Source organism: Lepisosteus platostomus, chromosome 19, assembly GCF_059453375.1.
Source record: "Lepisosteus platostomus isolate fLepPlt1 chromosome 19, fLepPlt1.hap1, whole genome shotgun sequence".
Lineage (NCBI taxonomy): Eukaryota > Metazoa > Chordata > Actinopteri > Semionotiformes > Lepisosteidae > Lepisosteus > Lepisosteus platostomus.
In genome coordinates this window covers 12,052,623-12,196,801 of record NC_142629.1, presented here as the reverse complement: position 1 = coordinate 12,196,801, position 144,179 = coordinate 12,052,623, and the positions used below count along the sequence as shown (strand labels likewise).

Genomic DNA, 144,179 nt, shown 5'->3' with positions numbered 1-144,179 from the left:
TAAGGTTTAGTAGCAATTACTTGGGGTTAAGAAAGGTTAATAAGTTCAGCCCCAACCAGTGCAATTGAATTAAACAATGTCTCTTTACTCCCTGCTTTGGCTGGATGGCCCTGGTATGTCCAATCAAAAAGTGACAAAACACTTTTGTGTTACTACCAAAATGTTAGTAGTCTGACCTGTCTTTCAATTCTCTGACTGACAAGAGCTATTAAGGTGAGTGATGCTTACAGTAGAGCTGTAGAAGCCTGCTCCAAGGCATACATATTTATAACAGCACTGAGGTCTTACTTCTGTGTCCGAGGTAGATATTGAAAGGTGTTTGAATGTCAAGTGAAAGGGAAATACAAGTTTATTGATGCAAAGTTTTTTTCGTTAATGTTATGTTTCTGGCTGTGGACTAGGTTGTTTCAAAAGCACCTACCTGTACAATGTATTTTTTGGACTTCCTTTAAAAGGAAGCCATTATACCTTCATTGAAGAGCAAGAGGGTTGAGGACTGAGCTTGGCCTCCTCTGAAATAGTCTGCCAAGACACCTGGTCCCTCATCTTATCCAAAGTAGAGTCATATGGTCCTCAAATGACTGCGGAGCTCTTCCATTTGAAATAGTGCTTTTCAACTCTTTGTATGCTTTCACTTGGGGAATCTCAGGTGGAATCATAAACAGATAATCTGTATGTGTGGGTTACTGGACTATACAGTAACAGGGTCCTTAATGTATGCTCAGGGGCCTGGACCATTTTTTGTCTTCTGTGAGACCCAGGAGTTAGAAAACTTGAAGTCTCACTATGTAATAATAATAATTGCTTACACTTATATAGCGCTTTTCTGGACACTCCACTTAAATTACTTTACAGGTAATGGGGACTCCCCTCCACCACCACCAATGTGCAGTTCCACCTGGATGATGCAACAGCAGCCATAGTGCACCAGAACGCTCACCACACATCAGCTCTCAGTGGGGAGGTGAACAGAGCGATGACACCAATTTATAGATGGGGATTATTAGGAGGCCATGATTGGTTAAGGACAATGAGAAATTTGGCCAGGATGCTGGGGCTACACCCCTACTCTTTTCAAGAAACACCCTGGGATTTTTAATGATCACAGAGAGTCAAGACCTCGGTTTTACGTCTCATCTGAAGGATAGCACCTTTTTTTTGGTATATTGTTCCCATCGTAGACAGCAGGGTGAGCGCCCCCTGCTAGCCCCGCTAACACCTCCTAAAGCAGCATCCTTAGTTTTTCCCAAGAGGTCTCCCATCCAGGTACTGACCAGGTCTGTAACGAACAGTTCTTTCTGGACCCTATGCGGACGACACAATCCGACGAAGTGGGGAAACACTAGGGAAACGTCATGCAGGGATACGGGGCTGAAGACAGGGGGGCGTGTCCAAGGTGCGCTGGTGCACGTGGGAGGTGTGGCCAAGGTGAACAATCCAAAAGAGTAGTCCTTAGAGAGTATCCAAAACACAAAGCTAAGTCCAAAACTAGGAGATCCATCAAAACGCGGAATTAAAACACGAAGGCCGGGTCGGAACCGGCGGACAGGGAACAGGAACGGGAACAGAGATTAAAACCTTAACGGGACCAGGCGCTTCCAGGTCCCGGACTCGCACGATACGGAAATCAGATGCAGAGACCGGATGAGCGTCAGCGCCTGGCTTTTAAGGTGGGCTGGGAATAGGAAACAGGTGCACAGAATAAAGTCTCAAGTGAAAGGGCTGGAGCACCCTTAAGGAGGGGGGACTATAATCGTGACAAGGTCCACACCAGTTTAGCTTCAGTGGGCTGCCAGTTGTGAATTGCAGGGTGATATGGTTGCTGGCTATGTGCAGTATATATGTCCTTAGTTTATAGAGACATTAAGATGAATATCCAATGACATGCTTGGTCTCAAATCACTGTCAATTTCAATTTTTAAGCAAGGCTTCAATATGCAGTGGTGCTCTGGGTCTTACTGTGTTTGAAAAAATCAACAGCACTTGTAAAAACTTCTATATCTTTTGAACAGACTGATGATTCCATTAGCTTTCCTTAACATTCTTTGAAGTCTGACAAGTGAAAAGCTGTTTTTCCTTTCTGCTGAGCAGTGATTGTCAAACCTGGACTGCCTCCCATCCCTTTGCGTTATGCTACGATTGATCTCTTAATCATTCAGGGTTATAGATCTTTAATTGATTAAGAGTTTTTTCTTAAGATGTTGGATGAGGTTACAAAATAGCACCATCCCTGAAAAAACATTTTTGAGAGTCATGCCTACAGACCTCATTCAAGAGTGTGGGATATTAGTTCCTGGAGAACTCAGACATGGAGAACACAGACCTTTGTTTGATGAAAATGTGCCTGGACAGAATTAATTGGTCAAGAGCTAGTATGATCAGTTTAATTAGAAATAAGGAAGTGGCTTTAATTAGTAAGCTGAAGGGATAAAGGATGGAACTTTGCTTTAAAGATATCTTTAAGATGATGTATTTGCAGCAACACTACTTGAGCAGGGTATTTTGTAATCCAAAATAAATTATTCTCAGTGCCTAAGAGCTCTGTTGGGACACAAACAGGGACAGGGACAGGACCAAGAACAATTGTTGGAGAAGGGTTATAGAACTGGCAGTGCCAGACTGCCCAAAACATCATCTCATCATCTGTCCTATTGAAATCTTGACTGGTCTCAGCAGCTGGAACAAGCTGGATGTGGAGTTCTGTCTGGCCTCTGACTCAGCGGATGTACAGTATGTTGGGAGGGTAGACACTAGATACAGTATGCATATTACTTCCACAATGATTCCCTGTTAAGACCAATTCCCATGTGATTAATCTTCCCAAAATGAGCTAAGGGTGCATGGAGTATTATTTACCATCACCCTGAGAACACAAATAATTCCTGAATCTGTTGAATAAGCAAATATGCAATATATGTGAATTTGACCAATTGTTTTGCTTTGAAAAACAATATGTACGCTAACCAAAATATTAGGAACCCTCCACCAAAAGAATGGAGTCTTTCAGTGGTAAGAAATATGTTTGGCTTGAGGTGAATAAGACTAACTTCTACATCTTCTGTGACTGGATCAATATGCAGATCTCAGTCCTGCTAAAACATGGTGCAGCCAGATAATAGTGCCAGGAATATTGCAGCCAGGAAAGTTCCATTCAGTCTCCCACACTGTTATGCCAAACACATTGATAGAGGTTCCCTGTAATTTAGACAGTGAGTGGATGACCAGTTCAGTCAGCTTTTTTTCAGTTCAGTTAGCTAAAGTAAATTGTGTGCCTCTGTAGAAATAGCATAAATAAGGAGGGGTAAATTCTGAGGATCTGGTGAGAGATGCGTAAACAGATTTTATAAACAGCAGCAAAGAATTACTTGCGACAGACAGAGATTCATAATGATCTCTAAGCTTCTGTGTTGGACTCCAGCAAAGTCACTGACTATATTACAGGGGGAGCCCCTATTGATAATTTGGTTGACGTAAGATGTTACCTCTACCATGTAGAGGTGAGCAATTAATATTGCAATGAAAGTTTAATTGCTTTCCTGCTTAATCAGTGCAGTATGACGGATTATGTGCTGAAATCAACAGTGAAATCATTTGCGTTGTGATATGTATCCTCCATTGCACTGTTAAAAGGAATACACCTTAATAGGCACACAATGTTTAAATATGCAGCTTGGATCCCCAGAATTACCAATTTCAAAGCCTAGTGCTGCATCTCTTTTCCTTTTAGTCTCCAGTGACATGTAGGCAAATGTCTTAGAAAAGCAATTGTATCAAAGCTCTTGTCTTAGTGTGAGCCCCAAGGGGAGCTCAAGGAATATCTAATTAAACCCAGGAACCTAAAGGAGTGGAAACACTACTGCACAAAATCTCCAGGTTACTTTGTTTGCAAATGGGGAGCAGCTGGTGGCTGGATTTGCTATATAGCTGTTCCTTCCCCTTCTTAACTGTTCCTTCCCTTTCTTCCATTCGAAACCTTGCACACTCTAACTGGGTATTGCTTGCAAGATCTACAAACAGTGCCAGTTAGATTTCACTGCTGGTATTGACATAGTTACCAGATATCTGTGATAGATATCTTTAATGTTAGAGTGTAGTAGATAGCGACTGTTCTTCTTGGTTTGTAAACCGAATTTATGAAGAATTTATGGAGCATACCAAAACATTAAGTACTCCATTAGATAGCTTAAAGTCATAGTTCTTGGTGGCATTACAAATCTCCGTGTGGTATGAAGGTATAATTGTTCTCATCATCCCATTGGATTTTGAGCAAGTCCTCTCCTAGTGTTTCAAGGAGACTGCTGTCCGTGGTGCTGAATTTCCTCCACTTCACTGCTACAGTGGAGCAGTAAAACTCATTGCTAGAATGCCCATTTCTTCTCAATTGCAATTTTTAATGTTTTGCGGGTAGCGTATTTCAACAAGATCCCACAGATTCATTCCTTCTTACCATAGTCATCATTTTCCTCAGTGTCATTCCCTGTTGTAATTTCTAAAAACTAATGGTATTCAATAGTTGCCTTTATACAGCACCTCTCAATTAGTTGGATTTATAAAATGGATTAGATTGAGGTATGATTCTTTCTCTTCTTCCTTGCTGATTGCAGATGCGAGCTCCCCCTCCCCCTCTCTTCCCCTCTCTCTCATTTTCAAACTTTATAAGTGAATCGTATCAGATTCATCTTTAGCAGAGTCTGTATATACCATGAATCATCTAAATTGACCACGAATTGCAGTTTTGCCACAGTCCAGGGAAGAGAAAACTGGCAAGGGAAATGAGTGATTTCAGCTGTTTCTAGAAGCTCATCTGATACTGCACTGAAATGTGCACTTACGAGGCTCTAAAAGTGTGGAATAAATTGTTCTTTTCCAATAAAAACTGTAATATCAATTTTGCTATATTGGATCTTCCGTAGGGAGATCTAGTGGGGAATTATTTTAAACTGCTTTCTCTCTGCATGTTTCAGTCAAAACAGGAGAGTTCAAAGCTGTAAGAATAGCTTGAGTACTGTGGGAATTTGACAAGTACAAATAATATATAGTCCCTTTGATTTTGGTCCTGCAGCTTTTATCATAACATCATTTAGTTAATTTGATGTCGTTGACAGGGATTTTGGACAGTGTTGTACAGTGGTTAGTGCTACAGCTTCACAGCTCCTGGGTCCTAGGTTCAATTCCAGACTGGGGTGCCATCTGTGTGATGTGTGTAAGTTCTTCCTGCATTAGTGTGGATTTTTTTCAGGTGGTCTGGTTTCTCTCACTTCCATGCTGGAAGACATACTGTCTAATTATACTGTGTCTATAAATTGTTCTTGTGTGTCTGACCCCTCCAGTTCCAGCTAGTACCCGGTGTCTGCTGGTTTAGACTCAAGCTCATCATGCCTCTTTAAGGATAAAGCGGTAACAGAAGAAGAATTGATGATAAGGACTTTGAACAGAAAGACAAGTTCAATCCTTACTGTTCAAAAACTTGCATTTGAACATTAAAATGCTTGCATTCTACGTATGCCAAATAATCAGGCATTATAAAAGAAGACTGTGTACTACCTTAGGGAAACAGTTAATTACACTGTATGCCTGACATTCAAGGATGTTATATTTCAGACTTGTATGCTTACACATAGAATATTAGTGCCAAATGATTTAAAACATTTCAAATGCTGCAATGATAAAAAAATGAGTTTCTTCCTTTGTTTCTTGTGTTACCAGTGATCATTCTAACTTCACCGCATTCTGCATTCCTAAGTCCTTATACAATGTTTCTCACTGCTCTAGTATTATGATATGCTGTATGTTTGTGCAGTGTGTTTCTCCAGTGTGTGACAATGGAACTCTTTCCATCCATCTGGTGCTTCGCGAATACCAGAGTGCGTTTGTTTCAGAGGAGGAAGACCACATCCCCTTTCCGATTGTCCTCTGAGGGCAAAGTCATCACAGCCGGGCCAATTTAGTCCTGAAAAATCCAATTGTAAAAACAGCTCATATGTGCATTCATGGTTTGGGTGCAGATTAGTTATGTTTGTGGCTACAGCTCAATAGTATAATCAAAATACTACTTCTGTGTCTGTATATATATCCCCCTGCCAGCTGCCCTCTGAACTCTTTTCATGTCTAGGTTTGAGCTGCCAATACCATGAAAACAGCAACAAACATGGGTTTAAAAAATCAGACCGTGTACGGTTCTGAGACCATATTGATTTTTTCCCCTCGTCTCAGGCTCACTTTCAACAGTACTTTATTTATTTAAAATGGTTTTCAAGAATTAATGAGGTGTTTGGACATCACTGTGTGCATTTATATTGTATCTTTAGCTCTGTTTTTGACACAAAACGTGCACAGTTAAGGTGCACGAATCAGGATTGTTGTTATTCACCGACTCAGCTCAGAAAGAACTTGAAGATGAAGAGAACGCTTTTGAGCCAAGCTGGCAGATTCTCTTTATTAGTTTTCACTTGGCATTGCCCACTGCTTGCTTTCACATGGTTTCTACACGGCCCAGACAGAGGAGCCTGCAGTGAATTGGCATGCCTACCATCCATTTCAGTGCCCCTGTCTGTGCCCTTTGCATGAAACCCGCTGACAAGCTCTCATTGCCTTGTCACAATTTATTCTCTTTCCTTCTGATTCCTTCCCCTCTTCCCCTCCCACAACAACAGAAAAATCCAAAGAAAAGTGCCATGAAAGAAATTTTAACTTTTGTCAATCTAATGTTTTCTATCAGCAGTGTACTCTTCATTTCAGCCAATGCAAGAGACACTGCCCAGCAATATATCTCTATGTTCCTTGACAGCCAGAGGATGATATTAGTTCTTTTGACAAGTTGATGTGCACCCATACTATTGTGTTCTGCACAGAAAAGAATTTCTCTTCTCTGACTTATAGTGGTTAAATTAATGTAGATGTAGTGTTTTCAAGGCTGCAGAAAACAGCATTTTGAGAAAACAAACACCCTATATTACTGGAGACTCTTGGTTGTTTCCATTTTGACTCAAAACTCATGAAAATTTACTGTTAAACAATAAAATTGCGCTCCCATTTTTTAGCACTCCACAACGATGAATGGTGGCAAGGTGAGCCCATTTTCAAACTATGTTTTTATGAACTAATGCAGATAAGTTAACAAGCTCACAGCTTATCTCCTCTTACATTAGTCAGCTCCATTTTCCTAATTTTGCCTAGTTTTATTCTTCACATTTACAAGGTTTTCTTGCCATAACTCCAAAGTTTTTTAAATAGACAGTAGAAGACCAGTACTGGAGCAATCATGTTTCCACCTATCTACGATTCATGACTGTACATATAATACAGTATGTGTCTCTCCTCAAACACATGCTGTAAGTGTGAGAAGATTTTTTTTTCCTTTTTTGTATTTGTTCCCACTTGAAAAGAAAATCATTTTTTTTTCAGAATTTGTAATTGAGTGCACATTGCCTGATATTACAGTTCAAAGCTTTGGTGTGACAAAGAGTTGTGCCATTTTCTTATGAGGCCACATGCCAGCTGCACTGCTATTTGGCTTGATAATGACATTCCTTTTGGAACAGCCCAGCTAAAGGGACACATTCTGATCTTAATGGAATAGGTACAGTATATCATTAAAAAACTTTTCCTGCAGTGCTAACAAATAGCCATAACTGATCCAGGCCAGCAAAAAAATGCGATCCATTCATTTAAAACCAATTACCGTTTTTCTAAAAGTTTTGTATTGCACATTTAATACAGATGCCCCGGTGATTTCACTTCTACTGAATTCTATATTTTGTATAAAAGAAGAATTTGTGATGCAATCCAACAGTTCATTAATGAGAAAAACAACCTTTTCACTTACTGAATTCTGCATTTAAATCCCATTTCTTGCTAAATTACAGATGATTTATTTTTTATCCACTTTTCTTCCTTAAATCATTTCCCGTACTGAGAATGTTCCTCTGTGGTTGAGCTCTCGCATTTAGAGTTGTCGGGACCATCTTTGAAATTCCTCCTATCTCTGCCTTTTGATTATGCAGGCTGGATTTATGTTTTACATGCAGTGCATCAATAATAGCTATAAAAGGAAATGAAGCTTCAAACTAATTGACTGGGATAACCATACCACGCATGTATTAATTCATTAACGAGCTGCTTGCAAACTTAAATACAACTGTCCAGAGAACTCTTTGAAAATCAATTAATGCTGAATCTCATGTGGGACAGCAATACCATTTCTACTGGAGTATATAGCCAAGACAGGGTTACAGGTTGTCTTTACATAATTCATCAAGCAGCGATGAAAAAGATATATTCTCTAGTGAATCTGCCATTGATTTACTGTAGCAGAATGGCCCTGAATCTCTAATAAGCTTTCTATTTTGGCCCTTTTTTAAAGTGAAAAATTTCCTTTTTGCTCTGAAGCTGAAGAGGGAATCCGAAGCAACTCATTTCTTTTGAGTGGTATTGTAAAATATTTGAATCTACACAGCTGAAGATATTTTTTTTACCTTCCACATACCGTAATGATTTTTTTAAAAACTAATTTAAAAAAAAACTTTCAGTGTGGCACAAAAACGCATTCTTCTCTGTACACTACATTAATCATTACTGTCAGCTTACTCAAGAGTAAAAGTACTATTATTCATCTCAAAATGTGATCTTGTAATTTATTATCCAGTATGACGTAAACTTTAAAGTCTGAATGTCACTCTCTTTAGGGTAAATAAGTCAGGAAACATTCAGCAATGCTTCTGTGACATAATATTCACATTTCATGCTTTTTTACACACAGTTGGTACAGTGGGTACAACGTTTTGGCTCAACTTTAACTTTAAGCCATTCTCTGATTAAATATACATTTTCAGTTTGGTCTAGGATAGTGCAGAAACCAGTGCTTAAATGAACCACAACTCCTGATACCACTCAGATGGCACCTATATGACCAGGCAGCACAGGACTGTAAACTAGCTGGGAGAGAAGTAGGAAGACAAGGTGAATGAATGACTTGGAAACTGCTTGAGATGTAGAAGGAAAGCTCTGCATTAAGGACAGTGCTTAATCACCACATGCAATGCACCTACAGTATGTTGCTGCAGAAAACAGCTCACCCTGAAGGCATGGCAGATTGCTATAAAGTGCTTTTAAAGTCAGTTTTTTGGCTCTGCAGATCTTAAATATTGTCAGAGCATAGGAACAAATACTGTCATACTGTCAAGAGCTGAGAAGCACCCAGATGGTCACTGAGGATTGTAAAATTTGTATGGCAGAACTACCAGGTAGCAATACAAATACAAAGCTTTGTCTCCATTAATGCCTATGGACATGGATAAATATGCTTCAATCTACAGAATTCCTAATCCGACCTGTACTAGCAACTACAGTATATCTCCCTGTACCTCACAACTGGAAACACACTGATGCTCAGCAGGAGGGAGACTGGCTAGTACCTGGATGAGAGACCTCCTGGGAAAAAGTTTGCTGCTGGAAGAGATGTTACTGGGGCCAGCAGGGGATGCTTACCCTGCAGTGTGTGTGGGTTCTGATGCCCGCTCATAGTAATGGGTACACTATACTGTAAAAAAAGATGCAGTACTTCATACATGAAACCAAGGTCCTGACTCTCTGTAGTCATTAATCATGGCCTCCTAATAATCCCCATTAATGAAATAGCATACTTTGTTCTCCTCCCCACAGCTGCTGTGTGGTGAGCGTACTGGTGCACTTTACCTGCTGTCTCATCATCCAGGTGGGGCTACACATTGTTGTTGGTGGAGAGGAGTCCCCATTACCTGTAAAGCGCTATGAGTGGAAAAAAAAAAATCTATATAAGTGTAAAAATGATTATTATCTGTTCAAAACCTAAACTGTGCCGGTAAAAGCAATCCAGATATTTTCTTGCAGTAATGTAACTGCATAAAATCCTCATCTGAATCTGGGCATCATGGCAGTGATGTCGCTATAACACCTTCGTTATACAACATTTTAGAACACATGCCGGGTGTCGGACCAACTCTGGGGTGCCACTAGGTGGCATGATATTATCATCGCTAATAGACAGCACCACCTAGTGACTCACAAGAGTTGGTCCTCCACCCCACATACACCAGGAGAAGATTTAGATTTAAGAATTTAAGCAACCTTCAGAAACAAGGCATTCACTGTGTGCAGGAATTATAGCTGAAGAGTTGTCTATTTGCTGGCTGTTTCACAACGAGTGGAGAAATATGAAAAACCCATTTTCACAAAACATTAGCTTGGATTAGCTTGTCAAGAGCAATGAAAATGCAATGTATTAGTCTACAATGGCCAACAAATTCTTCAGAAATAAACTGTCAAACCAGGAAATATTAAAACTTCATAATCAGTATTGTTTCCTGGGCATTCTAGACATCTAATGGTAGAGAACTACTGTATTTGCATTGTAATATAAGTACAGTTATTTATATGTTTATTGTATAATGAGGATTATCATTAACTGCAGGACTATGGGGAAAAAAACCCACAATAGACATTATTGTCACTTGTGGGGCTGCATGTACTCGCTTGTTCGTTCTGCACATCCACACTGTAAATGATGCATGGCCCCGCTCAAGCATCGTGACAGATGTTAAAATTTACACACTGCTTACAACTCCAGGAGTGTTTTCATTACTGGAAGCGCGGGCAGGCCCTGCAGATGCTGACCCAAGCGTGAAACTGTTCCTCCCCTCACGGCAACCCCCGCGGCCGCCCTCCCGCGGGAGCTGCCGAGCACATTCGGTGACTGTTTGATCTCGCCGTACGCAAAACACTTGCGGGTGCTGGTGTCACAGGTTGATGGTCAGCGTCAGCCACGCTCCTTGTGTGCTGTGACCCGTTTGTCAGGGAGGGCACAAACTGAATAAGTAGAAATACCCTGAAGCAAGGGTGACATCCGGACGGAAATGGGGGGAAAAAGTATCTGTCAGGCTATACGAGAGACAAAAGACTAATATTTAGGGTTCTGATATTCTAAAACAGTGCATTTGTGAAAGAAGTGCAATTTCACAAAGAGAAAAAAAGTTTTAAATATATCATATTAAATATGTAATAGCAAGCACAAGTAAAAGTGTTCTTTCACTAAAGTGAGCTCCTCGCTTCATTTTACACTTGCTCACGACAAATACCAACTTCACAAATAGCTACAAATATAAAGTCATTTTAGAAGCATCGTAAAATATTAATAATAATGCACAATGTGGGAATGATCGTGCAAACCGTAAGGGGATTGAGCTGATATCGCTCTGGGGAAAAAAACCGGTATAATCTACAGACACAAAGAGGCAGCCCGTACCGGGCCGCTGAAACACTCAGTGGGTCGGGTAGAGAAGGACAAGAATTAAAACTGTACATTAAAAGGGTCATTCTTCCGTGAAGGAAGGCGTGCTGAGCTAGAATATATAAATACATTATTTTAAAATTGAAATGCTTTATTTAATCCCCTGCCAACTTGCTAGAACAGACACAGGAGAGAACGATGCACCTGAAGTACTTTGCCATTGTATATAATAGATATATAGCACGATCTGGTATGTAATGATGTTATGGCACGATTTCAGATCAGAAACGCAGAATTCACATCTGTCAATCAAAGCAACGCGCCTGCTTCCAGGACCTTCCCGAGCACACATTGTTCATCTGTACAACAGGTGCGCTCGGCAAGATGGCGGGGGGATAAGTTTATTTGGCTTTAGGTGTTGATTCCATTTTTTAACTCCTTATTTTAATTATTCACGAACGAGTAATATTAGATATTAGAGTGTTTACGTTTTTCTGCTCTTGGTATTGTTTTTGTCTTGTAAGTTTGCAGTTTAGGACGCCAAAATAAGCAAGCATTTGAGTCCGTCTGAGCGTACACTTCGAGTTTTAAAAGTTTGCATTAAATTTTTCGTTTACTCTTAATTGCTTTTAAACTTACGGCTCTTTTCATCTGATAACCATAAAATTACTGTTTCTTTGGGCTACTTTCCGTTAGCTAAAACAAGCTTTAATTTGCCCCCAGCTGTTTATTTTATAGTTTTCGGAAGTCGGATCTGTCTTAACTTGATTAGGCTTGTCTAAAACTTTGACCTCCCAAAGTAAACCATACTATAATGGTGCAAGAAAGCCTACTAAACCGTATATTTGTTTTTTTTTTCAGTGATTTTTGCATGGATTGCAAGAACAAGAGAATGTTGTATTTTTAATCGGTAAGTAATGTTTATTCTATATATTTTTATTCTTAATGCATCATGTCTCGTGTATTGCAGCAACATGATTTAAGAGTAAACAACGCGTAAAACAATTTCTTGTTTAGACAATGTCTCAATTTTTAAGGTATGAACGGGTAATGCTAAACATTTTGGATGTTTTATTTGTAGCGCTAAAATATGAATAGGAAAGTAACTCGCCTGAATTCTTAAAATGATTTCATTGTTACTTAAAATTCGGGACGGGTCTTAAAATATACAGTACAATATCAATTTGTAGTGCCTATAAATTCAGTCTAATGAAGAAAGATCGAAGATGTACAGCAGATGGCAATTGATCATTAGTGTAAAATCGCTATGTGTCAAATTTGGTGCCAACAAAGGTTTCCTTTCTTAAAACTGGCGCAGGTGGACTTTGCCATTTCTGTGACTTTAGTTTCTTCTGAATTGATTTTTGGTCTAATGTTATTAAATATCACAATATGTACACTTAATAAACATTTAATGTAAAAAATGCATGGATTTTAAAAATTTTATACAACCTAAAGAGATGTTTGGTCGATTCTTTTGGCTCCCAGCAATCAGCTCTCCAAAGACACAATTCCCAATCCGACATCAGTGACTCAACTCTTCATACCTTGGAATATTTTTCATAACTTTGCGTGATGCTTTATTTTAAAGTTAGTTTTAGCAATGATGTATTTATTATGTTTTTCAATGTTTAATTTACCTTACGAAATGTTTTAGTGAACTCCAATATTACCACTAATAAATATTACTACCATGTTTGTTAACTGAAAGTGCTTTGTGTTTTGCAATAAAAGTTCTTTCACCCTGAATTGTCTTTTACCTTTTCAAGGAAATGTCTCAACCCTGTAAGTTTTTTTGACTGGAGAATCCTGAACTTCTGAACTGTGCAGTACAGTTTCTAAGAAACAATGCGATAGATTGGTCTTTCTCTTTAGGCCTTTGACCGCCAAGGGGCACCCTATCACATTTTTTTCTTGGAAACTGCAGAGGCCACACTCTTTTTAAGAGGTCCCAGATTTTCCCAACAGAAAGTCGTGGGGTCACTCAGTGCTAGGGATGAACGGGTTGGTGATGGCTTTGGTTACTCTGGGCAGTCTTCTGGACTTGTCCTTCAACCCTCAATTGGCGGAACCTAATAATTGATGGTATCGCAAAATTTTACAAATTAGGAATTAAGCACAAAATCTTGAACTTTATGAAAGTACTGTATGGGCCCCATGTTATTGCTAACGATTGTATGACCACAGGTGAGAGCGAACGTTCATGTGAATTGTGACATGAAGCAGACTTTCCTGCTCACTAGTCACCAGAATGACTAATGTAATGCAATGTAAATGTCCCAATGTGATCTACATGTAGACTTAACAAGTAGTATTGGTTGGCAAAACTGTCTTGAAGTCGAGAGCAATATTTCTATTGGTTTAAAACAGACGTATTCACAAGCCTGCTTGTTTACAATGTAATAGGCCATTTTACGTTACCAGAAGTTTTGTTGCCTCATCTGAATCACAGACATTGACGGCAATATGGCGCTGTGTATAACTGGAAATGTCATCTATTTTGTGATGTGAGGCTTTACACGTTACTGTGTACATTTCACTTTCATCATGGTTTGAAATGCACTCTTCAGTGTTGTTTCTTTCTAACCCTGAAATATAGAAATAGCCTAGCAGTTCCCCGTTAAAAAGGGGCTAGCCTGTGCAGTTTCCAAGAAAAAATAAAAGAAGCCCCCTCTTGGTCAAAGACACAAAGGGAAAAAAACAATGTATAACATTGTTTCTTAGAAACTGCAAAAAAACAGGGCTGTTTCAAGAGGGAAGGACTACTAATTTCTTAAAAAAGCAAGTTGAAAAAGACAAAACACTTTGCAATTACAGGTAATTTATTAAATGAAAAGTGCATACAAATCATACAACCTCGCGTCACACATACACAGATTAAAATGTGGAAATTATGTTGTGCTTTAACTTGGAATATTTCTGTTTCCCAAAATGTCGTAAATATTGCATAAGGAAGGATTCTAAAGACAAGTGAAAATGGAATGTCTTTATTCTGATTAAACCGTGATAAGTCATCATTCCGACAGTAATTTGAATCAAATATACTGTAACATTTTCACATAAAATGCTGTAGGAGCATTTTAAAGGAAACGGGAGGATTACATTTGCATAAGTGTCATTTAGTTCCCAAGGATAAAAGTAACACAACTTGTTTTATACCATAGGATTCGTAGAGTTAGAATATATAACATCATTAGTATAATTATGTCTATAAAACAAAAAAGTGTGTGATGTGATGTGTGAAAAATGTGATCGAAAACGTGCGATCTTACCACAGACATGGGGAAAACACCTCCAAACAACCTTCTTCGATGCAGCACCTGGCGAACAGGTGAATAGGGCGTGGCTTAAGTGGAGTGACATTTGAATGGAAGGGGTTACGGGGGGACAGAACAAGTAGTTTTCTTCTTAGCACCATCTTGAGGCTCATGAGAATTTTTTTCAGTGGCTTTAAGGTTAATTGCTTGGGATTTTCTTCACATTTTTCATATCAGATCCTTATCCACACTCCAACTGATACAATGTTATGAATGAGATATTTAGAAATATACAGGACTGCTGTTTGATGGGAAGTTTTTATCACAACATATATTTCTGTTATCTGCTTTAACTCAGCTCTGCACAGGGATATGGTGACTATTCATCTTTCAAATGACATCATTCACTGCTCATTTTAGAACCTCTGTTGTTACTATTAATCATGCAGCATTTGACAAGTTAATATACTTTACAAGGTATTAACACAAATTGTTAGAACTGGTAGTTGTATTTGGATGAATAGGAACTCCTTAAACTCCAGACATCATTATCAATGAAAACACAATGTAAATAAGTCAGTGCTGGTGATCTTACAGCTGGCCCGTCAGATGACAAGTGTAATGAAACGGACCACATTAGCCCCAACGTCTGTAATACATACAATGAGAAAAAATACATTTTAATATAATTTTGCAAAATGTTAGCACCTGCAATCTTCAGAATATCAGACTACTCCTTCTGTGAGGGGTACAATATGTATCTATGACAGTTACATATTATTGTAGACATTCAAATTTTTGAAAATGTTAAAAACATTGGTGGACGGTTTATACCATGATGTGCTGTCTTCAAAGGGGTCAGCACTGGTGAAATTCCTGCTGATGGTGACTTGTGATGCTGTAATACATGTTTTCTTTGTTATTTGCAATGTGTTTCACCCTGTTGTGTAGTACAATGCATTTGTCAAGTCACTATAAAATAAAAGGCCACATTTTAGCCAATTACTTTACTATTGTTATTAATATTAAAGAGATTTCTCATGCATAAAAGTAGCTACTTTAGAAAATGGGATCAGCCAAGTAAGGATATTTTTTTAATGTGAAAAGGACCAAGCTATTAAACAAACAGATCTGCTCTAAAATGTTCTACCACAAATTTTAGCTTAGTAGAACACAATTTGGACTTACCTGGTACTCCTTTCTTTAATGTATTTAGAGCTGTGGCTATATGAACGAGGCTGCTTTAAATATATGAATGAAAGGAAAACTAGTTTCTTACAGAAAATGCAAGGGGATTGTAGAGCAAATTGTTTTGGTTTCTCTCTGTCTGCCTCAGATGAGGATCATCCAGCCATAATTCTGGCTGCATTCCTGGTGGCTCTGCAGGCCACACAATGCGGTGATGTGATTATTGTTGAGGCTGCTGAGTGACACTTGTCTGCTTTCCACCTTAATCTCTTCAAAGGTCTGTGTAGTAGGTCTCAAGGCGTTTGCAGACACCAGGAGGTAGCAGGAGGCCAAAGGGTTAACTCTCAACCCCAGTCTCTCCACAAGCCTCCTCTAACAGCAATAAGGGATTACTGGCTCAAGGCTGCCAGTTGAATGAGTTTACTTTAAATAGTGGCCCATGATAAGTGAGTGATCAAAGTTTTGCAGCACTGTTACTTTGGCCAGACCAACAAACTGAGTGGAAAAGTTGGACTGGTATGATGGAGTGGAGATTCTCCTCGTCATGCTAATCAATTAGAGAAACAAAACAACAAAAAGACTAAACCATCCTTTGGTGTTCCCTCTCTTTTAATTGCCGCACCTATTACACCACGCAGCTCACCAGTTGACTGGGTTTCTGCTGCAGCATTTCCTCATAGTTCTCCAAGTGAGCCATGAAAACTATTTCAATTAATTATTAATTAATTTATCTCAGCCTCCAAGCTGGGCTGCACCTGTCCTCTCTCCTGGTGGTCAACCACGTGCAGCTCCTGTTAATAATAATAATAATTGCTTACACTTAAATAGCGCTTTTCTGGACACTCCACTCAAAGCACTTTACAGGTAATGTAAAGCTCCCCTCCACCACCACCAATGTGCAGCATCCACCTGGATGATGCGACAGCAGCCATAGTGCACCAGGATGCTCACTAATCAGCTATTATTAGTGGGGAGGAGAGCACAGTAATGAAGCCAATTCATAGTTGGGGATTATTAGGAGGCCTTGATTGGTAAGGGCCAATGGGAAATTTGGCCAGGACGCCAGGGTTACACCCCTACTCTTTTTGAGAAATGCCCTGGGATTTTTAATGACCACAGAGAGTCAGGACCTTGGTTTTACATCTCATCCGAAGGATGGTGCCTGTTTACAGTATAGTGTCCCAGTCACTATACTGGGGCATTAGGACCCACATGGACTGCAGGGTGAGTGCCCCCTGCTGGCCCCACTAACACCTCTTCCAGCAGCAACCTTCCCAGGAGGTCTCCCATCCAGGTACTGACCGGGCTCACACCTGCTTATCTTAAGTGGGTTGCCAGTTGTGAGTTGCAGGGTGATATGGCTGCGGGCTATTCTCTGGACAGTACCTCTCTGTTCTGTGGAACACTGCAGCAGATACCATGTAGCCAAGTGGTATCTCCAATGAGCAGTCATGGCGCTGATCTGGTCTTGTTTCTGCTGAGTGTCTGTGGACCTTAAGACAATACGCCTGCTGATGACTCTGGTTCTCTCTTCAGAGAGTTATCTGACCTTGTACAGTTACAGCACAACTAGTCACGGCTGTAATATATAATTTAGTGACTAATCCACACTCTCAGTTTAGTTCACATGTAAATACTAATACATATGATAAAGAAAAGGAAGTCTTTCAAATATGTCATCTTCATATCTTCATATTTCATTGTCTTTTAGGTGAAGTAGACCTGAACCTGAATTAGAGCTTTCTGGGCCAAACTTATTGTGAAGAGTTTGTAATCTTGTTTTAGAACTACATAACACTTTTGAGTTAGAAAATCCACAGATCAAGAGAATAAAGAGAATTTAAATACTTTGATCAGTTCCTTTTTGCTTTTTTTTCTTGACAGTAGATAGCAAACAAAGTACATGGTATATACAAGTATACTGTATATCCATAAATCATTTTGCTCCTTAGGGCTGCAGAAAACTAGAGACCTGGAAAACAAAGGTTGCAATCATGATGCAACCCATGCATAGTGCAGATATCTGCACTCCACTCAAAGTGCTTTATAGGTAATGTGGACTTCCCTCCACTGCCACCAATGTGCAGCCCCCACCTGGATGATGTGACAGTACACTCACCACACATCAGCTATCAGTGGGAAGGAGAACAGAGTGATGAAGCTTATTTAGGGATTATTAGAAGACCATGATTGGTAAAAGCCAGGGTGAAATTTAATACCCCTACAATTTTTTAAACATGCTGGAATTTTAATGACCAGAGAGGTAGGACTTCATTGTATGTCTCCTGTTTTTTACAGTATAGTGTCCCGATCACTCTACTGGGACTATAAGACCCACATAGACTGCCTCATTAACACCTCACACCGCAGCAGTCTTTGTTTTCCCAGAAGTTTTCCCAGAGAGTCTCTCATCCAGGTACTGACCAGGCTCACACCTGCTTAGCTTTAGTGGGTTTCCTGTTGTGAGTTGCGGGGTGATATGGCTGCTGGCAATCTCCACACAGAATGTATCCCAGTGCAGAATCTAACCCAGGACCCAGCAAATCACGATGCTTCCATGATGTCTCAGTTCCTTTACTTAACCCCCAAATCCTCTTGAATTGTGCACCTGTCTTTCAGCTGTCAGCACCCAGCTCTTTCAGCATGATCAGCTGCAATGTGCCAGCCCTCAGCAGACAGTCTTGCATCATTCATTCATGTTACAGCTCAGTTCCAACCGCCTCATTAACCTTTTTCAAACACCGCCAAAAGAAACATACTTTTAAATCACCTTGGACATGATTCCCATTTCAATCAGATCTCTTTCCTCACAAAAATAAGCGATGAAAAAAGAGGCTCATTTTACATCCTCCAAAGGGTGTGGTCTCACAAAGCATTAAGTTATAGGAGCATTATTGATTGAATTTACTTCAGCAGTGATGGATAATAACATGTAGAATTCATTACTGCTATTCACAGAAGACCCAAACATTGCGCTGTTTCTCAGGAAACACTTTTTGGAAAATATCCTTGATTCCATCCTCTAGTGTCTGGGACACTCGGGAGTCCCTGAACCCAAAGAAGCATCAAGCCCACTACACTTAAATGCCAGTACCCATATGTTAACACTACTAAGAGCTCAGTGGAGGGACATCACTATAATACACTTATTATACACTATAATCTCTGTTATAACCACCACATTTTAGAATACAGCAGCTTAATTTTCCCCAGTCAGGTCTGGATATAAGTTTAACTTTTCTGAAGAAAAGATCTTGTAGTCTAAGTATTACGCATGAATGAACATAATGATTTATTCTGTGTCTTTATACAACAGAAAACGAATTATCTATCTATGCAGTGCAAATAGCTTCCAGATATCCAAACAAAAGGCTGAAAGACAGATTTACACATTTTAAGTCCTAAACTGAAAAGCCGCTGTCGATTAAAGTGCTTAACACCCTGGTAACAATCGCATTGTCATTTCTTTCAGCATTAAACTATCCTATGGATTTCCTCACTACCCAAGGGGAACCCCAGTTGCTACCAGGGCATTAGAATTCTCCTTCCTTCAGCAAATTCCAACACTTCACTCTCATATCAGAGCACAAACCACCTTCAAAGCTTCAAGATTAAGAGATGTGAACATTGCAGCTGAAAACAGAAACACTTTGATATCTTTTGCATTTGTTTTTCAAAAAGTAAAAGTGTGGTAAATCAAGTTTAATTCAAAGACTGTATCTGCTTTCAAATGTAGCTGCTTTAGTTTACAATGGAAAATGTGTTTTATGGTTGCAACAGTATGTTTGTCTCCAACAATTTCCTGACTTTTTTTGACAAAGCAGTCAAAATAAGGGACTCAGGTGATTTAAATTTTTTTGGACAACATGTTGACTGCCAAACTGGTTCTCTTTATTTTATTGTGAATATTGTGAATTAATATGTTTATTTTAGTGTTTCTATTTTATTCCTCCTCGATGTAGGATTACCAGCTGTTAATCAGCCCTGGAACACTACTGTACCCAAAAAAGAGGGATGAGGTTCATAAATTTACTTTGCTAAAACATGTATTCTCAGATAGTTAGCACCAATACAAGGAATGAGGGAACTGTTACTGACAGAGCTGCACACTTATAGGAGACCAGCAATTCACAGAATTTACATAAGAAATGTTTCAAACAAGAGGAGACAATTTGGCCCCTCTCATCTATTTTACTTGGTTGCAAATAGCTAGTTAATACAAGAATCTAATCCAGCCCTGATTTAAAAGAAAACCTGTTTAAAACAGTACCTCCTGTTTTTAGTTTTGAATGCACTTCCCTCTAGTTTCCATTTGTGTCTTCTGATTTGTTTTTCACTGTTGATTCTGAAGAACTCAGTGGGTTTTCTTTGTCAATGCTAGTAATGATTTTTAAATAATCAAATTGTGTCTCTCTGTGGTCGTTTCTGCTGCACAACATGCTGGTGCTGACCCTGCCTCCCTGGTCCAAATTGTCCAGCACCACCTGGAGAATCTAGGGCAGGGAGACCCTAAGACAATATTCAGATTACCACCTGGGCTCAACCTACACTCCAAGCAAGCTCCTTTAGTATGTGAGTGTTTTAAATTCTTAGTACTGAATGCCTGCTTTTGGTAAAAAATGTTTGACTTTTTCAGTTCAGATTATTTGTCATATGCACAAGTGCAATGAAATGCTTATGTACATGTATGTTCCGATACAAACACATTAAAGAAACACCAAAACATAAATACAGAACAGCAGTAGCAACAACAAGTTAAATACCATACAACTTAAAAAAAAAAACAAGTTAGATAAGCAAGTTCTTTTGTCTCAAAGTACAGTGGCAAAATTGGTAGTGAGGTCATAAAGAGTTCACAAAGTTTTTAGCAAGTTTAGTCTACGTTTCTAGTTCAGTAAATATCGTGGCCTTGAGGTCCTGGGCATTCTGCCTAGTTCCCAAGTGCATGACACCTGCACTCGTTTGTCTCATTTCGGTACTTGTACTCTCATGGATCGAGCTCTGCTGCTTAGCAACCTTAATGATAAGAACTTTGTAACCTGCTCATTATAGTATATACAGTACAATATATGCTGGAAAGATCCACTGCAGTTATCCCGCTAAGTGTTTGCTCCTTGTGTACACAATAAAGACTTCTTTCTCTGACGGATTCAACAGTAGCAACAATGAATATGTTTCTTACTTACCATCTTTGTTACCCTGTCAGGATATTTTCCTATTTTACCAATAATACAGTCCCATTATTAACAAAGCTTAACAAAACCTCATAATGAGTGAGCCTGGACTACAGGATAGCATTGAGCTGCTATTTTAAGACAATCTATGGTATAAATAGGATCATTTTACATTATTGATTGAATGATAAAAATAGCTAATATTCAATTATCTAGCCTTGAATGGCAGGCATTTGCAGTAGGGGACAGAAATAATTGAGTTGGTCACATCAGTAAATCTGCTCATTGCAATTGTACTGGGACTTCAGAATTCTATGTTTACCAAGTAAATTAAAGATAATTGGATGTAGCTGAGTTGTTCATTAAGGATGATTGTATGTATTTCCCTAATACACACTATTAATTTGTTTTACAATTGTCTGTTTTAACATGAAGACCTAATTGAACACAAAAATATAAAAATGAGTAATTAGTGCAAATGTATTTACATTAACACTGTGTTGAATGGAAAGTATTGTTTTGAGACTCAGCAGGGCTGAGCTTTGGACAGACAGCAAACAGAGCTATGAAGAAAACTGAACAATGTTGTGCATCCCCTATGATCCAAGGCTCTGATACCTCTGAAAATGCATTTTGTATTTTTTTGCTTGTATGATTATAGGGATTGTATGGACCCTTCTTTTTAATGTAAAATAAACCAGAGTTACATTAAGAAGATACATCCATTTTCTAAACAGCTTTATCCAGTACAGGCTCGTGGGGGGAGCTGGAAACCTAACCTGGCAAGCAACAGGCATAAGCCAGGAAATACCCTGTACAGGATGCCAATCCATTGCAGGGCGCACACAGACTCAAACATCAGGTTCATTTTTTACAGAAGCCAATTAACCAGCATGTGTTTAGACTATGGGGGGAAGTAGGAGTACCTGGTGACCCCAGACAAACATGGGGAAAAGATACAAACTCCACTCAGATAGCATCCCAGGGATTGAACCCAGGGCACCAGCACTGCCAGGCAGAAATGCTGACCACTGCGCCACCTGCTGCTCACATGTGGTACATGTTATATCTAAAAATGTAGAATCATTCTGTTGAATGAATGAAGTCTCTCAGTGGCAGACAATGAAAAGTTTTCTTGAAGGAAAACTTCTCAGATTTTCAGTTTTAAAAATAATGGGACTCTGTGAAAGCTACAGTATACCCTCCACATGTTCAGATATTAGGGGATCTCTGAAGAGAAGTTAAGCATTGTTAAATTATAATTATCTGTATAGGGGTGACATACCCTGCTAGGAGTGAGCACCTTAAAGTCCATGTGTTTCTTTTCATGCATTAGTTTAAGTTGTATAAATAGTTTAATTAAGATTAAATTAATTACCAATGTATCATCAGTGATCATGAATTGATTACCCAGTGAACCCTTTGCCATTTCTGCATGTTGTATTACATTTGGAGCCACTTGACATGCGGTATTTATGACTGAGGTATAACCCTAGAAAATGATTGAAGCAGGCTGTTGGGAAGCTGGATCACTGCTCTGACATATCATTACATTTGCTGGCAGAAACACAGGCCTCATGTGATAAAGGCACAGAGAGGTGCTAGAGAGAAGTACAGGGTACATTTACACATTATTAAAATGACTAAAATGGAATTGAATTCTTGGCAAGCACCTGAAGAGAGGAAAATGTTTCACACTAGCTTTGTGACCTCTGGACGATATAGAGCTACAGCACACATCTCTTTAAAACACCTACTTCTTTTTTTCTAGAGGCTAAAATTGTAAGGATTCACACTGAACCCGATTTAGTCGTGGTTACTCTAAAAGAGGTTTTGGTTCTAATGGACAGGATCTGCCAAATCCGCCATGTCTGACTTAAAGGGGTTCTCATGTCAGTCTCTGTAGGGACTCAACCTGTCAGTGTAGACCCTGGAAAAAGACAGTTTGTCTTAATATATAAACATCAATGTCAGTAAGCTGTAGGGAACATGTTTTCATGAAGTGAGCACAAACAGACTTTTAAGTACAGCCAAGGTAATATCTTAAGTCACAAAATGCCTGATTCAACCCCAGCTGAGAATGGCTAAACTTCATTGCAGAAAGGCCAGACAGGGGGTGCAAGTGTGGAGATGCAACCTCTTAACATTGGTCCTAGAGCACCATCAGGTCATCAAATAGGAAGGGAGCCCGCAGTTCAAATAAGCAATGGAGAGCAATAAGATTAATAACAACTCTCCCATAATGGGGAGAACTGAGCCAGCAACACGTGATAGATTTTAAGGACAAAGGGGAATACAGGCAGAAAATTGTCTTTCATCATGTAAAGGTTAGACATTATTGAATTTGTGTGCAAGAGTACACAGATAATAGCCTGAGACAATGTGAAAGAAGGGGAACATTGGACACATGTTACAGCTGTCAGCAGCAGGTATGGATTTTCATGCAACCACCCCATTTTCAGGAAACAGATACCATCTCCCGATGCCCTTGTCCGCTGTATTAACAGCCCCACTTAAAATGCCTAGTTCTTTCTCTGCATAAAATGTGTTTTCTTTACTAGGGTTTTATTTCCTGGGAGATCCAAACAGGATATGCTTTAGATTACAGCCTCACCCAAACCTTCCTTAAACTGGACACAGGAAATAGGCAGTTTAATTTTTTATGGTTTCTTAGTGCTGATTGTGGTGGAAAACATTGTTTACACTTAGAAGGTGTTCTAAGGTTATCATTTTGGAAACAATGCAGGCTATGGTAACTGGACTCTAATGTCCCAACCCGACTTTAGTAAATGTGTATTTTAATAGTATTGACTAGTAGTGTATCTTAGTATTGTATGTTTTAAAATATACACTTGTATATTTATACACTTTCAAAACAAGAGATAAGTGAATGAACACACTAACTCCTCAAATACCTAACAGAAAAACAGCAGTCATCACTATTTACTTTAATTCCATGGTAATACTGTCTTGAAAACAAGACACAAGACAGATATTTTACAGACATCTTGTCGGAACTAAATGACCTTTTCTAGTTCAAAGTACAGTTTGGAGGTATCCTTCCTTTGAAACTAAATTCAGAAACTGCCAGTAGAGAGGGTTCCAAGTTTATTAAGATGGATTGCTAGGGTGATGTCTGAACTTACCAGTTCCACAATATAGTTACTGCTGCTACTGTTGAAAAAAAAAACAACACTTTTGTTCGAAATCCTAATGCTAAAAATCTCAAGAGCGAATTCATGCTTTTTATTTTTCTAATCTCCGATTCCATCTGTGATGGTAATCTCCAGGTTTTAGAGCTCTAGCTGCAGCAATTCTGCCTGATTCACATCCAAAGCAGGATGCTTGAGAAATTACTAGACAATGTTAGAAATCACACCGGACTCCCATGAGTTTGGAATGCTAATAAAACTAGGAAGGAATTAAAAAAGACAAGTGTACATTAAAATATGCCTAAGGGTCCCTAACACATACTGGTCAAGGCATGTGCAGTTCACAAATATGAGCTGTGAAAGGACAGCACATGGCTAAGATTGCTTAGATTTTCTTGGCTCACAAGCACAGTGAAAATTAATAACATTAAAAGAAATTCCAAACCAATATTAGATCTGCCATGTACACATGAAAAATGCCTCAGGAAGTAGGACCGGTCGAAACAATATTAAAACTCAAAATTGCATCCGAACATCCGAAACTATATGAAACATTTATCTTAGACGGTTTTTCATAATTAATGATGTTGGTGGTTAGCGTTTAATTGGCTCTTAATTACATAATTTTTATCTTTCAATCTTATTGGGATTTAATAATCCTGTCAGATAGTATAATAACACCTTAATTAAAGGGAATTTAGTTTTCAGACTGACTATCTGAAGACAGAGATATGGTTATGATTTGCTAATTAGACTATGTCTGCCACAGGCAAATTTTCCTTCCATCCTAAAACAATGGGCTTAGACGAGTCAGAAGCACTGCTGGGAAAGCGCTTCCAAAGTTCCCAATGAACATCTCTCAAAGGGCGCTCTAGTTTGTTTACAGTTACATTTCTGCAAAATAAAGTCATTTTCAGTTATTTGGAATGATAAAGTGTAGAATGAAATTATTGATTACCCTTTTTTAATGAAAGTTTCTAAAACGCTTTGCTTTATCAATGAAATATTCTAAAAATCACAAATAAGTAAATGTTCTGCATTTTACATTAGCATTTGCATGAATGTTGGATACATTAATATTGTATAGGTTGTGGTAAGTGTCCAACACTGTCTTAACGCTCAGTGCTGGGATTCAGTCACTTATCTGCTCTTGACTTCTAAAAAGACCAGTCCTAGATTGAATGTGCAGTACAGTACCTTCTGAGTGGAGAAAACTCCCCAGCACCACTATACACAGAGGGCGTGCACCATCTGAGCCTTTTTTCACTCGTATACTGTATCTCAAAACAGGAGCAGTGCTGGCCCCTATGTGGCTTAAATCCCACTTACAGCTCAGGGAAGACAAAAACAAATCACGTCATTGTAAGCTGTGACAGCTGCGATCAACACACCTAACACAAATGCAGAATTTCTAAGAAATATATACCTTGCTTTTTGTTTCTACATGAATGACCTGCTTTTCTTTGTCCTTAAATCTTATTGTAAAAAACACAGCTATCACAATGGCTGTTTCTGTCAGGTAACAGATCTTCCAGTTAAGTACCCGTAGATCCCACTAGTTTCATTAGATGGTAAATGTGCCTTACTTGTCATCACTGAGAGTTTTCTCTTGCTCAAAGCCAGACGTAGGTCCTGACAGCTCTCCTACCACTGAGATGCTGTGTGCACTGAAACAGCCTAAAACTGCCACCCTTAATGCATTAGGAGCAATAAAGTGAAGGTAATTTCCCAAAAATAAAACTCTGAACTTGGAACCCGTCTAGCTGGTGTGGAAACATTGCCCGAACTCCTCCATAATATTTCCAATCTGCTAATGAAAACATGTCCGGAGAAAACTGAAATAAATCTCTCTGCTGTCCTTGATGCCTTATCTGTCCTTGTACAGTATATTAGTGATGTCCTTAGTTATAATGCCTCTCCTGTTTATAAGGCCATCATTGCCACTCTAAGTCATTACTGCAGTCGATTACGGGTCCCTAGGTATTAAAAAGCATTTTCTGATAATTACTAGCAAAGCTGTGATAAGAACAAACTCCAAGCAATAAAGTCAATTATCATTAGAAAAATTCTGAACCTCAACTAAGAGACTCAAATTGCTTTTACTCAGGCATGCCTGGATAGAATTACGCTTTGGAGAGTCTTTAAGGTTTCCTCATATAGCATTTGCCTTTGACTTAGGAGCCTCTTTAACAGGTCTTAAATATGCCTTCAAACATTTATTAAATTATTACATTAAGAATTTGATTACTGAAAAGCTTTATAGAAGTTAAAAAGAAAAGTAAGCAATGTATGTGTATACAGTATGTGTTTTATTTCCTTCAATGTTTCCAAAATAAAATAGTTTGAGCATAATCTGAAGGGATGAAAGAGAAATCACCAGACAGGAAACAATAACACCAGTGAAATGCTTAATATTCTCTCTGTCAATGCCTGTGAATATGAAGCAAATGCGACAGATAATTTTGTGGGCAAAACAGACAGAATGTTTGTTGAATGCATGTTTGAGAGTGAAATAATTACAATAAAATTAATATAAATTAATAATATCATTGACCTATCAAACATAAAATAATGAAAACTCAAGAGAAGGAGGAAGGTAGAATGTTTTCCAAGAAAGAAAAAAAAAAGTTCTTATTACTATTTAATTTCTGAGGAGGATGCATCTTTAAGACAATTGCATGAGCACATGTATGAAACTTTTTGTTTTGGGAAAAATGTAATATTCTTTGAGACATGTTTAAGAATTACAATAAATTCTGCCAGCAGCCATATCACCCTGCAACTCACAACTGGCAACCCACTGAAGCTAAGCAGGTGTGAGCCTGGTCAGTACCTGGATGAGAGACCTCCTGGGAAAAACCAAGTTTGCTGCTGGAAGAGGTGTTAGTGGGGCCAGCAGGGGGTGCTCACCCTGTGGTCCATGTGGGTCCTAATGCCCCAGTATAGTGATGGGGACACTATACTGTAAACAGGCGCCGTCCTTCGGATGAGATGTAAAACCGAGGTCCTGACTCTCTGTGGTCATTAAAAATCCCAGGGCGCTTCTCGAAAAGAGTAGGGGTGTAACCCCGGTGTCCTGGCCAAAATTCCAATTGGCCCTTACCAATCATGGCTTCCTAATACTCCCCCTCTATGAATTGGCTACATTACTCTGCTCTCCTCCCCACTGATAGCTGATGTGTGGTGAGCGTTCTGGCGCACTATGGCTGCCGTCGCATCATCCAGGTGGATGCTACACATTGGTGGTGGAGGGGAGTCCCCATTACCTGTAAAGCGCTTTGAGTGGAGTGTCCAGAAAAGCGCTATATAAGTGTAAGCAATTATTATTATTATTATTATTATAAATTGCTAGTAGAAATTAGCATTGATTTCCTACATAATTGCTTATTAAGTGATTACTATCAATTAATGTTTAACAAAAAATAAACCTGCTTTTAATGTTAAGGTGAAAAGGCTATCTTAGTTTCTTTCCAATTATTTACTTTTATGGAGTGACATGTCTCCTTGAGTATGTTTAGAACCACATCCTATCACAGTAAATGTAGGATATATTATACAGTACGTTGAGTTTTTTCATCTAATATTGAAATTATTTTTGTTGCACTCCCATTGATCTTGTCATTTATTAAATTTTTATTGGAAGTCATAAGCCATCACTTAACATTAGTTAACATACAATTATATATCAATTTAGTATTAAATTATGCTATTAAAAAATGGATTGTCATTAATTCTTGGAAGCATCCTTCCTGCACACCTGCAACATTCAAACAGACACCTTTGCTTCAGTATTCAGTGATGGGCAAGCAAGGATTGTAGAACAAACGATAGTCCTTTCTCTAGGTTCATCACGGTAGTTTTACATAGTACTGTGGCTCTTTCCTTCAAATTTTTTCTCTGCTTTAAAAACAAGGCCTTTTCACACTTGTCTTAAGCAGTGGGTTGAAAGCAAAACACGTTCCTGGCAGGATCAGTTCAGATATGGTTGTGTTTACTGACCACTTAATTGCTCATTTTCCATAACAAGACAATCGTATTGTGGACGTGTGCTAAAAAATTAAAGAATATTAAAGCCAAGCTGACCGATCTTATTTAAAACGGGTTCTGGCTTGAGACATCCAGGAGCGGATGTCTTCTATCCTGACACCCGATGCTTGTAAATGTATTGCTTTAACGATCCCAGGAAATGTCAGAGTACACTGCAAAAAAAGCTGATCTGGCAAGCAGTTCTTTGACTCAATTTCTAAATATATTTATCTGGTGGCGGTTCAGTAATTGCTAGTTTATTTCATTGTTAAAGAACCCTTTTTTTGTATATCTTTAGGAATTTGTAGTGTCTGTTTCGATGAAAGTTAGTACAAAAGTGGAGGTAAAAGGTTGCTGTCAAGGCCTGTTTGGGTGAGATGCCAGTTGCCATGTGACAGTTACCAGAAGGAGTTATTGACAGCTGTGTGAAGCAATTAAATTTTCCCTCAAGGCAAACTGGAGTACAATCACAGTGTATTACTCACACAACAGTGCAGTGCACACAAGATAAAAAAAAACCAGGCTGTTTTATGCTTTTGTACATTGTGTTTTTTATCTTGTGCATTTTTGTTTTTAAGATGATCTGTCAGCAAAAAAGAGTCCCATAGCTAGAGCACAACCTAGTGATTGAGAAGATGAGACTTGGAAGAGCCATCAGTTGTGAAAATTCTTGAAGTTGCCTCTTCCTTGTAGATGTTTGGGATGAGCAGAGAAAGATCAAAGCTGGAAGTGATTTTGTCAGACCTACATGTATTAACTTAGTGTGAGCATGATGGCTAAGATCTCAAAAATTATTACTCGGGATATTCAGAGAAAAACTTTCGGGGCCAGATTGTATTCTCTGGTCTTAATACAATTGTTAGGAATTGCTAACTTTTTTTCAGTGGATTTCTATTTGTGTGCGTGATTTGGAAATGTGTTTCAGTGAAAGCTAAAGTGCCAACTTGTTCTTAGGTTTTTAGGTTCCCAAAAGTAATACATAATGACTTGATGATGTAATGGGAACAAGTTGAACGGGCAAAATAAACAGTTTTTGTTTAGAACCTTTCCTTGTTGTCTTCAAGAACTTTGTTTAGCTCTATTATTTTGACAAAAACGTAGGTAACCAAGTAGTTTAATTAGGTTACTATTATCTGTAAACCTTTCTTGTTGATTTTCTTTTGAGCTCTGAGCTCTAAATGAAAAGACTCTAGATAACCTTTGTTATCCATATTGTAGTTGAAAGCTGTGAACTACATTAATTACAGTACCACTATCTTTTAAATGAACATTTAGGCTTGCCTAAGATAAGGTAAAACCAAAAAACATCTTGCTGTGTGTACTGTAATAGTTCTTACTTTATTTTAACTCCAATTATAATTTAAAAAGCAAGATGTATTAATTCAAATATTTATTCATCTGCAATGCTTGCTTGCCACATACATCAGTTCAGACCAGTTTTGTAGTTGTTACTGAGACACATTTGTATGCCAGGTGGATTTTTTGTAAACTGAAAGAAACATTGAGGTTTACTGTGTGTTTCTGTACAAACTGGTCTGCTACAGTATCATCTGTTCTTGAGAATGCATACCGTTTTTATGTAACAAAGGAGCACTTCACTTGAATGTTTGGCTTAAATTTAATTTTACATTATACATTTGTATATTATTTTTGGAAGAAGTACAGTAAAAATAAAAACTATTCAGTTTATTTCAGCAACACAAAGGAATACTCCATCGAAGAAGCTTTTAAAGAAATCAGATTTACTGCTCTGATGGCTGATCTCAGCTTCAGCAGATTTATCTTTTTTTTGTTAATATGTGAAGATAAAATGATTTAAAAGGGTAAGTCTTTGTATAAAGGTCAGGAATTAGCTCCATCATGAACTGATCTGGGGGTTGCATTGAGAGTTTAGGAAACCAATATGTATTGTCTCACTTGTTGTTGTTCCATTGAAACCATCATTTTAATTGTCAGTGGTTGTTCGTGTGCAGCATTTAATACATGAGTTTGAAAAGGTTCCTCTCTCAGTTTATAGTTACTTACTGTACAGTACAAAAATAAACTTTGCATTGGTTTTTGCTCAATGGCTGCCATGGAGATCATAATAATTTTACAGCTTATAATAACTGAGATTTCATTATTTTATCCCAGGACCCAAAAAATAAATAATGTATGCAAATTACACTTTTGTCAATGTAATTTTTAAATCTTTTAGAAATGCTGCAGCTCCCTGTGTGTCCCATTCTTATTCTTTTGGCAGAACTATGATTATTAGGTTTGTGTCCCAGTGACTCTACTTTTTGCTTTCTATTCAACCCCTGTCTTTGCAGCTGGCTGTAGACTCTCTCTGCTGCGACAGGATGGTGCAGAAGACAATGACCTACGCGAATGTTGCGCACTTAGCAGCCTAAATAAATGACTGTTTAGCACAAAATCTAACTGTAACACTAATCACTCGCCTATATGATTAAAGAGCCCAGTTTGTGGTGTATGCTGTTATGAGATTAGTTTTCTATCTTTTATTAAAATCTAAATTCTCTCCAAAAGACTATTACAGTATATCACTCTTATAGTGTTTTGTTGCTTTGTAGGGTTCTGACATTATTTTCCTATTTTTTCCTATTTAAACAGACATAAAACCCATAGCAGCTCTCTTTTTAGAAGAGAAAGTGAAAAGTACTTAAAAAATAATCAACTATCACTGATCCAACAGATCTAAAACCAATCTTAGCATAAGGGTGACATCTGTCCAGATGTTCACTGAAACACTGCAACGTGTACTTGCAGAAGATGAACACATCTTTTCCTATGAGTACTGAAGTGGAAATCGAATAAGTAAATTGATTCTTAAAATGTAGAGAGCTTTGCAAAAAATATATTCGTGCTTTTAGAAAATATATTTCAAGGATGTAATTGCTGTGCTACAGTACGTGCAGAATTTTAGAAAACAGTGCGTCAACAAAGTACACTGTTTAGGTTACTTTAGAAGACAATGTACCAAAACAATATATGCTGTCTAGGTCATTAGATTAGCCGAAAGTAACGGATAAGCTTTGAATAACAAATCTAGTGGTGCTTCTTCTCTCGTTTTATGATGTAATCTGTTTTGTTTTAGGGAAAGGGGAAGTTTTAGAAGGGACAAAGCGCTGAGCTTTTTAACAGCGCAACGTCTTATAAAAACCCTGTACTGCTTGTAACAAATTGAGTCTCTGGTTGCACTGTGCAAAGTGGCAACAGGGCTCCCAATATTGCAATATTGAAATAAAGACCTTACTCAGGTGAGAACTCTCTCTTGTGGCTTCCTTGATAGGTAAATTTCCACGACAATACTTCAGTCATAAAGTATGCCCGAGCTGATGTCTAGAAACTGATGTATAGTTCTATATACAGTACAGCTGGAAACATTTCATGCTCAAAGCACAAATAATTGACAATGCTGGATAAGTTGGGGGACAGCACAGTGGTGCAGTGGCTATCACTGCTGACGCTGTGGCCCTGGGTTCAATTCCAGACCTAGGGTGCAATCTGCCTTGCATTTCTTCCTGTGGGTGGTGTCCATGTCTGTATCTGCCCTGTGATGGACTGGCATCCCATCCAGGGTGTATCCTGCCTTGCACCCATTGCTTGATGGGATAGGCTCTGTTGGATAAAGCGGTTAGAAAATGGATGGATAAGTGGAATCAGCTGGGGAAAGAAGTGGTTGAAGCAGCAGCTTGGCTTGGAAAAGCTGAACCAACATCATGTCTGGGGGCAGCCTCTCCAGATGGGGCATCACCCCTCTTTCACCACTATTTGTACCATCTAAACATTCCCAGCTCTTTATATTCTGCTGCCATAACTTCACATTCTTCCCTCTTCCTTTTTAAAAATGTAATTCCATATAATTTGTTTTTATTCTGCACCACCCAATTTGGAATCGCTGATTGTTTGAGGCAACAACTTTTGCATGGCCAAGCCCCTCTCACAGTCCCATGTGTCAGGGCAATTCATCTTTGGACATGCTGCAAGCTGTCCTCCACGACAACTGGCCCTGACTGGAGGATCTCTCTGTCTTTTTATTTCATGTCTACAGGTGCCTGATGGGTCACTGAGCTGCTCTTTAATACAATACAACCAAAAGCAGGAAGGACCCTGAGTGACAAATGACCCCCACTGCCCTGCCAATTGTGTGCTGCTGTTTGGGAGATCACTGCTATCCTGTAATGTGAACAGGGCTTGAAACTTTGATGTGCAGGCTAGAGGCCCCACCTGAGCATACACTCTTTTCTGGGTGAGCCCTTTCAGTGGATCTTTCAATAAAGAACCCAAACAGCCTACTTATGCAGCTCTCTATTGCGCCTTTGTTTACAAAACACAAAACAAAGCTAATTAAAGCTGAGAGTGCCAATTACAGGCTCTAAGAAACTAAAATACAAAACCTCTGCTCAGAACATTGAAACACTATTCACGTTAATTAAGTTTTCCACACAAATGAAGAGAACTATTATTAATTCATATTGCTTCCTGACAATTTGATTAATACCGTTTTTTAATGTGACTGCTGTGTGCAAGATTTGTAGTTGGAAAACCCTTGCTTATTAATGTTAAAAGTATCAATACCTACACACGCACTCAGTCATACAAATGGCGAAGCAATGCATTTAATAAGGTAAATAATTTTATTTACAAATGATGTCTTTCTGAGCTAGGCAGGTGGAATTTATTGAGTCATCGGGGTTATTTATGGAAACAATTACCCCATGCCTGCAGTTTTCTGGATTTTTGTACTTATCATTAACTTTATAAATGTATTTATTTAAACATGTAATTAGAAATATTAATGCTTTACATTGGAATAAATTGTTCCTCTTATAGCAATAATGTTTTCCCTCTGAGTTCTTCTAAACATAGTTTGAATTTTTTTAAATGAAGTGAAATAGATGAATCCACTTTGTCACTGTGAGATTCTATGAAGTAGCTGAACAGAAGAAAATGAAACATTGTGTACTTCTCTTTTTTGCGTTTTTGTACATATCTCACTCCCACCACCCTCAGCTCACTGTATATATAAAGGTTGGCGTCACTTGCTAACTTCAAAAGTCATTTCTGGGGTATTTTGTTCTTGCAACTTGGTATGATCTACAAATTAAACAAACCATCTTCGATAACTCTGCTCAAGAGTTCAGCTTGTAATAATAAACATACTTAGGGTTAATCAAACTTGTTTTATAGCTAACTATACACACAAATTTGCTGCAGTGGCCCAGGAAGAAGCCACTTGGCTTCCTGGTGTGGCCCTTTGGAATTATCTGGCACAATGAAAAACCTAGGAATTGCTTCCAAGTGACTTTGTCTGTCAGGCAGCCCACACCAACAAATCCTTGAGAACAGAGATTAATCACTGTGGCTTGTCTACCAGTTTCATGTTTGCAGTCATGAGAAATAAAGCTGTTGCAAAGTCTATTTAGTCTATTTAAGGGATTGTGGGATTGTGTCTGCTCCTCACATGTAAAATAATGGATTGAATCATGCAGTAAATGAGAATGGAGGAGGAGAGGGGTGTGAGTTAAGAGGGCACTGGTAAATTCTTGGGCGTAAAAAACATGATGTCAGGATTGATTGAGTGAAGGCTGCCAACTTTCTGAATGTGAGGTGAGACAATAGACATTGCCTGATGAGGATACTATCCAGCAGACTTTCACTGATTTTGTGCTTCACTTATCTGATCCCCAATCAGCGGGATGTCACTGAAGCATCATGTGATGGATCACAACCTTTTGAAAATAAACTGTGTAGTGTAGAGCCTTGTTTATCTTCATCAGGATCAGTTAGGGATGTATGATAGGTTCATACAGTATTGTTCTCACAATACCAAATTCCTAGCTTCAGGAATTGTAAACAAGTGACCCCACTAGTCAATGCACTAGCTTGCTTGCGTAGAGCGTTCTGTGGTATGAACTTACTCGGATGAGAACAAGGAGGTCCTGGCTCCACATCAGGAACAGGCCAAGGGGCTACTTGAGGACAGAGATGGAATTGTCGTAGAACATCAGGTACAGACGATTAATGAGTCAGATTTAAATACATTAGGAGCAGTGGTAATACACCAGTGGCCTGACTTTTGTGTTTGTCTTCTCTTCCAACCTTACATTTTTTGAATGCCTTTTGTGGTTGCGTTTTCATATTAACCAGCTAAACTGCAAGATTATCTCCGAACTGTACCATGTTATTAGAGTGATGTGAAATGAATGTTCAAAAGGGATTTTCAGCTTCACCATCTGTCTATAATTGGGCAAAGGAAGCTCTGATGAAAATGAAAATCTGACGGTCTAAGGATATAATATCCAGTTGGGGGTTCAAGTTTCTTGAAGATTAATCTGAAGCATCCAACATTTAAGATAAGTAATTAGAATCCAGAGACTGCTTTAATATCTGTTCTTTATAGCAGGAGAAGTTCTTGGATGCTCCTTATACTGTAGATAAAGTAAAAGCACAGAAGCCTAAATTTACAACTCTGACAGGTGGAAATTAGTATGCAAAAAAAAGAGAATAAACTGCTCCCCTGACATTCTATTTGTAGGCAGAGGTAGTGCATTAAGGAGGAAGCATTTGGAGGTCTACTGTCTCTTGCACATCTTTACTCAGAGCAGTGTAAAGCAGCAATATTTTTGATAAGCAGTGATTTAGTAATGTGGTGTGAAGCAGTCTCAGCTGTGTTTGCGGTCAGTAAGGAGTAAGGAGTAGAAATCGTCTTTGTGATTCCTCTACAGTCATATCAAAGGTGTTAACAGGGCATGGACGGTGTTAGATAAGCCAGTATAAGCCATTAATATAGCAGGGACTCTGTGAAAAATCATAAGCAGTCAGGACCTCCTGCATGTGAGAAAATCTCAACAGGTTGCACTGATATACGTCACAACTAACAGTATGTGCAAAATGTGTGCTGTTGTGCTTCTTTTGGTAAATGTAAAAATGTCACAGCACATGTGATTAATAAAATTTTCAGTGAAAAGTATGTACAGTGTATATTCATACTTATTACAAGGACTAATTAAAAATATATATTTGTCTCATTCTTGTGTTTTGGATCACTGATTTGTAAAGTTTGGCTAACTACACTTTATGCACACCTTTAGATCTACCGTAGATGATATCATTCAATGTATTTTTTTACCTTAGAGTTAGGATAGAAAGGCACAAGAAGGCTTGGTTGTTGACTTTGGACTTTGCATCTTTAAGCACTGACCTTCATTTAAAATCCTGCAATGATGCTGTTAAATAAAAGGTTTATTAAAACATATGGGAAAAAAAACACTTAGGCCGTCAGAACGTGTTTGAAATATAAATCAATTGACATACAGTAGCATGCTGAAAATTCCTTCTATACTTAGCACAATTACATTCTGGAACTTCTGTGAAAAGAACACAAAGCAAACCTTACACACCAACCAGACTGAAAATGTTCCCATTATTTCAATGTTATAATGTTCTTGGGGATGTCAATTGACAATAACTTGGTTGAGATGTTTTAAAATTGACTCCCATTTTCAGTATTTATAGGAACATGAAAGAGATGTATTTTCTGATTTATTTTTCAGCCCTTAAGGATAATGACTTAAGTGCATTAAACTCAGAAGAACAGATGTTAAAAGAATGCATAATAGAAGTATAATAATCTTAGTACCTGGCACGCATATCCAAAAAGGGAAGTCTCACAAGAACTGCTGACATCTTACATTAATTAAGGTGCCTTTGTAAAATGTGTGCGTAGATATCTTTTTCCCCTGTCATCTGCTAGTTTCTCTTGAGAATGCTGCTCCACAGAAATGTTTTAAAAGTGGTAACTTGTTGTTTCTAGTGTACTGATGTGAAGTAACTACAAGACCCGTGCAATAGTATACCATGAAAAAAGCAGAGTGAAATTTAACAAAGTACAGTGATAATGGTAACTCATGGAAAAGTAGAGTGAATGCAGGGTTAAAGCAGCTTAGTGATCAGACTTGCTGAGGTGTAGTAAGTAAGGAAATGGATGAAGGCATTTCTACACCGATGATTTAAAACAGCTATTTGCTCTTTACAGCATTTATAATATTCTAATGTTTCTTTGCCTTAATGCTATGTTTCCATACAAATAAAATCATAAATGTTTCCTTCACAAACAAATCTTGTAGGATTCATGTAGAATTCAGGCAAATTATTGTGCAAGAGTCTTACTGCAAAACCTTTCCTTTGTCTCTGATCTTCCTTTGTCTTCCCTTTGGAATTTATGTCGGAGTGCTTAAGAATATTTGCAGGAAGAGACTTAAGTTTCCTTTAGCCACCCAACTCTCCCACCCACCAACACACACACTAGTACTAACACTGTAGCGACACACTTTAAACACTATACCAGTAGTTCCCATCACATAGTGCAAAAAATGTTAATGATTTGTAATGTTTGTTTTGTTGTGCTGTTTTTTTGTATGTTGCTCATACTAAGAATTAAAGAGGTGTAATTATTGTAACTCTCAATTTATGTCTAAATTGGAAAAGTGGTAAACCCAGCAAGCCTTAACAGGAAGAAAGCAAGGGTTTGAGGAGGAGCTGAAGGGATCAGTACAGGTAACTCTAATCTGTACTTTAGACTAACCTACTGTATGAGATACATTCATCTAGTGAGTAGTGATCATGATGGAAACATTCCCAGCCCATGCTACTGAGAGCTCTTCTGAACCATTACAGAAGGGGGATTTCAGGCTTAACGACACAGATATGCCAACAATAGCACACAACCACAACTGCCATTTGCTTCCCATTGGTTTCCACCTTTGCTGTTGGTGAAAAATGTATCACCTGTTAATTTCTAGTTGCAAATTTATTTGGTTTTTAAGCATAATACTAAGAGCTGGTTTAAAGTTGGCAAACACACTGCACCTCTGTGAATATAAAGGTGTTTATCAGACAAATAATAGATAATACAGATGCCTGTTTTTTTTGTGTGGCACAGTAACCACTGGTTCCCAAGATAAATACAGCAAAACCACCTGTCTGAAATCCTTGGATTCTCAGGAATCATCATTGATGCTACTCTCTGTTTGTTCCAGATATGTTGAAAAACATTGGGATGATTGTTTAATTCACATATTACAATGTTTCCTTTAGTGTGCAGCATTTATGCGTTTTGCTTTCTTTTGTGCAGATAGATTTGTTTTCGCAAATTGACCATTAGTTTAAAAACTCTAACGTAAGGCATGTCTGAGTCAGTGTAAAACAGTCCAAGTTTTGCCATGAAGTAAATAGTGAGGTTTCACATGTCAGCACTGTAAATGCAATTATATAAATCTCCTGGAGCTCTTGCATTTTAAATCACAATTCCCCTGTGAGATTTGACTGCAGTAAATCGGTGTGTTAGTTTTGCAGTTTCTCTGTGATTTTTCTACCTTTCATTTTATCACAATTGTCCATGCTTTGCGCCGTCTGCTCTCATATTCACTGCCTTACTATACTTTCAGTGTTTTCACTATGATACATCCCCAAAATCTGTTTTAAGGGCTTACTCAGCTTTCTCATCTTGAATCTTGGCAATTCTCAGACAGCCAAGCATTTTTAAAAAGACCTGTCATTTAAGATCCCAAACATTTGACATTTTTTTTTCAGAGTAACGTGGAAAGGATATTTTTGCAGGTTAATTGCTTACAATTAAGTTTAAATGAACTTGCTTTAATAGTTAAGCACTAAGTCAATGATAGAGACAGAACTTGAACTGGGAGCCTCCTTTAACAAATCCCTTTCTTTAACAACATTAAAACCCCATTGACTTTGCCTGAAATTACATGGGGAACCTTTATCACAGTGGGTAAACAGAGGTGCACATTGGTCTTTATCCTTCTGTTAGCTACACAAAGGCCTGGACCCCTGGCTTGCCCTCCACTAATCTTAGTTCTTCCTGTATCTCTTAGGCAGTGTGCAATGTGGAGGTGTTTATAATTCAAGCTCTGGCAGTTTCATATGCAGGTGGTGTGGTGCTCTTATTGTACCATATGGAAAATCTGCACTTTCATTGTCCATTCAGAAAGGATAGACAAGGTGATGCTTCGCGACAGAAAACAAAACACTCACCTTCGTCCCTGTAGCTTGTATGAAACCACTGGGGTAAAATTAACGAGCAAGACCGAGCAACCATCTGTTCTGGACGTTTGTTTTTTGACAAATTAATTTAGGAAAATGTTTACCTTTCTTAACAGACAGGCTTGGCCACAGGGGAATGTCAGTGCCGAGGCATGTTTTACAATGCCTCTCAGTGCCAGCATCACTTTTAGTAAACAGCTATTTATTATGAGCAGCTGGGTGTGAGGAAGCAGAGACAGCAATGCTGAATGTTAGAAGACACAGCAACAGACACAGACAGAGCGCTTTTATTTCATACACTCTATTCTTCACATTTTCACTCTTTAGTACAAAGACGATTTGAGATGAAGAGCATGACTTGTAATTATCATATACAGTATATACCAGACAGTCGCAACTGGGAGAGGGACATGGGATATTCTACCGCAAATAATAACTTATTTTAAATAAATATGCTATAGTATATTTCGAAGTATGTCTGAAGTATCCATCTACAGTACGTGCCCTATCTCTGTTCTTGAGTGTGCGTGTGTTTATTTGTTTCCTAAAGCCATGGCTTCACAATGAGTGGAATCAATAAGAATTTTGTTTGGGAAGAAAATATACAGATTTTATTCTCTTGAACACATCTTACACGGAAGAGTGAAATGGCCATCAGCTTCCCATTGGTTCCACACAATGGAGTTAGCAACCATGTGCATTTTCTTATTCTTTTTTTTACAAACTCGCTGTAATCCCATTTTTTTCAAGGTGATGTTTTATTTAAAATTACAAGGTCTGCTGCCTTTGGTGAGATGCATTATATTTTGAATGCCATGGAGTTCCAAATACGCACATCCCAGCTGGCAAAGCGAAGACTGTGGCAGAAAGCATCTCACATGATCTTTCCTCCACTCCCCCCTTTAGACCAGTGTCAATTCAGACAGTGACCTGGCATGCTGGTTGTGTACCATGTGCTTCAACGCAGCCTTGGCTAGAAAGTTAATTGAATGCTGAGCAACATAATTCACAGCGTGCCCTCGGCTCAGAATAGCTAGGCAAGCCTTGATGTGCATTATTTTACGTGAAAAATAATGCATTGACTTTTCAAGAGTTGTTTAAAAAGAGGTGTCCAAGTCCATGTTCATTATGGTTAGTTAATGAGTACACTAGGAAAGCGAAGATTCCCAGAGGAGAACTGCAAGAGCTTAATGGACCTAACAAGGTCATAGCAATAGTGCCCATGTCTTGAGAAGCTGAATGCTATTTAAAACATGACTAGTTTACAGGGGTCATTTTTCTTGTTTATTGCACCATAATATGAAAGGCAGCTGCGAAGTTGTGTTGAAGTGCACTTTTTGCCGGAGAAGAGAAAATGTTTTTTTTTTCTAACTGAGCAAGCACATGCTCTGCATTTTAAGTGATAGCTCTTGCTTTAGAATACACATTTATTCAGAGCATGGGCCTTGGGGAGGTCATTATAAAGCCACATTAACCTATTTTTCCCCCCAAACTACTTTTAAACTTTCTAACACTGTATTTTGTATTATTTATTGTTCCCTTAATGAAACCGTTTAATTAATTGTCGCACATTGTACCTACACATAGCTTAGTTATGATATAATAAAGTCTTTTTCTGATATGAATGAGCCTTGATCGATTATTTTTATCTTTGAAACCTCACAATGACTGCCAATAATCCTGAAGAATGATGGGATTCTCTCTCACACCTTATTTTATTTAGGAGTGTACTGTACAGTATGTCAGTGATAAAGACACCAAATTCATTTCTGAGGTGGTAAAGACTGTCATTTTTCAACAAAGTCCTATGGCACACATACTTCTGCCATCCTTTAAAAAAACTATGGATGCCCTTGCAATAAAATAATGTTGGTTTGCCCTTGAGCCATTCCTGAACTTGCATTTGAACTCTGTTGTTGTCTGAAGATGACTCTGCCTTTGGATATGTTCCTTCACCATGTGGTATCTTACCCTGTGGGCATGGCATCATTCCACGCACCCACAAATGGGGAAGGCTACAGTTCAGTGCAAGTGTGGTTTGTAACTGCTGTTGCATCCACCATACAGTCTAACTGTTCATCTGCTTAGTGTACTAATTGGGAAATTCTGTAAAGTCAGATGACAGCATTGTCTAAGTGGTGGTGAAGGAACAGCTCAGTAACCAGCCAACATCATTTTGTCAGGAGGGCATCTGTGATGTGGTGGGGAATATGCTGTATGTGAAGAGCAATTGAGTGACGTTAGTAGATGACAGTTTTCCCCACCTGCGTTTGGTGGATAAATCACAAATTCATTTAAAATATTGATTTACTCCCTTAAGTATATATTAAAAAGTTGTTCTGTGGCACTTTAAGTGCTATGAAGAAACAACTTTTTATTTCTTCTTGTCTTCAGGGCATGCTTGAAAAAGTGAATTAAAAAGTCACATAAAAGACCTTCTTCTATTGTATAGTACTTTATTTATCAGTATATGGTTAAATTATGATGGTCAGTAATGTGGAGTTAACAGTTTAATTTGGCCCCTTGGCATCCAGAAACCAGTCATGATATCAAGAAAGACTACTTTAAATAATCCTCTGCTTTCACTGCAGTCAGTGGGGAGTTGGATTAGCAAGCATATTTTGAATATTTAGAAAACTAGAAAGTTATACTCTTTTTTAAACTTTTCTTAAATACTAAACAGACAACTTCCTGGATGAGCTGTACTTATGTACTTCCCTCCTAAATCTAGTCAATTGTTCTTTTTAGACTTTGCGCTCTGAACTATGCGTTGAATCACACATTAAACACGTTACTAAAGTGTTTTTCTATCATTTGCATAAGAGTGCTATAATTAGAATTTTCTGATGCTAAGAAATTAACACATTTCTTTATGACATCAAGCCTGGATCAGTCCCTCGATTCATCATCTTACTTTTGGTTTGTGCTTTAACTCCCTCGTGCTGAGTGCAAGATTGCTACATACAGTATTACTCCTGTGTTGGCATCTCTGTATTGGTCGCTGGTGAGTTATAGAATTTATTTTTTAAATTATTATATTTTGTATTTAAGACACTGAGTGGTATTACATCAGACTATTTAAGATTATATGAATGAAACATTCTCTCATTAATGTAGATCAAGATACTGTATGTTAATGTTGGGCTGCTTTTTAAGCAAGAAGTTCCCTTATGTTACAGTGCCCCCTGTACCATCAGAACTCTCTGTCCCCTTTCAGAAATTCTCCATCAGATGGTAGTTTCAGGTAACACTGTAAAATGTTTATGTAGCGTAGCCTTAAATAATTAATAAATAATTGCATTTTTAGTTAATAAATGTAATCCAATTTTTTTTTACATTTTTTTTAAAATGTTTTATTCTAGGTCAGCATGGTCGTGCAGTGGTTCGTATTGCCGCCTTTCAGCACAGAGCCTATGGGTTCAATTCTAGACCTAGGGTGCTACCTGCATTAAATTATATTTTTTCTCATGTTTGCGTGGGTTTCCTCCAGGTGCTCTACAGCCCAAAGACATACTGATAGGTTAATTGGCTTCTGGGAAAATTGGCCCTGGTGTGAGGGTGTGCATGTCTGTGTTTGTGTCTGTGTGTCTGCCCTTGATCCCAGCATGTACCCTGCCTTGCGCAGTAGTCTGTCGTTAAGGGAAGGGAGAATGTGTGATCCTAGCTGATGAATAATTTTAGTTTCGGTGGTCTTTCTGATGTATGAGTTCGGAAAACCGTCTTTGAGAACACAGACGGAGAGATTAGAGTGGTCGTGGCCGTCAGAGGTGAAATGAGAAACAATGGGCGTGGAGAGATCTTTAATCTTCACAGCCCTGACGTGTTCTCTGAAGCGGTCTCCGAGTCTCCTTCCTGTTTCTCCAATGTAGATGGCTGTGCATTTACTGCAAGAGATACAGTAAATAAGGTTGCTGGAGGTACAAGATACTGTCTGGGTGATCTGGAATTGTCCTGAGGGGCCTTGAATGAGTGTGGTGGTGGCTGTGTACTTGCAAGTGATACAGCGAGCTCTGTTGCAAGGGAAAGTGCCTGGTGTGGATGGTTGTTGAGGGTGGTCAAGGGAGCTGTGAACAAGGAGGTTACGCAGATTAGGTGGTCGGCGATATGAGATGATAGGGCGATCAGAAAAGAGGGCCCCAATGGAGGGATCATCCTGTAGGATGGAAAAGTTGTGGTTAATAGTCCTGGGGATAGGAAGTGTGTTAGGGTGGTAAGGAAGCACCAAAGGAATGCGGTTGTTATGGCGGGAGTTCCTGATCGGGTTGATGGTCCGGGGGGTGTTTTTGGCTCGGGCAAGGGCCCTGTCAATCACACTGCTGGGGTATCCTCTGTTGATGAAAAAGGAGTACATTTCGAGGGCTTGGTTCTCGAAGTCGATGTCGTCGCTGCATAATTGTCGTAACCTAAGGAACTGTGAAAAAGGAAGAGAGTTTTTAGTATGGTTGGGGTGAAATGAGCTGTACAGGAGGTAGCTGTGTGAATCCGTGGGTTTGTAATAAACTGAAGTGGACAGTCGGGGGTAGTTGATAGACAAGTGGATGTCTAGAAACGGAAGAGTGGTGGAAGATATGTTAACCGTATATTTGAGGGACGGGTGGAAGTTGGTGAAATGGTGCAGGAAGAATTCAAGCTGTTCGTTGGAGCATGTGGCGGCACCGACGCAGTCATCAATATATCGTTTGTAGAGGTCAGGGACATAGCCAGTGTAGGAAGTGAAGAAGCGTTCTTCTACCCAGCCGACAAAAATGTTGGCATAGCTGGGTCCCATTCTGGTGCCCATGGCAACTCCACTGACCTGTTGGTAAAATATGTTTATGTTTTTATGTTATTCTGTATGTAAAGTACTTTGAGTTGTGGCAGGCTGAAAAACACTATATTAAAAGCGGTTGTTATAATTCTTCTTCATTGATGCAGGTACTTCTTGGTCTGTGCTATCAGAAGTTTACATCTGACAGCTAAAGTATTTTATTTTAAGCCGTTGCGTTCTGCGAGTGCGCTCCACATAAAGTTAAGACCATTCCACTGGGGACCTCCTGCCCTACATTGTTCTCTGTACAGGAGAACCTGTTCCACATTTTTCCCATCTCTCTTTCTTCGATTAGTGTCAACGGGAACTGCTTCTTTCTGCCTCTTTAAGAAAGAAGGAGATGCTTAATTTTTTTTAAGTTTAGAGACTTACTTTATTCCTCACAAAAGTGCATGAATGTGCTGTCCTTCAAACTAAACAAGGAACAGAACAAGCCATCATCTGAATAATAGTTTTTTTAAGTATTGAAGGCTCTACATTCCACTTTGCACACTAAAAGAGATCAAGCATTTTATAAAATCTGACATTTATATGGCATGGCCTGCTAATATATTACTTGACTGACATTTTCTTTTCAAATCATATACAGTACCAGTGTTTGTACTGTATCTGTTGTATTTCTTTGTTTTCCAAGTAGGCTATAGAATCAACACAATAATGGAAATTGTTAAAGGAGTTCGAGAGATTGAAAAGGAGACTGTTCTTGTCAGTGACAACAAAGACATCTTATACTGGTATAGTTAATGACAACTGTTTGATTTCCACCTAGTGTTTGGTCAGCACTGAGTCTAGAAAGCGGTTGAGAAGGCATGGTTTGTTAAACAGTAACATCATCACCCAGTGAGCTGCCCCTTTCCACCATTATATAAAAGCAAGTATCTCTGAAGCTTAATCTAATTTTGCCTTACAACTGTGTCTAATATGTGTTTTTAAACTAAGAAGGTGCAGTTTAGGAACAATTAGGTATTGGAAAAGTAAAGCTTGATAAATATGTCAAGTGCTTTCTGGAATTGAAGCCATGCCTCCTTTGACAGTTGATAAATCCCACAAGCTAAGAGGAGAGACTTCGGCATTATGTCAGCATTGCTGTGATATCTCTGTTGGATTCATTCACCTCCAGTGAGGTTGAAATATGGGTCAATTCCTTTGGGAGGTTAGATGCAAACAGTTGAATATCCAATAATTCACGTCTGCCTGTGCTCTTAACTATCTAAACACAGAGCCTTGACACAATAGTCTGCACCTACTGTAGAAGAACAGCCTGTACGTCATCCTGCACAAGCCAGCGAAGATACTGATGATGGAGAGAAAGAGTGCCAACACACAACCCACACAACACAACCATGGTGCATAATACATAAAACATAGTATAGCCATAGTAAACATCATATTTCAGTAGAAGCCACATTAACGTAAATTGGCTAAACTGTATTAGGTAGAACATGCAGTATGAAAGTGTATTTTTAATAGTATATTTTTGAAAGGGATTATGACAGTTTGCCTTATTACAGCTAGAATACGCATTATGCTTTAAGCTAATCGCCCAAAGATTATTAAAACTTTAAAATGTCCAATTGCTGCCCTTGGGCAAATTTATCACATTTAACTTCTTTTATTAATTCAACATAATTTAAATATTTATTCTTCTAAAATAGTACTGCAGCTCCCGATGATACTACAGATGTCAATATAATTGTTAAGGATCATTAAGAACATATCAATAATGATATGATAATAACTACTTGATAAGTACTTGATAACACCAGCAAAGGGCCATATTAATTGAAGTGAAACATGAACCTTTGGTCTCCGTTGTTTGGAGGAAGATCACAGACTGTGAATGGAAAGTGGAGGATTGTGAAATATCTGGGAAAACCATCGGACACTGATGATGAAAGAAATAGAGGAGAGATAGTGAGAAATCAGAAGGAACCTGTATAAAAGACATCCTCACCCAAAAGAGCTTATTGTGCGTTTCTTAATGATAGAAGGAACAGCATACAGTAGCTGACTGTCTTAATCAGTGATATTAGGCAAAGTGAGCCTTGAGCTTTAGAGACAGTAGGGTTGCTTTCTGTTCAGTTGTTCGACGATTGTGCACTGGCACCATAATCTTGTTTATACTGTTATTGTTATTGTATTACTGTCTATTGTCTTGTCTTCTGTTCTATTTATATACTGCACCTGAGAGACTAATAAGAAGCACTTTTCACTATACTATGCACCCGTGTAAGTATAATAAAGTTGAAAGTTGAATGTTGGGAAGTTGTTTGCATTTTCTAATTAAAAAAGCTGAAGCACTAAACTGGCTGTTTGGATTGTGTCTGCCTCTGCACAGAGTGCAGGCTTGACCATTGAGCACTCTAACACAATATATTCCAAAGCTCTGGTCAAATTATTATATCACAGCGCTTCTTCAGATTTCAGAATCTTTTGTTTTCCATTCAGTTTTGCCTGCATTCTGCTCTTTTCTGAGAGAGAGAACAGAAAAGGCCTAGCATCATTGTATGGATACAGTAGTGCAGTTAAGAAAGCAATCTCACATTATTTTTGTTAAAGAAAAGCTATTATATCTATTCAGGTGTTCATGCTGACTTAATATTATTATCCATGATTTCACTAGTTTTGTCATCTTGAACATCTTCCTTGATCATTTTTGAGATATTGCTTTCCCAGCTCAACATGGTTCTTATCATTTATGAGCATCTGCCATTAAGACTACAGAAACTGTGATCAAGAGGAACGGAAGGGCTGTGACACGCAGTGAGAGATTAAGTGGTGCTTCCAGATGGTACTTGACCCAAATGTTTAAAGGGGGCAGCAGCCAGTCCAGACTGATCAGTCTTTTATGATGTGATACAGAAGAGTGTGAAGTAGGGCCCCACCCTCCATCTCATCTACATACTGTACTGTAACATTAAAACAGAAGAAAGACATTTGTAATATCAGTCATAATAAAGAAATAACATGTCAGGGTGTGGGATACACTGAGATATCTAGACAAGGGAATCGGACATGAGCATGCAGGCTGAATTTAGTGTCCTTGCACATCAAGCAACATCTTCCTTCAATAAAACAAGCAATAAAATAAAAACAAAACGCTTCCTTTTTTGCTGAAACCTTCAGAGTACCAGTGCACATACAGAGCCCACTGGGCTCTGGGTAAAATTTTTATCTGCTGATGGACTCCGTCTTTTCAAGACAGGGCACCCGGTCAGTCAGTTGTATAAGTTGTGCAGTCTGTGATGCAGAGGAGGAGTGTGGACAGCTTTTCTTCCCAGCTTTTTGGTGTCATGCTGAAAAATCAATGTATTGTATTTATTTAAGGGTTTTAAATATGACAGTTTATTTGTGGATAGAAAAAAATCTATCTGTAGGTAATTATATACTTATATTCAACCTACTGTAGTTTGGAACTAAACAAAATCTGCAGAAAATAAAAATTGGTTCATTTTGTCATCTGACAGGTTTTCAGCTCCTATTTTTCACATCTCCCCACTTTTCATTTAGGAAAGAATATGTAGCCTTAAAATATATTAGTTAGAGCTGACATTTACAATCTAATGAAATATCTTTTATAATGGGCTATTTTTCTTGTCATTTGAAAGAACATTTGTTCTTCTTGTAAAAATCTTATTAAATCTAACCCTTTGACTTGTCCTACAACCAGAAAAATATTAAATTTAACATTTCACATGCAATTTATTTACCTATTGGTCTGAGTGGAAAAGGCTATGTGGGTAAACTGTACCTCAATTAAAGGCTAGATCAAGTGAATATAGACGTTCTATTCAGTTACAAGATATATCTTTGTCAGTTGCACAATACTTTATAGAGGATCTTGTTGAATTGAGCTGGTGCAGAAAATGTGTGGTGAAATAAGATGAGCAGCGTCTGTGTTAACCACATGTTATTTTATTTAAACTGTAATGTTTCAAGTACAAATTGCACTGATGAAGCCACAGATTATTTTTTATTACAGTTTATTATTCTGCAAATGTACTGGAATACAATGTACTGGAAATACTAAAAATATCTAAGAGTATACACTAATATACCATTAGAAAAGAAATATACATTACAGAAAGAGTACTTTATGAAAAAAAGTCCACCAGGACTCTGCAGACATCCTTGAACTGTCAAATCTTAATGGATTTAATTGGAAAATCATTGACAAATGAAATAGTTCCTACTTCCATATAGAAAAAGTTCCACCCTCACTAGCTTTAGGGATTAGTATGTGAATATGATCCTCTCATTTGTAAACATTCTACTGTTTACAAATGCATGCTCATTCTTACACAGATGCATGTGAAGACATCGCCTATCTGTCAGCAAGAAGATTTTACATAACTCGGCAGACTCTTGTCAAAGTGTCTTCAAGCAAGAAAACAGCAGAGAACACAGTCTCCTTCTGGCGCCACACAGCAGGCTAGTTTGAATGGTAACTTCAAGAGTGAGCTCTGTCATGTGCCTGGCAGTCACGCAGAGAGGAAGAAAAGGATATTGTCTTTTTTGGATAACAAAATGAAACAAAGGGACAAACTTTCTAATATATCCATATACAAGTATCTACTTATTCAACCATTAGGCACTCTTTCTTTCTGTAATTGTTAATTTTAAAGCCTGACAGAGAAAACAAAATTGATCCATTACAGAAAAGACTGTTCAATTCAGTCGTGTGAACTCGCTGACTTTCCAAGACTCATGACAGCACTAAATCAGAAACTTTCTTTTTGCACATACAACATACAGTATTTATTCTATGTAATCATTTCCAAAACTGAACAACAATTTTACAAAGAATATTTACTTTTTTTCATATTCCTTATTTGTTGAACTGGTAGTTCATTTTAAATGAACTACCATTTCTACCATGATCTACGATTTACAGCTTAAACATTGCTTTTTTAAAAATGCTCACATTGTTTTAAATTAACAAACAGAAGGGTTTGTAAAGTACTAAAAACTAAAAAATGAACTTCTCTTATTTTTGCATTCCAATCCTATATTTTATTTGCCCAACAGGCCTTGAATCTTAGCAATATGGTATTGAATTAGGAAACACTTTAACAGCAAGATGGCATTAATATAATTAAAATAAACTGATTGTGACAAACATATGGGCTTTGGAATTTGGTGCTGTTTAGCAGGCATATGCCAGGATGGCGTGTACTAATATTGGATAGTGAAAAATATTCTGCTGCAGAAAATAGACCAACTAGGAGATATCACAACAACTTGCTGTTCTGACGGGGATATTATTAATGTTCTACTCATACTCAAACTCATAAAAAGGTTTAAATCTACATTAAACTGAGACGTGAACAAAATATAATTTGTAGATTTCATCATAATGTCACGCATTTCAAAAATTGCATTGCCGAGTAACATTTTAGGCATAATTTCATCTTATCTTTAGAAAGTGCTTCTAAGCACAATTGTCAATGACAAGTTAATCAAAGAAATATATATTCCACTCTTTTTGAAAGAGAAGGGCATTTATATCTCAAATCAGAGACATTTATTGCAGTGAGAAGACTTCAGAATTTGGCTTAAGCTGGTGTGGTGCTCTTTGCCTTAATCGCTGTGCTTGTGCTTATATTTGTGTAACACTTCACCATTTCAAGAGGAAATTAGGCATTCATTTCATCAGAGTTTGACCCGCTTCATACAAGTGCTTTGATCCCCTGTCAAAAAGAAAGAATTGCTCTTGGTGTAATCTTGCACAATCTACATAAGAAATGTCTGTAACTCTGAGAAAATGTAATCTCCTGAAAGAACCACAGGTGGTACTATGTGATTGTAGATGTCATGCCTCATTCTTAAAGTATTACTCATTTCCTTTAAGGCTCTGAAAGTTCTATTATGAAGGTATTCTGCACTTTCTACAATTGGAATTTTCAGAACATGACGTCAGTATTAGATCTGAATCCCTTTATCTGTAATGTGTTAATTGGCTAGGTAAGTGAGAGTGTCTAGGACTATACTGGCAGCACATTTAAGAGAATGGTCAGAAGCCCCGCTGTAGTCCGCAAAACAAACAGGATGAGCTCTGGCACACTGAGCCTCTGTGACCTTTGGATTCCTCTAATCATGCAGCATAACTTACCAAGCTCTCAATTGTTCACCCACTAATAAAGAGCGTGAGCTGGGTTTAGACCATCGTGAGACAGGTTAGTTTACCCCTACTGATGATGTGTTAATGCAATATAAATCCTGCTCAGTACAAGAGGAACTGGTTCTGTCATGTGGTTTTCCGTGTCTGGCTGTGGAGCCAGTGGTGCAAAGCTCTCATCGGTGGGATTGTGATCGAGTGCCTCTAAGTCAGAATCCGTACAAAAGAACTTGACTGAAAGATTTGCTGTTAGAACTGGTCTGTATTAGGCCTATGTCCCTCTACTGCTTTCTGTCCTTCAGGGAACAAGCAGGGTTATCGCCACATATTAAATGCAGGTTCCCAAGAGTAAAGCATTATAAATTTAAAAGGCTCTACTGTTCTAAAACCAGAAGCATGTTATTTGAATAAAGTGATAAGAAACCTGTAAGTTTGCTTTTTAATTAACTTTTATTTAATCTAGTTTTATATTATTTTAATGAATTTCATAATTAATATTTTTCACTAGACCTGCAGAAAAAAAAAACGTAACTGACTTTAAGTGTGATTTGTTGTTCTTACCAGACTGCAAAGCCCAGCTGGATGTCAAAGGAATTTTTTAGGTCAAGGTCCTTATTTTAGGTCAAGCATTTTTTTTAATTGATAGTTACCAATTGATAGCTCACTCATAGAGTATAGCTACTTCTCCTAAAGGCTACTGTATTATTATATTAACTGCATGCATGTTAGTATAAACTAGAATAAACTGTGGATGATCGATCCTTGTGGTTGTACGGTTCTAAGGATGGCGCTACATTAAACATTTTGAACATCCAAGTATTTTTAAAAACAGGTGACAGACTAAAATACCAGACACAAAGGCTTTGGGTGGAGTGGATATATCCACCTCTTTCTACTGGTCATAGTAGTGCGATACACACTGTACTGCTACTGCTACCTTTTCTTCCCCCAGCCTAGCTGGCTATCACTCTAGACTACTCCTCACATGCTTACCAACACACCCTTATATATACATTCAAATCACCAATCAACCACAGTTGAAAATATACACGTTTCATTCAATCAAGGAATTATACAACAGCTACAGTATTTAAGCATAAACCAGTCTGTTTTGAGGGCATTTTGTCGGCCTCTAGTGGCAGACCTGTGATTATTACAGACCTATCCAAGGAGCGACCTGCCACAAATAGACCATGAGGACACAGAGCCAGACAAACAGCCCTTCAGTGGTGTTAAAGAAAGTGATGAAAAGTACTGTTTCTTGTTCGTCCGCGTCTCTCAGTGCTTTGGCCTGCTGCACTACAGTAACCCCTCAAAGCTGCTGTGTGCCTCAGAGTATGTAGTGCTGTCTGTTAGAGCTAAAGTGCTGTTCCAGTGGGCCTCAACTCTCTCCTTCCTCTTAGCTCAGGAGGAGGTACAGAAAGAGAAAAGGGAGGTGGCTCTGAGAGTGTGCATGGTCTATCAGGCTGTTAGAGGTAAAGCCTAGTTGAATTATAAAAAGATTTGGCAATTATGCATAAAAAATAAAATGTCTAAGGAGAGCATAAACAAGGCAACATCTAACACTCATATAAGTCTACAAGTCTAACAGGGACAGAAAAGAATGGAGATGGGAGCTTAATAAATCTTTGAAAAAAATTATAAAAGGCGTGTTGGACTGCAGAAAGCGAACAGCCTCCCTGTGGCTGCTCTGGTGCCTATTGCTTTGGCTAACTGAGAAAAAATTCCTTCATGCTTATGGTACTGGTGTGCTTTCTAAAGCCAGTGATGGCCATACCTTATCGTTTCTGTTTTGTGGTTGCCAACTGATCCCTTGATTGAACTAGTTCCTTAATTCTTTACACAAAGGGTTCATCTGAGGTGAAAAAAAACAAGCAGAAGACCCAAAGACTTGTGACATTTTTTTCATTAAAAAAAGCAGCTTCCTGTCTTTTTAACCTTCAACCATATGGAAAATGATTTACAAAAATGAAGAAAGGGAGAATTTGGGTTGCGGACATTTTCAGTGGGTGCTTATCTCTGCCTGACCTTGGAAGTGACTGAGTTGCAGAAAGAGGGAGAGAGGGAGGGAGATTGTGGAGTGGAACCATAAACCTGGAGTCTACTAGTGTGGGTGAATTACTGCAGGTTTTTGGAGTCTTATCTGCAGGTCCCTCTAGAACTGGGATAGAGACAAGTGACCTTCTCCGCCACAACTCGAAGATGTGTCCGCTATGTGTTAGGAGAGCATTTTAATGGAGTTTTCTCCATCTCACTGCATTCACGTGCTAAGGGAATAAGAAACCTAAAGGCAAACATCCAGCAGTCATAAACTACATAATAATCCAATAATCCAGTATGGCTTTTATAGGCCTCTGTGAGTTGCTGAATTTTTCAGAACTGAATGATTTAATTTCCAACTCAAGTGCTCATATCATGAAAGTTCAATTTTGTCACATTCTACGACTAAGTGTCCTTAGATGTCAGGGTGGGTTTTGCACTGTTACTTACGGGCCAGTCATAATGACATCAAATGGTAGCTAGCAGCTGCTTATATCTAGTCAAATCCAGTCAATCTTGTAATGCTGCGAGGCTCTCTATTGTAACAGCTATTGGAGATAGTAAGGTGATACCTAGCTAAGAGTACAGAATATCTTTAAGGGTATTGTAAATCTCAGCATCTATGCCTGAATAAAGGGTTTTAATCTACTAAATACTGCTCTTTCCTATTTTGCAGTAGCATGAAATGGAGCTCTTGCTACATTCTGACAGAGAGAATTCTGAGTTCTATTTTTAGGGTTGCAAAGAATACCACAAGGGAGAATGCCTTAAGTGTGGAACCATGCTACTGTATACTCCTGGAAGAGCATGCAGTGCATTTCGAAATCCTCCTGGTGATATTTAGAGAGGGGTCACAGTCATCGTGATAGTTCGAGGAAAGCCTGAAGGAGACAGAAATGCAAACCAAAAAAACAAAACGGCATCCAGATTCAGGTATTTCTGAGTCAGTTTTCTTTGAAATGCTTTTTTTAATGTCAATTAATGAAATTCTTGTCCTCCGGATGGGAATAAACTGTTCTTTAGAGTAAACATGCACTAACAAACAAAAGCTGGAAATTTTTTGGTGATCAAAATAAGACTAAAAATAGCTTCTGATTAATTCTGTAATCAGCGTGAGCAAGAAAATCTGCTTTACACACGAATAATAAAATTTAAATAATTTAAATTTAACATACCTGTGGATCACTGATTGTCCCCAGAGAAATTGAATCCAATGTTAAACAGATAATTTCACACATATTTTCACACGGCCAGATCTAGTTTTATGCCTTTTAATGAGAAGCTGATGAGCTCTCAGTCGTCCAGAGGTGTATAGTCAGTCATGATCAGCTTTTTTATGCCTTTATGGTGTCAACACAGTTAACCCAAAAGTATGCCGCCTTAAAATCAACACTTTTTCTGCAGCACCAAGCTTCATTTCCAGTTTTCCTAAAGACTAATGTATCAATATTCACTTCCTTACTTGCCTTTTCACTGTGTCTGTGTTGCTCATTTAGGAAACTTGCTATATAAAATATATTTTTACTATTTAAACTGTTCTTCATTATTATCACTCTCTTTTCTATCACGATTCCTAGATATGCCAAAAGCTCATGTAACTTTCCAGCTGGGTATCTGGAACTGCTTTGTTCCTCATGGAAAGAAAACAGTTTTCTTGTCTCACTTATTTTGAGAAATTAAGACAGTTTCACAAATCATTTGCCTTTCATGTGTCTTTTGTTAATTAGATTAGAAAGGCTTAGGTTGTGTAGGTAAAGGTGTTTCCCCTAAAGTTAATAATAATGTTTAAATTATTGAGTTGATGAGGCTTTGTTGGTTTGCTTATAGGTTTTAATTCAAATTTGTTAAATGTTTGGCCTACTATTATTTGTAATTATAATAATCTTTGTCCCATATTGAATCTCAAAATATCCCAATGGGTTTTACAATAAACAAAGCAAAACACAATTATTAGAGACCTGTGAACACACAATTTAGTATAATAAATTAAGCATTATTAATAGACGGAGTATCTCTCCAAAGCCTCCCACTCTCACACAGGACAGTCTCCTAGGTTCTTCCACAGTCTCTCAGGTTCTCTCAAGGTTTGGAGCCAAAACTGTGTAGGTGTATACATTAACAGATCACTAATGAAGTCCGGAGGCAAACCATTCAAGACTTTAGTGGTTTAAACTGATGGTTTTTGAATTTTATTATTTCACTTGTAATAGATGTGTGCACTTCAACAAGAAGTTTGCAAACAATACAAGCATGGGTGTAACGAACAGTTCTTTCCCTTTGCAGACGACACAATCCGAAGAAGTGAGGAACACTGGGGAAAAAGAAATGCAGGAATACGGGGATGAAAACAGGGGGGCGTGTCCATGCAGTGCTGGTGATCCGGGGAGGTGTGGGCGAGGCAAACGATCCTAGAAAAAGTCCAAGGGAGAATCCAAATGAAAGCAAAAGTCCATGGCCGGGTGATCCATCCAAAACAAGAGATTAAAAACAGGTGCCAGGTCGGAACCGGCGGGGGGAACAGGAACAGGAGCAGAGAGTTAAAAGCATAACGGAGTCAGTCGAATACAGGTCCTGGGCTCGCACGATGCGGAAATCAGATGCAGAGCCTCGATTGGCGACTGCGTCTGGCTTTTAAAGGGCGACAGGAAAGAGGCTGGACCAAGGGACAGGTGTGGGGAATAAGGCAAACGAGGAAGAGCTGGAGCGCCCTTAAGAAGAGGAGGAGCGATCGTGACAATGGGTCCTCATAGGTTGCACAGTATTTTCGTTTATCTAGTCATTTATGTACAAGCAGTTTTTCAAAATTAAAAAACAAATTCCAGACTACTATGTACTGTATCTGATTTAAACAGCTAAAATGAAGTATTCTCAACATGACTAATATTAGTCTTAGTTATGCAGAAAATTGTGCCCATATTTCTTTTGACATATTGAGAATTGCTGCCCCTGTGTTCAGATTACTTCATAAGGTTCTAAAGTCCTTGTGCATCATACAGATTCTTAGAGATCTTTTATTTTCTTCAAAGACATTACATGTAGTCAGAGCTGGGTTACTAATCAAGGACAAAATAAAGGATTAGAGGCGTGCACTGACATATGATCACAATGGGACACTTCTAGAGCAGATTCTTATTCACATTCTAGAATCACTGAAATGTGACAGGTAAGCCCCAGTGGGTGATCTGAAGTTAAAGTAAATTATCTTGGAGCTTGATATGGTTGCAGGTGACAGTAGGGCTGTAGTATCCTGTGCAACTTGTCAGCCCAATAATCCAGGTGACATTTTTCAGACTTCTAAAATGAGCCTTTCCAAACATAAAAAGAAAATTACTGTATCAAACTTTTCCTTAATTAATATAAATGCTGAGGTCCAGATTAAATAAAAAACTTTGTCGATCAATCAATTGAAAATTAAACCAATTTACTGATCTGCTTTTCTCAGTTTATGAACCCAGTATCTGATGGGCACACAAAACCCCCCATTATTCTACTGAATGCATACTTTCTGGCCCTTCTGCTCTTCTCTGAGATTCTAGTTCAGATTACAACAGATAGATCAATTTTCCATTAATTAATACATTAAATTTCCTCCAGCTCCAACATCAAATATTAATATGGACTGATTAGTGAAAGGAACAGCCTGGTCACTTCACTTAACACAAGAAAATTAAATAAATTAAATTATGGGTATCTAAAAAGGGAAAACATTTCTGAAATAATGAAAAAAAGCTCTTAAGAAATATCTATTATGATGTATCATGGCACTGCCTTCGGACAGTTTAGTCACGCGCAGTGAAGGCATATTCAAAAGTTGCAAACCACGGGGAAAGTAAAGACAACTCAGGTACAACTGCAAAAATAAAATGATAAACCTACCAAAATGAACTTTCATAAGAGCCATGATAAAAATTTTAACATGTACTGTACGAGGGTTGCTGTATTTTAAAAGCATCTTGAAGAAGAAGGATCGGTTTAGGAAAAATGCAGCAGCCAACTTGCATACTTATTTCTACCTGTTTGTGGGTAACCTTGAAAATCTGATCTGGCACCAGCATTATGGGGCAATCTGGCAAGCTTATCTCAGCAAAAACTGATGTTGAGCTCATTGTTCTTGAAGTCACCACCTATGTCTTTCAGAATTACTGAGGCTTGCTCCTGCCTTTGGCAAACCGCAGAGAAGGAGTTTGATCTGCTGGCCTCCTGCAACCACTTACACTTACTGGATCAGAGATACTGTGCAGCATTTAAAACTGGAAACAATAAAATATACAGCACTATTTGTGCTTATACTGAAAATGTCCATGTGGCACAGCATCCCCCTCTGCCTTATTTTAAAAGATATCTGGATGTCTTTTGAGGCATGTAAACTTTTGCTGGGAGGGTGGGCATTTGTAGGTCTGGAAATGAAATTCCATCAATTCTATCCATGCTTGTTTTGCATTATCTCAATAGAACAGTAAGGAATAGAGGGAGAACAAAAAGGTTTTCCTTTTCAGAACAGAATCAATGAAAGCACTGGGGATTTATAGGAAACCTTGAGGAGCCATACTGTATCTCTTCTGCTTTGAAGAAAAGGACACTTCCTGTTGTATGGTGATCTTGAAAAGGGTCTTTAAGTGATGTGGTGCTGTGGTTAAAACAGACATTAGACTGTTCCTGAAACAAAGTCATCATAATCATCTGTTGTGTGAAGTTACACTGATTGTTTTCCCCCTTGCGTGGTGCACAGGACTTTATGATGTGAAATGGTTAATAATCATGAGTGAATAAATGAAACATTGTTTGACATTGTGTACAAAAGTATGGTTATATGTTACGCTAGGGTCCTTCAAAGTTCATGACATTTACAGTGGCTCAGCTTGCTTGCTTCCTGGTATTTCCTTTGAAGGTTAAGCTGGCCGGTGTGGGTAATTGCATTGTTGCTCCTGCTGATGATCATAACCAATCAATACGAGATCTCCGGCTTCTGTGAGTGAGAGAGTCATATGTAAAAAACCTTCTCTGCTTGACTCTCTTGTCAGCCTAGGCCACGGTGAAACCCAGTCCCAGTAGAGTGCTGGCCCAGGGAAACTGAATGAAATACAGTGGACCTCCAAAAGGGATTATATTTCCATTACAGACGTGAGGATTCTAACCCGTCCAATACAGTCACAGTGCTGCTCATACTGTATATTGCTCCAGTGACATGCATTTGTACACACAATCACATGTGCTCAGAAACTATATGAGAGTTTCTTTCCCAATGCTTTTAGCACAGAATTGCAAGTTAAGCTGGAACTTTTTAATTACTTTAGTTTTTTTGTCCTTTTTAGTTTACCACCTTTCTGCACCACTTGAGTGCAGCTCTTTCGGTATGAGACCATTAAAGTGATGGGGCTTCAAAGCCATTGGTTTTGAAATAGTATTGCACCGCGTACCGAGAAGGTTCTCATTAGCTCATAATTGCTACTTTTAATTACCCTCTGAAACAGCTCCCTTTAAGCTTCTGTAAGTCTGCATTTCTTTGCTTCATGTTTTATTTCACATCCAGTAGTCACTGGTTCAGTATTTCTTATATTATGAATAGAAGGGGTTACAAATATGTCAAAAGTAGAAGATAACAAATAATTTTAACTAAAGCCTGGAGTTTAACTAAATACCAATTAAAAAATCCAATATTTAAAACTGGAAATACAGTTTGTCTGCTTTAAGAACAATTTTTCTGCAGGCTCAAAGAATTTGGATGGTACTGTAGTAACAAGTTTGGTTGGTAACAAAAAGCTCTGTTTTCACATCTTTATTTGTTAATTCACAGTTACAGTAATGTTTGTTGGTGCTGTACTTGCCTCCATGCTGGGATTATATTATGTGCATAATAGCCACAACATGTTATTCTAGAAACATATTATTCAGCACCTGATTCTGTCTCTTATAGCACTGTGTAACACTGGTCTAACAAAAAGATGTACAGATCTCTCAGGATCAGACCTATTTATCACTGGATAGGACTCAACCTACCCACACCAATAAAATAAAAACATGATTTTATTCAGACCATATCCTGTGTGTCTTTCACATTATTAGTTGTGCAGGTGCCACTATGTATGAAATATTAACCCCATTTATCTCTGACAATGTTGTTCATGAAGATATCAAAAAATATTTCTACAACTTAGCCTTTAAAAAAGTTGTCTTAAAATGATAAACTGAAAAGGAATCAAAGGTAGTTTGTGTTAGAATGATTGGTTAATAAACTTAGAAGAGACATCATTGTCAAATGAGGAGATATTAAGAAACTGTGTCTGTTACATCTCAGCTGGGCACCTTAGCTGATTACAACGCCTCTGGTGCTGTCTGACCTACATCTGGAATTGAGTGCAGGTTGGGGATTGATTGATAGAGTGATTTATCAAAATACCTGACTCAAAGCACACTTAAATTCAAACATTTTGATAAAAATATAGAAGGGTATCCCTTTTCATAATAATATTAATGCCTGCATACAGTATCGCACAAATCAAAACATCTGCAGTAATGCAGAAAAGCAGTAAATACTGTGATACAGCAGGATATTTAGGTTTGACATCCAAAAACAATGTATATATTTTAGCTGCATATTAGCTGATGAAGTGTGTAGTGTGATGCAATTTTTTATTTTCACTATGTTTTTATTAAGCTGTAGTTCCCCATCACATACAGAAATTGACATTGAATGTGCCTGCAGGTGTACTACATTCATTTACAAGGATAACTGTTTGCTAGATTTAGTTATATGATTCTGTGATGAACTGGAAGCGACTTTACACCAGACAAACGAAAATTGCTCTTATTGTATCCATGTATCCAGGTTTTTGTCCTGGGCAGAGTCTTTTTTCTCTGTGACATCTTTAAATATAACCCTTAAAAGGTGTCAGGTTTGTTCCAGGTATTGCAAGATGAATTTCACAGCAAGGCCTCTTGAAAAGCCATCACACAGACAGTTTGAAACAATGACATTTTCTTGATGGTACAGTGCCAGAGATGATTTCCTTATGCCTGTGTTTGCAGGCTCATTTCCACTGCTGTCCTAGCTCTAGACAAGACAGTCTCGTGTCCTCCAGCAGAACCCAGCATGGCATAGTATCTCTTTGCACGTGCACTGCGGTTTCATACAGCAGATGCCATTACATGTACTTAAAAACCTCCTTCCGTAGATACTGTAAGTCCAGTGTTTTAGTAAAAAAACAAAGGAGAAAAAGGGGAAGAATACTGTACTTACAGAAGGAAAATGAAACATGGCATCATCTGCACTACAGTGTCCCAGGGCCAGAGTGCAGTTGAATGATGGACCTTTCTAGAAGCCAACTGTCATGTAAATATCCCAACCGTACACAAGAAAAAGAAATGGTTCTACCCAGCTATTCAGAAATGTTCTTCACTGCACTCACACCTGCCAATAAAAAAGTCATTTGTAGAGTATTGATTGTGCTAATTAAGATACAGTACATCAGAGAGTAAGAGAACTTCTGGAGATTGGGGGGTACCAAACAAAGATCCCACATATATCCACATATATCTAGAATACGTTCATGTAAGTGCACCCCCAAAATGTGTAAACACGTGCCCATTACTCTGGACATACAGAGCTGACCTTCCTTAGGTGGAGTAGTACAGGACCTGTGAGTTAACTTGAAATGAATAAGCCAGTGCGCTAAAATTACAAATGATCTATAAATACGACCCCAGATCTCCTCCCAGTCTGGTATAACGTTCCACTTAATCAGCTCTACATTCCATACTGATACCGGGAGGGGCTTGGTATTGTGAGTCTTAAGTGTATTGTACAGTATGTAAACAGTTCTTGTTCTTTTTATCTACATTTTCAATACATTTGAATGTATTGAGGAAAGTCAGAGCTTCCCAAAAAACAGGTGATATACAAGAGATGTCGCCATAAAATAATAGGATAGGACCCTCTGGTATTCCCATACGGAAGATGTTTAAAATAAATGTGTATTCCATAGGGACTAAAAATGCTGATCTTTAACAAAATAGTATTATTATTTACTACAATATTATCACTTTTTTAATTGTTTCATAAAGTGTATATTTTTGTGTGCATGATTTTGCATGTACTTGAAGTAGTCGAATGTACTTGCAAGACTTCGAAATGGAAAGTTCTGTCTGTGTCTTCTGTATGGATAATATTTTTCTCTAGAAAGGAGCTGCAAAGGTTTGCACAGATGAATACTTTCTTAGGGCCCTTCTGCATCATATCGTATGTATTCCATTTGCATCTTGCTTGCAAAGATGCAAAATAAATGCCATGTATTAAGTCAGGGATTAGATGTTTCTCTCTGTTCTGTGCTTACGTTAATCTTTGATGAATGCACTTTGATCTATTATTTATGGTATTACTCGTAATATTAATATGAAATTTTCATCACAGATCGTACATGTCTGACCTATTGCCATACAACTGTTCCTGCTGGCCATATTGTAGCTCCCTTACAAGAAGGCTAACCCTAAAGCGTTGTGCACTGCAAATTGCACAGGTACTGTTGCATTTTAATGAGGTCGGCTGTAGCCAGAGGCTGTGCCTGTTTCTCTATTTTTGTAGCTGTGAATTGAGAGTACAATTTTTTTTTCAAATTTGACTAATTTTAGATGAACAAATTATCATAACAGCACATGTGTGGGGGCACCTTTAAAAGGCAAAATAATATGCAAAATAATTATGATATTAATCACAATCTTGGTGCTTTTCCATATTCCAGCACTAAGAAGTACAGCTCATTATACCATTTATAATTCAGCACATCAGCAACAAGGCATCCTTCTAACTGCAGGGTAATGGCATGTTACCCAACAGGCAGAGTCTGGGATAATTAACTGTGAGCTATTCAAAAATTAACGATGAAGAACGAAAACAGAAGTAAAATCCTTTGCTTGTGGGCTGTAAAGAACTGAGGGAGCTCTTACTTTTCATTCCTTTGTTTTTTTCTCTTCAAGATCGATTGTGGAACACAAGCCAGAAGACACAAGTCGAAACTAAAGGGAGAATTTTTATTTTTGAGAGCTAGAGAAACATCTTTACGGTTATGGGAGCATGGAACAAGGTATCCAGACATGTTGCTGAAGCTGAAACCCTAGCTTCTTTCAAGAAATGGATGGGTGATATCCACTGATCAATTGAGCTACAACATAAGCAAGATGGACTGCATGCCCTCATTTATAACTTTTCTTATGTTCTTAAGTACTTGGTTCCAGCACAACTGTCAACTGGGTGAATGACTCATCTGTTTTTTAGACATTATATGGTAATAACAAATCTGTGCACAGGAAGGTCGATCTGTTGTGACAACTCACTCAGAAAGTGCCATCACCTTCTATACACACAAAAAGGAAAGGCAGGAACAATGTTTGGAGTAGAGTAACGTAACTTAATTATATCATCCATCCAGTGAATCCTTCATGCATTTATTCAATTTCTGCAATGCTTTATGCCTTATTAATGCCACCCACAATAAATGTATTTTTTTTTATTTTCTAGTAATTTTCAATGGTATGTAGTTTTTGTGTTACACAAATGAACAGAAGACTATACCATAGTCGGTCACAGTCCCAGGAGGCACTATTGTCATGCTGAGTGATCCAGCAGTGGTCTAAGGACTCATCAGCTGTGAAGGTTATTACAGCTGGTCTTTGCACATTATACACACAGTATTAAATTATTCTGATGTCATTACCATTTGAAGATGATCTGCACTGTGACATTATTGCAGTGTCTAATTAATTGCTTGTTCTTAAGTTTCTTGTTCTGCTGTTTCAGAAATTCTGTAGAAGGACCTTCACTCTTTTCATGTGATTTTAAATAGAGTTATTCAAGACGATTCTGCCATCTCACTCATTTTTCTGACACAGTGCCCCAGTAAGAGACTTCACAGACAAGTGAAAGCCAATGAGCTAAGGCTGATCTGATGCCATTGCACCACTGTTCCACAGCACAACTTACTTCTTCTCAAGCTGCTGTGGAAATCTGAGGAACTGCTGAAGGGTTTCTATCTGTTGAACATCCTATCATCTTGAGGCAGTTAAGCCTGCTGCAGATGGGCTTGTAACTATGTTTAGTGCCTCTGACAGCACACCCCCTTAAGTATTGTTACAAATGGGGGGTTACGAAACTGGTGAAAATTAGGATTTGACCGAGAGGTTTAGTCAATAACTGAATTAACTGTTCATGACCCCTTACTTGTAAGTGGAGTAATATACCCGAGCGGCTGGTATAATTAGAGGTACATGAATTCTTTGTCCTCTGGCACAGCTTTGGTGAGAGGAGTAATAATCCAGGCACACTTGGTTAAACAAATATTAATTACAATGACAAGATACAAGCTACGCTACACATCACGAAAATATAAGATAAGATCACATTATTAGCCATATACAATTTCTTGGATTAGGAATTCATATTTTTGCTTACCCCAGCTTGCTCTCCATGAAACACAGACAGGGAGAGACGCTTGGGGTCAGAGCACAGTTTCAGCCATTGTACAGTTCTCCTGGAGCAGTTTGGGATAAGGGCCTTGCTCAGGGACCCAACGGAGTAGGATTCCTCTGCCAGCTGTGGGATTTTAACCAGCAACCTTCCAGCCACAGGCATAGATCCTTAGCCACAGTGCCACCACTCCACCCAACACACAAGTTATTCTATGTACAGTATTTACAAACAAGGCATTTCAGAGGCCTAACATTCTGGTAATCCAGAAAACCCCAGATTGCTACTAAGCATTAATAACTCTTAATGCCTACAAAGGCCAAACAGCCATATCACCCTACAACTCACAACTGGCAACCCACTGAAGCTAAGCAGGTGTGAGCCTGGTCAGTACCTGGATGGGAGACCTCCTGGGAAAAACTAAGGTTGCTGCTGGAAGAGGTGTTAGTGGGGCCAGCAGAGGGCGCTCACCCTGCAGTCCATGTGGGTCCTAATGTCCCAGTATAGTGACGGGGACACTATACCGTAAAAAACAGGTGCTGTCCTTCAGATGAGACGTAAAACCGAGGTCCTGACTCATTAAAAATCCAAGGGCATTTCTCGAAAAGAGTAGGGGTGTAACCCCGGCGTCCTGGCCACATTTCCCATCGGCCCTTACCAATCATGGCCTCCTAATAATCCCCATCTATGAATTGTTAGTTTAATTACTCTGCTCTCCTCCCCACTGATAGCTGATGTGTGGTGAGCGTTCTGGCACACTATGGCTGCCGTCGCATCATCCAGGTGGATGCTGCACATTGGTGGTGGTAGAGGGGAGTCCCCATTACCTGTAAAGCGCTTTGAGTGGAGTGTCCAGAAAAGTGCTATATAAGTGTAAGAAATTATTATTATTATTATTACAAGTGATGAGCTGCCTTCTATCTAAATACAATGCAACCTGCAGTTAAATCTCTGTCTCTGCACCACAGATGCCACAGAATAAATGGGTCCATAAAAATGCACTCTAAACAGGAAAGATGTTTCTAACTGAGGTATCTTTTACCCAGGAAACCCAGGTTTCCTAAAAACATAGAATGGCACGCTCCCTAGTAAGGTTCAAATACTTAGCTCCAGTCAGGTGTGGTTTGGATGATCATGAAGTAGGGGCTCTCACCTGGTGCAAGCTTCAAGTTCCAACTCCTCCTTCGTCTTCTTTTTTCCCTGCTTCTTCTCTTCTTCCCTCTCTACTCTGTGCTTTCAATGTGATCTTATATTGTGTTTGTCTGTACTGCTCCTTGACACTAAGGTTGTCACCACTATACACAACTTTCTTCTATTCTTAATTTTTGTAATAAAATCTTATTTTGATGTTAATAAAAGAACCAAGGTGTGGTGTGGTGTGATTGTGATTGGTGTGAATATTCTTGAGTCATTTCATGATGGAAGAACATGTGAAAAGCAAGAATGTTCAGGTCTCATGATTTTAATCATGTGCCCCTGGAGGTCTATTTATTTCTGACTACTTAAGCTCAAGGGTTTACCAAGGTAAGCCATCTGTAATTCATTTAAATGTTCAAACTGCATGCAATCTAATTGGCTTTTGTTCCTGGTTATCAAAACCATTCTGAGGTCCCATTTGCCAAACAGACCACTACTGAGTGGAAGTACTGCAGTGTGAGATATTCATGTGAAATGTTTTCTTGTTCATAATTGTGGAGAAAGGATGAATTAGTGGCAAAGATAAAAAACATGGGGACTGTATGACCTTGAAAAAGTGAAGCAAGTGCTGTGGGCGATAGCAATACAATTTGCTCTTGGAAAGCATGTAATATATACATATCACATGGAAAACATATACAGTAATATAATATCATATGAACTTACCTGTGGAACTATAGTATAACAGTCTCTATGAGTCTTTGTGTTCTCCTGCTATCACTGGATTCTTAGGGTCCAAGAAAAATGGGGTTCCAGGATGTATGGAAATGGTGACAAAGAGACGCAACCACTAAAGTACCATTTAAAAGGCTGTTGTAATTGAAACAATTACCACATTTTTACAGTAAAAATAAATTAAAAGTTTCCTGCTGTGTGAAGTATCCCTTACTTTACACTTGTGGTTAGACAGAGAATAAAAAAAAAATCATCTTAGCACTTTACTTTGAAAAACATGGTGGCAAAGAAAATTAATCACAGAAATTCCTTTAAGACCAAGCTAAATAAAGTATTCAGAGAGTGACAAACATTGTCACTTTAGTTTTAAATCAAGCACGCCTTCGGGTTTCATTAATTCCGCTGTTAATTGTAAGCCAAGAGTTGAATTTCAGAGACAGATGTTCCCCTCAAAGCATGTTTTTGAATTTTTAATAATTTCTTTAAAAAACGACTTTAATACGGCTAGCAAGAGAGTTGGATGCTGCTTCTGGAATAAAACCCCATTAATGCAGGAAGCGGTTAGGGACTCTTATTGAACATCTCAGCGCAATTATTTAGAGAACACATTTTTGCAAGTGTGGCAAAGTCAGCAAAAGTTCTAGCAACAGATGCCAGGCTGCCAGACTGAGTACAACATGCAGCGAAGACAATGAAGGAGTTCTCTTTGGGGGCTGTGTGTAGTGCACTCACTCTCAAAGTTTTTGTAGGATTAACAGGGTTAGTAGGATTTTAATGGCATGAAACTCTTCACCGGTAATAGGATTGTTGTCAAAATATGATCAAATCAGTAAAAACTATTCACAACCTTCTTTAATAACACATACTTCCTGTTAATTCAGTACTTGTTTCATTACATGTTGGAAGGGTTTGCACTTTTTTCTGGACTTACAGAGAGAAAAAAGAGCTCTATCATTCATCTCAAATTGTCATAACCACAAACTCAAACAAAAAGTGAAAAGAGGAAAGGCTAGGCTAAGATAAGCTTGACCTCCATAAAGACACTTTATGTCTTTAGGTCTTAACCAGAAATAGTTGGTTTGAGCCCAGGCTGTTTCATTAGCCAAGACCAGGGATTGCTTTGTACAGTAGTTTAATGTATATGGATATATGATTGGTCAAGCATCACCAGTACTGTGTGGGTTTTAGTCCACCATATTTGCCTGGCACCTGTAAAATTGCAGTGGCAGATGGGCCACATCATGAAAAGGATGCCATTAGGCCCATCTAGCCTTCGGTAGTTAGTATCTAAATAATCCAAGGATCTCACCGAAAGAATCCAGGTTTAGTATCGGCTTCAGCGACATGGCTAGGCAGATTATTCCATGCTCTTACTATCCTTTCTGCTTCAACTGGGTTCAACTTGTGCAACCTTTTTGAAGATAAATCTGTGGTATGGAAAATGATAAATGTTTTTGTGGAAAATTAGAATGACCTGTACCTCCCAATCCATGGGATCAAAGAGATAAATAAGATTTGATCAGGTGTTGGTGATTTCATATTTAGACTGTTTCTCTACTTATTCTTTGCTAATTCTTTTACAGCATGTTATTATGACCTTGGGTTAAAACTTGTGAAGCTTACAGTCCCACAACTCATGTAATATTCTTGTTTTATGATGACTCACTTGTAGCAATTAGGTTTTTGCCTGTAAGCCTGAATTAGAAAGCTAATAAACAGAAATTATGATAAAAGAAGAGGAGAACAAAACAGAACCTTTGCCTCTGTTATAGGGGGCCTGTTGATTTGTGAGCAAATAGTGTGGAATGCTTGTAAATTAACATGCATTTAGTGTTGAACACCAGTCACGAAAGTAACAATATATACAGTATACTGTTCTTTACACAGGAATCATGGGGATCTCATTAATGGAGCACTTAATTTGGCTTTCCATTTTTATCTTCTCTGCGCCTGAAGGCTGCTGAGAATCATGAGTGTTCACACCAGAGGGCTGTGCCTTTACATGTGTCAGAGTTAGAGGTGCAAAGTAAGAGAGGCTTGCTCTTTTCAGCAAAGCCAGTTTAACCTTTTACTGTACGCCTTGCCTCCAACCAAGTGAACAGGTGTTTTTTGCTAATGTGTCAAGATGTGCAGTCAGCCTGTCAGCTTCATTTAAGCTACAAGCACAAAATACATCGATACAATGACAGAGAAAATTCCATCTGCAACATTTTGTCGCAGCTTTAACTCAATGCTCCCTGTGCTGGTTTTCACATATGTAACATATTGTACTGTGTAACTGTGTTAGAAAACAGGCAATAATTTTCAGCGTCACGTAGTTACCTTCGAAGGCCCAGGGTGATCCACGTCTACGTACTGTAGTTATTTCTAACTGACACTTCGGAAAACAGCAAGTTATGAAGATCCATTATCTCTTGTCCTTGTTTTGTGTGTACTTATTTTAAAAGCAGTGAAGTATTTTATGAGGCAAGAAACAATATTATTATATTATTATTATATTTTACAATATACAAGGATATTTGAAAACACAATTAACAGCATTTTTCAGCATATGCATGCCAAGGCAGCTACCAACCTGAACTACTTCAGCTTATATCTGCTGCGACCCACTATGCCTTCCTCCAAATCTTTTTCTAGATCTCTTCATCATTCCTTCTCTTCCTCCCTGGGCTACTTCACCCCCTCTCTTACTAAACCAGGATTCCGTCTCTTTGCAGCAATCTGTTCCAAGACCAGGCTTTCTAACCACCTTCTATTCCTTTACAGATGTCGTCGACATAATATCATTCCTAAAGGATTTTGCCTGAAATGTAACACTTTTTCTTTTGACTCTGATACCATCCAGAGTAATACTCAGAGACTTTTACAACAATTTTCTAGGAAACTAATGGTTTCTACCATTTTCTCACAAAAATAACACATTATCCTTTTCGACAACAACAAAGAGGCTAAGGAATTTCTATGGATGACAGATCCACATCATCTTCCCTTTATAACTAACCTCATTGGATCTCTCAACTTCAAACTCTAGCAGTTTCTCACTACAGAGAAGGATAAAAAACTCACGTCATCTTCTACAGAGGAAAACCATCAACACCCCTACCACCTCCACCAATCCTAACCTTGTTGTCACTATACCTTCTGACCTTTCCTTTTCACAGGATGAGCAATCCTTCCTGAGCAAAGACCTCAGTTTTGTACCAGTTCCCAGGAAGCTGGACATCTCCCAGACCCAAGTCGACCTCAACTGCTTTTACTGCAGGATCCAGCTCAGAGCACATTGTGCTGACATTTCCTCCTCACAGGCAGCTGACAACAATCTGGTTATTGATGTCATTAACAATATTAATCCTAAACAGAGCTGTTGGACTTCCCCCTCCAGCTGTTTTCCACCAGTCGATTATTTCATTAACCAATGCACCAGTCAAGCTCCCAAGACACTCTCTGTACCCTGTAAACACAGGTCTAACCTAACCCAAGGAGAAATTAAGGCCCTCCAGTCTCTCTGCAACAGGGATGATATCGTCATCAAACCAGCAGACAAAGGAAAAGCTGTTGTGGTGTGGCATAAGGACCTATATATTTTTGAAGCCTCTAGACAACTAATTGACACTTCTGCCTACCTCCCTCTCCAACAGGACCCTGCCACTGACTACGATAAGAAAGTGGTATCCAACATCTTCCTCAGGAGGCGAACCGGCTCATCATTGAACATTTTACCTTTTCCCCAAAATCCACAAACCAGGCACCCCTGGATGCCCCATCGTATCAGCATGCAACTGTCCAGCTACTTACATCTCGGCCTTTCTCAACAGCCTTATGAAACCACTGGTGTCCTTAAAACATCAAGGACACCAACCACGCGCTCAAACTTTTTAATGATTTCCAATTTCAGGGCCCCGATTGCTACATTTGTACCATGGAATCACATCTCTTTACTCTGTCATTCCCCATAATCACGGTCTTACAGCCCTCAAACACATGCTGGACAAACGCAGTTGCCGAGTCAATCTCAGTATTCAAATCCAGACTAAAGACCTATTACTTCAGCCTAGCCTACTCACACCTTACATTATAGCTTGCTGCATCGATGGCTGCTGATGCTGCTGTACATGCCATCGTGTGTCTCTATGTTGGCCCACCAGGTAGATACATCTGTTCTGACGAAACTATTCAATTCTTCTCCCCACATGTCCAGTTGGCTCCCGGGCTGGGCACCATCTAAGTTGGTTGCTGCTTCTCTGCCATGGATCCAAGAGAGACATCATAGATAAAGCTATTGTGTAGGAGGAATGTACTGGTCTACAGAGATCTGCATGGAGTGCTAACACACAGAAGACATAATGGATGGATGGATTAATACCCTCATTCATTTATTTCCTTTTTTAAAAATTATATAACGTTAGCATGCCCAAAGGAGTTGGGCAACCAGCTGACCTTGGACCCCTAGAGGTTTTTTTTCTCTTTACTAAGGAGTTTTTGGTTCCTCTCCTCCATTGTCTTCTGGTCTTCTGTTTTGTATTGACAAAATGTAGGGTCACTTGCATTGTTAAGTGCCTTGGGGCAACCTTATTGTGAAGGCACTAGATAAAAATAAATTGAATTGAATTGAATTGAAATGCACAGTGCTTGATTCACCCACCTACACCCTGGTACGCCTTGCAGAATTGGTTCTCACACTGAATGTATTCTCATTCAATAACCTTTTTTACCAACAGGTTAGTTGAGTCATCATGGGCACCAGAATGGGACACAGCTATGCCAATATTTTTGTCGGCTGGGTAGAAGAATGCTTCTTAGCTTCCTACACTGGCTTTGTCCCTGACCTCTAGAAGCGATACACTGATGACTGTGTTGGTGCTGCCACATGCTCTAACGACCAGCTTGAGCACTTTCTGCATAATTTCACCAACTTCCACCCGTCCCTCAAATATACAGTTAACATATCTTCCACTACTCTTCCATTTCTTGACATCAACTTCTCCATTAACTACCCCCGACTCTCCACTTTATTACAAACCCACGGAGTCACACAGCTATCTCCCGTATAGCTCATTTCACCCCAGTCACACTAAAAACTCTCTCCTGTCAGTTCCTTCGGCTATGACGACTCTGCAATGACGACATCGATTTCCAGAACCAAGCCCTCAAAATGTACTCTTTTTTCATCAACAGAGGATACCCCTAGAAGTATTATCGACGGCCCTTGCCAACGCCAAAAACATCCCTCGGACCATCAACTCGATGAGGAACTCCCACTGTAACAACTGCATTCCTCTGGTTCTTCCCTACCACCCCAACACACTTTCTATCCCCAGGACTATTAACGACAACTTTTCCATCCTACAGGATGATCCTTCCATTGGGGCCCTCTTTTCTGACCACCCCATCATCTCATATAGCCGACCATCTAATCTGCATAACCTTCTTGTTCACAGCTCCCTTGACCACCCCTCAGCAACCATCCACACCAGGCACTTTCCCTTGCAACAGAGCTCGCTGTATGACCTGCAAGTACATATCTAACACCACACTCATTCAAGGCCCCTCAGGACAGTTCTGGGTCACTCAGATGACATCTTGTACCTCCAGCAACCTTATTTACTGTATCTCTTGCAGTAAATGCCCAGCCATCTACAGTGGGGAAACAGGAAGGAGACTCAGAGACTGCTTCAGAGAACGTTAGGGCTGTGAAGATTAAAGATCTCTCCAAGCCTATTATTTCTCATTTCAACTCTGACGGCCACGATCACACTAATCTCTCCGTCTGTGTTCTCAAAGATGGTTTTCCTAACTCCTACATTAGAAAGAGTACGGAAACTAAAATTATCCTTGAGCTAGGATCACACTTTCCCCATTCTCTCAATTACTAATTTTCTTCTACGTTCTCTCTATTCATTTTAGGTTTCATTTCACACCTCTCTTCACCTATCCTGACTTTACACTACTTGATTGGCTACTCTTTGTGTACCCTGTTCCCGCCTCCCTCTCCTCCTCTCTCCCAGCTTTTGTTTTTCTGCTACATTACCTTTGCTTACTGCCCTTTCTCACACTGTCTTTCTCACACCTGAAGAAGGCTCTATGGCTGAAACATTGAGTTTTCTTTCTTCTCTTTTCAGCGTGGAATAAACCTACTACTTGTTCATTTTTCAGCATAGTTCATTTTGTAATGTGTGCCTTATAAAGGCTCAAGAGATTCTTGATAGGAGCTGGTTAATTTGTTGTGTTTGCATTGCCTTTTAGACACTGTGATTCTTGGCAAACCATAAACCTCAGTTTAGTACTTTCAGGAACAGTGAATATGTTTCATGTACAACATGACTGATTTTCTGTTTTAATGTATAAGTCTAAATGAACAATCAAACTTTTGGTCCAAGGGAATGCATCACCACAAAGAAAACATAACTGAGTATATGAAACAAATCCAGATTCCACAAGCAATAACTTTAAGACCCAATGTCCACTGTTTTCAGTCATTTAGTAACCACCAAGGTTTCTGTGTTCACTGCAGGAGTTTTGGAGTAGGAACCCTCTCTCTGTCTAAGAAAGAGTAGGACTTCTCTTATTCCTCATTTTGCTAAAACATTCAGGGCTTTCCACTCATGGGACATCATTAGAATTTTCAATATTTTTTGGCAAAGAGTGGACGCTTCAGGTGAAAGCATTGTGGCAAAAATAAAAACTAAAGAGAACAATGACTTGTTAAGGGAAGAACGAGCGTGCTCATAATAGTGGAACCAGCAGATCCTGAAGCAGAGCTCCCAGTGGTGCGTCTTATTCATGAGGCCTAGAGCTCAAGGAACTGTGCCCTAATTTAGTAAGTGCCAGTACTCCAGAGTATGATATGTACTGTTTTCTGAAGGGCTTTGTAAAAGCATCAGTGATCCTGCTAACACAGTTAATGTCAACACAATTCAGGTTTTGGAAATACATAATGAAGTGTGAATAACTATCATCGGTTTTATTTCAATAAGACTTCTGTGGAAATTTTGGAATATAATTATTTTAATAATTGGCTGCTTAAAAAGTTGTTTCTTATGTTTTACCCAGTCTTTTCTAACAGAATGTGTAAGTGGTTGAGCTTTAGTGTTCCAAACTGCTAAAAGTAGTAAAGCAAAGTGCAACCTTTAAGTGAAATTATATATGATATAAAACATCCGCAACACACTACTTTCCACTGTATTGCTGTATTGCTGGGCTGAGTATTGTTTCTAACACCTTGCTCATACTTTGAAGACATTTCACTAAGTTAAAACACCACTATGTAATTTTGGTGTCTTGTTTTAAAATAGTGAAATAGATACAGGCCAGGCTAATGAGCTCTGAGCTGTGCACTGTAGTTGTTATTGGAAATAAAACTGCAATAACAAATTTCAAATATTTACAAGCATAACATGGAAGAAGAAACAAATTGAGGAGGTTAATTAAATGCAGAAGTGAAATATTAAATATGTATATTTTGTATGTTTATTTAAATCGTGTACACTTGAGATCAAATTTGCAACAATCAAAGGTGTGCAAATGAGAATACATTTTGTAATTAGCACTTCCTGATCCGATGATGTATGCTTCTTTTTGATGGTGGAATGGGATATATTTGGTATTAAAAATAGGACCTTTGTGCACAAAAAAGTAACTCAGAAAAAAATACCGAAATCATGATTCACATTTACAGCAAGGACAAAAGCATTTATTCCTGAACTTTTGCCAAAAAGATGTTGAGCTTTCCGGTTTTTAATTAAATAGTTACACGTCATTTTCATTAGATAGCCAAAATGAAACAAGAACATCAGCTTGAGCAGTCTCTGGTTACAAACACTAGGGATTTCTCTCATTAGAACCAGCTGGGGAATCAAAGTTAAAGTCAGCATTTCAGCTTTAGTAATTCTAAGTAAATAATGCTGGAAAAGAAAATTGTGCTCTACCATTATTGAAGGTAGCTTTCTCCTCTGATTCTCCAATGAGATACTGAGTAGACAGTTCAAGAGAAAGTAGCATAAAGGCTGTTAGATTAAATATATTTACTTGTTCCTTTACTACAATAGCAAATGTCTTTTTGTGCTGCTTCTTAAACAAAGGGGGGGTTTCATTTCTTAGTACCTGGATGATGCTTTTTTAGTTGTTAGCCACCTGTCTCTGCTAGCTCCAGGTTGGTTGGAGTGACTTAAATAATTATAATAGTCATAGAAAACACTGGAGGAGGCTTTGAGTCAACTGTTGGATTTGAACAATTTGTGAAAGCTAACAACATACAGTATATAGTAACGTCTGATGTATGTAAGCCTTTGCACAGTGGAGTTCACACACTATCATTACCATCTCCTTCCCCTAGTACTATGTAGTCAATTTGTAATTTAAAGTCTACTTATGTAGATAAGTGTTTGATATTTGGCAGATGTTTAGACAAGATTTTAGTGTCATATTACGCAGCCAAACTCATAACAGATTCTGGTAATTAAATTAAAATCTCTCTGGTGAATTAAAGATCCTCTATGAAAATTCTTAAAATGGAGTCTAATGTTACAATGTCAGAGCTACAAGAAACTTCAAAAAAGTAAAGCTAATTAATATTCACATTTCCATCCAACCTCTGGTTTGACAAATTCACCAGTACACTGAGGCATGTCAGGAAAAACCTAATAATGTTCTATTGCTGCCTTTAAATATTCAATTGTATGAGGATTAGATTGGAGTATTCAATCTTTCATCTACAGTTTATTTCAATTTATAATACTTGCCTGTTCAGATCAGGTGACACGATTAGCCAAGCTAGTCTTTTTCCAGGGATATTAAGAAGAGATAAAGAAAGGGCTTTTTAAATACTTCTATAGTTGAAAGTTAGGCTAGGCTGCCAAAGACCCAATTTAGAACTGTCTACAAGCTTTCTACTTCTTTCACTACAGAATTTTCACTCCAATAATCCATTTCAACAATGAGCGCTTCATGTTATTCACCCTGTAGGATGCCATACTGAGTACCAGCCGTTGTATTGGTGCCTGGGATGCCAACTTTAAAAAATATATCATTTGGCATTTCCCATTTTAGATTCATAAAAATACCTTTGCTCTTTATGTCCCACATAACAAAGTTTTGAATTCTGATAACAGCCAAATGAAAACAAAATAATCCCAAAAATTGTATTGAATACATACTGTCCACAACTTTGTGAATATATACTATAGTATACATAATCTACTGTATACAGATGCAACAGATGAAATAGGATAAGATGAGGCTGTTATGGTGATGTCATTTAACAAGACTCTCAATCTTCAATCTTCGGGTGAAACCCAGCCCTGTAGCACAGTGGGGCTTTCCCAGGGTGTGGAGTTGATGATTGGGGTATTAAGGTCTGACTACACATTCTACATACACTACGTGCTTGCCTATTTATCACCAGCATGTGCGTATGAGTGTGTTTTTAAGAAATGAAAATTAATTGACTAAACTTGACCTTTCTGCTGCTTTGAAGGTTGGCCTGGGAAGCTTTCAACAACAATAAAATCATGATTACTGAGCTGCTCTTCACATTTTATTATGTCTTGGTGTACCACATAGGCCATGATTAATTAATCATGTTTTTAGAATTCATCTCCTCCATTAAAAAAAAAAACATTTTGAGGAGGAGCTAGTAAAGTTTTCAGTCATCAAGCTTAGAAATTCTTTCCCATTATGAAACAAACAAATATCATTAGTTTATCATGGCATAAATCTGTGCTTTATTCACAGGACAAAATATTGTTACAATACAATAAAATCTGAGACAGGTTTTCAAGCATACATCACCATTTTCATGGCTATATTATTTAATTATTTACCTCTTCGGAAATAAAGGTACTTATTTCAAAGCACTTTAACTTACAGTGCCAATTCTAGCTTTTTTTGGGGGGATTGGTCAAAAATGTGAAAGGCCTTTGATTTGCAGTCTAGTTGCCTGAATAACGAATGCTACAGTGCACAAATTGTGATACAACAGCAGAGGTTCATGGTAAACAACAAAATTCTGTACTGATTAATAAGCAGCTGTAATAACTTCCTCTTGACGATGGAAGGATCCAGAGGTCAAAATTCCAATCTTTGTCAATTTATTAATAGTTATATCTCGGAAACCATGAAAAAAATGTGTCTTATGATGTGAAGGGTTATGTCGCTCTTCAGCAGGAGAATGTACTTTACCTTGCAGTACTGGAATATCCTTGACTGTAAGATGAACTTAGACCAATCAATTACATTAAAACCACAGCTTGTTAGCCCATTTAATCTTCTAGCAAATATCTGGACTGTTTAATTCAAAAACTGGTTGCACCAGAAGACTTATAATGCATATCTGAACCGTTGCTTAACTTACAAGCCATCAATTGGCTTACACTCATGCAGGCAGAGTAAAGGTCCGATCAAGACAGCCAATACTTAAGGAAGACTTTGCTTTATCTTTCTTCTGCATGGTGCATACGAGTAAGCTTCCAAACCACATGAATCTAGTCCCACCTAAAGTTGTGTCCTACCATTTCGTAAAATTTGATATTATATGGTCTATAAAAGTCTCTGAGCTGCTCGATGACTTCTTGGTCTATCTGGACATGCGTTCTTCCCTTTGACTTGCCCAGGCAGCGGGGTAAGCTGCTGCTCTCCGGCTTTTTGAGGCAGGGGAACCCTTTCGTCTTGTTGAAATAGAAGTGCTTGTCGGTCACGATCCGCTTGAGGCCAAGGAAGTCCTGCACTCTCCCCAGCTCTCCGGCAGGGTCGGTGATGAGCCTCTCCCCGCTCACAAAGTGGATCTGCGAGAGGGGGAAGTACTGCAGCCAGTTCTCCAGATGGAACGCATACATTCCGATGCGGATGGCATTCCAAGAGGTGTCCACCAGCCCCAGGCTTCTGTTCTTGAAGGCCAGGGCCTCGAAGCTGGGAATGTCGGGTTTTTTTGACAGGGTTTGGGTGTAGTCCGAGATGGCCCTGGTCACAGGGTTGCGCACCACCACTATTAGCTTGGTGTCCCTAGACATATTGAAGATGCGTCTGGGAGCCTCCCTGGTTACAAAATAACTGGGAGTTTTCTCCATGGTGATCTGGCTGTCCAGAGTCCTTGGCATGAGGCTTCTGCAAACAAACAAAAAGGAGGTGAGGACACCACTGCAGTTTCATTTTCACTGGATCTGAGCTAACAGCTCTGATGTATGGATGAGGTTCTTTACAGACACAAAAGCTTTCATCAGCAGGAGCACTGTTATACTTATAAATTGGCCTAGATACAGTATATTTCATTTCACTGGGAATATTGTATTCAGTTTTGTCACCATGCTACAAGAGAACACTTATGCTCTGGAAGATGTGTTCTAAAGAGTCCTGTTCTGCAGGTTTTATATGCAACCGTGAAATCATTAATTTCTGAAGCTGTGGAACATTTCAATTACAACCAATTAAAGATTTGAATTAAACAATTTAGAAGTCTTTTGAAACACAAACATGAATACTCTTCAGCCCTTTCTTAATGGAAAAAATTAGTTGTTTAAGTGATTAAACGTGTGAACTTACAAGTGTTTCCAATGTACAATATAGAAACAGGTCTACTGGACAGGGACTCTCTAGTACCAGGGCTGAAGATTTCCTTCTTTAGAGAAAATCTGATGAACCACAACCAGGCTCAGAAAACACAGCAGTCTGCAACAGACTCCCTTGGTCGTATGTAACAGGGTACTTAAGTCACATACAGTAATCACATTGGAATCTGGACAGGTTGTTTATTTGGTGTTTGCCGACGCCTGGGGGGTAAATCCCAGTGGGTGCAGTACTGCACTTGTCACAATTGTGCTGTGATTCGAAACACAGAGAATTATACAGTATGTACAGTACTAGTATCTGAGGTTGCTGCAGAGGATATGGAGGGGCAGAATATAATCTGACATTGAGATTGCTAAAAATAATAATTATTTTTGGCTGTTTTTATTTTTTCCTATACTCATTATGCTTAAGTGATATATTCTAGTGTCTCAAATGTACTTATTGATGTATCAACAAATTTTGTTGCATGCTTTACCAGTTACAAAGTTATTATTAAAATACACCTACACCCACTGATCCTCACCAACTTCTACAGATGTACGGTGGAGAGCATACTGACCAGCTGCATCACAGTCTGGTACGGCAACTGCACCGCATCCGACCGTAAGGCACTACAGCGGGTGGTCAAAACTGCCCAACACATCATCGGCAGTGCCTTACCATCCATCCAGGAAATATACAACACCAGGAGTCTGAAAAAAGCCACCAAAATTATGTCTGACCCCACTCACCCCGGTCATAACTTGTTTGTTCCCCGACCATCTGGCAGAAGGTTCCGGTCACTCCAGTCGCACACAACTAGACTCCAAAATAGCATCTTCCCCAGAGCTGTCAAGTTGGTGACGCCCCCACTCCCTTCCACCTTATTATGATCTCTCCTAACATCCTCCTGTACCCACAACCACTGTACTCCTATACCACCACACACACATGTAAGCCAAAATTGTACTGTCCCCTCGATAGCCCAGTAAAATTGTAACAGGCATAATAATATTTAATATTAATTAACCATACTACTTTTAAACACACTATTTTTTTGCACTGTTCCAAGAATTACCTTGCACTGTTTTTGTCCTGTTAAATTTTCTCTGTTTGCTGAATTTTGCACAGTTTTCGATTACTTGATTACATGTTATTTATGTTATGTTATTACATGCTACTATTATTGCTATTGTGTAACTGTCTTATTGTCTTATCTTCTGTCCTATTTATATACTGCACCTGAGTGACTAATGAGAAACACTTTTCATTATACTATGCACCTGTGTAAGTTTAATGACAATAAAGTTGAATTGTATTGAATTGAATTTAATTTGGTTTTCAAAATCTTGAAGCTGTTTTGTAATTCTGTCAACCCTCACGACCAGAATAAACATTCCTTTTTTTTTAAAATAGGGCCAATAAAAATCCCATACATTATCACGGATCCTTCAAATGTTGCTTTTCTCACTATTGAAGAAAAATTATTCCACTGAGTCTTATGAAGCCTTTATTTTTCTTTCATCCCTCTACAAACTTGAAAGCATAAAATAATCAATATTCATACTACTGTGAGATGAAGGGAAAGCACAATGGGAGTAATGGTAAATTCGTCTTTAAAAAATGCCTATTGTCTTCAGTACAGAGTATAATAAATGAAAAGTTTCTTTAACAGCAATAATGATCAGTGGTTAAGAATGCTAGACAAAATGCTGTCAAAGTAAAAGACCTTTCCCCAATCACAAAAAAAGTTTTGCAGGACTAAATGTCTAAATTGACTGTATTTCTGTAGCATAAATACTTTTATCGTACAATCTACAAGACAAGTAACAAGGATTTGCATTACAAGAAAAAGCAGAATAAGACAAAAACCTTCCCTAAATGCCCAGGGGATCTCCAGCTCAGTTAATTCAATGTTTTTGTTGTTCACTTTATGTCTGAACTCCAATCTATTTGTCAAACACTCATTTTTCAAGCAAAGCTTCTATGCAGAAAACACTGAAATGTCTTTGATCTTCACCGAAAATACTGTGTGATTAGAGAACAAGGTCCCCTCTGGTATGTGGTTTTATCTCAATCTAATCTATTTCCAATGTGTCCTCTTTAACCAAAAAATCTCAAGGAAGCTGAACCCCACAAGCAGATATATTGATGTGTTCATAAAACCAAGATAAATGTTTACAATTCAAATTAAATAAACATAGTCATATAGCAGAACAAAAGCAACAGCACTGAGAAGACTTTTTAGCATTTTGTTGAGTTTTTTATGGCTTGAAGGTATCTGTAGCTTCTTGTTAATCTGTAAACTTCAAGTGCATTCAAACTTTATTTATCATGTTGCTTTTCTTTATATGTTATTTGCAGCTCATGTAGTGATATTTACCAGCTTTCCTTCAACCTGGGTCATGGAAAGTGCTTGAAAGATGGATCCACAATGACAAGGAGCCCCATTAAATAAAATCAGATTATTGTCAAACACAGACTGAAATGAATGTGGATGCAAAGATATTTAAAAAGCTGTTGTAAGAAATATTTACAAAATACATGGTTCAATTTTATTTGTGTGTGCATTTTTAATATAATTACTAATTTGTCTTTAAACTGTACAGTACTAAGGGTGACATTTGTCCATTTTCTGTTGGTCTGTTTACTGTATGTCTACTAATAATTAAAATAAAATATTCATTCTAGGGCGTAGATATTTTAAAAGAATGTACAGACCATGATGATAAAGGGAGTGAATTCAACACACATAAATTCCATTAAGTGCCTTCATTTTGTTTTCCAACTTATTTCTGAATGGTAATGTAAAGAAATGTTTAATTGAAGCAAAATCAACATTAAATTGGCAAAATGTTATCCAGAATATTTTTCATACAGCAATGGATATAACACAAATAAGCAAATAAACACATTTGATTATTTTTATTAATTTAATTAATAATTAATCTGCCTGTATTGGGTAAAGTGGTAAGAAAATGGATGGATGGAAATAATTTATTATTGGCAGATGTTACATTTTCTAAAGTAGGCACTTTAGGAAATGTGGTCTGTGATCTAAAAGCACAGCCTATCTAGTGATAAGTGCTGCGATCTGCCAGCTCCTATGGAAACAACATGTGAGGGTTTTGGAGAAGTAGTTAATTGAAACTTATCACCAAGAATGTGTTCAAAATGACCGCCACCGATGTTAAATGTTTAGTTATTGATACTACATGACTGTGTTTATTTTTTCATCTTAAATGCATTATTAAATTGCCTGCTCAGAAATATCTGTATCATGGGGATACACCGTGATTTATTTTTGCTCTATACACCAAAAAATGAGAAAGTCAGTCCCCTGGGAAACAATTACTTACGAGAGAGAAGGCAAGTCTTATATTCTTTCCAGAGAAGGAATGAGATCAATTTCACATTGTTGTAAGCTTAGTGTCAACAGTTTTTTTTTCATTTTTACATGTTTTTTAATATTAATGCAATAGCATCTGACTGATCAGTCTGTGGCATTTTTATCCTTCATCTCTGTTGTTCAAAACTTTGAATGGTAAGAGAAAATGCTGCTGCTGTATGCAGATTCTCCATCTGGCAATGACAGAGTAAAGCAGTTACTCTTTTTAAAACTGATGCACTGTATGTTCAAGGAGTTTGATCAAAGACATTTTCTTTAAAATTATATACAGCATATATTAATGGTGTCCAACGTTTTCTTAATCTGTCTGCTTTGTGTCAGTGTTGTCTGTTGAGAACAAAAATAACCTTTGTATAGGGGGCTGAAATTTCTGATGTTTATTGCTTGTCAGAGAAAGCAATTTCCAAAAACAGCTACAAAGAAGCATAACCTCCCTCTTTACCCTGTGAAGCATAAATAAATGAGGATACTTGCCCTTGGGCTATGGGTTGAGTGTCATACCTCTTTCCTATGCGAACTTGATATCATTATTCAAGTGAGCCATTGTCACCTGACTATTGTGGCTTATATGTAAGCATTGCTTCCAGTGCAGTGTCTTTAATTAAAAAAAACAATGTAATACAAACATATCCTCTGTCAGCACACATTATCATAGGACTGTGCACACTATACTGCCTTTGTCTGAATAATGGGAAATAACTGTTTTAGCTTATCCTTGTAATTCTTGCCTGATTCTGAAAATCAGCATTTCACTTCGGTACAGAATAAGGGTGCAAATCTCACTTTGTCTGTGCATAACACTGTTGTTAGCAGTAAAGTAGCCATTATTTTATAAATTAATTTACAGATTTGGAAAAGACAGATATCCAACTGATGCAATTAATCATTTATAAGGGTCACCAGTTTGCTACCTTTAGCTCCTTAATTATTTCATAATTAGCAGGAATTGGTTGCCTCAGACTACTGCAGCGGTGTGGATTGGATTGGTTGCAGATTGAGTAGGCTTGTCTCATACTGAGGTGATACCACACACAGAAACCCACACAAGTTGAGGACTTGAAGAAATGTGATTGGCAAATAGAATTATAGAAATGCAGGGTCTGGTGATTGGTGATTAACTGCAAAAAATTAACTAATCTAAGATTACAGTATGTTTTCTTTTAGCAATGACACAGATTCTTAAACACAATTCAAACTGTCATCATGCTAGATTACTTCAGAAATGCAGCATTTTGAAACCAGCGAGAACAGTTCGGTGTTTTAGCTTGTGCAATTATCCTTATACAGTAGGTAAGTGTTTGCCTTGTGATGTTTTATGATAGGCATATCACAACAGCAGCAACTATCATTGAATAATAATTTAAACTTCTCGGCTTCTTTTCTCATAATGAAAAAATATCAGCATTATGTAATTGCCGTGAGATTCTGCAGCAATTACAATACTGGTGGGAAACAAACCCTAATAAAAGCACTAAATGATGCCATTGAAATGTAAACTAAAGTAATACAGTAGGCTTTTATCCTGACAGGGTCGATGATTTATCTTGAAGTCCTGGTGCTTTGAGGTATAAAAATAACAACCGTCCCTACTAGGCATTCATTTAAAAGATGTGTTTTTTTGTCACAACAAAAGGTAAAGAAATGCTTTATTTTCTTTTCATCCTGTTATGCTGTTCCTTCCCTGTAATATGCGGGAGACACGGTCACGTACACACTCCATGTTCTGAAATAGTGTAGGATTTGGGGACTTTGAGACTCAGACGTAGAAGGAATGGCTCCGCTCCTCTGCTCACTTTATTACCACATAGCACTCAGTCATTTTGAGCTTTAGGATGTAGCCCTGGATTTGGGAAACCCAAAGTACAATAATGAAAAAGTCCCAAGTGCTTCAGGCCTCCATCTTCAGGGTAACTAAAAAGAAGTGCTACATGTCACACCTTTAGTGATGGCTATTTGTAAAGTACCAGATACAAGTCTTGAATTTCTGACAGTGGGTTTGTTTCTTTTGTCTGCTGCATTCCTTGACTGTATCAGGTCATATTCCCCCATTGAGGACTTTCCTTTCAGATTGGTTTTAATAAGAATTGAAAATTACTTTTAGATATAGGACATGCAGTCATGTGGGCCTTGTTTTAAAAAAAATATATCTGTGGTTAAAAATGTAAAGGCGAGAAAGGCAGCAATTAAGGATTGTAGAGTGCTGTGTAAATTCCCTTTGAAATACTACAGAAAGTTCAGACCTGTGGAGACTTATTAGATGCTGTACTGTTTCAGTTCCTCAGATCCTCCTGTCTGGAACTTTGTGTTAATACCCTTGAAGTGAATTATTAGGCCCCTCCTCATAGGTAGATCAAAGGTCATGTCACTTTCTTCTTGTCGTGAAACTATTTTTTTTTTGTATTTAATCGTGAGGAGCTTGTAGCATAATGAGAGAGAAGATGCTAAAGTTAGGAGGTCTTCAAATTGGTGCCTGAAGGGAAAGAGGAGGACATGATGTAAGAGCCGCTTGCTTCTGGTCAAGTGGGACAAAGAATGTGACTCATGGCAGGACCCCACAGGCTGTTCTGCTTTTCTTTCTAGGCGCCATCTTCAATAGTTTAACCCACCACATTCTGATGGCTCTGTTTCATGTTATTTTTAACCTTCTATTTTATTTACCACATGATCTTACTTAAGTCACCCCTTAAGTCATAGAGAAAGGGGATGTGAAAGTGCCAGTGAATATCAGGGGAAAGGAGGCCTTGTGGGACTGCAAGGCAACATAATTAAAATGCTCACAGACACATAGCTGGAAAAAGCATCAGTTTGTAATTCAGATGAAGAAGGGGGTAAGCAGGACCAGGATTTAGAAGCACAGACTTAGTGAATGACCCTGGAATTCAAAGTCAATTGAAACTGCACCTATTTTTCTTGCACAGAAATAATGCCAAAATGATCTAAGAAGAACCAACCAGCTCAGAAAGCCTAGTACTCATCAGCCCTGGTTCCAATGGGTCACATTTTGTTCTTTTTTCTGTGAAAGAACAAGTAAAGGTTAGTTCCACACTGAGAAACAGAAAGGAGAAACACAACATTTCAGCTGTTGGGATTGACACCTGAAGAAGAAGCTTTCTTTCTATTTTTCAGTATAGAATTAAACTTTGCTTGTTCTTTTATATCATATTAATGATCATCACTTCTTAACTGAACATAGAGCAGCCAAGTATTAGCTTGTCAGAAAAACAAAAAGAGCTTTAAACTTCCTAGCAGATATCTGCACATCAGCTAATCTTTTTAAAGAAAGTCTTTTAATTCTGTATCAGACTGTAAGTGTACCCTGGAATAATCTGTACAGTGTGGTGCTAGCAGAAATATTAATGTCGACAAAGCTGTGAATGACACAAAGTGATAAAGCAAACAATGGATTTACAGCACTGCATTCAATGGAAATATTCCCTTTCAAAATGTTCCAAGTTTTATGTGTGTGTGCTCCACAAACATTTCACAGATGATTAAAAACTAGCAGGGGAATAATGAATTGTTTTGTATCCAGGAGTCTTATAATGAACTGCCTTGGTGTTTTGTGCAGCACATTTAACATTCCTGCAGTTTGTAATTATCAATTCATGGGAAACTTACTCATGCATATTGTTCAGATTTTTTTTTCTTTCCGATGAATTGATAGCCAATGAGTCTGCAGTGACTACCATATCCTGTGTGCGACTGCTTTATAAATCTCATTGACTGTGGCTTTATTTGTCAGTTTGCCTAACATTACCCATTACAGAAGGGCCATTTGCATGTGCAATACAATTTCATTTTAAGCCACTGAGACAGACTGCCTGTTGAGGCACTGTGACAATCTGTGTGTTCTGTTAGTGCTGGCTCTTGTATGGGGGTTGACGGGAGAGGGGGACAATAAAAGCAATACAGGCCCTAGAAATGAGGCATTGAGACTTGAAAAGAAGATTAGAAACTGGAAAAAAGGAATCAAGTCCTTGGAAAATTAAACAGAGGGATTAACCAGCAGATTTGGGGATTGTAATGACGTAGGACTATACAAGAAGAAACATGGCACAAAAAATTAATTAAGACTGAGAAGCCATGGGATCTGAAGTAACTAGCAATAACATTTTTATAGCACACCAGCCTGCTTTTAATATTAAAATGACATGAAGCAGAATAAAATTCCAAATGCACATTTCGAAAGCAATGCTTGAGCTCTGTATGGAAAGCTCAACAAGAAAGGTCAGGTTAGGTCTGGAAGAAAAGTATGCACCGAGCACAATTTTTACCCTAGTTTATCAGCTTCCTAAATTAAAGACTTTCTTAATACCAGTGGCAGTGACACAGGAATAGACAGAGTGGAGAGGACTTGAACTGATGCACTCTGTCATTGGAGAGCTCTTTTGTATTGTTGTTTTTCTTGGCTGTGGCAGGAGATGTTTCACTCCTCTCCTCTCTGAAATGTCCCTCGTGTGAGACTGAGATCCTGCAAACCATTGTAAAGTTATTAGGTCTCTGCTGGATCTTTTGTTTCCAGTCATAAATCACTATTATCTTTGATATAGGGAATCAGAAGAAAGAGTGGCATCAAAAAATCTGGGGCGCTGAAAATAGGTCAGCAGACTGAGGCTTCTAGGGTAGCCATCATTGTCAAAAACAAATGGAAATGTCTTCTACATTTATGCATACATTGAGCCTGTAACAATTGCATATTTATGTTTTTTGCTCCAGCACTTTGCTGTGTGACATGTAATCCTATGTGTGAGTCATGTTCTTGTGCAGATGTTCAACTTGCAATGGGAAGTAAGAGATGAACTGCAGACACACTTCTTCCTATTGTCTCCTATGCAAAATTAAGGCAATATATATTCAGAACTAAAGATATAACAGTTAATTTACCCTTCACTTAAGCATTTAAAGGGTTTACAATCTTAGTAATAAATTTTTTCTTCTGGTAAACTTCTGGTACTGTCCTGTTCGTTTTTACAATAAAAATATTTAATTAATAGATTAATAAAATGTATCATATTAACATGTGCTTGTCAACAAAGGGTACCAATAGCTTACAGGCTTGGTTAAATATGGAATTTAAGGCAGCTGCCCGTCGTATGCATGTTATACATCTGACTCTGTAATTATAAAGCATGTTTATGTTATTCTGCTGTCAAATAGTGGTGGCTACTGTCATGTCTTTTGTAAGAAATGATTTTAAAATGCAGGGAAGGAAAAATAAAGGGAAGGAGTGGGTGTGGGTTCTGAGCATTCAAAGGCAAATCAAGTCAGAAATTGTCAAAAAAGTATATATATGCTGTCATATGGTGTATATTTGAAAACATATTCTGAACAGCCTAACATATGAAGGGATCCTCTGAGGTGTGTTTCTGTGCTGTTTTGAAATGCAGGCTCTTCGAATTTTGGATCCAGCAATTAGACGAAGTTTATGATTATAAGGTTAAATACATTTACTGATGCTTACTTTGAGGATGTTTTAGGAATGAAGCTTTTACTCAGGATGATTAGGATTTCCTCATTTCTTTTGAAAATAAAGAAGGAGTTGTTTGAAAAACAAATCCTTGGACTTGGTAGTACCTCATAACACAGAATAGAAAATTTGCAAACAAGAGGAGGCCATTCAACCCATCTAGCTTGTTTGGTTGCTAGCAGCTAATTGCCCTTAGGATCTCATCTAGCCACAACAACATGGCCGGGCAGCGTGTTTCAGACACCTTCAGTTTCAAAAGCACCTCCCCTTAGATCTTATTTATGTTCTTTGGTTCATGTTTCCTCATACATTTCAAAGAAGTCCAGCATTCTCATTTGATTCAGCTCCTTATCTTTTTTTGTATTTTCTCACTAAAATGTCCTTGAGTCATAGACAGTTGAGAGTAAGTGACACAATATGAATCAGCCTTTAGCAGCATAGCTCAAGTGATCTCAACCTGCTAAACTCATTAACACAATTCTGCAACACCCAGAACTTAGCTTCAGATTGTGAAAATGTACACAAAAATGGAGACATGTTAGTGAAAGTTATTTAAGTTTTATAAAGTGATCTTAAGATCTTTTACACTAAGTGGCTAAAATATTAGGAAATCTGAGCAATTAAGTTGCCAGTGATGTGGCATTACGCAGGGGGGCGTGTTCAGTGTGGAGGCAGTGTTCAGTGTTCATCTTAAAGTGCCCCCACAGCTGCGGCTTGTCAGTAATAAGCCAGAATAGCTGTGGTTGCAAACGCAACGCATCACTCTTAATCCATCGCCCTTACTCCAACGCATCCTCCACACTGAACATGGCCCCTGCAAAATACTATAGTGATTAGAATCTGCGAGTTGCTAGAACATGTTTGACAGGGTGTCTTCTGAAAGACCAAGTTCATCTGAGGATTTATGATTTTGATGTGTGTACGCCTAAACTGCACTCTCCACAGGTTCCACAATTTTTCCATAGGAGTGGGATCTAGGGATAATTCAAACCAGTGAAAGTGACGTCTCATGTGTTCCAAGCTAGCAGTAGATTACCTGCCATTCATTTGACAGGGGGTTCCTAAAATTTTGGCTGATGAGTGTAAATCAAATAATGATAGCTTGAAGGCATTCTGTAAGATCTTGACTGATGATGATTACTGTTAATAAATTGCTCATGAAAAGCATCCCAAGATCATTGCACCACTGAGTACAGAATGTTATGAAGACTCAAAGAGGTCAAACAGAAGAACTGATCTGATTCTAGCCCTGAGATATTTTTCTACTTATAGTATCCTTCTATCAGAAATGTTGGAGTAATTGAAGGCTGCTATATATACTTTGATATTTGTTGTTAGGTTGTATGTTTAATGGATCAAACTCAGCGGGTTATATGGAATATGTTCTCAGAACATTTCTGTTTGAAAGCCTTTTTTGCTGTCAAGAACATGCATGCTCCAGATGCACTCCTTCAGTGCATGAAAAAGAGCTGCACCTTATGATATTTTCTACTCTATGAATCAATATCTTCATTGGTGATACCATCTCTTAATGTCAGCATTTTCCTCGCCTTAATGCACACGTAGCATTCCAAATAAGCTTTTTCAAAAAAGCTAAGTCATTTTGTACAGCCATAGGGAACACAGAATAATCTCATGCAGCCTTATATTTCATCTCTAAAAGAAAAAAGCATTTATTTTCATAAATACATAATAACAATAATAAATGATAACATTTAATGTACTGAGATTTTTTTTATTTCCTCCTGCATATTAATTCTTGTATTTGTTTTTCGCAAACCTGAGGTGAATTTCTTTTAGGGTGAAAATAACAGTCCTGCTAATGAGCAAACCTCATTGGAACAAACTTACTAAATAAGTGTAATTTTATATACACTAAACATGGTCTCTGTTTCCCCTGACTTCTTCCAGAAGCAGATTAATTGCAGTTTAGTTGGTATTAGCAAGATGCTAATTACTGGAGCAAGCAGGGGTTTGTGATTTAAAACAACAGGGGTGCAGACTTTGCACTGAATCCTGTTTGTTTCACTCACTTGCCAAGTGATTTAGAGCTCTGGTTAAGGGCTTTCCTGAGGTAGGCACAGCCCTCAGTTACCTGTGAGTACCACAAATATTTATCAATCCACACTGATTAATGGATCTTGCAGTATGTGCCAAGATGTCTCAGTTAGCCTTACTAGATTAGGGTCATTAGAAAGTATTTATCTCCACTGGAAGGAAATGGTACTTTCTGTGTATGTGCAGCACACAAGGCAATCATGCTTAAGAACAAATGTGCTAAATATATTTTAAAAACTATAAATACTAATTTCTGCGGTAAAATAACCTACTGTATATTCATTCTGTTTTTCAGGGTAGTTTTGGACATTTTCTATTCGATTGGTAATACAAGCCCTTGGTCCTGACTGATAACACTGCCTTATTGTAGATACTGCGTAACATTCTTAAGTTCCCGATGCGGACAAATCTCCCAGGTCTTCTGATATACACTACATACAGATTTTCTCTCATTAATCTAGGCCTGGTTTCCATCACCAGGGTATTTGCAACCTTTAATTAAAACAAGCCTATTTCTTTGACAGAACCTACAACCTAAAAGACTTGTGATAACCTTCATTAAAACCCTGAAGGACCAAAGAACTCATCATACACCTCACCATTTTCTGTTTCATTTTATATGCTGCTGCAGATGCACATTTGCTAGAGGAAAATTCTGTTTTAAATTAAACTTTTCTTTTTGTGGAATTTTTTTTGTACTTTTTTTTCTCCTAATTCTTAGCGACTGTAAACAAATATATGATAAACAACATTAAAAAAACTGCAAAGGAGCTAAAAGCTTCTTCTGCTGACAGTCATGATGAGATGTATTTATTCATGTTTTAACAGCAAGCAAACTTTCTCTTCTTGCTTTCAGGGGATTATTTCTGAAAATGCATTTTTATGACTGTTTTGTCACTACTAGACATCAGGTGATATGGAAGTTTCCATCTGATCCCTCCATGTGGAGAAGCAGTGTAATACTGTACAAGATTACAAAGTCGGCTATGAGGAAAATAGAAAAAAAATAAAACCAGCCTGCAAATAGGAAGAATTCCAAGTAACTTAATCCCCTCAAATTATTGATGATGCTTCTGGGATGTATTTGCAAAAAACATCCAGTGTATGAGAAAACTCACAAATGTTATGAACAAAACTTTTCAATTGTTTATCATGTTTGTTCTGTTTGCTTAGGAGCTTTTCTTAAAATCAATAATGATTTTGATGGCGACCCTTAGTTTTCTTTTCATAGAAATATGGGAGACACAGACAAGCATTTTAATGCATTTGCATTTAAAATAACTGAAGCCATAAGAACGTACTTGACTTTAGATCCATTGGATTTGAAAGAGAAACCCCTGGCTAAGTGGTGACACAGCTGGAAATCACCTTTTTTAGTTTGAGATGCACATAGAAAAACATTAGCATCTTCTATATTTTGTTAGGCAGGACAGACATTCCAAAAACCCTAGGCCAAACTTCCTGTCACGGGTATGGAAATAATTCTATAATGCTTTCATCTGCTCATTTAAGCAAGGCGCAGTCAACAAAAGATTCACAGAGTGACTGACAGATGTAAGAAACTAATAATGATTACCTCTTCTCATTTGTAAACTTTCTGTTTATCACTGTATCTCTCTTTCTACCTCCATGCTCTCGTGCATTTAGTGCTTGGATTCCCCTTGGAGCTTTCCTATTAGTCAGAGCAGAGAGAGGCTGTCGACAGGGGCTCTTGCAGTATCGGGTCACTTGCTTTTCTTCTGTTCCAGAGAGCCACGATGCTCTGGGCCACAAGGCCAGACGCAGCTCAAATGAACAGCAAAAAGAGAGGAGGGAAAAAAAAGCTAAATTCCAAAACTAACCAACAAAGGATCTCCTGCATCAAAAGATGGAGATTTTTTTTTCTTAGATCAGGGTTTCTTTCTATTTCCTACTTTTGCAAATGTTTTTAGTGGCAAATGCTACTTAACACCAGAAATGTGAGAAACCTGCCAAAGTGTGAAGGAGAAGGTCCCCATCTGTTCTAGAGTTTCACTTTGAAGGTAACCTTAAAATACACACACTGTACTGTATATAGCCCAACACACCACAGAAATAGAGGAGGTATTTTCACCCCAAATTGTTCATTATGAAATTATAATTAACCTGTTTCATTATGATTTCATTAGAGGTGGAAAGCTATTTTGAAAATTGTGTGGTACCCTATGTGCATACAGTGGAAAATATCAATGTAATACTTTAACTATTTAACTTTGAGACAATAATGGTCATCATCTCCACAATGCAAGAGTTACTTAAAACGTTCTGCACAGCCTCGTTACAATGACAGGCACTGGGCATCTACTGTATATAGCTTTCTTAACTCAGTTGAGCACCTGCATAGATTTATGAAAAACAAGTGCTAAAAGATAATGTTACTAGCCTGGGAGTTGCTTTAAAGAAAGAATGGAGGATCTTTGATCCATGTGCTACACCTCTGCCAGTCTGTGTCTTGCTCTATTCTTGGTGACAGACATTAACCTTAATTAACATTAATAATAATAGACCCATGCAACACATTCCTTAAATATTGCCATTAGAAACTTAATTACAAATGATAAAATGATATCATAACTAAAACCTACAAAATAAAACAAAAGTAATATAGTTGATATTGGAACTGTGCTTAGATTTCTGAACAGTTTTTGTATATGCAGTATACCCCAGGCATTTGTATATCCCAGGCATGAATTGTGCAAAGTGTAAATCTCAACCCTTATCGGGACTGGATCATGACTGCTTGCTGGCAACTCTGGTGTTAGAGCCAAATAGTGCCACACTCCACAGACAGAAGAGAATTTTACTGTGCCAAAGAACTAGGCCTCCTGCTGCAGGAGAATCTAGCACTATTCACGTTCTAGGAGGGTGACATTACGTTCTGTAGTCAATCAATTAATTTAAAGTTTATTTATCAAATGCACAACAAATGCTCCCCTTGCCAGGGGAGCCGACATATACAGTACTATCAGTACTATATTTATGTATACTATAACAGCTTTCTAGAAGAGCAATGCTCTTGCAGCAGCATTTCATATTCAAATCAATCCACATAAGAGTTTGAACTTTTTTAATGAGAACACCATATTACATAAGCTATGTGCCACATTTAGAGCTCTTGGAGGCTGAGGTGTGTCATGTGTACACAGGATTAAAAGAGAGACTAGAAGATACTGTATTGAAAATGTGTCAGGGGTTGCAAATCATCCACAAAACTGCAGAAAATTGTTTTTACTTTTGCCATTGAGTCAAATGGGCTCCCTGGAATAAGCCTGGTAAAGACGGGGAAGATAACCTACTGCAGCTGATATGAGGTGTGATATTGGGGTGATACGAAGATCTCTGCATGGATGTGAGCAAATAATTTACTGACTTGTTTCACTTTAATACACCATATCACAAACTATAACCAGTGTTGCTGTACTGCCTCTATCATAAATACCCAGGTATAGATCATCGTGAAAGATTTCTGTATTATTCTTGTAGCTGTTTGTCTACGAAAACTTTAAGTGTAATTTTACAGTGAAATACATACTGTGAACTACATCACAAAACTCTGAAGCTATTAACTACAACCACTTATTAGTGATCATTAGAACCATCTATAGTAACATTAACATGTGATTCCTCTTCTCAAGTAGAAAATGAAAATAAGAACTTCTGATACTCTCTTTTTGATGCAAGAAAATTGTATGTGTTGTATATATATAGAGAGAGAGATGTTTCTATGTTGTGTCTTGATGACAACATTTGTAACTTAAGACATTTTTACATTTTATAGCTATTATAAATTAAGTCTCTAAATACAATAAAGGGCAAACAGAATGGTAAATATTAATGTTTTAGGTATTATGGTGCAGTACTCATTAGCCTTTAAAGCTTCTAATTTTTACACTTGAAAATATACACATTTGCATATGAAACACTTCCAGCTGTTACTCATGAAAACCAGCCCTATGCATATAAGAGGTGGTTCAATGCAATTTGGTAAAAGCATAGAAACCTTGATGACTGTTCACCCACCTGACTGATGAAGAATTCTGGGAACATTTCTAGAATTGAGGTTGTTGGATGTAAGTCTTGATTCTATCCAAGATCTAGTTTTGTAAAGTAGTGCCATTATTTATTGCTCTTGAACTATATTGTAGAAAGAAATGTGATATGTAATAACAGTTCTGTTAATTCATTATATTTGTAATTGGTCTCTTTAGCTGAGGAAATCTAAAAGCAGCTGAAAATCAGGAAAGGTCAGAAATACTGATTATGGTCTCCAGGGTTTCCAGAACTCTTTGTCCAAAAAGACATCAGAAGCCACAAAGCCTAGGAACTTTCCATCAGCTCTAAGTAATTAGCTAATTAATTTTATCTTTTCACACTTCTCCTAGACTTTTCTCCTAGATTTCACCCGCAGTGCCTACTCTCACCTGATCTTTCTATGGTTCTATGTTTTATTTCTCTGTACCGTTTGTCTCTTCTTTCCACGCAAAGAATCCTCAACAACTGAAATGTTGTGTTGTTTTCCTTGTTTCTACATTTCAACATGGAATTAACCTCTACTTAAGACTTTGAATATAGGCATTATATAAAATCTGATTATGTGTTTTACAGTGAATATAATTAGTGTATTTTATTGTCCTCAGGTGTAGCAAAAATGTCCAGCAATTTGCATTTTTACCTGCCTGTTAGTATACTACTGAACAAATGTTTTTAACTAAAGTATATAAGTGCCACTGACAACAGTAGCCATGGTTGTCATGAAATCCTAGTCTGAAATTTTAAACACATTTATTGTCTCTTAATGTTTATTGTAATGAGTGTCACTTGCATTGGCTATAAGATTAATTTTTAGACTTTATATGGTTAGACAGTACAGCCTATACATAAAGGTACCTTATCGGAGCTACCGTGCCCCTCCATTGTGAAAGTGCATAGCCTACATGAGCCCTTTTATTATTCCAGGACCTGAATTTAGACTGCAAGAGGAAAAGAACCCACTTACTCAGTTGCCACCTTTCCCGTGGGCACTGTAAAAATATTTCAGTAACAGGAAGCATATTCCCACCTAACAATGTGGGAGAATTAGAGACTCGAGCCAGTGCTCTCCGGATTAATTTACACTCCAGCAAGCCCCAGTGAAACTGACAACCTGATGGATTTCAGAGCATTCTGGGAACCAGCATCACAGCACTGCAACTGCTCCGGCACCGCCACTAAAGAAGCTCATTAGGCTCTGAACGTGCTCGCTCTCTCTCAGTAGCCCAGTCACTCTCTACCTCTCTCTCTCTAGCTCTCTCTCCATGTCCTACAATTCACACCTTGTAAACAGTTAATCAAATGTAAAATTTTGCTGGACCCCTCGTGTCACCTACGTTAAATGCCAAGTCTCCTGACGCCACGGTGAGGAGCTCTGTTGAACAAGGTGAAACCAGACATTTGCAGTTAAGAAAATATTACACAGGCCCACTAAACCCAGTTAGGCGAGGTTGTTAAGTAATGTACTAGTAGCATATCTAAAGTTTATTCAAAGCCTGAACCATTAGGAACTAGAAAATGGTGGATCAGGAGAAAGCACAGAGCTGACCTCTACCATATATCCGGGTTCAGTCTGCAGAAAAAAATGCCAGGGAGACCCAGCAGCTTTCAATGCTGTCAAGGATCCAAAGCAATTTTCAACATGGAAAACATACTAAGCCTCTGCTTCTGATTTACATTTAAACAGCTCATTCCTGCTTCTGTGATCAAAATTGCTTTGGCTCATGCCTGGCTAGGCCTATGTTTGTGCCATGGCATGGGGCTCGTAGCCACTGCAGAAAATTGCAGGGAAAACGGGCTGAACTAAAAACGCCCTAGAACTCCACCAGTTGTTGTACAGTCATGCCAGTACCTTTCTCTGCTGCCAGGGATTTTGTGTTATACAGGCATGGGATTTTCTTGGTTTAAAGCCTCTGTGCTGTGCTTCTCTAGACCAAGTGGAGCAGTGGCCTAAGAAATAACTTATTTAGGTGTAGTGGAGGGCTGTGTGGGTTGACAGCTTAATGGTGTACACTGACTGAATTTGCTGACTCCAGATGGCATATGCTGGTTGAGTTCCCTAAGCTCATATGTGGGATGTAGGTTGGTATCAGGTGGAACTGAAGTGGTCAACCATTTCTGTTGTAAAAACTTCCTAAATGGAGGTTACAGAAAAGGTATTTGCTATTCAAGAGAAATTGTAGAGCTGCAGAGCATCATTGCCATCCCAGGTCTGGTAATGTCACACCCCTATTAAATCCCCTACATTAAGGGACTGGACATTTGGTGTAGTGGGTTTGGTCTGTGTAGGATGTGCTATGGAGCTGTAGTCGTCCTTTAAATGGAGTATGGCCAGGAGCAACAAAAGCAAATTGGCTATGGATTATTTGTAGTTTTGAAGCCAATAACATTTAGAACCCTCTGCATAATTCTCAGAATAATTACGGTATTTCATAACTACTGCACTTTCTCTTCTGAAACCATTTCCTGATGGATGGCTGCCAAACACTCAGGTTTAGTAGCCTGTTTTCTCCTATTTATAGCTGCAGTGTCATCTCACCGTAAGCATGGAAATGCAGTGCAAACGAAATCTTACTCACAATTGTTATTAAAAGATCTTCTGAGCATCCTTAATTTCATTCTGACATATGTCTTTCCTTCTTGTCTTTGAAAACGTTTGAAATACATTTTTATGGTCTGATTCAAGTTGAATCTGTCCAGACTTTAGATATTAGAAGTGAAATTAATGCCTAGGACTTACACATTAGAATTTTTCAAACAAAATCTTTTCTTTTAGGACTCTATCTACCTATAGTTTATAAGATATATACCTTGCACCTGGAGGATTACTAAGTGAGCAAAAGAATCAGCTGAACCTCTCAAATGAGGTGCAATAGCAGCTGAAGCTCGACTGAAAGGTGCTGACTGACAACACTGTAAACATGTTTCCAGCAATCTGTATTTGTCTGAGTCCTGTATAACTTCCACTTCAGCTGAGCAGAAACGAAAAAACAGATGGTGCTGATTAAGAAGTTCCGAAAACTTAAATGGAAAAAAAAGGAAAGTACACAGCAAAATTTAGTGATTCATCTTCTGTTTTTTTAAAGATGTTAAATCTGAAGGAGTTTCTTTCAGAAAATTTATACAAACTTAATTTTTGTGTCGAGTTGCTAAAGTGCGATTGAAATCCTTTTACCTACCTGTCATTCATATTTCATGTTTCAAATATGTTTTTGATTAATTGTTTGAATTCCAATCAAAGGAAAGCTTTCCTGAAATTATACCATGGCTTGGTAAAAACGTATTATGAATACTGTGTACAATGTTTTTGTCACCATTTTACAAAAAAGACAATTGCTGCCCTGAAATCAGTGCAAAGAAAGGCAAAAACTTAATTCATGGTTTAAAAGGAATGTCTTACTGTATATTGACATGTTAAAAAAACAAAACAAATCTCTTTCAATGTTGGACAAAAGAGTCGACAACCGTACTTCGAAGAAGCACATTATTTAAAATCTTGAAAGATATTGACTATCAATGCAGAGATCTCCCTTTGGACAAATAGTGTAACAAGGACCTGTTTGCTCAGGCTGAAAGGAAGGAAGAGGCTGTGCATTTATAAATAAGAAGAGCCCTTCTTCATGCAAAAGGTTTTGGGGGTCTGGAACAAACTGCCCAGCTATATTTAGGTGCTGATATACTGATAGGTTAATTAGCTTCTGGGAAAATCATCCCAAGTGTGAGTGTGTGTGCCAATGTGTCTGCCCTATGACGGAATGGTGTCCCATCCAGGGTGTACTCTGACTTGAGCTTGTTGCTTGCTGGGATAGGCTCTGGCTCCCCTGTGACCCTGTATTCGGTAAAGCAGTTAGAAAATGGATGGATGGACAATGCTATGTATAATCAAAATTCCTAAGAACAATATTATTTTTTTCTGAACTCAATTAAGAACTACAGATTTATGTCTATGTTGGAAAGTGAACTTTAGAACAAGTACTGGGTGATCCTGATACAACCTTCTGAAGTGCAGAGGGGAACTTGTCTTTTTACCTGAAGCCTACATTTGTTAAACTAACTTCCACTGCACAGATCGCCGCTGTAGAGTGTTCAGTCCCATAGGATGACAGCAGGATCGTTATTTCCAATTTACCTTTGCTGTGTTCTTAGAGGTCCACAAGCTTTAAGCACTCACTGCATGCGTCTTTCCTATTAGTGCAGTACAGCCAAATGAATACAAATGAAAGACATTCTGTAATTTGTGGGGAGGTTATGTTATGAAGGAGAATGTTCTTTGGTTAGATAAAGTATGTCAAATTGTTCTAATTTGCTGCCTGAGGAAAGTACTCTTCACTCCATCACCAAGTTTTCACAATCAATCAGAGGCAGACAGCTTTATAACTGTTTGCTATTAACAGAAATTGGTAAAGCTGCTGTTACATTAATGGAACATCTTCATACTTGTTACACTTTCATTACAGTGTCCATTAAATCCGTGTATTTGACAAATGAAGTCACCTGCTCCAATCAATTATGAAAAATGAAACAATCCATTATAATAAATTAGAAAAATGAAACTGGAAATTTCCAATTAATTCCCCTCCCCAAATCCACCCCCCCCCCCCACCATCCTCGGATCAGTGGCTTTGAGCTGCAGCTTGCTGAGACAACAGAACCTCACTGTGATTGGACAGATTAATCACCAAGTAAACTTCAATATCACACAATCAGCCCCATCTTCATCTTTTTAAATTTGTGCTTCCACCATTATCTTTCATGGCATTTGCTAAGATGTCATTGTCTGCAATACCCTGTTCCAGTTTTGCAGCTGTATCATAAAATAAATGTGTTTTTCTTTAAAATTGTTAGGGAATTGAGTAGTTCACTGTGTTTATTATAATAGACACTAGTCTGTGTCTAGTATCTTAAGATGTTAAGACAATTGCTTTTCTTCACTATTGTTCAACAGCCATTCCCCAAATAAGGGAATGGAAAATTATCAATATTTCTAGTGCCAATATTGAAGACATTTTTAAATAAATATGAAATATAAAATAATTAGGATTTGCTGTTTTTTATTCCTAGTTCTTTATGGCTACTAATCAAGACACAGCATTCACTGTTGGAGAGAACTAGTGTTAGAAAATGGCAAAAAGCATTAAGCTTCAACCCATCATTGTTGTCCGCAGGATACATACAGGAGTAAATGACTGAAAAGGTAAAGCCTGCTCTCCCCAAGACATTTAGTGCTTCATCTATCACATTCAGCCTAATTTATGCAAGTTTAATTAATATTTCAGTAGTTTCAGGACAATTCTATTGCACCTTGTTTTTTCTAAATTTAATCACCCTATTTATCAATATTTTAATTAATATCAATGTACAAAACATTTAATTAACAGAACTTGAATGGTAAACAAGTAAATGATAACATGACCTAAATGATTAATAATACAACCACAACCATCAATGTGAGCTGGTATGTTTAAGAAGGGAATTGTGCTTTGATAAACAGAGATAGGAGTAGTTTGCCATGTGTTTCTTGCTTTCTAGTTTTGCTTTGGGATGGATTGATTTGCTTTGGCAGTGTGTCAGCATTCTCACCACCAGGGGTGCTGTGTGCCCTTTTATTTCAGGACATGCCAGGCCATTAAAGATGCCAAAGGGAGCTCAGGGTATATTAGAGTTGACCAGCAAACCGCTGACTCAACGTTAGTCAGCCGTAGAGAGATGGCAGGACTTTCCATATCGTTAGCTGAGCAGGAGAATAACACCCATCTCTCATTTTAATGTTAGAACTTCTTAACATTTATTAACTGAAGTAAAATGTGTCAGACTTCATGACTATATTTCGCATAGGTTTCACACATTTCTACCATGGATATATTTTTATTTTCTTGCCATTACTCTCTGGCTTTGCCGCATTTTTAATGTGTTTCTACCAGAGGACACTTTTAAAAGGAATGCTTATTCTGCAGAGCTTAATTGTAAAGCATGGATCTCTCTGTTTTATAACATCATTACACTGCAGGAACACAGCATAAATGTACCATAATACACTGTAACAAGTACAATCTTGCTACAGTGAGCAAGTTTATTTGTTATATCATTTTCTAAAAGCCTGTGTCTCAAATCTACAGTCCACTCTCAGAGCTCTCAGAGCCTGGTTAAGCCTCAGAAGTTTATGAGTGTGCTTTTATTTCTCAGGAAAAGTGAGGTTGGGTTAGGATTAGGTGATTTTTTAATAAAATTGGAATAACAGTATTTATAAGGCTTTCAATGATAAGTATTCTATTTAATGACTTAATGACTAACAGATACATAAAAATTTAAGACTGAAGAGAGATTGTGCTTGGAGCTGTTGGGTTCTGCTGTATCTTCACTCACATTCTGAATTGATTCCAAGTCAGGCAGTTATCTGTCTCTATCCTGGGAGAAAGACGGTAAAACCAAATAACTTATTTGCGTTTAACCTTCATGGGGTGGGAGAAATAACTTTTTCCTTGTTGAAAATTATGCTACTGTAGGTAGCACTTTTTGTTTCAACATTATCTATTTTGGGTATTTTCTGGGAGGAAAGGCATGTTATGGTTTTTAGCTAAGAATAAAAGAACATTTATCCCTGAGAGAAACAAAAAAAAACAGGACTAGAAACCATTCTTCCAACATGTGTTCTATAAACCATTTAAAATGCACACACATGATATAAGAAATCCGGGTCCAACACAGACTTTCTTGCTGTTGGGTACAGCCGGAATAATCAAGCACATGCAGTCAGGATTAATTTTGTAGTATAATATACACTGCTGTAAACAACTGAAATATAGTGTTTGTAACCAGTATGTTCCTACTAATATAGCAGGCATCAGTATAATACAGTTGAATCCTAAGAATTTCTACATTTGTCTTCAGATATTTCTAGAACAGGTTTTAATGATCCAATAACTAAGGCAGTATAGCTCTAAACCGCTGGATTTTTCCTTCATTTCACAAGCACCACATTGAGGGCTGTCACTGTGCAAGACGTCTTCTGCCATTAGACCGACTGTGAAATTGCACTTTTTCAAGTCACATGGAATGATCTGAAGCATCCGTTTAGGATAAGAATTTTGCTTGTCCTCCCAAGGGTCTCCCAATGTGGACTCTTCACTAATGTCTTTACTGGTGAAGTCACTTGGGAGTCCAATGTATCTGAAACATTGTCTGATTGTAACCTGTCCTCAGTAATGACATACCCCAGTCTTGAACCAATGAGGTTTTGACTCTAGGGCCACACTGCTAAGGCATCTGAGAACTTAGCTACTAGGTTTATATTTATTTTCACCTGCTGAATGATGATAACAAGAGACATGAAATGACAGGGAAAGATCACTTGTCATACACAACACTGCTCTTCTGTTACATATAAGCAGTTGCTATTATCCCAGGTAGAAGAACCCTTTCAGCTTCAATAAATATAGTCCAGAGGCCAAGATCTGATTTAAAGCTGGTTTTGAAAGGAATAAATAATGTATAAATTAGTGTAATTCAGCATCCAGCACAATGCAGAGTACCATATATGAAAACAGGAATGAGTAGGCTGAGCTGTCACTTGACAGTAAAATTACATTCTTTATTTTGTCTATTTGGATGTAAAATGTGTTGATGCAGTAGTGACCCAAGATTACCAAGTTCTCTCTGGGTTGAAAAAAAGGGAAAAACACCTTTCTTTACTTCTACTATGGTAGCACCACAGTAAACTGTGATAGAAGAGTTCAATTACTATAATTCAGACAATAGGTTCTGGTGGCTGAAGCACTTGTGTTGTTAATTCTCCTATTTTTTTATGTCATTGAAAACTGTAATGTCCATAAATTGCAAGAGGTGAATTCTATTGTAGCCAGGGCATGTAATACTGCAGAATCTTTATTTGCATGTGTGTCTACAGTGTATAATAAATCTCTATAATAACTCTAAAAAACTCCACGACACAATTTACAGGACATATTTGTAGTCCTCTAGCTTATTCATGAACAAGGAGACACTCTAATCTCTAATTGAAATTGAAATCTCAAGTGAGTACATCATAGCTTCAAGTCTGATGAAACAAGGCTTTCCTATTCAGGGTAGTGCATACAGAGTTTGAAGATGGATTGAGTTTATGAAAAATGTCTCAGTGTCTTTATGACTTTTACTTTCACGATTTTTATTTTAAGACTGATTTTAAGCAGAGCACTTGGAAGAATAAGGCTCAGCTAAAAACATGCATTGTAATGCATTTAAAGAAAAGCATACCTCAAAACAAACCGGCATTGTGACATTGCATGACTGACTTCACAGTTTTAAGGTGCATGTGCCTGTCATGCACATCTCCAGGGTATACTGTAGGCTTTAATTCTGTTTGTGCCCTAACAAGGACGTAATGAACACTTCACAGTCACCTCTTTCGACTACAAAAAAAAAGGATCTTTTTAAATACAGGCCAGCCGACCTCTAAGTGAGATGTAACTCAGACATTTTAATCCACCCATAGGGCTGTGTAATTGAAAAGGAAAAAGAAACTGGATATTTAATTGATGCCTTCTTGATATAATGCTTTAGATATGACAGCCAGCGTTAGAACGGTTAACTATTCCCTATATATCTCTCCCAATGCTCTGAATTATTAATTTGGCTCTAATCTGCCTCCAGGCATCCTGTGGCCTGTACAACTCTTCCGCATTAAAGAAACATACACTTCCTTGCCCGCTGCATGGCTTTGATGTCCAACACGCACGTGAAATGCTGAGTTATGGGTCTGCAAGAGCCACAGATAATCTCCCTGCAAAAAATGAATTCAATCCTTTGCAGTATCATTACAACAGTGTTTTGGTTCAGCAACCACGGAGAATGAACTGCATGCGAAAGCTGTTGAGTAAATGTTTGCTCATGTAGTGCTTTTGTGTACAGAGGATTTTCACAGCTGATCCCTGGCACTTGGCATAGGTATTACACTAAAGCCAATGTAATCCTTTGTGTGTGTGTGTTTGCTTTTGTGCTAGTCCCAATGTGGGGGACAAGCTTACTTTTCCAAAGAAAATTAAAACTGTTTTCATGATATTTGGGGGGGGGCTGTACTTCACATGGGAAGGGGGTCCTGCTTTTGTTGAAATTAGTATCTGTTTGGAGTGGAGTCCATTTCTTATGGTTTATTAATTTATTCTGATTTAAGGGGTTCAAGTGAAGAGCTGCATCAAGAGTGTGTTGGCTGCGAAGGAACAAGTAAAGGTTAATTCCACTCTGAAATGTAGAAAGAAGAGACGTAACGTTTTGATTGTTGAGATCATACTGAACAACCCCTGCCCATTATTCAAGAGCATAAAAACAAGGGCAGTCTTATGGACACACACCTACAGATCCTCAGACACTAACCTACACAACGTCTTGATAAACTCCAGAAAAGTGTTCATCAGACATCAGTGAGTTGCACTATTTTGAATAGATTATTTGTTTTAAAAGGGACTCCAACACTCAAACAAAGATAATACCGAGCTCAGACAGCGACTTTCACATATTTACCAGGGATTTTCACATTAATTGAAATATTCAACAGTAAGCTAACCCATTAGAAAGTAAACCATTCCCGGAGGAGCCAGCACTGTTTTTTCTGAAATTCAAATTGGAATTCATTAATCAATAAGAAAACTGCACGGAAGCTGAAGGGACCCAGGGCATATTTTAGACCTTACATATGAGGAAAGAGACCTGCAATCACCTGCAATAGGTCATGAACAGCCCTGAAATAAACTGTTACTTCAATCTTTAACTAGGACTGAAAAAATCCAATCTTTATTTATTTTATTGTTGCGACCTGCAGGTCTTCAGGACTGCAGTTCTTATGCATCACTGTTTGAAGTCAGTAAAAGTTCAGCCAGAGGCACAGTGCCTCCAAATTAATTCAGCAAGGTCATTAGATGAGATTGAGGCTGTTGCTGAGAAAAATGTATAATTAATTATGCATTAAAAATGTATGGCTGTCACTAAACATTGGGGTAATCTGTGCTTTTTGTGGGACGTCACTTGTAATTGAACTAAAATCCCTTTTTATCTTGTTTGGTGTTATTTGACACTTCATTTGGTATAGCTGAAGCCTCTTCAAATATTTATTAACAATTAAACTAATTACATTAAATAATATCATGGGCTTGACGCAATGAAGCATTGATAACAGTCATGTATTGCTCTCTGCCCTTTAGTACAACAGCCAACCATTCTAGAGCATGCAGACGTCTTGTGAGTGTGGTCAGAAGTGTACACCTTAGTGTGTGTGTTTTCAGACTGGGGAACTACACTATTTTGCTGCTATGGACTTCCTTACTACCTGTAGATAAGACATTGCCAGGGCTTCACACTTTAATTGCTCTAGTGTGATGCAGTTTACTGTCTGGGGAGGAGCTGACACAGATTTAGTGCTTTAATTTAATAAAGTCTGCTTGAAATTGCAAAGAAGCCTAAGCAGTAAATGCCTGTAGTTTTAAATTGGTAGAGATTAAAGTGATTTGCAAACAAAACGTCTCATCTTGAGGATTAGACTAAAAATAAAACTTCAACTACCTATCTCTGTGAGATTGAACATCTTTTATTTTTTTCCACATTTATTTTCAGTCTCTGTGTTTCATATAGCGTTTACCAGGCTAACCTTAGTGTACTACCAGTACATACATTTAGACGTTCTAGTACTGAGCTGCAAAACACATTATTTCCTTTTCTACTTTCTTTAAAAAACATTTAAAAATACATATTTAAATTGGTTAGATTTAAGATACTGTATGACTGTCTTTTAATCATTATCAAAATGAATAAAACCTTGCCTTGATGAACTGGTAAATTAGGAGTTAACCAAGAACAATCTAAACAGCAACATCATTAGAAGGCATGTCAGCAAAGTCATTAATCAGACCAAATGAGAATTTCAAGTCACTGGCAATGAGAAACTCACAACTTAATTAAAAAGCTGAATCTAAATGCAGCTCTTTAAAAATGTATACGGTGGACCCAGTCATCAATTTGCTTTACTATAGATTTTTTCATACTTGAGGGAAAATTATGTTGCTATAAAAATAAAAATATCTACAGATTTATTGATTTGAATAAAAGTGAGTCAAGCCATTGTGTCATTTCCCAAATATGCAATGCACTGCTTCCATGAAATTGAACAAAGACAAAAGTATCATATGACCCAAGATTTAAATACAGATACCTTTGTCAATAGTGCTGAATTAACACTTAACCCATCTTGAAACTATGCTCTGCTGTTTGCTCTTCTAAACTCATAACACTATAGTAAATTCCATTATCATAACCTTAAAAACATGTTTCAATAAGAAAAAAATGAGTAAATCCATATTAGTTCTTTCTTTTTAAATTTCATTTATTTTGCATGAGGTGAGGTTTCTACCCGGTCATTTTAAATCTTGCAGAAATTAGTTTCAAACAAGGGAGCATCTAAAATGAACCACGCAGAGGAATACTCACCACAAATGCTCACCCAAGACTATAAAGCAGATGAACTGAGAATGTGCACTGACTTTTCCAATAGAATGAGCAACAGCCGCTCTCTCTTGGAAGGGAATATAATGCCAATGCAGGGCCACGGAATTATTTTTTTTCGTCTTACATCGTCTTACATCATAGTATCGTCTGACATACTATGAAGAATTTCTGCTTGTGTGTGATATCATTCCTGCAAATGTTGAGGTAAAAACCATTCTAAGGTACCAGTAATTACTCAATGGAGCATCATCTCCAGAACACTCATTTTGCACTGAAGCTTGAAGAATGACTTGCATAGAAATCAAAGATGTGCTGCCGCGTGGAAGGCTGGCTTGTTACAGAGCTGCCGCCTGACTGTGTTCTAGCAGCCACTGACAGAGAGACAGCATTCGCCTCAGCGTTCGCCTCGGCTGCTGTGGGATGAGGCTTTGAAAGAGCAGCAGCTGCCTCATCTTCATTCTAGTGGAGGAGTGCTAGTGATGGGCGTGCAGGCATGTCGACCTTTTCAAGCACCTGCATCTCGCAGCACCAATGTGTCTAACATGCTGCTCCCACCAGAACATCAATGAAAAAAAACGCTACTCAGCTCTTCTGCATGGAGGGATGGAGTCTGCCTCTGGAGAACTGCCGCGCTCTCACACTGTAGTTGAAGTTATACCTAGGAGCCTAGAGAACGTTAACCGAGAAGAGACGACTGCCAAACAGGAATCCTATAAATACAGTCCAAGTTGTCCAGTTAACATGCTTTGCAGTTCCTCTCTTAAATCAAGTCTTTGCATTTACTGAAATGGATTAAAATGAGTTTTGCACATTTTCTAAAGTCCTTAACTTTTAAGATCTACAGTACAACAATGTGTACTGCAGCTCTATCAAACATTTTTTTCAGAATTTGCCAAAGAGAATCAAGCTGACAGAGCCTTGTTCTGAATAAAATCAGATAAGTACCATATGAAAATAACCCCATTAGGATATGCCCCCACAATATGGTCTGTGTTGTTGGGGAACTTCAACTTACTTTTCAGGCTTTCATTTTATTGGTAAAGTAGGTTAGAGGAGTGTACTCTACGTAGTTTGCATTACCTGATAAGTTTTTAATTAAATCTTGCATTTCTCAAGAGGTTGATTAAGCTGTGCATTTCTCTTTGCGATTCTTGTTATTTCTGCTGACCATTAAATCAAAACAAATATCAGCAGAAATGTATTAATAAATCACTATCTCCACAACACAACACAGTTTCAATAGCCCATACTGTACCTTTCTGGCTATGACTGTATATATTTATAGGCCTTTTCCATGGTATTACATTGCAAACATCAGCTCGTCTTTGTTTGCTAAGGAGCAATTTAACTGGTCTAGCAGCAAAGATACCCTGGTGATCAGATTTTTAACAATTCTGAGCAGTGTGTCTCCCCATTTTAACTATGCATCAGAGGTCAAAGCACATTTCTTGCCCAGAAAAAATAATCAGCGGGATACCCAAGACGTAGCCTTGAAAAAACCTGATGCTCAGCAGTTGCTGTTCAACCTATACTGTGTTTCATGTTACCAATCAATCACAGCTTTCTGAAAACTGAAATATTTGGTTGCCATGTCAGCTTGTCTTAGTGTTGTCCTTGTCTTCTTCCAAAAAAATAAGTTTTTGACAAAGCCAGAATGACTTTGTCCAAAATTGTGAGGTATCAATTTTGTCCTGCTGGCAACAATATTTTGAGCAATGTCCACAGATTGGGTGCACTCTCTGTAAAATATATCAGCAACTTCAGATGAAATCTTGATATTAATGGCTGTTATTTCACTTGTGTGAGCCCTTCAAATAAGCACTTATGTAAACCTTTCACAGGTAATACAAATACATTATCTCGTCACAGTGTTTTTTTAGTGCTCAGACAGGAATCTGAGCTCTGTGATGTGACATTCATTTATACTTCATACTTTTGTGAGTGATAAATGGATATCCTTATGCTTCAGCAATCTAACCGCAACAAAATAATTTCCATTAAACCTGTGCATGGATGGCACTTTGTGAAGTACAAGACAACCAATAGAAATAATAAAAATCAGTGATACTAACTGGCAGCTGCTGGCAGCCACAGTGATGACAGATAAAAGGCTTGCATTCACTATACATCTTGTAAAGTGCAAATAAAGAGCTAGACACTGCATACTTATTGTAGTTAGCCACTCCTATTGGCAAGGAGAAGCATGCTGATTAACACTTGCTTTTTTCAAGGTCTAATAGTTAGATTCAGATTCAGTGCCAGTAGTCAGATTCTGTCCATGTTTTTCAGTTCTGTGGCACAGTGTCATGCAGTATACTGTAGAATAACCATCTGGTATAACAAAGCTACAAAAAGCCAAGATGTCCAGACTCTTGATGATGTGTTCTAAGATAGTGTGGTAGCCACTTGAGCAGAACTTTCAAATTGCTTACATTATAAATATGTTGAGACAAGCTGTTCGTATCTCCTCTGATCCCTCACTTGTTCTGCATGAAGAATACCAACTGATGCCTTCAAACAGCGGTTTTCTCAATGTAGATGTAACAAAATAAGGAAATCTTTTATCAAACAACTCACCAAATGAGTTCGCCATTAAGTATTGGTTTATGGCCCAGTGCAATTAGTGGTTATGTGCAATAAGGGGTACTGTGCAATTATTAGGGGCTTAGGTTACAAGAGACTTACAGGTTCTGGTAACCTGTGGGATTTGTGAAGGAGTGGTACATAATGACTAATTATATTTAGATTTAGATGTTTTTATGTAATTTTATATTTATTTTTACAAGTAAAGTTTATATATGTATACTGTTCTTATGTTTTTTAAAGTCTGTAAAAAAACAGCTGCTTGGAAGCAAAACAAATTTCTGCAAATTCAGACAATAAAGTATTAACTTATAGTCTATCATTTATAACCAAGAGGGCTACCTACTAGCTTCAGTGAGCGTCATGACAACAAACATGGTTCCATGATTACAGACCTTTTTAAAAGAAAACAGAATGTCATTCCACAAATAAGAAAAGGACCCTGATTTCAGAGCATTCCAGCTTGAGGCCTTAACTCAGTTTAGCCATTGCCTTTTGTTTCCAGCCTGCTGTGGTCACGAGATCTATGAAGTGCTTCTGGTGGTTCCCCCTGTCTGCTGTCACAAGAGCAAATGTCTCTCTTGGGCTACTTAAAAAAAGAATTGAAAAGATGCATTGTGTGTAAACTTGAAATGGTCCAAATTACATAGTGACTGTGCCTGAATTTTGACAAAAGTGGTCACTTGGCAGCATTTACAATATCACAATGTAGTGCTTAGTGGTTGTATTTAACTATTAAACCTTGATTATATGAGGCATTCTGGAGCAAAATATACCATTTTGATATCCATACAGTACTGTATCTTCATGGGGACATAACTGGAAAACTGTCAATAGTCATAGACACTGACGGAATCACTTAGAATAGGGGAAAATAATGAGCTCTCACAAACTGGGTGACCTGCTCATGATGTAGTCTTTTCTTATTGTCTAATGAGTGCTTTAACACCTTAAACACCAGGAACCACTATAAGGTAGAAAAGCTCTGCTCTAAATTGCACCATCCTTGCCTCACACATAGTCATTAATACTGTGCAGAGGTGATTTTGTAACAGTAGCAGAATGTGGGCTGTGGAGGAACTGAAGCAAGCCAAATAAAGAGTTAATGGAATGGAAATTATTTACAAATTCTCTTAATGCAGACAGCAGATATCTTTTTTTTCATTTATTCTCATACTAATGGGCTTAGTGTTAAGCCTGTTAATATCAAAATCCTTCACAGCATTTCCAAGAGCTCGATGCTTGATTTTCAGTGATCTCTGCCAAGCAGGTTCAGGCACTTTTTATAGTTTACTTTACAGAAAGGTATTTCTGGTCTTCTGCCTCTCACTGTTATTGATTATCTTCCTTCTGGTGGGGGGAGGTGTGGGGTGCTGCAAAGTCTACCTACAGTACTGTATGCGGATTTGTTTTTTGTTTTCTGCTGGTTGAGTAGTTCCCGCTGCCTAGGAGCCTGATGGAGCCACATTACTTTTTTTCAAAGAGCAGAAGAAAGGTCAGGGTTCACTAGTCTATGCCACTGTGACTCTTTATTTTGTGAACTGTGTTACTGAGCAAAGTTCTGTATTGAGATTTATCTGAAAAAGTCTGTAAATTGTGCGTGGTTTAGGCAGAACTACTACTAGAAAGGGAAGTTTGCTGATACATGCTTCATGTTTTTGAAATGGTGTCAATCCATGTTTCCAAATACCAATCTGCAGAGGAACTTTATTTAAATGCATGCTAATAATTATATTCTCTAATAATCACATATGTTAAAAGACAGCTTAAAGAACTAAGTTTTGTTTTATATCTCAGCACATTCTCATTATTTATGTTGATTTCATAGACATTTTCTCTTTTGGTCAAAAATGTACATTTACTGTATCTAGCAATTTAAATGCAAAATGAAAAAGGTACTGTAGATCTCTAACAATTTTATTTGCCTAGAAAGATTGTTTTGATTTTTTTCTACAATTGAAATTACATCAAAACCAACTGATCAAAAGCACCATTCTGACAAAGCATTAAAAACCAGCTATTTACTCTGAATAACCTTGAACAAAGTGTTGATTGAGCATAAGAGCCTCATATTGAGTTTTTGAGTTTAAAAATCCTTGAATACCCTAAGGATGTATGGAAATAGATGGCAGGGTATGATTTTCTGTAGTTTGCTGTTCATGTATGGTTTTCATGTTATAATGTTTCTAATATAGTTAGAGAAAATATCTACCACAAAGACTCATTTTGCTATTGATTTCCAGCAGTATTTAGCTGACTCAGAATATGGCTAATTTGAAGATAAGAATGGCTGAAAGGGAAATGCTTAATTTTAGGCCTATAAAAACAAGTATTCAAGATTTAAATAATTAAATCTGCAGTTAACTGACTAGAGCATGTGACACCAAACAGGTAATATCTGCTTTCATATTCTGCTTCAAAAATACATTAACCTCTGCTTTTTACTGAAGCCATATCATATAAATATAAATTATATTACTATATATATCCAAATAAATGTGCTGAAAAGAAAAAAAAAGTACTTGTTCAAGCAGAGGCAAGGAGTCTTTTGTGTTGAAATCAACCATTTTCATAAACGTATTTTAGTTACTCAAATCTTTGCTAAGGAGATGCTAAAAATCCAACTGTGATACAGACTTTGAATAAGCAAAGAAAATGATAAGAGCTGACATTTGTTGATTTAACATTACAAAACATAGAAAGAATTTACCATTGATCTGTTTTTTTAGTTAATTATTTTGCTAACAATGGTTAAACCATGGTTTGTACTGCTATCTCATATAGTACATACAGTAGCGCACAAAAGCCAACACTTGAAGTAAAGCATGAAAGTACCTGAGTAAGACCATCTTTTCATGTATTAATACATATGACCATAATAGGTGAACTGCATGATTTTCTCTTAGTAATAAGTAAATTCCTTAATTTTGTTTTATGAAATTAAAAAATAAAGAGGGTCATGCTTTTACATTACTGATGGAGGGGCTGCTGTGTCACTCATATGAGTTTTTAAAGTTCAGCCCACATATACAGAAGGTTTGCACAACACAATGAAGTCCTAACACAGTTAGATAGGTCTATAAATGTAAATTTTGAGAAACCTTTGCAAATTGTACATTGGTGTACCGCCAACAGTAGAAAAGTGCAGTATTCACTAGTGTCGGGCTTTTCTTACACAACAAAACGTAATAAGTACCGCTGTAAAACTCTCGGTGACATTGAACAATTTCCAATAGTGCTCTTCCCATTTTCCATAAATGGCTATTGTGTCATACCTCAGACAAAACTGGATAGAGATAACATAGCAGGGTATTGCTAGGAAATTGAAAATAAATTACTTTTAGATTAATTAAAGCAATAGGGAAAAGACAAACACACCCCGTCCCCTAGGTGTATACAGTAATTCAAAATTTTTTGTTGAAATATGTCAGTCAAAGAAGTGAATTAGTGTAGACTACATAGGAAACATCTGTATTTGACACAACACTAATATTATTTCCTGTAATTATTGTTTGCTTTCTTGGTAATTAAAACTACAAAAATGTGTCATAGTTTTAATTCCTATTGTCAGAGTTCTGCATGAGTGGTGGCCTTGATAACTGGAAGTGCTCCATGCATTTATGCTTCAGGATGAACCCATAATTGTTCAGATAAGCACACGTTTACTATGAATTGAAGTAATCTTTGAGAATGGGATTGAAACTATTACCGGAAAATGAAAGCAAATTTTACTCTTAAAGTAACCCAGTCCCTTTCATTACTCAGAAAATAAAATGAGTCATATAAGAAGAAATAGGTGTATTGGCCTTGCATTAGCACCTTCTGCAGCAGGGAAGATAATTACCAGATAATCGTGTCCTAGTTAAGCCCCCTGATCCACACTTAGCTCATCACTGTCAATTATCTAGCAGGTAATGCCTGATGCATTTGGTGTGGAAGCTTAAGTGAATGTTGAACTACTTCTATACATTTTAAATAGTTTCTTAAGTACTTTATAATGAATCCAACTCTAAAGAGAATTCATTTTTAAAGCATCATGCTTACAGATAGTGACTGTTCCCATCCTATGAAAGGAAGTCATCAGACTTTAGTGGTTGCCAGGAAACAAGACTTACAGAGCACTGGCCTTGCTATTCCACCTTAAGATCATGTTACACTTCAATCAATGAAAACTGAAAGCCTGACTACTTAAACAATTTGAAGCCTTTCTAGATGGCATGCCTTAGTAGTCTTCTTAGCAAATGCCATGAAAGCACAAAGGTGAGTAGGGAAAAAATAAACATCAGACAATAGAAAGACACATATATCGTACAGTATCTTACCCAGGAAAGGGCAACCATTGTCCTTTCTCCCTCCCAAAAAGTAAAAAAAAAATTGCATGATGAAATTCGAAGCCAAAGTGTTTATGTATTTATCCAAACGTCTCATACAGTACTTGTTCAAAAGTTTATCAAGGACGATAACGTAAGACTCAGAATCCATCAGCATTCTTGTAGAAATCCTTGCAAAGTTTGTGTAGAAATTAATATAAATAAATAAGGGGTTAAAATGTAAATCAACATGGAGTGACAAATTGTGTTTGTGCATGCACTATGAGCTGTTTAACTACACAGATTAAGCTTATACCCAGACCCTAATTACACACAAATTTCATTGCAGTCAGCTGTCCTGAAGCCGAACTTTTCTAAAGGACAGAGGATAGAAGGAAACCATATCCAATACACTGTATTACCGCTACTCTATTAAAAGTTCAAATTGTTTAACTCCTGACATACAGTATCTGGGTTTAATAAAAAAGTATACAATTTAATCATTTAAAACTTAAAGCTTAAAAATAAAGCTCTGTAACTTTTACTGCACAGTCACAAATGTTTGCATTTTTCTCCACCATACATTTACATAATTATTTCTAAGTTTTATTGTAACATAAACTCTGTAGTCCTAAACTTAGATCAACACCCACAATTTACTTCTGTTTTAATGTGGCAAGAAATCTACTCTGATCAGAATAACTGAACCTCAAGGATACCTCAACATCATGAGCATCAACTTTTTCTGCTGGTTTCTGTGGATGCAGTAAGTTATTCCACTTTTCTCTTACATGTCCAAACAGCAGTGGCTTATTAACAGGAGAAAAGTATCTTTACTATTCAATAAGAGTTGCATGTCTGTGTCTAACAACCTTTTATTCATCCATTTTATAAAAGCTACTTCCAGTTCAGGGTGAGCCAGAGCCCATCTTGGCAAGCAATGGGCACAAGGTAGGGTACACTCTGGACACCAGTCCATCACAGGGCAGACAGATACAGACTTGCACACACTCCCCCCAAGGGCTAATTTTCCCATACGCTAATTAACCTACCAGTGTATTTTTAGACTGGGAGATGGGAGGAAGCTGGAGCACCTGGAGGTCACCTTCTGTACATGAACATGGTGAGAACATTCAAACAATAGGCAGATAGCACTCCAGGTCCACAATTGCACCCAGGGTCCCAACAGTGTGACGTAGCAATGCTAAACACTGTGCCACCATGCTGCCCTCTTACAAACTTTCCACTATGAAAATCTTCAGTTTCAGAAAAGCACCCATCACTTATTCAACTATGATGGCCTCTAGTGTCTGCTTGAAATAGTGTTCACGTTATCAGCTGTTTGAGTCCACAGTATTAGATCATTTGGCACCTCAAGTAAATTGTAAAGGGAAAAACAGATTTGTGAGATGCAGTATACATTGCGTCTTTACTATTTCATAGCAATACATTTTTTTCTTGGTACCCATAAAACAATATTGGTTTAATTCCAAACATTTCAAAAATACACATCTGTTGGTTTTCATCTGCGCTATTTATTATTCATATGAAGCTCTATTCCACTAGTCATTTTTGCTGCTTAAAAGTCTGTTTGCAAAGAGCAAGAAATAACGAGGACACATTACAAGCCTGACTTAGTAAAAAGCCATCAGTGTCTAACTCTAGAATGCAAATTCAGTGCTTCTGAAATGTGGATAAAAATGTAAAAATGCCTGTAATTTAGTCGTAGATACCAAACATGAAATACTGCCTTCTCTCTGAATTCATATGCACTGTATAGAAATCCATACTGTATTTATTGAATTCTGTAATGCTGTGCAAAGACTTGCAGAATGTATTGTATCTCCAAGACTGATAAGAACAATAATTTATACAGAAAATTACAATAAAAAATGTGATATAAGTCTGAGGTCCATTCTTAATTAAAGGAAATGGAGAATTGGAAAGGGTTGCAACTCTCAACAAAGCACAAAAATGAAATAAAGTGAAAACTACCTTTTTAACAAGCTTATTCTAAGTAATTAGACAAAATTGAAAATGCGTTTTGTTTTACCAATTAGACATAGCATAGAATACTATCCCTTGAAATAAAGAGACCTCAACGTCAGGTATGCCCTGTGAGTTGAGTAAATAAGGTGTATTTTGAAGAACGACCCTCCATTTTCTGACTCTTCAGTTGCAGATAACTGTTCAAGACCCAGACTTCGCTTTCAGTCTCAATCAAAAGTACTTGCATGACCCATGATTTTGATGGAAGGAGTCTGGAAAACATCGCATAGTTTTTGCCGCTGTTAGTATCCATAGGTCATTGTAGTGAATTCTCTCTACAGAAAGATTTGACAGCTTTGACAAGGAGACGGTGAAGTGGGTGGAAATTTGTTCCTATTTTAGTGCTTCTAGTGCATCAGATCTAAGAGCCTTTCCACAAAAACAGATAACAGTGATTTCTTTCTGTGGCTACATTCTTCTTCTTTCTTCAGAGTTGCGCTACACCTCATATACAAATCTATCATATCTAACACAATATGACTCTTAATATAACAAGTCAGATTTAATAGTTACAAATGAGCCATAGGTACGATCAAGTTTAAAATTTCTCAATAAATTGAGATGGGTTGATAGGCTGTGGGTTAAAATGCAAAGTGAGATCATGTCATATTTCAGTTGTCAATATGATGGAGTTCTTAAACGACTATGTACTGTAACTTGTATTCTAATATCCCATGGGATATTTATGATTTATTATCCAAATAGCCCTTTCCTCTTCATTTGTTATTTTTTTATTTTATTATTTTTTTCATTAGACATTTCCAAGGATGATGAATGTCGTAGTTCAGTAATGCTTATATAGCTGATTTCTTTTTACTTGCACAAAAACACCCAAGTGCAGCTGGCTTCTCATTCAGAAAATACAAAGTTAATGATTGCAGAAAAATAATCTGACTTGTACACAACTTGTATGCCTTGCATTTTCTACTTCCCAGTGTTGGGAGGTGGGTCCCCACTGTAACATCTTTCTGGGGTGGGGGTAATAGTCCACTCAATCCATTTTTAATGCACTTTTGTTTAATTTTTACTTTCCATCTTGCATCAAACACAACATCTGAAACAAACATCATCAACACCAGTCTCTTCCATCACGAATTGCAAGTTGTTTTGTGTTTTTATTATATACTGTATATCACATACTGTATTTATTATGTAACTTTACAGACAATATTCAAATTAGAATTGTTTTCAGCCTATATATTTATGGTTAACAGGCAAAGCAGCTTCTGTGCTTGGCATGCTGCCATATTCAGAGATACCACTGGGAACTGTTTTTGTAACTAATAGGATAATCCTATTCCAGATGCACATGGCTATTTTGGAAGTAGAAAAGACCACTAATAACATCTGCAATGTACTGGGCTCTTACAATAAAGGTGCAGAATGTTCCGTGTTCTTCAGGAAGACAAACCATTCTCATGTCCTTCAGAGTCATCCCTTCGGAAGGTACTATACTGATGGAAAAGCTTATGTACTTTCACAAAAAGTTGTCAATTTGTTTTAAGCCCTCTGATCAGCAATACAGCTTGTGCAGTGAGGCATTGCAACTTGACAATCACACGACAGCTCGATAGGTACACTTTTACCCAGTGAGGTCCAGGTGGCAATGCCCGATCAGGACACCTTTAAAAAGGCCTTAATTCAAAGATTAGGTCACTGCAAGAAAAAGGACACACTTAGTCCCTTTTCTGTGCATTCCATAATGCCTTGAATGTCACCAGAAGCAAGGGAGAGGGCCACTGGCATGCTGCAGACAGGCATGTCATGTGCCAGTATAGCCAGACACTATGGAATAAGTCACTCCACTGAGTCCCAACTGCAGAGAAGGTTTCAGCAGACTGGCAAAACAGATGACCGTCCACGATCCGGTCGCCCTCGAGTGACCACACCAGAGCAGGACCGACACATCAGACTGTTCCATCTGAGAGATCGTTTCAGATCTGCCACCCGTGCTGCTTCTGAAACTGCCGGCAGACACAATGCCCGCATCAGTGACAGGACAGTGAGGCTCCATTCTGCTGGCCTTAGAGCCAGGCGACCTGTCAGAGGCCCTCTGCTCACACCTCCTAAACGTCACACCCGACTGGCTTGGGTCAGACAAAGGCTGAGATGGACTCGTCAGCAGTGGCATCAGGTCCTCTTCACGAATGAGTCACTCTTCATCCTGTTCCATGCACATGGGAGGGCCAGAGCAGTTGCGTTTCTTTTTTCCATCAGTACAGTATATTTATAAGATACTTTGAATTCTACTCATTGTATTTTGCCACGAAGAAAAAAACAATACAAAGAAATGACAGACTGGGCAGTGGACTGACTTGCTTTTGTCAGTTATGTTTTTAAAATAAAACATAAACAACTGAAAAAGGTCAAATTTCGCATGTTCCACTTCTCAGACGAAAGGAAAGCAAAAAGCCACCTACTTTGCCATTACCTATAAAAAAAGTGAAAGGCTTAGGGGTCACTTACTACAATCAAGCTGTCTCCTTAGCAGAGTTTAGCAGCTGCAAATATACTTGAAAACATGACTGATACCAAAGAACTATGTGCATAAATAAGTCCTAAATTGTTCCACTGATTGCTCTTTTTTCATATTCTTTTATTGACATACCAGCCCTGGCCTGGTAAAGAATCACACAGGAGTTTACCAGTTTTCCAAATAAGACAATACACTAGCCAGTACTCACAGAGGAGTAAAAGCCAGATTCCACAAAATGTTGAATCCTCATGCTACAAGATGTACTACCTTCAGGCTCAATCAAGGTTTTATCATGTAGGCATGTAATAAAACTGTGTTACTTACTGTATTGCACTGTATGTGTCAATATCAGAACCACACAGCTGCGTGTGCTGTATTTTATGCATGCTTGATTTGTGATGATAAAAGTGAATTCCTTTCTATAACATGGAGATAGACCTCAGTACTGTAAATAACATCAATAATGGATATTACCACACACACCAGGAGCTCCTGTTGAGAGAAGATCCCGGTAATGCTGACTGACCAACCTACAGTACCAGAATGAGAATACAGGTGCATTCCTGTGTAAGTCTCTAGTCTCATGACTGTTGTAGGTTCATGTTCCTGCTGCAGACATTGATGTTGTGCCGTACTCTTGACTGAGGTACTTTACCCTAATTGCTCCAGTTGTATAAATAGGGACCAGCAGTTCTGGGAAGTACTCCTTGGATCTGTGTCCCATCATGGGGGGACATCAAGTTCTCTAGTCCTCTGAATGCTACAGAAACCAGGATGAGGACTGGATCAATGAGTTGCTGTGGCTTGGAGTGGGAAATTAACTGGATTTAAAACACACCTTGTGTCAACAGGGTTAGTAGCACAAAAGTAGCTTAACATGAACTAAAAATAAAAAGAAGACAATACACTGAATAATGTTTCTGTACATCCTGCCTGGTGTACGTCCCTTAAATATCTGCATAAAATCTCTGCAGTGAAAGAATCTGAAATGTAAGTTCATATTTTTCTTTATAAAAGAAGGCATTGACATGTTTACTTTAATCAAATCACCTCCAACTGTGGGTAGAAAAATTCCTTCATTGGACAAAATATTAGGAACCCTCATCACAACATGTCTGCCCTCCACAAGTGGTAAAAATAGGTAACAATTGTGACCTGTATTCAACAAGGCACTGAAATATTTAAACACAGTAATTTCATATTCTTCAACTGAGGCTATGATAATTGTATGTCATTGCTAAAAAACAAATTTCTTCTGGCTTTCCGCAGGATTGGGATGTTGAGATTGTCATGGCTAGGGGAGTTGACAGGAGTGTCTCTCAAGCGCCTAAAGACAAACAGGCTTTGTCTATTACAGAGAATCAAGTAATTCCACTGGGATCCTAATATTTTGGACAGGGGCTATACCTGAGCACTACAGAAAATGAAACAAGGTTTGTTTATTATCATTTCTTCAAGTAGAAAGATGGAAGTAAAAACTATATAATTTTAGACATGCATAGAAGTCACATTAGGTTTAACCTGTTTTCATTCCAGTTAGGCTACACAGATGAAGGGCTACACTTTAATCCAACACTAGTCTGCAGAATTTAATGGGCTTTCACCCTTATTACTGAGATTAAAATAAAATATATAATAAAACACTCTTACAAAAGTAATTAAAAAAGTTCATTTGGCAGTTTTGATTTAATCTCCCAAATAATCTTTCTCATTACTAGTAGGGCTTTGCTGCGTTTTTCATTCTTTATAACACTTCTCACAAGATGTCAATAGCTAAGAGGAATAAAATCACTTTCAGAAAGGATTAGGGAAGAACTGGAACTGGTTCAGCCTTTTCAGTTGCATTTTCACTGCATTAACATGTGCAAGTCTCGAGACATGTAAATACCTCAGTTCAAGTACTGTACATACTGCAGATGGATGTCTGCACATGCAAATATGTGAAGTCTGTGTTTGTTATTCTCGCTCCTCTTTAAATAATTTGATTAAAAAATTGTGAGTCTTGTTTAAATTATTTTTTTATTTTTTTCTGTGCATTCACGAATACCAAGCCTTATGAGATCTGTGAAACTCAGTGACAAATATGAAGGATTTCAGTCAGGCTACAGCCCTTCCAAAACACTTTTTGGTCTGAAAAAAGTTTCTGAATGAGATGTTAAAAAGGAGCTCAAGCTGCACTTGGGTTATCATTTTCTACCATTTTCTAGGGCCATGTTAACACACAGGTTCATTCTGGTAGTAGATAAGATTTCTGATTCATTTACCACATCAATTCACTAGACCGTTCACGGCCAAAGTGTCACTGAAATATGTTTGCTGAAACTCTTTTTCATAAAGGTCGTAAAATTCCTAAAGAAACTACAGTATGATATGAGAATCTGTTGTATTAGTTTTAACTGACATTACACCTTTTTCTATTTCTATTCTTTTGGCTTAAAAAAACAGTTTATTGAATCAATAGTGAATAAGTAGGCACTTTGCTCTAAAGTGAATTACAGAGATTATGAATTAGGCACAAACTCTGCTGTAGAGTCATTGACATCAGGATCTTGGGTCTACTCTCTTCCAAAAAGAAAAAGAACATGGCAAACCAATAATTCAGTGACAGATATTGGGTTTGAAACAGAGGCCATTTTATAACACGTCCTTTACCTTAATCAATGGACTACCTAACCTTTACATTTGTTCTCTAATTGTGGGGAAATCTTATAACCAACTAAACATCCTCTTTAAAAATCTTAATTTGATTTTCAAAGGTAAACTGTAAAGAGTGTACAGTACATACAAATAAAACACATCAGCACTAATTCTAACCCTAATTAAATAAATACAATATCCAATACTAATATTAAATAAAATAAGCTTCTTGATTGTAACAGCAGATATAGTACACACGAATTTAGATACATTTCTATATTTCCTCTCCATCACACTTTCACCCTCCCTCCTTCTGCCCACCTTTGTTTGTTTCTCTCTTTGCTTTTCATTTTATTTTACTGAAGCAATGTCCATGCAGTCATCTCTGTCTATTCAGGTGAATATTAATCAGCAGGGTGGTACAGTTTGGTGCACTCTGAGGATGAAGTAGAACAAAAAAACAAACTAGTTTTCTGATGAAGAGTATCCTACTGAGTAAAAATAAAACAAGATGGAAAACACTTGTTAATGCCACAATGGGGGCATCTTCTTTCCAGTGTTAAGGCATTGAATCAAGTCTTCGCTAGAGCTCATCTGTGATTCAACCTTGATTATAGCACTACGTACTTCCCTGATTGCGAAAGGCTCTGCTAGTGATTCAAAGACACAGACTTCTTTTGAAGTGCAACCATCGGGCCACAGAAACACAAACAAAACTGAGGGCCAGCAGGTGTGATTTATTTCTGCTAAGAGTCCCCCCTTTTCGATGTGCAAAACAGCCTCTTGGTAATATCCAGCCCAGGCTGTAAGGTAGTTAAAATAGTGCTTCTTTGATCGATCAAGATAGTCCTGAAACTCTTGGATTAATTTGCCTCTCAGGCCATCAGAAGGAGAGTCTGATCATTAGCTGACTTCTCTGATCAATATTTTCCGTGTTTCTGATGGTGATGTTCTAGATATTTGAGGTCGATGTGCCCAGTCAGAGCTGCTAACATTTTCCTGCACCATTTTTCCAACAGTTAGGTGCAAATGGAGAAACTGTGCCGTAACCTCTTCTTCACAGAGTTTGTTTCTGGAGGCAGGGTAATGTTGCAAATCGCAACAATGCACTCAGTCTTTTCCTTTAGATTGGTGTAGACTATATGACTTAAGTGGTATAAAATAAACCTTGTTATGTGAAGTACTAAACTGTACGGGGGCATGTTGTATAGATTGCAGGAATGCACTGATTTACTACTGTGTTTGCAGACACACATTAAAAATATTTATTGGAAAATCTATTTATTCTCCCATAAAAATTGCATGTGAAGTAAATAATGTGCCCATTGTTGGTTTGTCCACAGTGATAAAACTCAAAATTGTCTTCACTTCTTGATTTTGTTTGAAGTTGTTAAATTCACAAGGCTGACCTTATTTAAAAATCATAAAAAGAAACTTGCTGTTTTGATGTACTGATCCAGTTTTGTCCTAATTATTTAAATGTACACATTTTCTACTGCATAGAAATAACATATTAAGATCAATGATCATTTCCATCCCTTAGTTTTAAGGCATTCATGGATCTGTTAAATTATCAAGTACTGATGGTATTGAATTGTGTGCACTTGTTTTAACTGTCAATATCATTTAGTGTGTTTGATTCAGTTTGGGGAGTTTCCAAAATGTCCATCCGGGAGGACCGACGAACATGACGATCTTGTTTTCTTAATTCAGAAGAATATCTTTTTTATTTACTGTTTGCAGAGGAAAGCACCTCAGTCATCTGCTGAAGCTGTATGTTTTGGAACCTACAAGTATTTCTTTTCAAGCCCTTGGTTTTATAAAACACAGGCGCAGATCAAAAGAATGAAAATGGCTTAGCTGGTTAGAAAATGTATAAAGTAGGACAGAATGTTTGCCAAGCTATTCTAGCATCCAGGTGTGGAATCAAACAGAATTAGTTTCCTGTCATTTTTGCATATAAATGTCTTTCTAACCTTAATCTAGCAGACACATCCCGGCTGAATTCATTACGCTGTTGTGTATGATTTAGAGTGGTCTGCTTCAGAGTAAAACTGGCTTTAAAAACATCTCTTCTGATTACTCTTACTGTAAAACAAGAAAGACACCGAAATCTAAATTTACCAAGGTATTAACTGTTCCTAAAATAACAAGGAAACAATAATAAGTCACATCCAATTTCCAGTGTAGAATTATAGTTATTAATAGTAATTTTCAAAGATATGCTCAGTTTTTTTTCCCGTTTAAATCAAACTTAACCAGCAAGCTCAGTAAAGTTACCCAATTGCAAATACGTGGACTTGTTTTTTAATGATTAAACTTCAAGATCAGTTATAAAATGGTATTTAGATTCTTAAAGTACACTCAGGGTAGCTTGTAGTGTATGTTCTTAAGAAATACCTTAATTAAAGAGAAAAACAAAATAAGACCATTGCAATTGCATCTGTAGTGAATCTGAAGATACAGTGCTGTATGTTATTTCTTTTCACTTTCACTGTAGAATACACATGGTGCCATTACGTTTCCAAATACCATTGTAAGCATGCTGTACTATTAGCAATTTTATTTTAGTGCCTGTTTGTGTTAAGCATATCTAGTTTTACCACGTAATAGCAACATGATTAGGGTGACTACTGCATACAACAGTATGACCTGCTGTAGACCAGTTCTTGCCGAAAGAACCAAACGTTCCAATTCGCTCTACAAGAAAGCTGTGTGATGCAATTCTGAGAAAACTGTTTTCCCATTTACAGTTCCTTAAACCGATGATGATGCCGTTCCACACTGATAGATTGTTTAATCTCAACCTGCATCATACATCATCTGCTGATTACACGGAAAGGGTAATATGCGGTCAATAAATGAGAAAAATGAGACTTGAAGCTTTTCAAATTGTTTGCATTAACTCGTTCCATCATCGCTTATTTACGCTGCATACCAAAAACGCAAATGCGTTTTTATGCACGACACACGCTGAAAACCAGGAAACCCGAGAGCCCTTTGGCTATTGGTAATACAGGTCTGACATGAACAATTGACCCTTATTTATTTCTTTCTGTCAGTTTCATAACCAGATGATTTTTGTAATGCTACAGCTGTACAGTACCAACAAAGCGTATTAGGAACATTTAAAAATGTAATCATCATAATCATTATTATTACGCAGAATATTAAGCTACAGAGGGTATTCCAATACTTATGTGGATCCCATACAGACTGTATACTGTAGATAAGCACTCGCATTTTCTGTGAAGACCCATTCATACTGTACTGTATAAACTCGCAAACCAAACGTGAACACTAAATGTAATACATACAGTATATATATATTAATTCGCAGATTAATTACTAACAATATGCCATACGGTATATATTTATATATTTCTCCTATAGGTCTAGAAGGATTTCTAATTAAAAAAAGTCTGACAAACCCTTAAACGATGTATTCTTTCGTATAGTTTCGGGGCTTACAGAATTTGGGGAACGATTCCTTAGGATGCTGATAGCTTCACGTATTGTAAAACCTTAAACGAAATTAAAGGCCTGTTGTATTACCAAGATTGTTTATCTGTTAGTATTGGACGAGTTTTGTTGGCCTTCTAATTTATGGTTTATGTGCTTAAAAGAAAAAACACGTGTTACGAACTAAAAAAAAAATGCGCTTTTTTATTTGCAAGAGAACATTTGCAAGCCGGTATGTGGTGCCACATTGAAAACAACATCAGTGCGCAAAGACGTTGCCTTACCTGTACCAGTCTAAACCTCTGTCATAGTTTCTATCGAAGAAATGCGGCTCCGTGCCAACTGCTCGCACATCTGGGTGCACCCTAATGAACTCGAGTACAGCCCTGGTTCCACCTTTTTTAACGCCGACGATGATCGCATTCGGCAATTTCTTGTTTCCAAATTTCGGGGTGCCAGAATTATTCGACCTCCGCTCTGCCGTGCCGAAACTCCGCGGAGTACTGAGGAAGGCTGCAAAGTTTTTGCTTTGGTTATGAACCGGGCTTGTTCCCTGGCGAGTCAAACCCAAATTCGAGGTCGCATCCCGGATCGCCTTGGAGTCTACCGGCAAAGTGCAATAGTGGGATTTTTGCAGAAGTTTTTTGCTCCCTACGTTTTGGGATAGGAGGCACCTGTGCTCTTCATAACGCTGGCTTTGCATGATGGTATCAGAACAGAATATGAGACTGTAGCATAAATATGTAAACGACAAGGAAAGCGTGAATATAAAAAGAAATCTTCTGGTTAACCTATTTGAAGATGGCACGAGTCGGCTGGTGAACCTATATGCCATGTCTCCATGGATTAAGACGTTGCATGTTTTTGCTTTTGGATCTTTCCTGGGCTCCTACGTTTTTCTGGGACATCTGTAGGATCAAGCAGTATTCCAAAAAACGCTTATGTTGAAAGATCCAGAAGTACCAAGGCGGTATACAGGAGTCGGGCAATTTAATCTAGCCGTGATAAAGTGACAGAATTCTTCCGTAACGGACCGGTGTGAGGTCTCGAAGTGGCCGGTTTGCCACACGGCGCCACCTGCCAAGGCATTTCGTGTCTGTGAGATCAAGCAATTTCTCCTTAAGTTAGGTAAAATGACAATACATGACAATCTGAGATTTGTACATTACGCAGCAACCGAGTCACTCAAAGCCACTCAAAATCCTGTATCAATTCTGTGCAGTCCAGCGATATTCTTGTACTTCCTTGGTTCATTCAGTTCACGGACATCCCCTTATAGATTTTCATAAAATAATTATCCTTTTGGGAAACTTCAGAAATCCACTTTTTAAGTTCACGACGATTTATTACTGCTTCTTTGTTTTACGCATTTAAACCAATGTGGTGTAATGCGCACTCCTTCCTTCTCAATCTGAGTGCTTTTGCAAGCTTTCAGAGCTTAAAGGCCGTGCATTTCAGCTTCTGCTCCCTCAAAGTTCCCAAGAATGCCTTTGCAGCAGCGAAGAGCTGATGATAAATATTTAAAGGCGCTATCTGACGTCAGTTCTCAGCCTCCTGAATGCGTTATTTAATAAAAAGGAATACCCAGAGCTTCTCACATTCAAATACTAACCCCGGCAACATTAGATACCTTGGTAGCTTTGGGTGCTGTTCCTTTTTTTACATTGCTAGTTTCACACGTACAGTATACGAAAAAAAAAACCACTCTATTCCACCCTCGTCCTCGTTTGCCTCTCCAGCTAGACTATGGCATACACCTTGATATACTGTACTATAGCGTTTTGTACAGTATGTCGAAGATTTAAACACTTCTGTTCGCATGTACGCATGTATCGATCCAAATGTGAGCGATGAACGAATCATTTGTACTTACAAGATAGACTTGCTAAAAACACATCGCATCTTCATAATGCGCTTTAATGCCTCTTCGTTGTTAATCACAAGTCACAAGACCAGGAGATATGACATCGTTACTTTAAAAGAAGACACAAGCGGAGGATAAATCTGTAGAAATCAGTAATTAAAAGCTAAGCTCATACTGGAAATGTATATCTTGTAGTCCTTACTTGCATAGCCTGTAGGGAGATGATGTTTGGAATTGTCTTGCTACTTTGCTGCAGTGAGAGATCCAACTTTGGCTTTCGTGTAATTTTGAGCACCTTTAAAAGACACACGTGCGCGTTCCGTGCATTTCAAAGTATGTGCGTAAAATTTGGGGTATAAAGAAATAAAATATTGTAATGTAGTCATAGTTTACATAATCAGAACCAGCATAAGCGCAGCACAGTGCAAAAGGCGCGTTAATCCTGGGATATATATTTGGTGAATATAAAACTGGAATCTTATTAAATCTGGGACCAGCTCCTTATTAACGTTGCCACTAAGACTGATGTAGTGATACACTGTGGGTTTGAATTTACCTTATCTGATTTTTAACCATTATTAGACTCCCTCTAGTGCCGGGAAAAAATATTGTAATCTGAAGCACAATTTCAACTGGCTCAAGGTACTTTAAACACAGGAGCATAATCGTAACTGGTAATCTAACACAGGGTGATTTCAAGCTGCCTATGTTGCAACCCGGTGTAAGAAGGATTGGGTTTGTACTTGAGGGGGCGACGTAGTGGAGTGAAGGACGTCAGTATTGCTGCCTCACACGTGGTCTTTTCCTTACATGGTATCTTCCTGTTTATTTGGATTTTCTCGAGATGCTTCAGGTTCAGCGCTAACTTCTTTTCCAGAAAGACAACAACTGCAAAGTCATTCAGTGATTTTTAAGTGGAGCAGCCTGCAAGTGATCTAGAAGATGGAATGGATAAAAGGGTGGAATGAGAATGAGCCTCACAGCTCTTGGGTCCTGGGTTCGATTCTGGATTGTGTCACCTTCTGTGTGGAGTGTAAATGCTCTCTTCATGTTTGTGTGGTTTTCTTTAGGTGCTCAGATTCCCCCTCCCCTTTCAGAGACTAGCTGACTAGGTGAAATCGTTTCTCAAAATTGTGTGTGTGTGCCCTGTGTGGACAGGTATCCTGTCCATACTGTAGTCTGGGATGCCATAGCCCTTATCAGAAATAAGAGGGTTTCTAATAATGAATGAAGATACATTCCATGGATTACTTAGTGAACCACATAAACCAGTTTTTTTCAAACATTCTTTCAAAAAGAATGCAATTCTCTAGGATATTTTTGTATGTTGGTTATTGTTGACAGCTGTGCATTAATGCTTTTCAGTTCTATTCTGAAGCAGCCTTGATTGTAATGTGTTTCGCCACACTGCCATTGAATGCCAGGCAGTGGTGTCTGAATAATGATGTTGCTGCTGTGGTCAGGCCAAGAACCCTATTTAAAACTATTGGAAAAGCCCAGGGGATGTCTTAAAAATGTATTGCTCAAACCATTAACCACCTAATGAACATGAAACAGTTCGTAAGGTGGTAAAGAGCAGTATTACAAGGCTTTAAATAGTCTTTGCAACTAGTCTGAGAAGATCCAGACTTGTGGATCTCTGCACACATACTAAAGAACTTCGGCTAAAGAGTGAATTCCATAAACCCTTTCTTTACAATGACAACATCACAGCTTCATTTACTGCTCCATGAACAGTGAATTATGCAGGCAAGCAATGGAATTCTTTTAGATGTCTTTTATATAAGTGCAGTCAGTGTCCTTTTATTTCTCTAATGTAATTTTAGTGGGTTTCTCCCGAGTGAAGGAGTCTGAGAAATCCCATTTCAGCGAAGAACAATCCATCAGTTTTTATCTTTCAAAAGGTGATATCTCTACATGGTGAAAGTTAGCAAAGCTCTGGATCTTACCCAAAAGAAATTATATTGCTACTACTATTGGATTGCAAGGAGTGCCTTCTGCACCACAAAATCTTGCAGTGAATTATATATGAGTAGACTACTTTGCTACCTCTGTAGAGACATGTCAGTTCATTTTCAGCAGGTGAACATAATTACATAACTCAACTATAGTCCCAACCTGTCTTTCTCATGTTGGGAGCTTATGGGTATGAGTTTCTCATCCAGCTATGATTTTGAATAAATCACAAGGAGTCACATTCAGCTACATACTGCAGTTGGAATGTTAGTTCTAGGCACCCACAAATCTTTACATGAAGAAGCTCCATCTGTGTCCAGTCCAAATTCACTTAATTTCAACTTTGTGCCAAAAGGTACTCATGGAATTGAATTGTGAAGAATTCCACTGGTTAGGATTCTGAATTCTTAAATCCAGTGTCCTTACAGTGTCCTTTGCCCTTTTGTCCTGTCTTGTTCTGTTCAAATGAGAAATGAGAAGTTAGTCTGCTTGCTCTTCTGTGAATTCCTTACAGAGCAGTAATGCACTTTTCAACAATTTAAAGTCGTCTTCATTTTTCACTTTACTTTTCCAACAGCAATGTGACATTTTATTTTTTAGTGACCGAGTTTCAGGGAAAAGGCTTCCAATCACCACATATATTCTGTTTGATGTCATTGTCAAATACATCTTGTGATGTGAAATATGGCTCTATCTACTTATATTTTGAGACAGTGAATTTACTATTCATTGGGGAACTACTGTTTAAGTTTTGTCAGTAACACTAAATAATTACTCAGAGGTTATCAGTATCTTAGTGCCCTGGAACTCATTGACTGTACATTTTTTTCTTCTTAGTATCTAGTTACCCTCTGTCCTTATCATTCATCCAGTCTTTTTCTAACCGCTTTATCCAATTCATGGTCGCGGCAGAGCTGGCACCTATCCTGGCAAGAAAGTGTGACAGGCGGGATACACTCTGGACTGGATGCCAGTACATTGCAGGGAACAAACAGACACACACACACTCACACAGTCAATGTATCATGTAAGTTCTCTGAATAAAAGTCACAGCATACCCCACAAGAAGTAAGAAAGAAAAGGTAGTCTTGGATCAATAACCTAAGAGCAACCCTATAAACAAGGATCTTGCCCAGTCATTTCTGTTTCAAAAACATGCCTGGGCTGTTTGATCCAGCGCCCCACAACTACAAGAAACTACCATTGGTTTCAGTTTTTGTATGTTTGTATTTTTTCCCATAGCTTTGTGCTTCAGAAAATTTCTGACATGTAGGGAATTAACTAAACTTTTAGGAGGATGTGGAAATAGTAGATTTTGGGAATTTGGGGGTGAATCAAGACTTTGATGAGGTTATTTCATCTGTTGTAAATACACAAACATGAAATATTAATTCTCACTCAACATGCATGCCTGAAGGATCAGGGCCTTCGTGGTGTGTATCTAAATGAAAAGATAATGGTAGGCCAGAACAGATTAGTATCAGATTTTGTAATTCCATGTGAGCTCCAGCCTAGCTAAATGGAGAACATTGCATTTTGCTGTGAAAATCAAATGAGTTCTTAGCTCACTGTGGTAAAGATCGAGATGGGATGGAATTGAGGAAAAAAAAGATCTAGTAAGAGGCTATAATATAAAGTAATCACTGTTGTTTTATATTATATTAAAGCTTCTGACACTGTAAGGAGGCATGTTCACCACTGTAGCCTCAGTTTTTAAGAAGATTATTATAACAACAATGTATGAGATTGACATCATTAAAGGCAATCAGTTCACCATACAAATCTTCATAACCCTTTACTTCAAAGGGAGCTACATTGCATTTAGACAAACCTCACTTTAAAAGTATGAGAAATGGGCAAAGACTTCAAACAAGGAAGCATAAAGCAGCAGTCACATAAAACTTAATACAAGAATTTTGCTGTTAAACATTTTACTTTCTACTCTCTGGGCTATCCCTTGGGCAAGTTGTGGGTTTTCTCTCTTGCACTTACAGCAAATGATCTTCTGAATTTTTTTATATGCTTTGTTGAGCTTTCATCTGATTGTCCCGGCATGCCTGTCTTTGCGCTATTCATTTTAGAATTTCTGCTTCATCCTCAGAAATCACAGCAAAGAGAAATATAGTGCTGTAGCACAGTGTGTATTATTCATTGTTCTTCATAAACAAGTTTTAAAGCAAACATACAGTGGGCCAGCTTTACCTTTTCATCTCCATCTTTGGTCAAGTATTCGGCTTTCACAAAAGCATTTATGACGGGCAATCTGGCAGTCACCCTCAATCTTCATCTACACTACCCCTTGAAGCAAAAAATCCAATGAGGCTTACATTTTTACAACTGCAATCTGCTGTTTCAATATGCCTTTTCAAAGTTTACTGATCTTGCACTCTGAAGCCTGCAGTCTGATGTATGTTACTGGATGTGAGAAAAACAGTTCTTTTGGCTTTAGCAACCTCTTTGTTTAGCAAACACAAACCACCTTTCTGATTGTTGCCGAACTTCATTCTGTCCCAGGACTCTGTGTACTGGTGTTTCAAGACACAGTAGCATGAAGGCATAGCTCAAGAGCATCTCTCTTATGACAGTCTCTTATCCTACATGTCCTGTGCTATTACGGTGTGTGTTTGATCAGTCCTTTACATAAATATGTGTGAGAGAAGCCTGCCATGACTTATTTGTTTAGACTGGACCACCATTTTGTAGTAACTTCACATGATATTCTTTGGAAGAGTATGTTATGTTCACTATAGCATAGCATAGTGAAGAGGCTATGTGGTTCTTACTTCTTACTGTTATCAGGAAGGGACCATTTGCTTAGTAATGGTTCCTATCTACGAGAATTATCCCAGGAGCCCTTTATTTCTGGTAAATCCCACATGTAGAAAAAAAAACTTACTGCAGCTCAGAAATGAGTTGAAAAATCAGTTAACCTTTCTTCCAGAAACAAGCTTTTGTTCATATTCCCTCACATGCTCTGCTCAGATGACTGGAGACCAATGTACCTGTGCCATTCTACACTGCGTCATCCAGCTTTAAAAGGCTGACATTTAAGACTGACTTCCATATTTGGGAACTCACAATGAAAAAAGAGAGTATTGGCAGTGATACCCTCACAATAAAGCAACCCCCCATCTGTTAATCTCAAAATTCTGAAGCCGCTTGTCAGTTTAATTTATTTACATTTATAATTGGTCATTAATTTTTTGGTGCTGAAATGTCAGTTTTCCACCACTTAAGAGAAAATTGCTCCAGAGTCTCTTCTTTACATTTGTGTGCTTGCGCAGTGACAGTTAGACATGGCATTTTCAAGGCATTCAGATAATTATTAGTTGCAGTTCATGGCTTCTGATATGCTGCTCTTCCGTTACTGCTATCTTCAGGAGGACAGGAGGAGAGAGATTCCACGGACACTGAGAAAAGAAATGTTGTGCTGTTTTAACTTTATCCTATTAAGAACATGCCTGCAATCAGTGATGAATTAGACCTCAGGAAAGCAGCTGAGTATTTTTATTGTGTGTAGCTACAGTTTAAAGGAAATTTAGCAGACTTTAAAATGTCACACTGAAAGAAAATATTTTTTCCTTTTTTAGGGATGGAGGTGATGTTTTTGATTCACAGGCACCATTTTTTTTGTCTTTAACAACAACGTTTTTCCTCTTAATATTAATCTAACAAAAGCAGTGCCTTTTAGATTTATCTAGTTCTTCTTCCTTGGGTATGACAAATTCTGTTCTATGTTGTGAGAGTCCCCATTATGAAAATGTTGAGATGCCATCAATGATAGATGATGATAGCCAGTTAAGAAACTGTTTATTCTGCATGACCTTTTTTTGACCCAAAATCATTCATGCATCTTGGTTTGGATTTTTAAACATTCCTCAATTTATATAATATAAATCATAGGCTGATGTTCCAGCATAGTGATTCCATATTATTATAACTGTGCACACTGAGAAGATGAGTATACATATATACAGTATACAGCAGGGCTTTTAATTAATTTAATTAATTTGTACGCATGGTACATGCAGTAAGAATAATAATAACATTAGGTTTGCATCTATTGTGTGTCTATGAATCCAGGTCTTCCAAATACAAGTCACAAAATGTTTGATTACACAAAAATCTGGTATGTTTCAGTACAAGTCTCTAAATGCACAGCATAATGCTTAGAGTTACATCTATAATACAATAGGATAAAGACCATGTTGATTGTGTAAACGTGTACTATCAAGCACGATCCAGTTGAGATAATGAACAAAATAACCATTGAATTTATATTTTAGACATATTTCATTTGTCAAAGTGTGACTGAGAACTTCCAGTTTGCATATTTTATTTCTAATGATTAAAATGCTTATTAATTCATCTGCTGGAGGGACAATATTAATAGTATCACATTGTATTTCTACTCTGTTTCTACATATGCATATACAGTACCACCACCTCCTCATGCATAGATTATATATTATATATACAGTGGTGTGAAAAAGTGTTTGCCCCCTTGCTGATTTCTTATTTTTTTGCATGTTTGTCACACTGAAATGTTCCAGATCATCAAACAAATTGAAATATTAGACAAAGATAACACAAGTAAACACAAAATGCAGTTTTTAAATGAAGGTTTTTATTATTAAGGGAAAAAAAAATCCAAACCTACATGGCCCTGTGTGAAAAAGTGATTGCCCCCCCTGTTAAAACATAAATCAACTGTGGTTTATCACATCTTTGGAAAGCTGAGTTCAATTTCTCTAGCCACACCCAGGCCTGATTACTGCCACACCTGTTCTCAATCAAGAAATCACTTAAATAGGACCTGCCTGACAAAGTGAAGTAGACCAAAAGATCCTCAAAAGCTAGACATCATGCTGCGATCCAAAGAAATTCAGTAACAAATGAGAAACAGAGTGAGATTTATCAGTCTGGAAAAGGTTATAAAGCAATTTCTAAAGCTTTGGGACTCCAGCGAACCACAGTGAGAGCCGTTATCCACAAATGGCGAAAACACGGAACAGTGGTGAACCTTCCCAGGAGTGGCCGGCTGACCAAAATTACCCCAAGATGACAACATCCAAAGAACTGCAGGATCACTTGCCTCAGTTAAGGTCAGTGTTCATGACTCCACCATAAGAAAGAGACTGGGCAAAAATGGCCTGCATGGCAGAGTTCCAAGACGAAAACCACTGCTGAGCAAAAAGAACATAAAGGCTTGTCTCAGTTTTGCCAGAAAACATCTTGATGATCCCCAAGACTTTTGGGAAAATACTCTGTGGACTAACGAGACAAAAGTTGAACTTTTTGGAAGGTGTGTGTCCCATTACGTCTGGCGTAAAAGTAACACAGCATTTCAGAAAAGGAACATCATACCAACAGTAAAATATGGTGGTGGTAGTGTGATGGTCTGGGGCTGTTTTGCTGCTTCAGGACCTGAAAGACTTGCTGTGGTAAATGGAACCATGAATTCTGGTGTCTACCAAAAACTCCTGAAGGAGACTGTCCGGCCATCTGTTTGTGACCTCAAGCTGAAGCGCACTTGGGTTCTGCAGCAGGACAATGATCCAAAACACACCAGCAAGTCCAGCTCTGAATGGCTTAAGAAAAACAAAATGAAGACTTTGGAGTGGCCTAGTCAAAGTCCTGACCTGAATCTGATTGAGATGTTGTGGCATGACCTTAAAAAAGCGGTTAAGGCTCGAAAACCCTCCAATGTGGCTGAATTACAACAATTCTGCAAAGATGAGTGGGCCAAAATTCCTCCACAGTGCTGTAAAAGACTCATTGCCAGTTATCGCAAACGCTTGATTGCAGTTGTTGCCGCTTAGGGTGGCCCAACCAGTTATTAGGTTTAGGGGGCAATCACTTTTTCACACAGGGCCATGTAGGTTTGGATTTTTTTTCCCTTAATAATAAAAACCTTCATTTAAAAACTGCATTTTGTGTTTACTTGTGTTATCTTTGTCTAATATTTCAATTTGTTTGATGATCTGGAACATTTCAGTGTGACAAACATGCAAAAAAAAAAGAAATCAGCAAGGGGGCAAACACTTTTTCACACTGTACATATTATAAGACACAAGCTATTGGACAAATGGTGGGGTGACTTGCATTACATATATGTACTCTATAAATACACACGTGTACAAAAATACAGTTTAAATATACATGCTTACATGTGTCATTGACTCCGTTCATTACTGCAAAATTCCCGTGTAGATTTCTTTTTCCAACTATCCTCAGAGAGGTTATCTCCAGAAATACAAATAGCTTTATTACCTTACTAGCAAATATATAGGATTGGATTTGAAATCAGGACATGTATAGTTAATGAGACCTAAAGATGAACTCAGCAGTAATTCATTTAGTGAAATCCATTGTTTGTAGTTTTTTTTTCTTGGTTGTTAGGCTGGAACCAAATTGTCTGTCACAGGACCTAATGATCTGCTCTTTCTTGGCCATTTTTGGGGTATGAACCTGTTTTTAGTGAAAAGTGATTAGCGCACTAGTCGATGTCAATTAGTCACCATGTCACTACTTCAATTGAACTGATGTGAGTGACCAAATGAGTTTGAACTTAATTACCTTTTTATTTTTTGCAGGTCAGGGCTACTGTTCTTAAAAATCCCAGACCCACATTTTGCTATATTAACTGTAAAAGTTCTACCTGGGATTGTTTTTAGAATTATCTTGCTGAATTCTTATTACTGTTATTAACCATTTCTGGGCCTTATTTTTTAATAAAACCTTATTATTTAAAGCACTGGAGTACTGGCATTTGCTACTATTTTGCAGCCATGCATTCCTTTCTGTCTGGAAACAATAATTACAGGAAAGCTATAATGCTTCACACCTTGATTACCCCCAGTCCAGATGAAGTGCCCATGTACCTGGAACACCGATCCCATGGACAATGATTAGGAGTGCCTGCAGGAGATGAGGCAAGCTTATCAATCCCTCTGGGATCTCAGAGAATAAGGTCTTGACATGTGAAAATAAGCACCCCCTTAAGTTACTGGAATTGTCCACAGCTCTCACTGTATATTCCATGATATTGGTGTCAGTCCTCTTTGTGAGCTTCTGCTACAAGACCTGCATGAGTTATGAGGTGTACAGGTGTGCTTGTGTTACCAAATAAAAAAGGGGCTCACTATTTTGAAATACCTTTTTGCCTTTTTAATTAACTGTATGAAGACATAGAAGACTACAGAATGAGATAAATGTAATAGAACCTATTGTAAGTTAATTATTACACCAGTGGCCATGATTTTTCATCATATTGATTCGAACTATATCTTAGCCCTGCATTCTTGATTGTTTCCTTTAATACAGGAATACTTTTATTCAGAAATACTGATTACAAGAATCTTTCCTTTAAAAAAACATTCTAAATGATTAAATAAAAACTCACATTGTTCATCTTGCAGTTCACCAGGATACATTTTGAAAACAAACAAAAAAATGACTGGAATGTTTTTAAGAAGGTTCATACTTCAAAAAATGAATATAAAGAAAATTGTTTATTGAAAGAGCAATCAATGTTTCTTTCAGCAACTGTTTTTTTCTGTTTTAACAAAGACAAGGGTAAAGAAATTTTGACTGTATTTTGTAAAAATGCAAGCCTTTTGAGACTTACTAATCCCTAAAGAGAGATAAATGAACCTTTTCATTTTGTTAACTGACTGGTGTTGTAGATAACAGCAGTTCTCATACAGTTAAAGGATTTGTGGAAAACACTGCAAATAAACTGCTCTGACTGATTTGTGTCAGAATCAGGTGGCAGCTGTTTATAAGGGTGGAGCAAGCCTTTTCACTTAACCTCAAATGAAGCATTTTGAAGAGAAGTAAGCCACAGCTATATTCTGTTAAAAATGCCTTTCATTCCTCCATTTTGCATGATAAGTAATATGTTTTACATTTCATTCTGCATCTATTAATATGCATCTTGGTTTGCACTCCAGATTGTGAAAATAATAATATTCCGTATGGTATGATACTACTCCGTATGTTTTGTAATACTCTGAGATTGGTATTATAAGACAATGGTTGAGCAAATCTGGGAAGGCTGAGTTACGGTTGGTGTTACCACCATCTGTGTGTGGGGGATTCAGAGAAGTCATCTGTGGAGCTTCTCTGGCTAATTTCCATGCTCTACTGCTGCAAGTATTTCAGATCTGTGGTAGAGCAGGCTAAATAATAAAAAAAGCATCTGGGTAAACCTCCTTCCAGTTGCACCGTTGACAGGTTTTAAAAGGTTGTGCAACTGCCAAGGAAGTGCTGGTGCTGTTTCATGAAACTGTGGTATCAGGAATATTAATAGAAGGTGGGAAGTGTTGTGGCCAACACAAGCCTCTATGTTTTTCACTTCTCCTTTTCTTACAGGATTTTCTATTTTCATTTTCCTCCAATGGTTTATCAGAGAGTTTTACTTGGTCAGCACATGCTCAGGAGCATTGCAAATTTCGTTTTTCACTTGCAGCGTTATCTGTGGTAATGTACAATTAACATCAATCCTTAATCTGTCATGGCTTTTCTTTATGTTCCGGGAGACACACAGTTTGATCTAAGACTTATTAAAGTTCCTGCCATTGCTTTGGAGGGATAATCTCTCTTGACCCATCTGTGAACTTTCGCCAACCCAGGAATTACCCTCAGTCAATAGCTGTTCAGAAGAGAACAGTGATTAAGTAACCTCCTACACCTGTTATTAGTCTTTTGGCCAATGTGCTTAGAGCTGCTGCTCAGTCACATGCTATCTCAGTTGCTGTTCATGGTCCTGAAAAAAGCTCCCTTCATCCTTTAGAGCTGTTAATATTATGCCATAAAACTCCTGGGTAGGAGGAGCTCATTAGGCTACTAGCAGCTGAAAAGGGAAGATGGACTGAACAGCGTCCTCTAATCAGCCCTACGTTTTGAATAGCAGACTTGCATATTTTTCTGCTTTAAACATTTTAATGTTCTAAAACAAGTAATATAATTATTAATTTGGCTAATACTTTTATCCAAAGCAACATATAGTATAAAGTACCTATATTTTTGCTATAAGTTCATACAGATGGGTTTTCTAGTGCATTTTAGGTAAAACACCATGTTCAAGGGTACAGCAATTTAATCAAGCCCCTCTAAACAAGAGCCTAGAGAATTAACCACTGAATCACACCGGTGTAGAGCAGGGTGAACAGGACTTCACTTTTTACTTCCTCTTTTCTGGTCATTGCACATGGCTCAATGACTAGGAAATACGCTAGAAGTCTGTACTATATTATATTTTCTTCTGCACCTGTATATTGTCATCATGCACAGTCCTGTCTTTTCTGGTAACGTCATAAATAAACAAGCAGTATCAACAATCATTTATTTAACAAAATGTGTCAGATGGGAACGGATTCTCATCAATAATGACAACCTGGGATCCAAAACTATTCTGCGTGTCACTTGGGAAATTGGAGGAAACTAGAGTGCTCAGAAATAACCCATGCAACTACACAGAGAACGTACAGATTTCACTCTGTAATGTGCCCAAGGCTGAAATTGAAGCCAGAATTCTAGAGCTGTGAGGCAGCAGTGCTAACCACCACACAAGTATGTTTAACCATCAGCCAGTAAAAACTTGTTTCACCCTGGAGCTCAACAGTACTGTGCAGCAGGCCAATTGGGAAACATTCTTTTAAGTCCCCTGAAGGAGTTTTTGAAATAAGTTATCTCTATTGGGAATGCTTCAGATCCAAGCCCTTGGCCCATAAATACATGCCCTCTGTAACAATATCTTACACTTTATTAATATATATAGAGAAATAAATATATTTCGTGTAGTTTCACTATTAGAATAATTCACAACCTATTATCAGTTATTTAGGAACTGTCTCTTGATTTGACAAATTATTTTTGCTTTCACTATGTTTTATAGCTTGTTCTCTGCAGTGTGCACTACAGGATGCCTTGCATTATTCTTGTAATTGTTTTAACCTGGAATATATCTGACATGTTTCCTCCTTTCTGTTATACTAAAAAATACTAAAACACTGGCCAAAATAGCACCAAAACAGCTTAGCTATTTCCTCTAGTGAAAATAGAATCAGCAAAAAATTGGAAAGTTGTTTAAATAAAAATAATAAACTGTTGTATTTTTTTAATTTGGGATTTTGCCTACTAAATATCTTATGATTATGCAGGTAAGTGTTTTTCAGAACAAAGACCCATCACCTTCTTGTATATGAATAACATTCACAAAAGTCCCATCTGGTGTATCTTCAGTGAAGAAGGTCACACTCACTGAAATACAGCACCAGTGAGTTTACACTGTAGAAATGCAGTTACAATTTTTACAGCTAAACAACTTAAGGCAAATCTGAAAAATGTTGGGAAAAACAACAGCACTTTGGTAAGCTATATGCCACAGGCTGGCAAGAAATAACATATTTCTCATTTAGTATTTAATAACACCTACAATCATTTACATTCTATCTTGGAGGATTGTGACCGTATTGCAGTGGTGGTTCATACGCCAATCTATAAGATCCATCAGGAACTGCAATCAGCTCTTTGAATAATGGTAATTACCCAGCTTAAATATGATAGTGTCCAACATGCTTAGATAGCAGTTGATTCTTTTCAGAGAACACAATAAGGTTCCATTTCAAAATGCAGCACTGGTAAAGATTCCACTGATATAGGTTGCAGATCAAATTTACCTCAAGTACACTAGTGATATCATTTAATTAGATCGGAATAAAAATACCATTAAATATTGTCTCCACAACTTTGCCTGCATTGGTCTTGATCATCAAAAAAACTCTAAAACACAGAGAGAAGTGATTTATTCAGAGTGTTTGAAGATGCTTTCTTATTTTCTTTAGAAACTGGAAACAAATGTGTGAAATGAAAAGAGGAAAGCAGTAAATGCTACAAATAATATATTAAGAAGCTTGTTTCTGTTTTAATACCATGAAAGATTTAATTAAATGTTTGCAGGAAGTGTTAAGATGTTTAAAGAGGAAGTAGTGACTTGTCACCAAACAGAATATTATCCATGTTGTTTGCATTCTTTGAATGTGAAATATGCCATTGTAAATGTAAGAATTATCCAACAGTAATTGACAATTCCCAGAACCAGATTGTGCTTTAATCAGGAAGGATTTCTATTAATTTCTGTAAAAATCTGTTCCTTTTCTTCCTTTACTTTAACATTACTTTATACTCTTTGTCTTCATTGAAACTGTCAGAATATTATCAGCTGGCAGAAGACTCTTCCTGTCTTTTTGAAATTTGTACAACAAAGATGTTCATTCCAGCATTCCAGCCAGAAAACTGCACACTTCAACCATCATGGTTTAGGAAAATGAAAGCATCATAAGTAGCCTATTGTAAAGTTAGAATATTTGTGCTTTGCTTTCATATGCTGCCATCTGTATGCTATAACTGCTCTGTACATATTTGCTAATCCATTTTCACATCTCTCCCAAGGTACACAAGAAAGCTCATGAAATCCCCAAGTAACCTCCCAGCCATATATTGACCACCTCTGTGCTTTGCCATTGGTAGCTTTGAATCATCTGTCTTATAGCTACAGAGTATACAGTACTTACCTATTTCTTTGCACAGAAATGAAGTCTGCCTGGTATAACAACTGGAATGCATGTTTTGTTACTGTTAATAAATTAGTAAGAATATTCAAACTATTTGTGTTGCAGTGTCATTTTCAAAAATGCTTTCATCCTCATTCACCCTTTTTATCTTTTTTTTGCACTGAAATCCTCTGTTAATAAATGTCTCACAGGTCACACAGTAGACAGTGTCAAAAATAAGTGCATTCTTATTTTCTCTGGTTGGTTGCAAAACAAACAAAAAACTGTCCGGTCTGCTACATTTGCTCTTTTTTTTGCACTGAAAGCCTTTGCTAATAAATGTCTCACAGGTCATACATTAGACAGTGACAAAAATAAGCACATTCCTATTTTTCTGTGCTCAACTGCAATACAAACAAAAAAACTGTCCATTCTGCTACAGTATGTTCGCTCACTTTGTGGGATACTTGAATGGTGCCAGTTCCAAAAGCATGACATTACGCTGTATGCTGTGTCACTCTTAGAGGAAGAATTAATTTTATGGACATTAGGCGCCAACTAAAGGCCATTGAACAGCAGGCAACTCTTTTTTTCTGGCAACTGTTGAATCAACTAATTGTTGGTGACATTTTCTCCATGTTGTTCACATCAAAACTATTTTGATTTTATTGATTTTTCAGCTGGTTCACAAAAGGAATGGGACTTGTAAATGTCACCTTTCAGCCAGGCTTTTTAACTATTTACACAATAAGAGGTCTGTTGATTAGGATCCCGAGTACAGCCTTGGCAATGCAATACCAATGCAAGCTCTCTAACACAGGATTTTAAAAAACATTCCATCATTTAGACATATTCACAGCATATTATTTGGCAGGCAAGCAAAACAAAAACTCCAGAGACCTCCTGGACCTCTACTCCTTTCTAAACCTTGGTACTGAGCAGAATCTCTACTGATCTTTCAAGGAAAGAAACATCAATTTCCCTGCTAAAGTCAAGGCCATGACTAAGCACACAGGAAGCCAGACAGATGTAAATTTGCAGTCATTAAGTATGTTTGAAAAGAGATGCTGAGGGTTTTACCTGGTTGCATCCAAATAGAGCAAAATTGCAAGGATTTAATTAAGTATTCATCCTTGACATCATATTACCAGTTTTTAATTCTCTCTCCAGTTACAAATAAGCTTTCCTTGATTTTTGACAACCGACAGAATCTAATTTGAATGTCTAATGGGGGGGGGGGGGGGGGGGGATCTGAATGAGATCTTTTCTCTCAACAATGATCATTTGCCTTGAACAGATTGCAGGAGGTGACTCATCAGGTTATAGTTATTAAAATAATTGCTTTATAAAAGATAAATTGTGTTTTTATTAAAACCCTTTTCAAAATAAATACAGAACATTAATTCTGTAAGTGAAGAAACAGGATTAAAAGCTATACAGTAGGTACTTAAACTTTGTTTCAAAATTGACTGACCTTCTGCCTTTCATGTCACGAGTCACAAAAGACTAGAATTGTGTACTAGAATAGATAAGAAGTGATCAAGCACAATTTACTATATTAGACATAAGTTACATGAATCCATATTTTAATGAAATAATTAATTAAAAAAAAAGCCCAGTATTGTAGTCTTATCTATATTTAATGGAAACTGCACTTTCAGAATTTCATGCTTTATTGGGACTCACAGTGTTGAGCTACTGTACTCTGTATGTTAAAAAAACAAAGTTTCTAACCAAGAAGAAAATTGCACTATAGCTCTCATCAGGCAACTTTACATCTCATCCTCCAAGATTGCAAGAAAGACTAGAAGAACCCAGCACTTTTAAGTCACCACTCTTATCCATAGTGGTTGTCTGAGTGCTGAACAGGGACAAAGAACACAATGTAATCTGAAAGCTGTGCAAAATAAAGGGGAATGGCTGGTAGAAAACAAGATGTCACAGAAAACCATAGGGGAAAGCAGATCTAGGCCCTGCAGTTCTCAGGAATATAATGCATGTGTTTTAAGGTCTCTAGAGCACATGTTGGCTTTCGGTTAGTTTATCACAATAATTATCACAATAATTCTAAATTATATTTTTACAATTTTACTTTTAATAAGACTATTGTCTTATATTTGTGTTATATATTGTCTTATATTTACAATGCCATTGCCTCTTACATGTTACATTACAGGCTACATTACACTCTATTCTGAGACTTTACACTGTGAAGTTACACCGTGAGTGTACTGTGCTTTGTCCTTAGGATACCAAAGTGTACTTTTCTAAGTAACCAAAGTTATTAGTTTGCTTTTCCTTCTTCAAGCCTTCATATTCATTTAGCAACTATAAAATTTGGTCTGTTGAAAGACTCTTTTTCCACTAAATGTGTGCTGAGTCACAATTAAGAAATAATTAAGTCACAAATAAGAAATTAAGAAACTGCACAAGTACATTCACAAAATGATCTCCTTGAACTGAGTGCTACTGTACCTCATTAGGAACAGATACATAAAGGAATTAATTTAAACAGATATCGGATATTGACAGAGTTCTGTCAATCTGATTCCTTTCTTTCATTTTATTGTGTTTGATAACAATACAGTAGTTTCCTTCATCAGTAAAGTAAAACAGAATGCACACATTATTTTTAGTTGGTCCATAATGAACCTTAGGGCTCACACACCACTGTGGATTCTAAAAACATAGATATTTTAGTAACTACAGATATGTTCAGACAGAAATTTCTAAAGCCCCTATATGGCTCGAACAGTAAGGGAAGGCAGATGTTGTGGGTGTGAAGCTGGTCTGTCACAGGTTGACTGTGACCAGGGTTCCTCAGGATGTAATGAAACATCCCTCCAGTTAACCCTCTCTGCCATAGACACAGTGCTAAACGGCCGATGTCTACCCCCACACTATGCAAGTATGAGGGTCAAAGCAGTGAGCTGGAAAACCCCAAGACAAATTATTCATGATGACATTATGTTCTTGCATTTGCACAATACATAATTTATTATTTGGAATGCTGGTAATATTTTTAAATAATACATTGTAAATCTTATTTAAACTCTATATACCAAGAAATATATTGGATACTAATTCCATGTCTTTTCATTGCATTATGTTGTGTACCATGTAGGAGTATAAACAATATATGCAAAAAAAACCCATTTTGTGTGTTTGTCCATGCCTTTTATTTTCCTGGACTGTCTTTTTTTTGGATGGGGCATATGCAATTTAAAACATTTGTATTCAGATTTGCCTACAGTTCCACACTGCTTGTAGGCAAGAGCCAAGCTAATGCCAGTGCCTCTCTTAGATGAATGCTTGCTAAATGACACTAATGGCAGGACAATGCATCTTTGATCTCAAAACTGTCCTCTTTTTGGTTACAGGTAGTTTGTCTTATCTTGGTTTTGTGTGCTTCAGAGAGTCAAACATTTGACTGTAAAATGTTATTAAGTGTCATAAAGGTTCTCTTCATATATCAAGCTCTGCTTTGCTCTGCCTACCCTTTCCACACTAAACAGTTATGCCACAAATTCATTTTAAACATGCTATGTTCAGAATTAATGTCTCATATTACCTCCAAGCTTATCTTCTATAAAATAAAATTTTGGGTCAGTAATGTTCAAAAGACATAGGGATATAGGGTTACAGTATAGTACCCATGAGCATGCTTCACATTTTATTTTATGGCTGGTTAGGACAGTTTATTTATTGCAAATTTTGCAATTGGAATGTTAAGCAAAGTGGTGATCATTTCGGGTACACATGTGGTACTTTATGATAATGTAATCCCTGAAGTTCTGTTTCCCTTCTGGGGAGAAGAGGACTGAAGTGCTAACTCAGCTTCTGAAGGTAGTAACATACATTACAGCGATGTCTGTGTTTCACAGTGTGGAACATCTATCTTAGAGATCACTGTGTGCTGTCATTGCCACTGACTACAGGAAAGAAGAGTGTGTATCATGGGATCCGCGATGTGTAGTATATCTAAAAATGCTGCCCGCGTTGTTAGTTGGTATGAAGTTAAGAAAATGCAAATTAACTGAAGCATTTTAAAAATTGGTTTAATAGGAATTAAATCTAAAATATGATAGAACCTGTCATAAAAATACTGTGGTCCTGTTGCCACCAATTTTAACAATAAACCCTTTCTCTGCCTTGAGTTTCTGATATAATGGTGTATGACTCTTCAAATCTTCCAGAGTATTCCAGAAAAAGGACTTAGAGAAAAATGAATGCCATTACATTTAATATTGTTACAGCTTTGGGTGACTGAGAAGTGTCTCTGTGACACTGGGAAGAGTAAACACTTCTAACTTCAAAGCAGAGAGGATGTTTGCTGAGGTCTGGGTGGTGGTCTGTGAGCAAAAACAATAGTAAAGTTTATCATAGTATGCCTAGGCAAGTTGTGGATTAATGATTGCAAAGGAGCAGGGCAGAAAAACACAGTATAGCTTCACCTTAAGAGATAGGAGAAGCAGGAAAAGAAAAAAGAGAGAGAAAATGGAGAGACAAGAAGGAAGGGAAGGAGAGAGAAGCAGGAAGAAGAAACAAGGAGAGCAAGGAGAGGAGAGAGAAGTCCAGAGGAGTTGGGACCTGAAGCTTGTGCCAGGCAAGAGCTCCTACTTCTTGATCATCCAAACAAAACCTGCCTGGAGCTAAGTATTTGAACCTTGTTAGAGAGAGCATGCTTTTCTGTGTTTTTAGGGAACTTGGGTTTCCTGGTACCTCATTTAGAAATTTCCTGATTAGGGTGCATTTTATGGATAGGGACATAGACTCCAGTTTATTTTGTGACATCCAGGGTGCAGAGAGAGAGAATTAACTGCAGGTTACTTTTTTATTTAGTTAGAAGGCAGCTTATCTCTTGGCCTCTGTAGGCATATTAAGAGGTTAATTTGTAGTAGCAGTCTGGGGTTTTTTTTCTTGGTGACCAGAAAGTTAGGCCTCTGAAATGTCTTTTCTGTAAATACTGTATACAATGTAACTTGTGTATTGTACATTTTGTGTCTTGTGTAGTTTATTATAATAAATGTGCTTTATTATAATAAATAATAAATAATTCACGTCTCTAATTATACCAGATGCTCGGTTATAGAAATCACTTATAAGTTGGGGGTTATGAATCATTATTTCTCTAATTGACTAAACTGCTCGGTCAGTTCCTGATTTTTACCAGTTTCATAACCCCCCATTTGTAACAATATTAATGCTGTTCAGCCGTTTACTAAGATTACTTCAGTAATATCATTTCACTGACCTACCAATGATACAAAATCCGGACCATGAGTATGAGGCTGTTTTCATAACAACATTCTGGTTAACACTCTTCAAGGAAAAAAGATTTCCCACATTCAGATAGCAGAACCACAGCTTTATCCTGATTACTGTGGTTTCAGGTCCTACTTCCCTTCTTCTGAAAGACACCTCCCTTGCTTCCTCCCATGGCTACCGTGAGCCTTGGTAGTCAGTAAGAATGAGCTCAGACATGAATTCTGAAGAAAACATTTCTTGGACTGCACCAAGATGAGAAAAGTCCTTTGTAAAACCTTGACAACTAGAGATTTACCTGACCTGCAGCTGGAAGACTGTGGTTTTTACTTTGTTTTTGTTAGGTCTTTGTACAACGTAAACTGGTCAATATAATGTTTCATTCACCTCCCTTTGTACAGTTCCATTTTATCTAAACCCATCTTATCAGATGGCTCTGTTTTAGAAACCGGAATTTAGTTGATTTTTTTGGATTAATACAGTACAAACATTTTGTAGTAATTTCAGCTGCACTTCATAACTGACTTTCACAAATAAAACTGCCATGCGGAAGTGGTATCACTTAATTATTAAGTGGGGTGTTGCATAAACTGTTATTCCTGTGCCTCTTCTTTCCTGCCATCGGTGTAGCCCTAGGTGGCAGAGGGGAATAAACTATGGAAACGGGCTGATGGCAGGTGAGATACTGGTTTTGCCAGCCTGCACACTGTACTCTGTGATGGCAGTAGAAAGAACACTTTAGCTGATGTCTGACCTACTTTCCAGAGGTGCAGAAGATGGGTTGTGGGGGAGGGCATGCTGTAATCTGACTTGCAACAGCAACACTGTCTTGCTTCTGTCTTGAGTGTGTTACTGCAGTAGGCTACGATTTTTTTGACCAAGAGGTGGCTTGTTGAATGAAGACAAGATAAGATTTATTGTCCCCCAAGAGAAAGTTTTTGTGGACACACAGCTCTTCTGTACATTTAAATATAATGCACACCCCCAAAAACATTGCAAATCACTATTGCACTTGTATTACACATACTGTAACAACATGTAACATTTATAGCACATTACAAAACATATTGCACACAAGTGGATTGTAATGGTCAAAAATTGTGTTTATCCTTGCCATTTGCATTGACAGCTTTAATTTATAGTGGAACAAAGGAATGTTTGTATCTGTTTGACTTACATTTGGGAAGCCTAAAACATTTGCCAGAAGGAAGACGTTTGTATTCAGAATTGAGGATGTGAGAAGGATCTAATACAATTTTTTTCTACCTGTTGGATTATGGCTTTTTCAAAGATTGTCTGCAGGGAGGGGTGCTGTTTCACTCCCATGACCATCAAAGCTGTTTTTTGCGATCTTAATTGAACTGATACATTACCAAACTACACTGTTATACCATATATGATAATGCTCTCGATTACAGCATGGTAAAAGTAGCATTATTTCCTGTCAAACCCCAAACACTCTTAAGTCTTCGCAAGAAATATAAGCGCTGCTGAACTTTGGAGCAAACACTCTCAACATGAATAGTCCAGCACAGGTTACTGTCTATGTGTACTCCTAAGTACTTATATGAATATACCTGAGTGATGGGTTCATTGTGGATTACTGCATGTGAGTGATGACCAACTGCTCTGGGATCAAACTATTTCTTTTGTTTTATTAATATTCAAAATTAGGCTATGGTTGTAACACCATTGCACAAACCTTTGGATTTCTGACATGTACACAGATGATACACTTCTTCCTCTATGCATTAAGCCAAGCACAGCTGTATCATCTGTGAATTTGAAGATGAAATTGCTTTGACTATTGCTTGTACAATCATTTGTATAAAGTGTGAACAGAACTAGTGAGCTCACATAGCCCTGTGAGGTACCTGTGCTAATGGATCATGACTCCGAAAGAGTTTTATTGACCCTGACATACTGTGTACAGTCTATTAAAACGGAGTGATACCATCATATAATGTTATGGTTAACAAACATTTGCTTCAACTTGCTTATCAATAGATGGGGATGCAGTGTATTAAATGCAGAGCTGAAGTCAACAAACAGCAGCCACGCATAAGCGTTGGGGTTCCTCTAGGTGTTTAAAAACCAGATGCATAATGCTGTTAATTGCATCATCGGTGCCCCACCAGTGTTTATATGCAAACAGATATGGATCCAGTACAGTGTTCACTTCTGAGCACAGCATGGATACCATAATTCTCTTAAAATGTTAGATTAGCATATTCACTAGTGTCACAGAAAATGTCAGTTTTGGGACAGCCTGTTGGATATCCAATTTTCCATGGATGCAGAGGACTATTTTTAACATGATCAAAAATTAGCATTTGACTATTGTCCAACAGCCATATAGAATATGGATATTTTAATATTTACTTCAAACATTTTTATTTTAGGTAAATGCTTATGGTTATGGTTATGTGTGTCTGAACCTGAAGTTCTTTGCATTCAGTCCCACATTTTTTAGAAATAACTTGTTTGAGATATTCTGATTTATTAACTCTTCATATTGACTGGCTTGTAGCACTTTTACTATAGTACCGAATACTGTTACAACGGCCTTCAGGAAGTAGACTCTTTAAAAAGTCGTTTGATCCAAAATGGATCTACCAAAATTATCTATATACAAAATAATTGACGAGGGCAAAACTAGCCATCCAGTGAAAGTTATTTCAAAATGTTACATGACGTAGGGTAGTGCATTAATCAATTAATGACAATACAATGTGTCTTTCCTAAGCATAGCTATAATAATTCTTGTATTCCCTCATTCTAATCACAGGGCAGTTCCAATCATTGGAAAAGCTTGAGAGGATTCATGATTGTTCACAATGTGAGAATAGGCTTTTATAGCTCAAGGATAAAAAGAAAAAACACCCATTAATGTCACAAAACAGATTTACAAAGATCTACTAGAAGAGTGAACATGCTTTATTTCTTGTTTAGTGCAGCAGAATGTAAGTTTGCTGGCTGCCTTCCTTAAAAAATAACACTGAAGTCTAAAGAGTGAAGGAAAAGTACCAAGGATGTGTTTATTCTGTCTTGTAGTGAGTGATTCTCTGGAACAAATGCTTCTTCAATAATATTCTTTTTTTAATAAATTATGTATAATCTAATGATTCATCAGATGTTCATTGTCCATTCTATAGTATTTCCAAATATATGTTATTGCTTTTTTCTGCTTCATTCCCTAAGTACACACCACCCATGTGGTCATGAATGCCTTTGATTGCATTGTTAAGTTTTGATATTACAGTATGCTCACTGAAAATCAGAGCAAACTATACTTTTATTTAGTCTTGTTTTTTTGTGTAAAAGAACCGTGAGTGAAAGCTGTTTTTGTCAAACCTAAGTCACTGTAAAGCAAGCATGAAATAGTGCTTTCATTCAATCAATTTCAGCCTGTTGTTTCTGCAACAGACATTTTTGAGATCTGTAAGGTGATGTTACTTGGCTTTTTTATCTTGCAGTGTTAAGTTGTTTAATTCCCTAGACCAAGTGCACTGTCTTGAAGAGCAGAGCCATTAAATTTCCCGAAGGTATTGTGGTCTGGATTTTGAATTCAGGAAGGTATTCCTGCACTGCAGTAAACTGTTCAAGGCAGAAACAATGTTGTCTGTAATAGGATCTTTTAGAGGATTTTAATTATGTCTTGAAATTGTCTAATGTCTTATTATGATGAAATAATCACAAGAAAAGAGCTCATGTTTTCAGCAAACTCTGGAGCATTGTTCTCCCTTAAAACACACCTCCTGGCAGCCATTGTGTGTTTCCTTTTTACATCTTGTAAAAGTTTAAATCGACACAGCGCTGTTGTAAGACAATATTATTAATTTCCATTGTGGAATTACTCAAGCCTAATCATGAACTTTAGGTCCTGTTTCTGCAGCATTATGTTGACTGAATATGATACTATAAATAAAATCTTCTTTTACATCATTTTGTATGACAAGGCAAAAACATCTCTTCTTTTACAATGATTTCAACATGCTGTGCTACATGTTGTGTACACTGTGATAACTGTGCTCCCCCAGACTAGTTTAGTCTCAACGTCCTCTGTAACTACCTGTTGATCAAACCTCTTGCTTAAGCTTTCATTGCACACAATTAACTGTAGCCCCTGAGATGCAAATTTTCTCTTAATGAATTACATTAAATGGCAATCTGTTACCCACACTGATGCCTCAGATTTTGCTTGTTGTATTCTGAATGGAAAAAGTAACTGAATGTGAAGAAATTATATGACAAAGTAGAGCGAGAAAGTGAGAAGGAAAGTTTAGCGAGTTGTGTCTGCAAGGTGCTTTTCTCCCAGTATATCTGACACAGACTGTGGAGTGATTTCTGAGCTGTGAAGCACCAGAGCCTGTGAAATAAGAAACATGCTTTATTTAAACCCAAGAGAACCATCAGAACAGATCTACCTTTTTAAACTTAGCAAATCTCTTCCAATTAGCCTGAACACAGTGCCTTAATTTATACCTCTGAGATCATGCAGGGTATAAGCCTTTAATTCTGTTATTTTTTTCAGTCAATTGTGCATATATGATTATGTAAAGTGTTTAATCCTTGATTCATGAGCCTGAACT

At 37.8% G+C, this 144,179-nt stretch overlaps 1 protein-coding gene, 1 long non-coding RNA gene and 1 pseudogene across 2 annotated transcripts; 2 read left to right on the top strand and 1 right to left on the bottom strand.

Annotated features, from left to right (window-relative positions):
* The first annotated feature begins 11,627 nt into the window (after positions 1-11,627).
* On the top strand, positions 11,628-12,971 carry LOC148645099 (uncharacterized). The gene is made up of 3 exons (XR_015928525.1): positions 11,628-11,678; positions 12,125-12,173; positions 12,752-12,971. It is a non-coding gene; the product is annotated as an uncharacterized LOC148645099 (long non-coding RNA).
* Positions 12,972-66,032: 53,061 nt separating this feature from the next.
* LOC148645098 (uncharacterized) lies at positions 66,033-67,646 on the top strand (annotated as a pseudogene).
* A 5,470-nt stretch (positions 67,647-73,116) lies between these two features.
* hs3st2 (heparan sulfate (glucosamine) 3-O-sulfotransferase 2) lies at positions 73,117-121,091 on the bottom strand. The gene is made up of 2 exons (XM_088612728.1): positions 119,229-121,091; positions 73,117-74,518 (listed from the first exon to the last, which is right to left on the bottom strand). Exons 1-2 carry the CDS (start codon positions 119,777-119,779, stop codon positions 73,900-73,902), a joined length of 1,170 nt encoding a protein of 389 aa, XP_088468854.1. The 5' UTR covers positions 119,780-121,091; the 3' UTR covers positions 73,117-73,899.
* Positions 121,092-144,179: the final 23,088 nt, after the last annotated feature.

What these genes read in the sequence shown, in the direction of transcription:
- hs3st2 (XM_088612728.1), bottom strand. Translation starts at nt 119,779, where the DNA reads ATGGCATATAGGTTCACCAGCCGACTCGTGCCATCTTCAAATAGGTTA. An exon ending in AGAGGTTTAGACTGGTACAG is followed by an intron (nt 74,519 to 119,228) that starts GTAAGGCAACGT and finishes GTTTGTTTGCAG; the next exon opens with AAGCCTCATGCCAAGGACTC.